At 40.9% G+C, this 121,896-nt stretch overlaps 5 protein-coding genes, 1 non-coding gene and 1 pseudogene across 19 annotated transcripts in view; 4 read left to right on the top strand and 3 right to left on the bottom strand.

Annotated features, from left to right (window-relative positions):
* Positions 1 to 207: 207 nt before the first annotated feature.
* On the top strand, positions 208 to 14,866 carry fggy (FGGY carbohydrate kinase domain containing). Of its 8 annotated transcripts, none has more exons than XM_054768266.1 (15): positions 208 to 337; positions 2,097 to 2,296; positions 2,406 to 2,517; positions 3,428 to 3,579; positions 3,727 to 3,815; positions 5,131 to 5,246; positions 5,321 to 5,449; positions 5,936 to 6,246; positions 7,440 to 7,501; positions 8,023 to 8,185; positions 11,587 to 11,661; positions 11,780 to 11,900; positions 11,968 to 12,062; positions 14,448 to 14,509; positions 14,663 to 14,866. In XM_054768266.1, the coding sequence occupies exons 1-15, from the start codon at positions 313 to 315 to the stop codon at positions 14,757 to 14,759; spliced, it is 1,809 nt and encodes a 602-aa protein (XP_054624241.1). In that variant the 5' UTR covers positions 208 to 312; the 3' UTR covers positions 14,760 to 14,866. The 8 variants fall into 8 exon arrangements, with proteins under 8 accessions (XP_054624241.1, XP_054624242.1, XP_054624240.1 ...); XM_054768267.1 differs by lacking the exon at positions 208 to 337 and adding an exon at positions 1,802 to 1,886; XM_054768268.1 differs by lacking the exon at positions 208 to 337 and having other exon boundaries at positions 1,904 to 2,296; positions 5,936 to 6,039; positions 6,139 to 6,246.
* On the bottom strand, positions 2,637 to 2,708 carry trnad-guc (transfer RNA aspartic acid (anticodon GUC)). Its single transcript has one exon. It is a non-coding gene; the product is annotated as a tRNA-Asp (tRNA).
* Positions 14,867 to 16,706: 1,840 nt separating the features above from the next.
* Positions 16,707 to 42,268, bottom strand: LOC129177309 (uncharacterized protein DDB_G0290685-like). Of its 7 annotated transcripts, XM_054768275.1 has the most exons (13): positions 41,921 to 42,268; positions 40,905 to 40,925; positions 38,475 to 38,495; positions 36,537 to 36,557; positions 34,106 to 34,126; positions 32,163 to 32,183; positions 29,730 to 29,750; positions 27,292 to 27,312; positions 24,854 to 24,874; positions 22,920 to 22,940; positions 20,987 to 21,007; positions 19,044 to 19,064; positions 16,707 to 17,067 (listed from the first exon to the last, which is right to left on the bottom strand). In XM_054768275.1, exons 1-13 carry the CDS (start codon positions 41,981 to 41,983, stop codon positions 16,945 to 16,947), a joined length of 417 nt encoding a protein of 138 aa, XP_054624250.1. In that variant the 5' UTR covers positions 41,984 to 42,268; the 3' UTR covers positions 16,707 to 16,944. The 7 variants fall into 7 exon arrangements, with proteins under 7 accessions (XP_054624250.1, XP_054624252.1, XP_054624251.1 ...); XM_054768277.1 differs by lacking the exon at positions 22,920 to 22,940; XM_054768276.1 differs by lacking the exon at positions 27,292 to 27,312.
* Positions 42,269 to 53,097: 10,829 nt separating this feature from the next.
* On the top strand, positions 53,098 to 65,415 carry LOC129176800 (polyisoprenoid diphosphate/phosphate phosphohydrolase PLPP6-like). The gene is made up of 5 exons (XM_054767213.1): positions 53,098 to 53,299; positions 54,320 to 54,382; positions 57,017 to 57,483; positions 62,119 to 63,275; positions 64,100 to 65,415. Exons 3-4 carry the CDS (start codon positions 57,105 to 57,107, stop codon positions 62,538 to 62,540), a joined length of 801 nt encoding a protein of 266 aa, XP_054623188.1. The 5' UTR covers positions 53,098 to 53,299; positions 54,320 to 54,382; positions 57,017 to 57,104; the 3' UTR covers positions 62,541 to 63,275; positions 64,100 to 65,415.
* LOC129177937 (U5 spliceosomal RNA) lies at positions 56,512 to 56,632 on the top strand (annotated as a pseudogene).
* A 933-nt stretch (positions 65,416 to 66,348) lies between the features above and the next one.
* Positions 66,349 to 68,832, bottom strand: LOC129177927 (myocilin-like). The gene is made up of 3 exons (XM_054769564.1): positions 68,248 to 68,832; positions 67,490 to 67,588; positions 66,349 to 67,422 (listed from the first exon to the last, which is right to left on the bottom strand). Exons 1-3 carry the CDS (start codon positions 68,726 to 68,728, stop codon positions 66,629 to 66,631), a joined length of 1,374 nt encoding a protein of 457 aa, XP_054625539.1. The 5' UTR covers positions 68,729 to 68,832; the 3' UTR covers positions 66,349 to 66,628.
* A 15,903-nt stretch (positions 68,833 to 84,735) lies between these two features.
* dnm3b (dynamin 3b) overlaps positions 84,736 to 121,896 on the top strand; it is a 42,952-nt gene continuing 5,791 nt past the window's right edge. The window contains exons 1-17 of the mRNA XM_054760897.1: positions 84,736 to 85,048; positions 85,354 to 85,726; positions 91,226 to 91,299; positions 91,479 to 91,628; positions 92,615 to 92,818; positions 96,458 to 96,556; positions 96,682 to 96,842; positions 99,463 to 99,605; positions 99,736 to 99,871; positions 102,383 to 102,450; positions 104,516 to 104,654; positions 105,595 to 105,681; positions 108,612 to 108,682; positions 110,130 to 110,184; positions 113,082 to 113,195; positions 118,482 to 118,591; positions 120,955 to 121,069. Coding sequence (XP_054616872.1) covers positions 85,566 to 85,726; positions 91,226 to 91,299; positions 91,479 to 91,628; positions 92,615 to 92,818; positions 96,458 to 96,556; positions 96,682 to 96,842; positions 99,463 to 99,605; positions 99,736 to 99,871; positions 102,383 to 102,450; positions 104,516 to 104,654; positions 105,595 to 105,681; positions 108,612 to 108,682; positions 110,130 to 110,184; positions 113,082 to 113,195; positions 118,482 to 118,591; positions 120,955 to 121,069 — 1,887 coding nt within the window. The 5' untranslated portion in view covers positions 84,736 to 85,048; positions 85,354 to 85,565. The remainder of the gene's footprint in view (positions 85,049 to 85,353; positions 85,727 to 91,225; positions 91,300 to 91,478; positions 91,629 to 92,614; positions 92,819 to 96,457; positions 96,557 to 96,681; positions 96,843 to 99,462; positions 99,606 to 99,735; positions 99,872 to 102,382; positions 102,451 to 104,515; positions 104,655 to 105,594; positions 105,682 to 108,611; positions 108,683 to 110,129; positions 110,185 to 113,081; positions 113,196 to 118,481; positions 118,592 to 120,954; positions 121,070 to 121,896) is intronic.

Below are 121,896 nucleotides of genomic sequence, written 5' to 3'. Positions count from 1 at the left end.
CAAGCCAGGCCACTCCAGGATCTTAATGTGCTTCTTCCTGAGCCACTCCTTTGTTGCTTTGCCCATATGCTTTGTCCATATGTTGGTATCGGTCTTCCAGCTCCACCGGGGGGGGGAACAGCGAGGTGCAGCTGCAAGACATAATCCTTCCAGTGTGTCCTTGGTCTACCCTGGGGCCTCCACCCAGCTGGGCGTGCCCGGAACACCTCACCAAGAAGTCATCCAGGAGGCATCCTGACTAGATGCCGGAGCCACCCCAACTGGCTCCTCTCGATGTGAAGCAGCGGCGGCTCTACTCTGAGCTCCTACCAGATGATCGAGCTCCTTAAAATGAAGGGTGCAGATACTCTTTCAGTTGTCACATGCACAAGTTAAATAGAAGTGTTTTCAGCATGGATTTGAAAATTGCCAAAGTTGAGGATTGTTGCACATCCTCTGGAAGACTCTTATTATTTTGGCAGCATAAAACGAAAACACGGCCTCATCGCGTTTAGTCCTGACTCTGGGCACCCGCTGGCGACCACTCCCTGTGCTTGCTAGAGCTCGAGATGGTTTCTGTGGCTCTAACATGTCAGAGATGTACTTTGGAGCGACACCATAAAGACTTGTACACAAGCAGAGATGTTTTAAAGTCGATTCTCTGAGTGACAGGACGCCAGTGCAGAGACCAGAGTACTGCACTAAAGAAATGGTCACCTTGATCAGAGCTGTCTCAGGTGGGGCCTAAAGCCTAAACCCTTTTCAGGCTGAGGACCATGGCTTCAGATTTGGAGGTGCTGAGCCTCATCGCAGAAACGGCACACCGCTGCAAACCGCCCAGAAAAAGTTGAAGGTCACAGCTTGATGAGGCCACGCTATAAGAATCTAAAGGAAATTTGGACCACACCTACGAATAGCAGAGATGAGATCCCAAGGCCCCCAAACTGCGACTGCTTTTTTTTATTGGCCCTCGGCACATTCTAAAAATACGATTAAACAATAGCATTTAAAAAAACAACAGCAAAAATGGGGAAAAAAAGCAGTAATTAAAAAAAAAGTTGTAATATAAGTTGTAATATAAGAAAAAAAACAAAGAATTAATTAGAAATTTTAGGAAAATTAGGTTGGGTAAATTGCTATAATGTTATGATAATAACGTCAAAATATTATGAGAGTAAGTCATATTAGTATGAGAAGAAAATGTACAAGTAGAACTTTAGTATTTGTAAAAAAAAAAAAAAAACAGCAAAAAAGTAATGTAAGGAGAAACAGTCCACAATAATAATAATAATAATAATAATAATAATAATAATAATAATAATACACTTTATCACTGATAAAGCGAATAAAATTCAATATTTTGTTTGGGTTGGTTTAAAAAAAAATCATCTTTTGATTTTTTTCGCCCTTAGTGGAAACAGTTTGGACACCGGTGTACAGGTTCCACAGGATTCCTTTTTATTTTTATTGATAGTGTTTTGGCCAAGGAAGACCAGCAACCGCCGGAGCGGATGCTAATGGGGATCCAAATTAATTCACAAATTAACAGTTTACAGTAAACAAGTGAAACAAAGAGTGAGCGAAAAGTTCCTTGCAGACTTCTGTTCTTGGTGATATCAAAATTTAAAGTGATATTAAACTGATGGATTCAATAATGCTCTTATTTGACTTTATTCTGGTGCATAGCACAGTCTTAATAGTACACTTCCACCACGGAGAGCGATTTTATTCTTAAAAAATACATTAACGCCGTTCAATTGCATTGGCTACAGTGGGAAAGAAACGCAATTTGGTGCATTTTGACCTATTTCGCCTTCCGTCCGCCAAGAGAGTCCCCGGCTCAAAGTTCGCTTTTTTTCCTCAGGGAGCACTAGCGCCCTAAATCGAAATAAACTTTGAATCATTGGGTGAGTTCAGAGATGATGTACCTTCTCATCCACATTTGTGTGTTGTGAACAATAAGGTGTTACTTTTGCAGCAGTTATTGAGACGTTTTCAATCGACCACCTCAGCCTTGACTCATTGAAGCATATGCAACATTACACATCTTTTTAACAACTATTTTGCACAAATGTTGCCACTGGCAGTGCAACCTTGTTTTTTTTATCCATTTGCAGAGCCCGGTGGGGTCCCCATGGATGACGTTTACTATGTCGGAGTGGACGTGGGCACTGCCAGTGTGAGGGCTGCTCTCGTGACCAGGCATGGAAGGCTGAAGACCACAGCTCAGGAGCCCATCAGCATCTGGGAGCCTCACACTGACCATTATGTGCAGTCCTCGGATGAGATCTGGATTAAATGCTGCGTCGTTGTAAAGGTAGGAGGAGCTCCATACACCAGGAACATTTGTGCAAACGTTGGAAAATAAATAGCGCCCTCTATACTGTATATCTGTCTGTGTGGGAAATGTGTTGTTTTTTTGTCAGGAAGTCACCAGGGGGCTGGACAAGAGCCAGGTGAGAGGGATAGGCTTTGATGCCACCTGTTCTCTTGTGGTGTTGGACCAAAGCTTCCAGCCTGTAGCAGTCAATCAGGACGGTAGGTTGTTGTATTTTCATTTAAAACATTATGAACACCGAGGAAAATGATTATGAAAACTATTTCTTCAATATAACATCGGTATCAATTGTATTAGTCAATAAACTAAAAAAAATGTACTCCCCGTCGGGGAATCGAACCCCGGTCTCCCGCGCGACAGGCGGGGATACTCACCACTATACTAACGAGGAGTGCTGAACCCAAATATACGTGAGAATATTTGTCCATAAGGTGGCGCTGTGTACGCGCGGAAAAACGTTTTTGAGTTTGAATTCACATCGGGGTCAATAGAATACGTCTCTGTGTCTGTCGAGATATCTGAAAGCTATGGGAAAGAGTTACAGCGAAAACGTTCTCCCCGTCGGGGAATCGTACGCGCACTGTCGCGCTACGGCCTTAAACGTTTCCCAGTCATTTTCAATGGTAGTTGTAAACCACTACGGATGTAATATAGTTTTGTCCAGGGGTGGCGCTGTGGGCACTCAGTTGCTCCCCTGTCATTCTTGTCCTGAACTTGAGCGTGACAACACCTTTAGCGAACGAGATACATTTTTTTGGTGTTTGCTCTGTTTTGATATGCAACAGGCGTGGATACTCACCACTATACTAACGAACAGATTATGTAAACAGAAAGCTGCATACTGCAACTGCAAATGTTGGTATCGGTCTGATACGAAGTAAATAAGGGGTCAGTATTGCCGACACTTACTGTATATGGATACACTTTACTTGGAATAACTTAATTGGAATAAAAACGCTAACCTAATGGCATATTATGAAAAAAATATCTTCTCTTTTGACATTTGTGCTACTGTTTTGAGAACTTGACAATGATTTTTCCAATCTGCACTTTACTGAGTGATGTTGTGGTTATTAATGCATCTTAACCAAGTTTTACTTGCTTATCCAGGTGAGAATCAGAGAAATGTGGTAATGTGGATGGATCATCGTGCTGCGGAGCAAGCCGCTCGCATCACAAGCGGGGGCCACAGTGTCCTGAATAGGGTTGGAGGGGTCATGTCACCAGAGATGCAACCTCCGAAACTTCTCTGGCTTAAAGAGGTGAGCGAGGTTGCAGTGATTTAGGTGATGTTTTTATGCTGGTTATTTTTCAGATAGCCGAGCGTTTGTTTTTGTCTGTTTTCTCTGGAGGCATCGTGATGTTGCATGCAGGGTTATGACGGCAGCTTTTCTCCAAATCTTGTGCAGAATCTAAGGGAAATCTGCTGGAACAAAGCCGCTCACTTTTTTGACCTTCCAGACTTTCTGTCATGGAAGGCAACAGGCTCTTTGACCAGGTTTGTAATATGACCAGGAAGAATATGCATCCTACGCTTGGATAATACAGCGTTCCCTTGTTTAACGCGGGGGTTAGGTTCCAAAAAATACCAGCGTTAAGTGAAATCCATCTAGTAGAAGTTGATTTGTTTTTGTTTGGGTTTTTTTTAATATGTTTTTTGTTCACGTATGCCTCTGGTCTTGTCCGTGGTCTTGTTGCGGACAGTTAAAGCACTTTTTGCACAGTTTTGCTGCTGTCGTCCTTATGTTATTTTCCCCCTTCTTTATGGTATGAAGCGACGATTCATTTATCCCGTAATGGCGCCCTACAGCTGCGTAAGTTCTACCTTCCTTCAGCATGTCCAGAATTCCAACGTTTTGTAGAATGGTTCGCAGCTTGCTCTGCCTTTTGGGCGCAACCGCAGGTGCCTTTTGTCGGTGCAGAGCGTTTAGTCGACATGTGAGTTTTGTCGGGGAGAAAACTTGCAAATATACAGCACTAAAGAGCCACGCTGCTAGAACGATCGAACAATTGGGTAAATTAGGCAAGCTGAACGCGTTCTGTCCTGTACAGGACACATGGCATGGAGGAGATTGTAAAAAGATTGCACACCAAAAAAATCTGCGTCATAACGAGACCGTGTTATAGCGAGGGAACAGTGGAACCTCACTTTTTGTTATTAATGCGTTCCAAAAGTTCAGACGAAAACCGAAACACATTTTTTCCCATAAGAAATAATGCAAATCCACTTAATCTGCTCCAGACACCCAAAAATATGAACAAAAAACATCTTTTTACAGCGAATACATATAGTTTTACATGCAGAAAACAATGCAGAATACGTATACATGCCGAATGAAATGGATAAATGAACGTTATGAGAGGGAGGAAGGAGACGGATATGGAGTTGTTCATCGTTCTGTGTGCGTTTTATGAGCAAATAAACCACACACACACACACATAATAAAGATGATTAAAGGATTCTGGGATCTGTTGATAGCATCCCAACTCTGTAAGAACTTCTATCCCTTCTTCACAGAGACTGAGGCACCAGCAGTTTGGGCACTCAAACGCTTGATCATGCGCGGGAAAACAGTCTAGTTTGTTAGGCGCACTGTTTGGCCGTATGATAACAAACCGTGGCGCACAAAAACCAAGGTAGCACTGCAGTTCCAAGCATTAAATGTACTGTATGTAGTTGTCATTGTGTGGTGTTGTGTGCCTTCATCTCCATCGTAGGAACACGAGCGCTCGTTTGTCATGTATTGTTCCGTGTCCTTCACCAGTGCTGTTTCATCGATTCTTAATGTTTTCTGTACTGTTTATTTCACAGATCTCTATGCACCCTGGTATGCAAATGGACCTATTGCCCTCCGGAGGGATGGGATGTGAGTTTTTGGACTTCAATAGGACTGAAGGATCTCACTGAAAGCAACTTTTCCAAAATAGGTCAGTATCGTGAGTAGGTGTTACTTTATGGAGGTCGTTTGTTCACGTTCAGTTGTTGATTGTTTGTCATCCAGGAAGCGAGACATGTTCTCCAGGCAGCCCTCTTGGGGATGGCCTGACCCAGGAGGCAGCGGCAGATTTGGGTTTAGATCCAGGAACTGCAGTTGGGGCTTCGCTCATTGATGCGCACGCTGGAGGGCTAGGTACAGTGTCTCACACAGAATGCGTGTTTTATTTTAGTTTATGGCGACCTCCGCATCTCCAGATGGAGTATCAAGAAGAAATGACGACATTGGTGGTGTTTTTGGATGAGGTATTGCCTCTCTGCTTCAGGAGACAGACCAACCTGACCATCTGGATTTTGTGTGCGTGTTAAACTGCTCCCGAACTCTGCATCTGACCCGTGGCTGCAACCTTAGATAATCTCACATTGTTGTATCAGTCAAAGGTTAAAACACTTGAAAGAACATGTACGCTTTAAGTTGTTGGACATGTCACAGTGATGTACACCCCCTGACCCTCACGCACACACGCAGAAATCGATTTGAACGCAAACCAGCTTGACAAATATTATTCCGGCAGTTAGTGTCACCGGTGAATTCCACTAAAGTGTGAGAAATCTTTGCTAATTGCCCAAGAGTGTGTGAGTCTCAAATGATGCCAATAGAGTCACATGCTCTGTCCCCAAGGTGTCATAGGAGCAGATGTAAAAGGCTTTCAGCTGCCATGTGAAGGCCAGCCAATCACCTCACGCATGGCTATGATCTGTGGGACGTCATCTTGTCACATGGCGGTAGCGTCTAACAGTTCTGTTTGCCATTCACAAAACCTCCGTGTTTGTTTATACTTGCATAGGTATTACTCACTGTCAGCTGTGATGTACAATTACCAGATCAGTGAACGGCCGCTGTTTGTGCCAGGAGTATGGGGTCCGTGCCTGTCTGCCATGGTACCTGACTTGTGGCTTAACGAGGGAGGACAGAGTGCCACTGGACGTCTGGTCAGTGTGTTGTGCTGCATGTGTGATGTGCCTCTAATACGTGTCAGTGCACTTAGTTAGACAAGTCCGAATGTTACCGTAACAGTGTATTACGCTATATGGTAGATACTGTATAGCAGGATGCAACACATTCCGTGATATATTTGCTGTGTTTACTCCAAAACGTTGTTATATTATGGTGTCATTTTTAAAGACGGCTTGAGGTCGAGCATATTATTTTCAAATGATTTACTAAAACGAACCTCGTTTTTTGTAGGATTCAGTTTTTGCCGAAAATGGTTGACAAAAATATGTCTCGAGTGCCCAAACGTAGCATCCAAGCATTGGTGACTCGGTCTCTGAAGAACGGATTGTGGTTCTTTTAGAGTCGGGCCACTGTAGGAAGAGTCGGGCCACTGAGTCCCTTAATAATCATCATTATTTTGCATGTAAATGTCATAGAATGTCATAGAACGCACACAGAACGATGAGCAACTCAGTTTTTGTCTGCTTTTCTTCCTCTTAATAAGCAGTGAGTCGTTCAAGCACACTGTGTATTTGCAAGTGTTTTATGTGCTTTTCTAAAAAAAAATAAATAAATAAATAAAAATAACCCTCCATGGGGCCAAAGAAAGTTGCAAGTGCCATCACTTTGATAAAGAAACACTCGTGATTTTAAGACAGAAGTCGTAGCAAAGTGCGCCGGTAGCATCCGTTACAATATGATTGCAATGTACAGGCTCCTAGTTAACAAATGTTGCAGGGGGAGCGGCTTAAGGGAGACACATAATAGGAAGTGAGGCGGGCCAGTGTGTGTAATGATGATTGCGGCTACTTCTGAACTTTACACTAAAGTTTAAGTGAACGCGTGTACAGCTCTGAATGTCCACTCTTTCAAATATTTCCATGTAAAAGTGAAGTAAAGTAAGTAAAAGTGATGGTAAATGTTCATTTATCCATTTAATTAATCATTTACAATTATTTTGCTTTGTTTTTTGCATTTAAAACTTGTATTGTGTTCATATTTTGGGGTGTCTAGAACACACTGATTGGATTTAATTGCAAAATTAATTTAAAATGAATTGGAAATGTTTGTTTTTGTCGGTCGGATTAATGACGAAAAACGAGGTTCCACCATAGTTGGACTCTTTGCACGTCAACAGGTGGTCATCAGTGTCATGTGACCTCTTCTGTGTCATCCTCTCGTCCCTCAGATTGACCACGTGGTGAAGGGCCACGCTGCCTACACGCTGCTCCAAGAAAAGGCACGGCGAAGGTTAGCCGATGATGATTCGTTAAGCGTTTGGCTGTCCAAAAACATTAGCACACAGCTGTCACCCTCCATCAGCTGACACGTAATAATGTTCAGTAAGCTGGAGTAGGATTAGCAGCTTGAGTAAGATTGATTGTTGTGTGTGTGACTCGCTCCTCTATCCCCCTGAGAAATGCGGGAATAAGGATGCACACCATAGATGTCAAGACATCAGCTAGAACGAAGAATGAGTTGGATTATGCCGTTCCACTCATGTCCTGTAGGTGGCGGAATGCGCATTACAAGACTTCGGGTCATTTTGTAATAATCAAGTAATCATGCAATTGATATGCTACATACTGTATATACTGCCAGTAAGAGTTGAGGTACTTTGTTGACTTTCAGAAGAAAGAACGCGCACACGCACACACAAACAAGAGTTTTGTTTCTGATTTGTTTTCCACCAAATCTATTTGTTATTCTTTTTTTTTTTTTTTTGGTCACCCTGGGTTCTGAATGTGTATTTTTTTTTTCTTTTTCTCCAGATGTCCTGCTACAGGCGACGGCATCTATAGCTACTTGAATGGCCACCTGAGTCGAATGGCTGCTTCCTGTTCAGCTGTTGACCTGCTGGGCTCCAGTCTTCACGTGTGGCCCGACTTCCATGGGAACAGGTCGCCCCTGGCTGACCCCACCTTGAAGGGCATGGTGAGTTAAGGCTTCATTTGAGGCTAAAACGTGTAGTATGTACTACTATTTTACAGCAAGGGTTGTCAACCCTTTTGCCGTTATAGTTCACTCGTTCAATGCCAGCCATTTGTCAAAAGACAAACCCCTTCAGTACCGGCTGTTTTAGATGATTTTGACTGACCTTTCAAGGCACACAGAATATTGTGTTCTATGGCTACATAAACATGGAACCTACAAAGAGAAAGGTTAGACTCCCGTCTTTCATCGGTAAAAAATGTTTGTTGCTGCCTTTTTCCGTTCTTTAGTAATCAGCGGTAGAACATAAGTAAGTTTCAGGAAAATCTCAGTTCCTGACTAAAAAAAGGGGAGAAAAACAGCTTTTTGTGAAAAGATACATTTCAAGCATAACTTTCACTTTGACACAAACATTTCTTGCTTTAGTGACAGCTCAAATATCTAAACAACTATACAAACATAAACAACACAAAACGGGGTTGTTTTACATCCAAATAATAATTTATTTACAAATATAACACCATGGACTGTTTTATAGTTTTCACATTTGGAACTGAACTATGTGTGTGCACGTGTGTGCGTGAAAATGTCCCTAAAATGTGTAACCTTCGGCACGCTACACTCCTCCACGCTCTCTCACTTCCTCCTTCCTGTCATGTGTGATTTTTTTTTTTCCCCAAAGTCCCAAAGATCTACCTCCTACTTTCAATATAGAAAATATGTATGTATGTTTATTATATTTATAAATATGACTATTTACGTATGTTGTACGTGTACTGTATATCAGGGGTGCTTGCACTTTTTCAGCATGCAAGTTCTAAGTCGACATGGTCTATCTCTTACTATAAAACATACGACATACAGTATACACTCCTGAGAAATCTTAAGACCAGTTGAAAAATTGCCAGAATTTGCATTTTGTACATTTGGATCTTAGTAGAGCTTAGTACAGTCATGGGCTAAAGTCTTGTCATAGGTAGACAGTATGAAGTAAAAACATCATAACTCCCTAACTAATCCTCCTATTGTTGAGAACTACGGTTCATATGAATCATTTTAGTCTTGGCATTCTCTGGTGAAAATGACGTGTCTTCGAAGCGTCTTGAACCAGTTACGTCATAGTCACAAATAGACAGGTTAATAGCTGGACAAAAGTCTTGTCACGTTTTACACATTATTGAAATTGATTCAACAACAATTTCTTTGTTTCAGAACAACATCGAAGCATCATAGCAACACGCATGTTGAACATTTTTACCATGAGAGATTTGATCATTTCAGTATCGGCTGCGGCTTCCCTTTGCTTGGATGACGGTTGACATTCGGCTGGGCAGGGACTCGTACAACTGGTTGATGAAGGCATCTGGGATGGCATAAAACGCGGCCTCACATGCCTTCCACAGGTCATCTAGATTCTTTGGCTTTGTCTTCCAGGTGTCTTCCTTCATTTTTGCCCAAACGTGCTCAATAATGTTCATGTCTGGGGACTGTGCGGGCCACTTTTTGAGAACTTTGATCTTCTTCTGCTGCCGAAATTTCTTGGTAGAGGCCGATGTATGGCATGGAGCGCCATCCTGCTGGAAGATCTGACCCCTCTTGTGTTCTGGTGTTCTGGAAGGCTTATTGCAGCACAGAAGCCAGCATTGAAGAAGAAGCAGCTGACGAATCGAGTTGTGTTTGCTAAAGACCACACCCCTGAGAAACGCTGGACCACCAAAATGTGGGGAAAAGTTGACTTTTCAGATGAATCTTCAGGAGAATGGGACCCTAAGCGTCGCCGGTACTGTCGCAGACCTACTGGAACCCACCTAAATCCAAGGTACACCCAGAAAACGGTCAAATTCGGAGGCGGGAAGATAATGGTGTGGGGGTTCGTCCGACATGGAGGAGGAAGGAAGATCTGCAAAGTAGATGGAAACATCGACAGCATCAAATATCAACACATTCTTGCTTCCACTACATTCCAGAAGACAAGAGGGGTCAGATCTTCCAGCAGGATGGCGCTCCATGCAATACATCGGTGAGATCCAACCAACACCAATTCCAGACTAATACATGCAGTAAATCCTTCACCTTCAATTTTGCGGCTTCTCTCTAATGCGGTTTTTCAAAATAGTTTCTTCATGAACTCATTCAATCCCAGCCATGTTTCAAAAGACAACCCCTCCAGTACCATTTGGACTGATCTTTCAAGGCACACAGAATATTGTGTTCTATGGCTATATCAACATGGAACCTACTAAAAGAAACATTACACTCCCTTCTTTCATCAGGAAAAAAAGTGTTTACAAATATAAATTTACAACACCATGAACTATTTACAATTTTCACATTTGGAACTGAAATACGTGTGTGCATGTGTGCGCACGCGTTAAAATTTCCCAACAATGTGTAACCTCCTGCACGCTACGCTCCTCCATGCTCTCCCCACATCCTCCTTGCTGTCGCGTGTGTTTTTTTACATGCAAAAGATCCATGGCCATTTCCATTTCATCAAATGCATTTCTGCCAACTCGTGGCCGTTTTTATGGCTTAAAACTGCTCGAAAAGCGACTTCTTTCGGTCACTTTTTTAGTCTTTTGCAGTTGCACCATCATTTCTTTTTGCCTCTCACGCAAAATAATGTAAATCACGTATAAAGACGTATAAATACGCCTTTGGTATTGAATGAGTTCATAAATCATTGCTGTTTTGTGGTTCAATACAGCCTATTATTAGTCCAAAAATATGCATATTTAAGCAAATTGTACCTTTTTTTTTACCTAAAAGAAGCATTTTCAAGCATAAAAATGGCTAAATAAAGTAAAATACAAATATAAGGCATTCAGAAGACGCATTCAAAGACCTTGTGATGATATGTAGTATTCTAAACTGGTCACTAGTTGTCAGTAATGTTACACTGATGACACAATAGCCACCACAGGAAGTGCATAAAGACGAAGTTAAAAAACCCAACAACAAGGAACTCTCCCAATGCTAACATCTGAGTGTATATTATGTCTTATTTTCTCTTATTATGTCTACTGTATCGGGTAAGATGAGTGTAAAGGTGACTATAGGGGTGTTATTTCATGTCTAGAGGGCTCTAATAATGGCAAGACTCGTATTTAGGAAGTCCTAAACAGGTTTTCTATGCTCCAACTACCATAATATCGTGTTAGGACAATAGGACTGAGTGAAAACCCAGGGACACGTCTAAAGTGTGCATTTCAACTCAATACTTATTTTACTTTGAAGAAAATGAACCCCAAAGTATAGTCGGGATATTGTTCAAATTAGTCACATTTTCTGGTCAGGTGAGATTTCAGGTGAATGAATGCAAATCATGTCTGAACATTTTGTGGTCTTTTAGGGCCGAGACCATGTAAACCATGACTGAGGTATTTGTAATGCCTATTTTGCAGGTGGTTGGGCTGTCTCTCTCGCAAACCCTGGATGACTTAGCTGTGCTCTACTTGTGTACCTTGCAAGCCCTGGCCGTGAGTCTGCTGCGTTTTACTCTAATGACTTCCTCCTGAGCCTTTGTCTTTCTGTTTGAGGAAGGAAGGATATAGTTTGCTTTCCTGTAGTGCCTAGTATGTCCTTCTCTGCTTTCAGCTCGGTACGCTTCATATTCTGGAGGCCATGAAAGAAGCAGGACATGATATTAAAACCATCTTCTTATGCGGAGGGTTGAGCAAAAATGCCCTGTTTGTGCAGGTTCACGCCAATGCTACAGGTACAAAGTGGAAATAAAGCACCGTGACATAAATAATGTTGTGAAATTCTGCAAATCCACTTGCCAGGGTTGCCTGTTGTGTTGCCCGACCAGACAGAGGCTGTGTTGGTGGGAGCAGCAGTCCTGGGGGCTTGTGCGTCCCAGGACCATGGCACGATACAGGTGGAACACACACACCCACACACACCCACACATAGTCAGTTATTACGACGGAGTATTAGGGCCACATTGGAAAAAGATATCTTAGAGTACGAGAAGAAAGTCGTAAGTTTATGACGAAAAAAGACGTAAATTTCCGACAAAACAAAGTAGTAGATTTCCGAGAATGATGTCGTAGGTTTACCAGAAAAAAGTCCTACATTCACGAGAAAAAAAACGGTAATATTACCGTTGAACAAAGCCAAAGGTCACATGAGGCCCCCGTTTTCATAGCTGTCTCAGGCAATGCCCGTAACATCAAAAACAAGTTTTTTCTCGTAAATTTACGACTCTTTTGTCGTAATTTTACAAGTTTTTTTTCCTGGTAAATGTACAACTTTTACCAAATTTACGGTTTATTGTCGAAATCTCCGATTGTTTTAAATAAAAGCTTGCCTGAAGCACGAGGATAGTTTCCTACCTTCCTGAAGATCTCTATTTTCGCTCTTTCGCTCTATTTTCCCTCGGACACGTATGACGCTATGACAAAGTCGTAATATTACGGCTTTTTTTCTTGTGAATTTACGGCTTTTCTTCTCGTAAATTTACAACTTTATTCTCGTAATATTAGATTGTATTTTTTTTTTTCTATGCGGCCCTAGTCCTCCGTCGTAATGATGTTTTAAAACTCACACATACGCTTCCGGTTTGTGTAAGACGCGTGTCACGTGACAAGGCACTTTATGCCTGATTGGCTGGCTCCGAGACGCGATCGATTGATTTGGTCTTGATTTGGGCATGTGAATTTAAAAAAATTTAATTCATTTGCACTGAACTTTTCTGAACACCAAATTTGAGTAAACTGAATTTTTTTAATCTAAATTTCAAAACACATGAATTTTGCTTCAAAATTGTTACTCAAAAAAATTTTCAGCATAAAATCATGTTAAAAAAAAAAATCTGTTCAGTTAAATAAATTCAGTGTCAAAAAAACGCTTTGGTACTAAAAAAAAAAAAAAAAAAATTAACCTTCATAAATTTGACTTGAAATTATTCAATACCCCCATTGTAAATTACATGTTTTAATCACCACTAGTTGGTAATTCAAAAATAGTCAGCTGTTTGTAAGAAAGTGTTCCCTCGTTTATCACGGGGTATAGGTTCCCAAAATAGCCTGCAATAAGTGAAATCTGCGAAGTAGCCAACTTCGTTTTTTTACAATGATTATAAATGTTTTAAGGCTGTAAAACCCCTCACCATACACTTTATACGCTTTTCTCAGACAGGCAATAACATTTTCTCACATCCTTGTTAAAACATATTGCTGCAGACGAGCTGAAGATTCATTTACAAGCTAACGCAAGCAAGCTAGCATGACACAGGCGACATGGCAGGGCGGCAGAAAGGAGATTTATTGACAATGGTCTACAGCCAATCAGGACGCAGAAAACAATGGGCGGTGCAGACAGACAGAGAGGGAAGACAGAGAGAGACACACAATGCAATTATTCTTAAAGGGCCAGGCTCGGCCTGCAACAGTGTTACTGTATATGCTGTAATAACAGAAAAAGAAGCACTAAAAAAATCAGCGAAACAAAGAATCCGCGAAAGGTGAACCGTGATAGAGCAAGGGAACCCTGTAATAGTAGTGTTGAGCTGTTTAAACTGTTTTAATGTTGTCGGTTTATCGCAAATTACTGCAAGTTACTAAACTTTTCACAAATGTCAAGGTGATCTGAACATACTGTATAAACGAATGATGAAAGCAATGGAAAGATGTACTTCTTGCAACAAACATGAATCAAATCTGTGTGCAGGTTTTATGATCAATAATCAGTCGCTGACCCGAAAAAAATGGATGGAAATGTGAAAGGCTGCATTTACACGGGGAATGTGTACTTAATATTGTGAACTCATCCACTGGATCACCGACTCACTGCTTCCCTCTACCAGGTGCAAATAAAATACAAAGCAAATAGCACAACATTTCACTGCTTGCACAGATTTGTGTGTCTCAGACTCAAGGTGCTAAATAATCTTTTGCCCGGTCAAGTTATCATCCCTCTGATCTCTCAGCACCAGATCTAATAACACCAGAGAACAGGAGAACGGTGAGCCTTTAAGCCAGATACACTAAAAATAAGACATTATTGTTTGGACTGGGCCGCACCTGTCGAGCGCCGCTTCCAACCGCGAGTGCAGCCGGCAGTCGTCGCGTCTGATCCGCCAAGCTCCACGCTGTGAACTCTGTGGATTGCGCAACTTTAGAGAGCAGAGAGGCAGTGCGCTGCATAAGTCATAAGCTGAGCCTGCACCAAAACCGCTGTAGCCCAATTCTTTCATACAACTGGGTCATGGCTGGCCTGAAAGTGCACAAAATGATTGATTTATTTTGCATTCCTGCTTTAGGACGCAATGTCCGAGATGGCCAAGGTGGGAAACGTTGTTGAGCCTGATCACAACCTTCTGAGGTGAGACGGAACGTTTGTTATCCAATCATCCAAATTCATTCCATTTTATTTGATGATTAGCTGTCAAAGTTAAAGAACTTGTCTTAAGTGATCAAATAGACAGCGGATGTGAATACTACACCTAAATGTAACTAAATGCAACCCCTTTTCCAGCTTTTACCAAAGAAAGTACAAAGTGTTCCGGCTTCTTGCAGACCACCAGAGGGAGTACCAGGCCCTCATGAACACATTCGGGGCTGACTGTCCTTGACTGTGGCTTTGTGATGTCACACGGAACACTGGAGACAAGCACATAACATCTGCTCTGCATTTCTCACTATCAGTCTTTTAAGAGTTCCAAATAAAAGTGTTTTTGTATCCTTGTTCAAACATTGCTGAAGACAAACTGAAGATTCATTTACAAGCTAGCAAGCTAGCATGACACTGGCGACATGGCAGGGCGGTACAAAGGAGATTGACAATGGTCTACAGCCAATCAGGACACAGAAAACAATGGGGTGCAGACAGACAGCAAGGGGAGAGGGAGAGACACTCAACTTCCCACAAAGCAATTCTTAAAGGGCCAGGCTCGGACAGTAACACCGTTCAAATGCTGTAATAACAGACACTGTGTAATAACACAGAAAAAATCAGTGAAACGTATCTGCGAAAGGTGAACTGCGATAGCTTGCTGGCTGGCATCCGCCCCGAGTCCCTGCAGCTTAATGCGCAATGTGTTGTAAACAAAAGAATTTAGCAGTGTAAACGTGACTAAGGGTGTTACTTGATGTCTACATGGCTGTAATGTTTAAAAAAAGGATTTACAAAGCCACAGAAAGGTTCTCTTTGCTCTAATATTCCATTTAACATTTTATCCTCTACCTACAATTCATTGGCGGTTGGGTCTTGAACCAACTATATCTTATCCGCTTCCTGATTCCCGAGCTACACTATTAGCGTGCGTGTCTGCTACTGTATGTTTGCCCAATACGGTGTACCTTGTGTTAAACAAATAGCACCTGTAACAGACTGCCTTTTAATACGGCACTTTGTGAAAATACTGTACGTATTCGTCTGTGTAGGCTCTCAGTCGTACAGGAGTTGTCCATCGAGGAAAAGGCTTCTTGAGACGTCATCTGTACTTCTGTGTAGAAGGTGTCGGACGTTTCGCTCCTCATCCGAAGAGCTTCGTCAGCAAACTAATAAGTGCTGGTAGCTTAGGCCTTAAATACAGTAAGAGTGGGCGGAATTGGTGTGCCAACACCCTCCTCCTATTGGTTCGTTACACTAAGCCTGGGCGGAGCAGTGGTATAATCCTATCCTGTTATTCACACCTACGATAAAAGGGAAGTGTCGCTCCCTGAATTATGTAGCGGGGGTCTCCGAAAAACTCCAGAGGATCTTATGGCAACACAAAATTCCTACCTATTTCAAACCAGTAAATACCCTGAGACAAAAATTAGTGCATCCTAAAGACAAGGCTCCAAACCAGAAACAGAGCAATGTGGTCTATTCCATCCACTGTAAAGATGAGGAATGCAAAGAGCACTACATTGGGGAAACTAAGCAAATGCTCCAAAAAAGGCTTTATCAACATCGCAGGGACAATGCTAGTGGTCCTCAATCAGCAGTACATCTACACCTGAAAGCTACCAATCACTCTTTTCAGGACAGCGAGGTAAAGATTTTGGCCAAAGAAAACAGATGGTTTGAAAGAGGAGTAAAGGAAGCTATTTTTGTCAAACAGAACCCATCATTGAATCGGAATGGTGGTTTGAGGTTCAATTTGGACCCTGTGTTCAGCAGGTTACTGAGACCAAAACCCACAGCTCTTAGTCTTGCAAATGAGGTGAAGGCAGGGCCGAGCCAGAACAATAGATGCTAACAAGCCAGTATCAGAGTCGTTCATACCCAATTCAGGGAGCGACACTTCCCTTTTATCGTAGGTGTGAATAACAGGATAGGATTATACCACTGCTCCGCCCAGGCTTAGTGTAACGAACCAATAGGAGGAGGGTGTTGGCACACCAATTCCGCCCACTCTTACTGTATTTAAGGCCTAAGCTACCAGCACTTATTAGTTTGCTGACGAAGCTCTTCGGATGAGGAGCGAAACGTCCGACACCTTCTACACAGAAGTACAGATGACGTCTCAAGAAGCCTTTTCCTCTACTGTACGTATTGTTTTTCAAGTCAAAACATGTTTTGTTCAGTTTCAAATAATGATTTAATGACTTATTGGTTCAGGCTTTGAACAGCAATTTGTACAGAAGTACTCACATTCAAACAGTAGCATGTGTGTTGAAAAGCTTAAATTTGACTGAATGAGGCTAACCTCAGAAAGATCAAATGGTTCTAATGGTACAACAACATCTGGCGAGATGTGAAAAGCAGACAATCACATCAAGTGGAACCAAGTTATAGGTTCAAGTCGAAGTGCCGGGATCCATCCGTCCTTACATCTTCAAAGTGAGGAGCAGAGGGATGAGAGTAAGGGCCAGTGGCAGCAACAGGGCAGCGCCAATTCCGGAACTGGTGTTGGTGGTGTTGGTGGCGTTGGTGGTGGTGGCGGCGGTAGTCTGTTTGCCAACATGAAAGGAAATTAGAGGCATGGATAAGAAGAGGCATTTGACATAAAAACTCCATTTAAGGAACATAAGTGCTTTGCCCGAGGGTTAAATCTGTGCTGTATAACAATTGCAGAACATTCTATATAAAAAGTATATAATACTGTTCATCGGAGTTCGACGCTACCACTATCTGCAGAACAAGAACAACTATCTCAAACATGGAGTCTGATTTGCACGAAAACAGACGCTACAATATGATAAATATTGTAGCGACGGGTATATTGTGTTGCTCCTAGCTGTGGTTTTGGTGTGTGAGCTATAGGGGGCAGTCGGGTTCAGCATGTTGGTTGGAGCAAGCGTTTGGAGGAAAAGGGTGTAGATTAAGAAGGTTAAGGAGGTGTTGCTGTTTTACACACGTGTAGCTAAGGCTCCTGCATCTGTAAGTGCTTTTCGATCTATGAAAATAAATGGCCGACTGATTACCGCCATCCTGACATGTAGTTATTCAGCCGTCATTACAATATGTTTGCATGATGCGATGATGCATTTCCAATTCAATGTTCTCTAGATTGTTACATGAAAACAGAATAAAACTGATTCTTTAAACATACATATTTCATCAAGGCAAAGATGTGGGACTTTTTGTCCTCATTATGCTTTTTATTACGAGCCACCGGCCGCACTTTGGCTTATCCTCAAGGGTCGCGGGTATGCCGGAGCCTATCCCACCCGACTTTGGGTGAGAGGCGGGGTACACACTGGAATGGTCACCAGCCAATCGCAGGCCACATATAAACAACCATTCACTCATTCATACCGATGGACAATTTACTAACATGCATGTTTCTGGAATGTGGGAGGAAACCCACGCACGCACGAGAACATGCAAACTCCACACAGATGCCCAACGGAGATTCAAACCCACTAGGCCGCCGTGCGGCATAAATGCTTTCAGTAAAATAAAACTCCAAAACGTGTTCAATCAAATGAATGAAATGCAATTGTTAGGTGAGATGATGCATTGTACCATTTTGTCCATAGTTACGTGAAAATAGTAAATAAAATTCATTATTGGGAGTCATTTTCTCAACACATACATATATAAAAGCTCTGCACAGTGGCCTAGTGGTTAGCATCACAGTCAGGAGATGGAAGCTCTGGGTTCGAATCTCCGCTTGGGCGTCTTTCCTCGTGCATGCGTGGGTTTTCTCCGGGGACTCCGGTTTTTGGAATGTAGGTTTCCTCCCACATTCCAAAAACATGCATGTTAGGGTCATTGGCTACTCTAAATCGTCCGTAGGTATGAATGTGAGTGTGAATGGTTGTCTTATTTGTGCCCTGCCATTGGCTGGCGACCCGTCCAGGGTGTACCCCGCCTCTGGCCCGAAGTCAGCTGGCTCCAGCAGACTCGTGGCCCTCATGAGGACAAGCGGCATCGTAAACGGATGGATGGACGGACATATATAAAGGCAAAGCTTTGACATTAACATTTCAGCTTTTTATCCTTTTGGTTTACTTTCGGGCAAAGAATAAAAAATAGGGATGGATGAGAAAAATACATTTGACATAAAAGTTTCAAGACTTTATTCATGCCTCAACTCCTAAAGGAGCATAAATGCTTTGCCAGAGGGTTAAAACTATGTGCTATAAAGAACCCCAAGTTGAAATAAAAATAGGATTACATTTTTGCTGAGATGATATATTTACTATGAATTATATTTCTCCATGCTTACATGAAAATTGATTAGGCAAGGCTAAGCTTCGTGACATTAGTTAATAGCAACATTTAACCTTTTTGTCCTTACTTTATAGTGCCTTGTATTTTTTGGTTTTATTTAATCAGTTATGTTCAAAAGGAGCCACAGGCCGCACTTGGCAAGCCTGCGCTTTGACAGGTTGTCCAAGAGTGCGTGACGTCACCAGTAGGGGCCTGTTATTGTGCGACAATGTGCAGTGGGAGGAGCGAGGAGGTGTAAAATGCCTACCAGGTTGGACTGGGACTGGCCCTGAATAGAAGGTAACAAAAATAGGGAGGGATGAGAAAAATGTATTAGACACATTTTGCAATTAACTCCATTTAAGGAACATAAGTGCTTTGCCAGAGGGTTAAATCTGTGCTCTAACAATTCCAGAACACCTTGTGTAGTAAGTATATTCTACCATTCGTAGGAGTTGAAACATTGTCGTGCTTTATTTCTTTAGACAGTAAAAACAGAGCTCACGTTGAGCTTATCAACGCAAAACGGAATCGCGGAAGGTCATCAATCTCAGTCATGGTGTACTACTACAATCACGCAGCAACGCAGCACATAGACAAAAACAACACGCGACCGCCATCTGTGCAGAACAAGAACTAACAAGTATGTATCTCAAACATGTAGCTTTATTTGCGCATAAACAGTACCGCAAAGCACGCTGGGAAACAGGAAGTGCTCCCAGCGACGCTACAATATGATTAAATATGTTTACATTATGCGATGATGCATTTCCAATTCAATGTTCTCTAGATTGTTACATGCAAACAGTGAATAAAACTGATTCTTTAAACATACATATTTCATCAAGGCAAAGATGTGGGACTTCTTGTCCTCATTATGCTTTTTATTACGAGCCACCGGCCGCACTTTGGCTTATCCTCAAGGGTCGCGGGTATGCCGGAGCCTATCCCACCCGACTTTGGGTGAGAGGCGGGGTACACACTGGAATGGTCACCAGCCAATCGCAGGCCACATATAAACAACCATTCACTCATTCATACCGATGTGGACAATTTACTAACATGCATGTTTCTGGAATGTGGGAGGAAACCCACGCACGCACGAGAACATGCAAACTCCACACAGATGCCCAACGGAGATTCAAACCCACTAGGCCGCCGTGCGGCATAAATGCTTTCAGTAAAATAAAACTCCAAAACGTGTTCAATCAAATGAATGAAATGCAATTGTTAGGTGAGATGATGCATTGTACCATTTTGTCCATAGTTACGTGAAAATAGTAAATAAAATTCATTATTGGGAGTCATTTTCTCAACACATACATATATAAAGGCTCTGCACAGTGGCCTAGTGGTTAGCATCACAGTCAGGAGATGGAAGCTCTGGGTTCGAATCTCCGCTTGGGCGTCTTTCCTCGTGCATGCGTGGGTTTTCTCCGGGGACTCCGGTTTTTGGAATGTAGGTTTCCTCCCACATTCCAAAAACATGCATGTTAGGTTCATTGGCTACTCTAAATCGTCCGTAGGTATGAATATGAGTGAATGGTTGTCTATTTGTGCCCTGCCATTGGCTGGCGACCCGTCCAGGGTGTACCCCGCCTCTGGCCCGAAGTCAGCTGGCTCCAGCAGACTCGTGGCCCTCATGAGGACAAGCGGCATCGTAAACGGATGGATGGACGGACTTATATAAAGGCAAAGCTTTGACATTAACATTTCAGCTTTTTATCCTTTTGGTTTAATTTCGGGCAAAGAATAAAAAATAGGGATGGATGAGAAAAATACATTTGACATAAAAGTTTCAAGACTTTATTCATGCCTCAACTCCTAAAGGAGCATAAATGCTTTGCCAGAGGGTTAAAACTATGTGCTATAAAGAACCCCAAGTTGAAATAAAAATAGGATTACATTTTTGCTGAGATGATATATTTACTATGAATTATATTTCTCCATGCTTACATGAAAATTGATTGGGAGGCAAGGCTAAGCTTCGTGACATTAGTTAATAGCAACATTTAACCTTTTTGTCCTTACTTTATAGTGCCTTGTATTTTTTGGTTTTATTTAATCAGTTATGTTCAAAAGGAGCCACAGGCCGCACTTGGCAAGCCTGCGCTTTGACAGGTTGTCCAAGAGTGCGTGACGTCACCAGTAGGGGCCTGTTATTGTGCGACAATGTGCAGTGGGAGGAGCGAGGAGGTGTAAAATGCCTACCTGGTCGGACTGGGACTGGCCCTGAATAGAAGGTAACAAAAATAGGGAGGGATGGGGAAAATCTATTAGACACATTTTGCAATTAACTCCATTTAAGGAACATAAGTGCTTTGCCAGAGGGTTAAATCTGTGCTCTAACAATTCCAGAACACCTTGTGTAGTAAGTATATTCTACCATTCGTAGGAGTTGAAACATTGTCGTGCTTTATTTCTTTAGACAGTAAAAACAGAGCTCACGTTGAGCTTATCAACGCAAAACGGAATCGCGGAAGGCCATCAATCTCAGTCATGGTGTACTACTACAATCACGCAGCAATGCAGCACATAGACAACACGCGACCGCCATCTGTGCAGAACAAGAACTAACAAGTATGTATCTCAAACATGTAGCTTTATTTGCGCATAAACAGTACCGCAAAGCACGCTGGGAAACAGGAAGTGCTCCCAGCGACGCTACAATATGATTAAATATGTTTACATTATGCGATGATGCATTTCCAATTCAATGTTCTCTAGATTGTTACGAAAACAGTGAATAAAACTGATTCTTTAAACATACATATTTCATCAAGGCAAAGATGTGGGACTTCTTGTCCTCATTATGCTTTTTATTACGAGCCACCGTCCGCACTTTGGCTTATCCTCAAGGGTCGCGGGTATGCCGGAGCCTATCCCACCCGACTTTGGGCGAGAGGCGGGGTACACCCTGGACTGGTCGCCAGCCAATCGCAGGCCACATATAAACAACCATTCACTCATTCATACCGATGGACAATTTACTAACATGCATGTTTCTGGAATGTGGGAGGAAACCCACGCACGCACGAGAACATGCAAACTCCACACAGATGCCCAACGGAGATTCAAACCCACTAGGCCGCCGTGCGGCATAAATGCTTTCAGTAAAGTAAAACTCCAAAACGTATTCAATCAAATGAATGAAATGCAATTGTTAGGTGAGATGATGCATTGTACCATTTTGTCCATAGTTACGTGAAAATAGTAAATAAAATTCATTATTGGGAGTCATTTTCTCAACACATACATATATAAAAGCTCTGCACAGTGGCCTAGTGGTTAGCATCACAGTCAGGAGATGGAAGCTCTGGGTTCGAATCTCCGCTTGGGCATCTTTCCTCGTGCATGCGTGGGTTTTCTCCGGGGACTCCGGTTTTTGGAATGTAGGTTTCCTCCCACATTCCAAAAACATGCATGTTAGGTTCATTGGCTACTCTAAATCGTCCGTAGGTATGAATATGAGTGAATGGTTGTCTATTTGTGCCCTGCCATTGGCTGGCGACCCGTCCAGGGTGTACCCCGCCTCTGGCCCGAAGTCAGCTGGCTCCAGCAGACTCGTGGCCCTCATGAGGACAAGCGGCATCGTTAACGGATGGATGGACGGACATATATAAAGGAAAAGCTTTGACATTAACATTTCAGCTTTTTATCCTTTTGGTTTAATTTCGGGCAAAGAATAAAAAATAGGGATGGATGAGAAAAATACATTTGACATAAAAGTTTCAAGACTTTATTCATGCCTCAACTCCGAAAGGAGCATAAATGCTTTGCCAGAGGGTTAAAACTATGTGCTATAAAGAACCCCAAGTTGAAATAAAAATAGGATTACATTTTTGCTGAGATGATATATTTACTATGAATTATATTTCTCCATGCTTACATGAAAATTGATTGGGAGGCAAGGCTAAGCTTCGTGACATTAGTTAATAGCAACATTTAACCTTTTTGTCCTTACTTTATAGTGCCTTGTATTTTTTGGTTTTATTTAATCAGTTATGTTCAAAAGGAGCCACAGGCCGCACTTGGCAAGCCTGCGCTTTGACAGGTTGTCCAAGAGTGCGTGACGTCACCAGTAGGGGCCTGTTATTGTGCGACAATGTGCAGTGGGAGGAGCGAGGAGGTGTAAAATGCCTACCGGGTTGGACTGGGACTGGCCCTGAATAGAAGGTAACAAAAATGGGAGGGATGGGGAAAATCTATTAGACACATTTTGCAATTAACTCCATTTAAGGAACATAAGTGCTTTGCCAGAGGGTTAAATCTGTGCTCTAACAATTCCAGAACACCTTGTGTAGTAAGTATATTCTACCATTCGTAGGAGTTGAAACATTGTCGTGCTTTATTTCTTTAGACAGTAAAAACAGAGCTCACGTTGAGCTTATCAACGCAAAACGGAATCGCGGAAGGCCATCAATCTCAGTCATGGTGTACTACTACAATCACGCAGCAATGCAGCAAATAGACAACACGCGACCGCCATCTGTGCAGAACAAGAACTAACAAGTATGTATCTCAAACGTACCTTTATTTGCGCATAAACAGTACCGCAAAGCACGCTGGGAAACAGGAAGTGCTCCCAGCGACGCTACAATATGATTAAATATGTTTACATTATGCGATGATGCATTTCCAATTCAATGTTCTCTAGATTGTTACATGCAAACAGTGAATAAAACTGATTCTTTAAACATACATATTTCATCAAGGCAAAGATGTGGGACTTTTTGTCCTCATTATGCTTTTTATTACGAGCCACCGGCCGCACTTTGGCTTATCCTCAAGGGTCGCGGGCATGCCGGAGCCTATCCCACCCGACTTTGGGCGAGAGGCGGGGTACACCCTGGACTGGTCGCCAGCCAATCGCAGGCCACATATAAACAACCATTCACTCATTCATACCGATGTGGACAATTTACTAACATGCATGTTTCTGGAATGTGGGAGGAAACCCACGCACGCACGAGAACATGCAAACTCCACACAGATGCCCAACGGAGATTCAAACCCACTAGGCCGCCGTGCGGCATAAATGCTTTCAGTAAAGTAAAACTCCAAAACGTATTCAATCAAATGAATGAAATGCAATTGTTAGGTGAGATGATGCATTGTACCATTTTGTCCATAGTTACGTGAAAATAGTAAATAAAATTCATTATTGGGAGTCATTTTCTCAACACATACATATATAAAGGCTCTGCACAGTGGCCTAGTGGTTAGCATCACAGTCAGGAGATGGAAGCTCTGGGTTCGAATCTCCGCTTGGGCGTCTTTCCTCGTGCATGCGTGGGTTTTCTCCGGGGACTCCGGTTTTTGGAATGTAGGTTTCCTCCCACATTCCAAAAACATGCATGTTAGGTTCATTGGCTACTCTAAATCGTCCGTAGGTATGAATATGAGTGAATGGTTGTCTATTTGTGCCCTGCCATTGGCTGGCGACCCGTCCAGGGTGTACCCCGCCTCTGGCCCGAAGTCAGCTGGCTCCAGCAGACTCGTGGCCCTCATGAGGACAAGCGGCATCGTAAACGGATGGATGGACGGACTTATATAAAGGCAAAGCTTTGACATTAACATTTCAGCTTTTTATCCTTTTGGTTTAATTTCGGGCAAAGAATAAAAAATAGGGATGGATGAGAAAAATACATTTGACATAAAAGTTTCAAGACTTTATTCATGCCTCAACTCCTAAAGGAGCATAAATGCTTTGCCAGAGGGTTAAAACTATGTGCTATAAAGAACCCCAAGTTGAAATAAAAATAGGATTACATTTTTGCTGAGATGATATATTTACTATGAATTATATTTCTCCATGCTTACATGAAAATTGATTGGGAGGCAAGGCTAAGCTTCGTGACATTAGTTAATAGCAACATTTAACCTTTTTGTCCTTACTTTATAGTGCCTTGTATTTTTTGGTTTTATTTAATCAGTTATGTTCAAAAGGAGCCACAGGCCGCACTTGGCAAGCCTGCGCTTTGACAGGTTGTCCAAGAGTGCGTGACGTCACCAGTAGGGGCCTGTTATTGTGCGACAATGTGCAGTGGGAGGAGCGAGGAGGTGTAAAATGCCTACCTGGTTGGACTGGGACTGGCCCTGAATAGAAGGTAACAAAAATAGGGAGGGATGGGGAAAATCTATTAGACACATTTTGCAATTAACTCCATTTAAGGAACATAAGTGCTTTGCCAGAGGGTTAAATCTGTGCTCTAACAATTCCAGAACACCTTGTGTAGTAAGTATATTCTACCATTCGTAGGAGTTGAAACATTGTCGTGCTTTATTTCTTTAGACAGTAAAAACAGAGCTCACGTTGAGCTTATCAACGCAAAACGGAATCGCGGAAGGGCCATCAATCTCAGTCATGGTGTACTACTACAATCACGCAGCAACACAGCAAATAGACAACACGCGACCGCCATCTGTGCAGAACAAGAACTAACAAGTATGTATCTCAAACATGTAGCTTTATTTGCGCATAAACAGTACCGCAAAGCACGCTGGGAAACAGGAAGTGCTCCCAGCGACGCTACAATATGATTAAATATGTTTACATTATGCGATGATGCATTTCCAATTCAATGTTCTCTAGATTGTTACATGAAAACAGTGAATAAAACTGACGTCACCAGTAGGGGCGTGTTATTGCGCAGCAATGTGCAGTGGGAGGAGCGAGCAGGTGTTCAATGCTTACCGCGCCAGAACACAAAGTAGGGACAGATGAGAAAAACGTATGACACAAATTTTGCAGTCAACTCCATTTCAGGGACACAATTGCTTTGCTAGCGGGTTAAATCTGTGCTGTATAACAATTCCAAAATACTTGATGACAAGTATAAAATACTATCTAGGAGTAGTAACATTGTTGTGTTTTATTTCTTTAAACAGTAAAAACAGGTTAAGCTAATCAAATTCAAATGGAATCGTGGAAGGAGATAAGAACTAACATGTATCTCAAACATGTAGCTTTATTTGCGCATAAACAGTACCGCAAAGCACGCTGGGAAACAGGAAGTGCTCCCAGCGACGCTACAATATGATTAAATATGTTTACATTATGCGATGATGCATTTCCAATTCAATGTTCTCTAGATTGTTACATGAAAACAGTGAATAAAACTGATTCTTTAAACATACATATTTCATCAAGGCAAAGATGTGGGACTTTTTGTCCTCATTATGCTTTTTATTACGAGCCACCGGCCGCACTTTGGCTTATCCTCAAGGGTCGCGGGCATGCCGGAGCCTATCCCACCCGACTTTGGGCGAGAGGCGGGGTACACCCTGGACTGGTCGCCAGCCAATCGCAGGCCACATATAAACAACCATTCACTCATTCATACCGATGTGGACAATTTACTAACATGCATGTTTCTGGAATGTGGGAGGAAACCCACGCACGCACGAGAACATGCAAACTCCACACAGATGCCCAACGGAGATTCAAACCCACTAGGCCGCCGTGCGGCATAAATGCTTTCAGTAAAGTAAAACTCCAAAACGTATTCAATCAAATGAATGAAATGCAATTGTTAGGTGAGATGATGCATTGTACCATTTTGTCCATAGTTACGTGAAAATAGTAAATAAAATTCATTATTGGGAGTCATTTTCTCAACACATACATATATAAAGGCTCTGCACAGTGGCCTAGTGGTTAGCATCACAGTCAGGAGATGGAAGCTCTGGGTTCGAATCTCCGCTTGGGCGTCTTTCCTCGTGCATGCGTGGGTTTTCTCCGGGGACTCCGGTTTTTGGAATGTAGGTTTCCTCCCACATTCCAAAAACATGCATGTTAGGTTCATTGGCTACTCTAAATCGTCCGTAGGTATGAATATGAGTGAATGGTTGTCTATTTGTGCCCTGCCATTGGCTGGCGACCCGTCCAGGGTGTACCCCGCCTCTGGCCCGAAGTCAGCTGGCTCCAGCAGACTCGTGGCCCTCATGAGGACAAGCGGCATCGTAAACGGATGGATGGACGGACTTATATAAAGGCAAAGCTTTGACATTAACATTTCAGCTTTTTATCCTTTTGGTTTAATTTCGGGCAAAGAATAAAAAATAGGGATGGATGAGAAAAATACATTTGACATAAAAGTTTCAAGACTTTATTCATGCCTCAACTCCTAAAGGAGCATAAATGCTTTGCCAGAGGGTTAAAACTATGTGCTATAAAGAACCCCAAGTTGAAATAAAAATAGGATTACATTTTTGCTGAGATGATATATTTACTATGAATTATATTTCTCCATGCTTACATGAAAATTGATTGGGAGGCAAGGCTAAGCTTCGTGACATTAGTTAATAGCAACATTTAACCTTTTTGTCCTTACTTTATAGTGCCTTGTATTTTTTGGTTTTATTTAATCAGTTATGTTCAAAAGGAGCCACAGGCCGCACTTGGCAAGCCTGCGCTTTGACAGGTTGTCCAAGAGTGCGTGACGTCACCAGTAGGGGCCTGTTATTGTGCGACAATGTGCAGTGGGAGGAGCGAGGAGGTGTAAAATGCCTACCTGGTTGGACTGGGACTGGCCCTGAATAGAAGGTAACAAAAATAGGGAGGGATGGGGAAAATCTATTAGACACATTTTGCAATTAACTCCATTTAAGGAACATAAGTGCTTTGCCAGAGGGTTAAATCTGTGCTCTAACAATTCCAGAACACCTTGTGTAGTAAGTATATTCTACCATTCGTAGGAGTTGAAACATTGTCGTGCTTTATTTCTTTAGACAGTAAAAACAGAGCTCACGTTGAGCTTATCAACGCAAAACGGAATCGCGGAAGGGCCATCAATCTCAGTCATGGTGTACTACTACAATCACGCAGCAACGCAGCAAATAGACAACACGCGACCGCCATCTGTGCAGAACAAGAACTAACAAGTATGTATCTCAAACATGTAGCTTTATTTGCGCATAAACAGTACCGCAAAGCACGCTGGGAAACAGGAAGTGCTCCCAGCGACGCTACAATATGATTAAATATGTTTACATTATGCGATGATGCATTTCCAATTCAATGTTCTCTAGATTGTTACATGAAAACAGTGAATAAAACTGACGTCACCAGTAGGGGCGTGTTATTGCGCAGCAATGTGCAGTGGGAGGAGCGAGCAGGTGTTCAATGCTTACCGCGCCAGAACACAAAGTAGGGACAGATGAGAAAAACGTATGACACAAATTTTGCAGTCAACTCCATTTCAGGGACACAATTGCTTTGCTAGCGGGTTAAATCTGTGCTGTATAACAATTCCAAAATACTTGATGACAAGTATAAAATACTATCTAGGAGTAGTAACATTGTTGTGTTTTATTTCTTTAAACAGTAAAAACAGGTTAAGCTAATCAAATTCAAATGGAATCGTGGAAGGAGATAAGAACTAACATGTATCTCAAACATGTAGCTTTATTTGCGCATAAACAGTACCGCAAAGCACGCTGGGAAACAGGAAGTGCTCCCAGCGACGCTACAATATGATTAAATATGTTTACATTATGCGATGATGCATTTCCAATTCAATGTTCTCTAGATTGTTACATGAAAACAGTGAATAAAACTGATTCTTTAAACATACATATTTCATCAAGGCAAAGATGTGGGACTTTTTGTCCTCATTATGCTTTTTATTACGAGCCACCGGCCGCACTTTGGCTTATCCTCAAGGGTCGCGGGCATGCCGGAGCCTATCCCACCCGACTTTGGGCGAGAGGCGGGGTACACCCTGGACTGGTCGCCAGCCAATCGCAGGCCACATATAAACAACCATTCACTCATTCATACCGATGTGGACAATTTACTAACATGCATGTTTCTGGAATGTGGGAGGAAACCCACGCACGCACGAGAACATGCAAACTCCACACAGATGCCCAACGGAGATTCAAACCCACTAGGCCGCCGTGCGGCATAAATGCTTTCAGTAAAGTAAAACTCCAAAACGTATTCAATCAAATGAATGAAATGCAATTGTTAGGTGAGATGATGCATTGTACCATTTTGTCCATAGTTACGTGAAAATAGTAAATAAAATTCATTATTGGGAGTCATTTTCTCAACACATACATATATAAAAGCTCTGCACAGTGGCCTAGTGGTTAGCATCACAGTCAGGAGATGGAAGCTCTGGGTTCGAATCTCCGCTTGGGCGTCTTTCCTCGTGCATGCGTGGGTTTTCTCCGGGGACTCCGGTTTTTGGAATGTAGGTTTCCTCCCACATTCCAAAAACATGCATGTTAGGTTCATTGGCTACTCTAAATTGTCCGTAGGTATGAATATGAGTGAATGGTTGTCTATTTGTGCCCTGCCATTGGCTGGCGACCCGTCCAGGGTGTACCCCGCCTCTGGCCCGAAGTCAGCTGGCTCCAGCAGACTCGTGGCCCTCATGAGGACAAGCGGCATCGTAAACGGATGGATGGACGGACATATATAAAGGCAAAGCTTTGACATTAACATTTCAGCTTTTTATCCTTTTGGTTTAATTTCGGGCAAAGAATAAAAAATAGGGATGGATGAGAAAAATACATTTGACATAAAAGTTTCAAGACTTTATTCATGCCTCAACTCCTAAAGGAGCATAAATGCTTTGCCAGAGGGTTAAAACTATGTGCTATAAAGAACCCCAAGTTGAAATAAAAATAGGATTACATTTTTGCTGAGATGATATATTTACTATGAATTATATTTCTCCATGCTTACATGAAAATTGATTGGGAGGCAAGGCTAAGCTTCGTGACATTAGTTAATAGCAACATTTAACCTTTTTGTCCTCACTTTATAGTGCCTTGTATTTTTGGGTTTTATTTAATCAGTTATGTTCAAAAGGAGCCACAGGCCGCACTTGGCAAGCCTGCGCTTTGACAGGTTGTCCAAGAGTGCGTGACGTCACCAGTAGGGGCCTGTTATTGTGCGACAATGTGCAGTGGGAGGAGCGAGGAGGTGTAAAATGCCTACCTGGTTGGACTGGGACGGGACCTGAATAGAAGGTAACAAAAATAGGGAGGGATGAGAAAAATGTATTAGACACATTTTGCAATTAACTCCATTTAAGGAACATAAGTGCTTTGCCAGAGGGTTAAATCTGTGCTCTAACAATTCCAGAACACCTTGTGTAGTAAGTATATTCTACCATTCGTAGGAGTTGAAACATTGTCGTGCTTTATTTCTTTAGACAGTAAAAACAGAGCTCACGTTGAGCTTATCAACGCAAAACGGAATCGCGGAAGGGCCATCAATCTCAGTCATGGTGTACTACTACAATCACGCAGCAACGCAGCAAATAGACAACACGCGACCGCCATCTGTGCAGAACAAGAACTAACAAGTATGTATCTCAAACATGTAGCTTTATTTGCGCATAAACAGTACCGCAAAGCACGCTGGGAAACAGGAAGTGCTCCCAGCGACGCTACAATATGATTAAATATGTTTACATTATGCGATGATGCATTTCCAATTCAATGTTCTCTAGATTGTTACATGAAAACAGTGAATAAAACTGACGTCACCAGTAGGGGCGTGTTATTGCGCAGCAATGTGCAGTGGGAGGAGCGAGCAGGTGTTCAATGCTTACCGCGCCAGAACACAAAGTAGGGACAGATGAGAAAAACGTATGACACAAATTTTGCAGTCAACTCCATTTCAGGGACACAATTGCTTTGCTAGCGGGTTAAATCTGTGCTGTATAACAATTCCAAAATACTTGATGACAAGTATAAAATACTATCTAGGAGTAGTAACATTGTGTTTTATTTCTTTAAACAGTAAAAACAGGTTAAGCTAATCAAATTCAAATGGAATCGTGGAAGGAGATAAGAACTAACATGTATCTCAAACATGTAGCTTTATTTGCGCAAAAACAGTACCGCCAAGCACGCTGGGAAACAGGAAGTGCTCCCAGCGACGCTACAATATGATTAAATATGTTTACATTATGCGATGATGCATTTCCAATTCAATGTTCTCTAGATTGTTACATGAAAACAGTGAATAAAACTGATTCTTTAAACATACATATTTCATCAAGGCAAAGATGTGGGACTTCTTGTCCTCATTATGCTTTTTATTACGAGCCACCGTCCGCACTTTGGCTTATCCTCAAGGGTCGCGGGTATGCCGGAGCCTATCCCACCCGACTTTGGGCGAGAGGCGGGGTACACCCTGGACTGGTCGCCAGCCAATCGCAGGCCACATATAAACAACCATTCACTCATTCATACCGATGGACAATTTACTAACATGCATGTTTCTGGAATGTGGGAGGAAACCCACGCACGCACGAGAACATGCAAACTCCACACAGATGCCCAACGGAGATTCAAACCCACTAGGCCGCCGTGCGGCATAAATGCTTTCAGTAAAGTAAAACTCCAAAACGTATTCAATCAAATGAATGAAATGCAATTGTTAGGTGAGATGATGCATTGTACCATTTTGTCCATAGTTACGTGAAAATAGTAAATAAAATTCATTATTGGGAGTCATTTTCTCAACACATACATATATAAAAGCTCTGCACAGTGGCCTAGTGGTTAGCATCACAGTCAGGAGATGGAAGCTCTGGGTTCGAATCTCCGCTTGGGCGTCTTTCCTCGTGCATGCGTGGGTTTTCTCCGGGGACTCCGGTTTTTGGAATGTAGGTTTCCTCCCACATTCCAAAAACATGCATGTTAGGTTCATTGGCTACTCTAAATCGTCCGTAGGTATGAATATGAGTGAATGGTTGTCTATTTGTGCCCTGCCATTGGCTGGCGACCCGTCCAGGGTGTACCCCGCCTCTGGCCCGAAGTCAGCTGGCTCCAGCAGACTCGTGGCCCTCATGAGAACAAGCGGCATCGTTAACGGATGGATGGACGGACATATATAAAGGCAAAGCTTTGACATTAACATTTCAGCTTTTTATCCTTTTGGTTTAATTTCGGGCAAAGAATAAAAAATAGGGATGGATGAGAAAAATACATTTGACATAAAAGTTTCAAGACTTTATTCATGCCTCAACTCCGAAAGGAGCATAAATGCTTTGCCAGAGGGTTAAAACTATGTGCTATAAAGAACCCCAAGTTGAAATAAAAATAGGATTACATTTTTGCTGAGATGATATATTTACTATGAATTATATTTCTCCATGCTTACATGAAAATTGATTGGGAGGCAAGGCTAAGCTTCGTGACATTAGTTAATAGCAACATTTAACCTTTTTGTCCTTACTTTATAGTGCCTTGTATTTTTTGGTTTTATTTAATCAGTTATGTTCAAAAGGAGCCACAGGCCGCACTTGGCAAGCCTGCGCTTTGACAGGTTGTCCAAGAGTGCGTGACGTCACCAGTAGGGGCCTGTTATTGTGCGACAATGTGCAGTGGGAGGAGCGAGGAGGTGTAAAATGCCTACCAGGTTGGACTGGGACTGGCCCTGAATAGAAGGTAACAAAAATAGGGAGGGATGAGAAAAATGTATTAGACACATTTTGCAATTAACTCCATTTAAGGAACATAAGTGCTTTGCCAGAGGGTTAAATCTGTGCTCTAACAATTCCAGAACACCTTGTGTAGTAAGTATATTCTACCATTCGTAGGAGTTGAAACATTGTCGTGCTTTATTTCTTTAGACAGTAAAAACAGAGCTCACGTTGAGCTTATCAACGCAAAACGGAATCGCGGAAGGTCATCAATCTCAGTTATGGTGTACTACTACAATCACGCAGCAACGCAGCACATAGACAAAAACAACACGCGACCGCCATCTGTGCAGAACAAGAACTAACAAGTATGTATCTCAAACATGTAGCTTTATTTGCGCATAAACAGTACCGCAAAGCACGCTGGGAAACAGGAAGTGCTCCCAGCGACGCTACAATATGATTAAATATGTTTACATTATGCGATGATGCATTTTCAATTCAATGTTCTCTAGATTGTTACATGAAAACAGTGAATAAAACTGATTCTTTAAACATACATATTTCATCAAGGCAAAGATGTGGGACTTTTTGTCCTCATTATGCTTTTTATTACGAGCCACCGGCCGCACTTTGGCTTATCCTCAAGGGTCGCGGGTATGCCGGAGCCTATCCCACCCGACTTTGGGTGAGAGGCGGGGTACACACTGGAATGGTCACCAGCCAATCGCAGGCCACATATAAACAACCATTCACTCATTCATACCGATGGACAATTTACTAACATGCATGTTTCTGGAATGTGGGAGGAAACCCACGCACGCACGAGAACATGCAAACTCCACACAGATGCCCAACGGAGATTCAAACCCACTAGGCCGCCGTGCGGCATAAATGCTTTCAGTAAAATAAAACTCCAAAACGTGTTCAATCAAATGAATGAAATGCAATTGTTAGGTGAGATGATGCATTGTACCATTTTGTCCATAGTTACGTGAAAATAGTAAATAAAATTCATTATTGGGAGTCATTTTCTCAACACATACATATATAAAGGCTCTGCACAGTGGCCTAGTGGTTAGCATCACAGTCAGGAGATGGAAGCTCTGGGTTCGAATCTCCGCTTGGGCGTCTTTCCTCGTGCATGCGTGGGTTTTCTCCGGGGACTCCGGTTTTTGGAATGTAGGTTTCCTCCCACATTCCAAAAACATGCATGTTAGGGTCATTGGCTACTCTAAATCGTCTGTAGGTATGAATGTGAGTGTGAATGGTTGTCTATTTGTGCCCTGCCATTGGCTGGCGACCCGTCCAGGGTGTACCCCGCCTCTGGCCCGAAGTCAGCTGGCTCCAGCAGACTCGTGGCCCTCATGAGGACAAGCGGCATCGTAAACGGATGGATGGACGGACATATATAAAGGCAAAGCTTTGACATTAACATTTCAGCTTTTTATCCTTTTGGTTTAATTTCGGGCAAAGAATAAAAAATAGGGATGGATGAGAAAAATACATTTGACATAAAAGTTTCAAGACTTTCTTCATGCCTCAACTCCTAAAGGACCATAAATGCTTTGCCAGAGGGTTAAAACTATGTGCTATAAAGAACCCCAAGTTGAAATAAAAATAGGATTACATTTTTGCTGAGATGATATATTTACTATGAATTATATTTCTCCATGCTTACATGAAAATTGATTGGGAGGCAAGGCTAAGCTTCGTGACATTAGTTAATAGCAACATTTAACCTTTTTGTCCTTACTTTATAGTGCCTTGTATTTTTTGGTTTTATTTAATCAGTTATGTTCAAAAGGAGCCACAGGCCGCACTTGGCAAGCCTGCGCTTTGACAGGTTGTCCAAGAGTGCGTGACGTCACCAGTAGGGGCCTGTTATTGTGCGACAATGTGCAGTGGGAGGAGCGAGGAGGTGTAAAATGCCTACCGGGTTGGACTGGGACTGGCCCTGAATAGAAGGTAACAAAAATAGGGAGGGATGAGAAAAATGTATTAGACACATTTTGCAATTAACTCCATTTAAGGAACATAAGTGCTTTGCCAGAGGGTTAAATCTGTGCTCTAACAATTCCAGAACACCTTGTGTAGTAAGTATATTCTACCATTCGTAGGAGTTGAAACATTGTTGTGCTTTATTTCTTTAGACAGTAAAAACAGAGCTCACGTTGAGCTTATCAACGCAAAACGGAATCGCGGAAGGCCATCAATCTCAGTCATGGTGTACTACTACAATCACGCAGCAACGCAGCAAATAGACAACACGCGACCGCCATCTGTGCAGAACAAGAACTAACAAGTATGTATCTCAAACGTACCTTTATTTGCGCATAAACAGTACCGCAAAGCACGCTGGGAAACAGGAAGTGCTCCCAGCGACGCTACAATATGATTAAATATGTTTACATTATGCGATGATGCATTTCCAATTCAATGTTCTCTAGATTGTTACATGAAAACAGTGAATAAAACTGACGTCACCAGTAGGGGCGTGTTATTGCGCAGCAATGTGCAGTGGGAGGAGCGAGCAGGTGTTCAATGCTTACCGCGCCAGAACACAAAGTAGGGACAGATGAGAAAAACGTATGACACAAATTTTGCAGTCAACTCCATTTCAGGGACACAATTGCTTTGCTAGCGGGTTAAATCTGTGCTGTATAACAATTCCAAAATACTTGATGACAAGTATAAAATACTATCTAGGAGTAGTAACATTGTTGTGTTTTATTTCTTTAAACAGTAAAAACAGGTTAAGCTAATCAAATTCAAATGGAATCGTGGAAGGAGATAAGAACTAACATGTATCTCAAACATGTAGCTTTATTTGCGCAAAAACAGTACCGCCAAGCACGCTGGGAAACAGGAAGTGCTCCCAGCGACGCTACAATATGATTAAATATGTTTACATTATGCGATGATGCATTTCCAATTCAATGTTCTCTAGATTGTTACATGAAAACAGAATAAAACTGATTCTTTAAACATACATATTTCATCAAGGCAAAGATGTGGGACTTCTTGTCCTCATTATGCTTTTTATTACGAGCCACCGTCCGCACTTTGGCTTATCCTCAAGGGTTGCGGGTATGCCGGAGCCTATCCCACCCGACTTTGGGCGAGAGGCGGGGTACACCCTGGACTGGTCGCCAGCCAATCGCAGGCCACATATAAACAACCATTCACTCATTCATACCGATGGACAATTTACTAACATGCATGTTTCTGGAATGTGGGAGGAAACCCACGCACGCACGAGAACATGCAAACTCCACACAGATGCCCAACGGAGATTCAAACCCACTAGGCCGCCGTGCGGCATAAATGCTTTCAGTAAAGTAAAACTCCAAAACGTATTCAATCAAATGAATGAAATGCAATTGTTAGGTGAGATGATGCATTGTACCATTTTGTCCATAGTTACGTGAAAATAGTAAATAAAATTCATTATTGGGAGTCATTTTCTCAACACATACATATATAAAAGCTCTGCACAGTGGCCTAGTGGTTAGCATCACAGTCAGGAGATGGAAGCTCTGGGTTCGAATCTCCGCTTGGGCGTCTTTCCTCGTGCATGCGTGGGTTTTCTCCGGGGACTCCGGTTTTTGGAATGTAGGTTTCCTCCCACATTCCAAAAACATGCATGTTAGGTTCATTGGCTACTCTAAATCGTCCGTAGGTATGAATATGAGTGAATGGTTGTCTATTTGTGCCCTGCCATTGGCTGGCGACCCGTCCAGGGTGTACCCCGCCTCTGGCCCGAAGTCAGCTGGCTCCAGCAGACTCGTGGCCCTCATGAGGACAAGCGGCATCGTAAACGGATGGATGGACGGACATATATAAAGGCAAAGCTTTGACATTAACATTTCAGCTTTTTATCCTTTTGGTTTAATTTCGGGCAAAGAATAAAAAATAGGGATGGATGAGAAAAATACATTTGACATAAAAGTTTCAAGACTTTATTCATGCCTCAACTCCTAAAGGAGCATAAATGCTTTGCCAGAGGGTTAAAACTATGTGCTATAAAGAACCCCAAGTTGAAATAAAAATAGGATTACATTTTTGCTGAGATGATATATTTACTATGAATTATATTTCTCCATGCTTACATGAAAATTGATTGGGAGGCAAGGCTAAGCTTCGTGACATTAGTTAATAGCAACATTTAACCTTTTTGTCCTCACTTTATAGTGCCTTGTATTTTTGGGTTTTATTTAATCAGTTATGTTCAAAAGGAGCCACAGGCCGCACTTGGCAAGCCTGCGCTTTGACAGGTTGTCCAAGAGTGCGTGACGTCACCAGTAGGGGCCTGTTATTGTGCGACAATGTGCAGTGGGAGGAGCGAGGAGGTGTAAAATGCCTACCTGGTCGGACTGGGACTGGCCCTGAATAGAAGGTAACAAAAATAGGGAGGGATGAGAAAAATGTATTAGACACATTTTGTAATTAACTCCATTTAAGGAACATAAGTGCTTTGCCAGAGGGTTAAATCTGTGCTCTAACAATTCCAGAACACCTTGTGTAGTAAGTATATTCTACCATTCGTAGGAGTTGAAACATTGTCGTGCTTTATTTCTTTAGACAGTAAAAACAGAGCTCACGTTGAGCTTATCAACGCAAAACGGAATCGCGGAAGGGCCATCAATCTCAGTCATGGTGTACTACTACAATCACGCAGCAACGCAGCAAATAGACAACACGCGACCGCCATCTGTGCAGAACAAGAACTAACAAGTATGTATCTCAAACATGTAGCTTTATTTGCGCATAAACAGTACCGCAAAGCACGCTGGGAAACAGGAAGTGCTCCCAGCGACGCTACAATATGATTAAATATGTTTACATTATGCGATGATGCATTTCCAATTCAATGTTCTCTAGATTGTTACATGAAAACAGTGAATAAAACTGATTCTTTAAACATACATATTTCATCAAGGCAAAGATGTGGGACTTTTTGTCCTCATTATGCTTTTTATTACGAGCCACCGGCCGCACTTTGGCTTATCCTCAAGGGTCGCGGGCATGCCGGAGCCTATCCCACCCGACTTTGGGCGAGAGGCGGGGTACACCCTGGACTGGTCGCCAGCCAATCGCAGGCCACATATAAACAACCATTCACTCATTCATACCGATGTGGACAATTTACTAACATGCATGTTTCTGGAATGTGGGAGGAAACCCACGCACGCACGAGAACATGCAAACTCCACACAGATGCCCAACGGAGATTCAAACCCACTAGGCCGCCGTGCGGCATAAATGCTTTCAGTAAAATAAAACTCCAAAACGTGTTCAATCAAATGAATGAAATGCAATTGTTAGGTGAGATGATGCATTGTACCATTTTGTCCATAGTTACGTGAAAATAGTAAATAAAATTCATTATTGGGAGTCATTTTCTCAACACATACATATATAAAAGCTCTGCACAGTGGCCTAGTGGTTAGCATCACAGTCAGGAGATGGAAGCTCTGGGTTCGAATCTCCGCTTGGGCGTCTTTCCTCGTGCATGCGTGGGTTTTCTCCGGGGACTCCGGTTTTTGGAATGTAGGTTTCCTCCCACATTCCAAAAACATGCATGTTAGGTTCATTGGCTACTCTAAATTGTCCGTAGGTATGAATATGAGTGAATGGTTGTCTATTTGTGCCCTGCCATTGGCTGGCGACCCGTCCAGGGTGTACCCCGCCTCTGGCCCGAAGTCAGCTGGCTCCAGCAGACTCGTGGCCCTCATGAGGACAAGCGGCATCGTAAACGGATGGATGGACGGACATATATAAAGGCAAAGCTTTGACATTAACATTTCAGCTTTTTATCCTTTTGGTTTAATTTCGGGCAAAGAATAAAAAATAGGGATGGATGAGAAAAATACATTTGACATAAAAGTTTCAAGACTTTATTCATGCCTCAACTCCTAAAGGAGCATAAATGCTTTGCCAGAGGGTTAAAACTATGTGCTATAAAGAACCCCAAGTTGAAATAAAAATAGGATTACATTTTTGCTGAGATGATATATTTACTATGAATTATATTTCTCCATGCTTACATGAAAATTGATTGGGAGGCAAGGCTAAGCTTCGTGACATTAGTTAATAGCAACATTTAACCTTTTTGTCCTCACTTTATAGTGCCTTGTATTTTTTGGTTTTATTTAATCAGTTATGTTCAAAAGGAGCCACAGGCCGCACTTGGCAAGCCTGCGCTTTGACAGGTTGTCCAAGAGTGCGTGACGTCACCAGTAGGGGCCTGTTATTGTGCGACAATGTGCAGTGGGAGGAGCGAGGAGGTGTAAAATGCCTACCTGGTCGGACTGGGACTGGCCCTGAATAGAAGGTAACAAAAATAGGGAGGGATGAGAAAAATGTATTAGACACATTTTGCAATTAACTCCATTTAAGGAACATAAGTGCTTTGCCAGAGGGTTAAATCTGTGCTCTAACAATTCCAGAACACCTTGTGTAGTAAGTATATTCTACCATTCGTAGGAGTTGAAACATTGTCGTGCTTTATTTCTTTAGACAGTAAAAACAGAGCTCACGTTGAGCTTATCAACGCAAAACGGAATCGCGGAAGGGCCATCAATCTCAGTCATGGTGTACTACTACAATCACGCAGCAACGCAGCAAATAGACAACACGCGACCGCCATCTGTGCAGAACAAGAACTAACAAGTATGTATCTCAAACATGTAGCTTTATTTGCGCATAAACAGTACCGCAAAGCACGCTGGGAAACAGGAAGTGCTCCCAGCGACGCTACAATATGATTAAATATGTTTACATTATGCGATGATGCATTTCCAATTCAATGTTCTCTAGATTGTTACATGAAAACAGTGAATAAAACTGACGTCACCAGTAGGGGCGTGTTATTGCGCAGCAATGTGCAGTGGGAGGAGCGAGCAGGTGTTCAATGCTTACCGCGCCAGAACACAAAGTAGGGACAGATGAGAAAAACGTATGACACAAATTTTGCAGTCAACTCCATTTCAGGGACACAATTGCTTTGCTAGCGGGTTAAATCTGTGCTGTATAACAATTCCAAAATACTTGATGACAAGTATAAAATACTATCTAGGAGTAGTAACATTGTGTTTTATTTCTTTAAACAGTAAAAACAGGTTAAGCTAATCAAATTCAAATGGAATCGTGGAAGGAGATAAGAACTAACATGTATCTCAAACATGTAGCTTTATTTGCGCAAAAACAGTACCGCCAAGCACGCTGGGAAACAGGAAGTGCTCCCAGCGACGCTACAATATGATTAAATATGTTTACATGATGCGATGATGCATTTCCAATTCAATGTTCTCTAGATTGTTACATGAAAACAGAATAAAACTGATTCTTTAAACATACATATTTCATCAAGGCAAAGATGTGGGACTTCTTGTCCTCATTATGCTTTTTATTACGAGCCACCGTCCGCACTTTGGCTTATCCTCAAGGGTTGCGGGTATGCCGGAGCCTATCCCACCCGACTTTGGGCGAGAGGCGGGGTACACCCTGGACTGGTCGCCAGCCAATCGCAGGCCACATATAAACAACCATTCACTCATTCATACCGATGGACAATTTACTAACATGCATGTTTCTGGAATGTGGGAGGAAACCCACGCACGCACGAGAACATGCAAACTCCACACAGATGCCCAACGGAGATTCAAACCCACTAGGCCGCCGTGCGGCATAAATGCTTTCAGTAAAGTAAAACTCCAAAACGTATTCAATCAAATGAATGAAATGCAATTGTTAGGTGAGATGATGCATTGTACCATTTTGTCCATAGTTACGTGAAAATAGTAAATAAAATTCATTATTGGGAGTCATTTTCTCAACACATACATATATAAAAGCTCTGCACAGTGGCCTAGTGGTTAGCATCACAGTCAGGAGATGGAAGCTCTGGGTTCGAATCTCCGCTTGGGCGTCTTTCCTCGTGCATGCGTGGGTTTTCTCCGGGGACTCCGGTTTTTGGAATGTAGGTTTCCTCCCACATTCCAAAAACATGCATGTTAGGTTCATTGGCTACTCTAAATCGTCCGTAGGTATGAATATGAGTGAATGGTTGTCTATTTGTGCCCTGCCATTGGCTGGCGACCCGTCCAGGGTGTACCCCGCCTCTGGCCCAAAGTCAGCTGGCTCCAGCAGACTCGTGGCCCTCATGAGGACAAGCGGCATCGTAAACGGATGGATGGACGGACATATATAAAGGCAAAGCTTTGACATTAACATTTCAGCTTTTTATCCTTTTGGTTTAATTTCGGGCAAAGAATAAAAAATAGGGATGGATGAGAAAAATACATTTGACATAAAAGTTTCAAGACTTTATTCATGCCTCAACTCCTAAAGGAGCATAAATGCTTTGCCAGAGGGTTAAAACTATGTGCTATAAAGAACCCCAAGTTGAAATAAAAATAGGATTACATTTTTGCTGAGATGATATATTTACTATGAATTATATTTCTCCATGCTTACATGAAAATTGATTGGGAGGCAAGGCTAAGCTTCGTGACATTAGTTATAGCAACATTGAACCTTTTTGTCCTTACTTTATAGTGCCTTGTATTTTTTGGTTTTATTTAATCAGTTATGTTCAAAAGGAGCCACAGGCCGCACTTGGCAAGCCTGCGCTTTGACAGGTTGTCCAAGAGTGCGTGACGTCACCAGTAGGGGCCTGTTATTGTGTGACAATGTGCAGTGGGAGGAGCGAGGAGGTGTAAAATGCCTACCTGGTCGGGCTGGGACTGGCCCTGAATAGAAGGTAACAAAAATAGGGAGGGATGAGAAAAATGTATTAGACACATTTTGCAATTAACTCCATTTAAGGAACATAAGTGCTTTGCCAGAGGGTTAAATCTGTGCTCTAACAATTCCAGAACACCTTGTGTAGTAAGTATATTCTACCATTCGTAGGAGTTGAAACATTGTCGTGCTTTATTTCTTTAGACAGTAAAAACAGAGCTCACGTTGAGCTTATCAACGCAAAACGGAATCGCGGAAGGCCATCAATCTCAGTCATGGTGTACTACTACAATCACGCAGCAATGCAGCACATAGACAAAAACAACACGCGACCGCCATCTGTGCAGAACAAGAACTAACAAGTATGTATCTCAAACATGTAGCTTTATTTGCGCAAAAACAGTACTGCAAAGCACGCTGGGAAACAGGAAGTGCTTCCAGCGACGCTACAACGATTTAAAATATGTTTACATTATGCGATGATGCATTTACAATTCAGTGTTGTCTATTGGGAGTTATTGTTTATGTTTCATCAAGGCAAAGATTATATGTTTTTTGTCCTCATTATACTTTATTAGGAGCCACTGGCCACACTCTGGTGCAAAGCAGTGATATTATTCCGATCTGATACCGATACTTTATGCAAATTTGTCTGGGACATTTTTAAATGTTCTGTCTTCAGCTTCATAGCTTATATACAACTTTTAGTCAATACATTTAAATAATTTGAAATTATTAAAAATTTAATAAGTATAAGTAAATTGAATATATTCATAATTTAATATGTTCCTACTGAAGCCAAGCTAAACCAAGCTAATACACAGCAGAAGACGTGAAAATTAACATTTTTTGCTCATAGAAGAAATGGTATCTACTGAACTTTTGTTCTTCACATTGCAATAAAATACAGGAAACTTACATTTAAACGGGAGACTTGACAGACAGATCGCTTTTGATCGAGTTTATTTGTTTAAATAATATATTATTGACTGACAGCAATTACCTTGTGGGCGATGCACACAAGCAGGAGGAGCAGAGCAAAGGAGGAAATGATGTATTGCTTCATCTTCCTGAGATGGATGATCGAGAGACGGCACAGCTGAGAATGTCCTGGTGTGTTTGCGAGCGCAAGATGCTGACGGCGAAGACACGCTCGGCGCGGCGGGGATTTATACCACCTATGGCGTCACATAGACCGATGGAAGGATGGCTTTATTGTCTTTCATTGTCACTGAGCGTTGAACGTCACAGAGTGCCGTTGTCGTCATACTTTAAACGCCGCATTTGAAAGTCACGGAACACTTCTTTACTGCCGTCCAACTTTGAACGCCACGTACGCGGATGCCTTTTTTTCTTGTTGTTGTTTTGCTTTTCTCCACGTTTTGTCCCGTTGGGATCAAAGTTCTCTTTTGTAAGGGAGATCAGCTGGCCGAGCAAAGAGACATTTAAAACAAGCGCTTGCAGTTTGCAGTGTGTAGAATTGCTCCACAGCATAGTGAGAGCCGTGTCTGACATTTGGCTTATACCTATGGCGAAAAAGGGAAAAACTATGACCTGACTGGAAACGATAAAACCATATAGTGCTTTGTTGTTTTGTTGGCCACTGTCATAACACAGGGCTCTCTAAAGTGTGGATGGTGGGCCATGTGCGGCCCGCACCGCATTTTAAAAATATACAGTAGTGTAACAAAAAAAAAAGTAAAAAACAGCAAGAGCAAAAATGAGAAATGTTACAAGAGTAATGTCATGCTCTGTGTCAGCCAGCGTGACAGCTTGGTTATTTTCTGTTTTTTTTATTCTTTTATTTTGTGGTACTTCCTGTTTCCCTCGGTTCTGTTTTCCGCTTTCCTGATTTGACGCACCTTGCGCTCGTTTGTGTTTTGATTATTTAGCTCAGCCTTTTGCGTCTGTCCTTGTGCTTGTTGCCAGTTTCTGTCGGCAGATCCTTTTTTCTGCTTTATTACATTCAGCAAAATCCGTATTTTTCCCTGCGCTCGGGTCCCATCTCTGCATCCCGAGGTCCCCGCCACAACACCACCATGCCTCGCCGTGACAGAGTCAAACTATGAAGAGAAAAAAGTGAAGGGGAAAGGCATCATTTTACCAGAGTAACGTCGTAATTTTATGAGTAGGGATGCTCCGATCAATCGGCCGATTTGCACAAAAACACGTGGCCACCATAGGCCGATAAATGCCTTTCAAAGCCGATCACAAAAAACTAATGCCGTGCGGCGGCGACATGACAATTCACGTCATGTTTGTGTTGTCATGACGCAAGTGTGCTGTGTCACGCAGGGTTCCCATCGCCCATATTGAGCCGACAAGGGACACACTTTGTCCCGTATTGCCGCAAGAATCAACACTAGTCTGTAAAACCTCAACGGTTTCAGTTTGACAGCTTGACACCGGCTACGCCGACCCGTGTCCCTTGTCAGAACCTATTGGTGTTCTACTTTTCTTGCAGCTTTCTTGACACGCTTTGCCCGTGTAATCCGCCTTACTTTCCTCTGCGTTGTGATACATGAGCTGTGTGCTCCTCCCTGCATTTCCTGGCTCTCCTGGAAATCAAAAGGAGATACTAAATACATCGCAGATGTGCAGACCCTTGCTAGCAAAGCTAGCTTCCACTTCATTAGCAGACCATAGTTTTAAGGTGCCCAATACAATAAACACGTTGGCGAAAACTCTCACTAGACACCCACAAAGCAACATACAACACAGCACAGTCTCCGTTGATACAGCACGACAACTCTTCAAACACATTTCAATACTTACCTCGTCCACATCAGAAACACGTGTGGACGAGAACGCACCGTGACGTAACTATGTCACCACGCTCCAGCACACGCTGACGCAACACTCGCACCATACAAAACTAGTACATATTTACACATCCAAAATATAACAATAATGTTTTAAGTGTTTTGGTGAAATTAACAAGTTTTAAACTCGTTACACCTAGCTGTCACCGGCGGCAGCCAACTAGCCAGCTAGCTAGCTAGAATTATCCGCCTAGATGAGAACGTCTCCGGACTCCAAATGTGACTTTTCACCGCAGAAAAACATTTTGTTTTTAAAACAAACAAGCAATGTGGTTAGTTCGGAGCTCACGTTCATGGGGTACATACAAACTTTTTCAATAACAATGTGTCGGTCGCGAACAAATCGGCTCTAAGAGCCGGCTCTTTGAAATGAACAACAGGAGCTTATCGCGGCCTATTTTGGGAAACTATCCCCCGCCATCAACGAGGGAGCGCTGTAAATTAATGTATGACAACAAAAAAATCTGAAGAGCCGCTTGGAGGCCGAAAGGGATGGTTCTGTTTACTGAGTCGAGTCAAAGAACCGGCTCTCTAAAAAGAGCCAAAAGTGCTACAGAACAATTTTGCTCTCTTGCTGTTATTATACTGTGTTAATAATGTCTTGTCCTCCAAACACTATTTGTGTGAGGTTGTTTAATGAACATAAACACGTCGTGTGTCCAGCCTCATGCTGGCGTTACGATCACATGGGTCTCCTAGCTTGCCAGCTGATTTTGAAGCTGAAGCTCACAAAGGATCAAAGAGTATTTGCTTCATCTCGTAGTAGTTTTTTTTTATTACAAGTGTTGAGTTCAGACTTTGTGTCTTTATATAAAGACAAATGAGCACAAAATAGCATAAAGACTGTTTGAGTGGAGATGTGCTTTGTAAATTAAGCAGTGTACAATTGAAATAAATACAGTAGAAGACACTAGTGATGAAAGTTGGACACCCCTGCAACATGGACACTCGATTTATTCTCTTTTAAGTTGAGCAGGGCAAATTTCTATTGAATAAATATATTTATTTCTACTGCTTTTTTTCTGTTTATTTTGTTATGTTGAACTCAAAAAGAAATTCGGAACAATTTATTTCCAACGTATTCGTATTACTACAAAACAAGCATCAAATTAAATTCAGGTTCGTGTCAAATAGTGCAAAAATAGTTTCACACAAATAAAGATAAATAAAAGAATCGTCCCTGAAGTTTATTTTTGAATAATCACCCATTTGTCGGGGTCCATTGGAATTGTCTGGCCGATACCACTCATTATAAATAAACTGACAAAACAACAGTTAATCCATGCGATTGGTATCGGACCGATCTCACTGGTGGACGATCCGTATCGGAATCGGCAACAATTAAACCCTGATCGGCGCCTCCCTAATTAGGAGGAAAAATGTCATTTCAGTAGCACCGACTTGAAACATTCAAGAAAAAAGACGTTATTTTTTAAAGTCATAACGTTAAAACAAAACAATCAAACAATATGCAAACAATGACAATTTCGGGGGGAAATTAGGCTGCGGGAAAAGTTATAATGTTGCGAGAATAAAGTCAAAATAAAGTCGAAAATTTACAGTTGCTATTATTAATATTCATTATTATTATTACCAGTCATAACATGATTACAGAAACAAACACAAGACCGAATAAAGGGTCAGTTTTAAAAATAAGGTTGCAGAAAAAGGTATGTTAGAAGAACAAGCCAGTAAACACGTACATACGCACACTCACAGTACGTACGTACTGTACTTCCCCACATTACTCACCGAGTTAACCAGGGCGTTATTGAGTTGTTGGTTTTATTACAGTCACGGTGATGTCGGCTATATGATTATAGTTTTTACAATTGTGTGCATTACAGTTATTGTCATTCTCAAAAAAAAAGAGAGACAAGAGACAAGGACATAAGCAGCAACAACAACAATTGTGACAACAAGAACAGAACAACAGAAAATACAGAACGACATCAGCAAATAAATGTCTGTGACAACTATAAAGACGAACAAGGACATAAGGACAAAACAATATCAACAACCACAATGACAATGCTGTCAATGACAATCACACATAATAGCAGTCATGAAATGATGAACTATGACAGTGATCACAATGACAATACTGCATTGAAACAGTCACACATAATAGCAGTCATGAAATGATGAACTATGATAGTGATCACAATGAAAATACTGCATTGAAACAGTCGCACAAAATAGCAGTCATGAAATGATGAACTATGATAGTGATCATATTTCATAGCTTTAAGTATATCCTGTGGTGTGAAAAGGTGTTTTTCCCCTTCCTGATTTCTGATATTTTTTGCATGTTTACGGGAGAAAAAAATCCAGATGGGTACGTGGTAGGGGTGCATCAAATTAACATGGTCAAATTTTAATTACAAAATATCAATTCGGCTGGCACTGCATTTTGTTCCTATTCATGTACAAATGACTTTTGCAAAGTTCTGTGGGAATCCATTGAAATTTAGGGGTACCAGGTAACATGTGAACGTCTGTTTGCCAAAAGGTTGACCCAGAAAGGTTCAATAAGGTGAACTTTTACACAGAAACATGCTCTGTAGCACATGTGTCAAACTCGTGCCCTGGAGGGACGAGACGCTGCAGGTTTTCTCTCCAACCAGTTTCTTCAGCAGGTGATTTAATTGATGAGCTCCTTCCCTCAAACTGAAGGTGTCGATCATTAAAATCACCTGCTTTAGTGACTGCCTGGAAAGAAAACCTGCAGTGTCTCGGCCCTCCATGGCACGAGTTTGACACCCCTGCTCTATAGGGTAACTCAAGCAAAATTAGTATGTTTTGGGTAACTTTGGAAATTTCTTACTATTCACCTTTCGGGATACTTCATTTACGACAGCTTGTAGACCAGGGGTCGGCAACCTTTGGCAACAAAAGAGCCATTTTGCCTCCTCTTCCAGTAAAAATAAAAAAAATAGTCTGGAGCCACAAAACATTACACAGCTTATAAACTTGTCAAAGTTGTCATCTTTTTAATCTTGTTACAGCAAGAAAATTCAACAAATAAAAGTGCAGCAAGCGTGTGTAGGCCTACTCTGAAATCATTTCAACGCCTTTTTCAGTGGTTCCCGTGACAACAAAATGCAGCCAACTTTAACATGAAAAAGCTCATCAGGTTTTTCTTTGTCTTTCTGTTTATTTAGACCACACATATACGCACAATAAAGACGTTGTTGTGATTTCCAGAGTGTCAGTGAATGGAACTCGCTGTGGTCTAGTGACTGAGGAAGTGTGGTTCCCAGGACGAGCTGACTGGGGACGTGTTAGTGAGTTGCAGATACATATACAGTCAAACCAGTCCTAGCGGCCACCTTTATAGAACGGCCACCTGCCTATAGCAGCCACTGAAAAATCCCCCGCAGCAAATTTACATGTTATAGACCCTGTGTATAGCAGTCACCTGTCCAACGCGGTCAGCGGCCACCCATTTTGTCTCCCTCCCTCAATATCTGACCGCATATAGCGGCCAAATTACCAACTCAAGTAGAAGCTTCATGCACGAAAAAGTTTCGTCTTTCAATCAATGAAGCCGTCGTGTGTAGACTTTAATTACTGATTCCTAGCTCAGTCACAAGATCCACACAAACTGTCAGTTGTCTTTTGAGCTTGCTATTTCCTGGTCAAACATGTAACTTTAAGAGCATTTGCACCAAAACATTACCGCTAATTAGGCTGGGAACAGGACATGCTCCCAGCGACGCTACAATAAAAAAAAACATACGCTAGCATGCATGCGGCAGCGGGAGCAAAACTGAGTTGGGTTGTACTTAATTGAAGTATTTTAGAATGTACTCACGTTATTTTTCATCAATCCTCATCCACAAATCCATCAAAGTCCTCATCTTCTGTATTTGACACAAACAAAGCCGTCTTCTTTTCCGTTCGCTACTAGTCTGTTAACTTGTCAGTGTTATTCAGCTCCGAAGCAAAGAAGGAAACTTCTCCTGTTGCTTCTGCCAATTTTATTTATTGAACGCGGCCACCAGACAGCAGCTCAGAACACACACACATCTCTCAGCATAGTCTCTCCTTCCTGCTTGCCCACAAGGCTAAGGTTAAACAAGCCCCACTACATAGCTGTCCAGCCAATGCCTGTAAGAAATGACACCGTTTATTTCCTGTTGTGCACTGGTCAATACTGTAATGCCGCTTGTTGTGGGGAAGGAGAGACTCACGTCGCCGATGCACTTTAATGGCTTTATTAACAGCGGAGAACACTGCAGGACTTTACATCCCCGCCAACATAAACACACTTCCGAGCTCTCTCGAAACTCACAGCTAGCACTGAGCCTAGCTCTCCTGCTCGGGACGCCCACCGTCACTTCCCGTCACTTCCTGATGAACTAACGCTGTAATGACAAAAGTAAAATATTAAAAACAAGCGTAAGACACGGGTGGGGCGGGCTGGATTGGGGTGCGTCGTGCACCTCGGTGCCTGCCCGCCAGGGTCGCCGGTGTGGCCGGGGGCCTGGCCGTTGCGGTGGCTCGCCCGGGGCGGCCTGGCCTGTGGGGTGCCCTTGTCTGGTTCGCCTGCCCTTCCCTGTGGTGGCCCTCTGGGGCCTGTTGATGCTGGGGCTTGCGCCGGGGGGGGCGGCTTGCGGTGCTTCCCCTGGACTGACACGTGCTGCGGGCGCCTCTGCGCTCTTGGGGCGGGTTCGGCGGTCTCCGGGGGACGGTGCCGGTGCTGCGGGTGGCCCGTGTGCCGCTGCGGCGGCTGGTGGTTGCTGCGCTGTGGCGGCTGCTGGGGCGCCGGGCCAGCTGGTGGGTTGGGGCTTGGTCATGCTTGCGGGTACTGTGGGCCTGGGTGGTGGGGTGGGGTTGGGGGGGCGGGTGCCCTGGGGCCGGGCCCGCTGGGGGGGGGGGTTGTGCTCTGCCGGGCACTTGGGCGTTTGTCGCCGTTGCGCTTTGTGCTCTGCCGGGCCGCTGTCTGTGTCCTCGCCTCCCCCGGTCTGTCTGTGGGCTTGTCGGGGGTGGGGCTTCGGTGCGCGGGTGGTGCGCTGTCGGCTCTGGTGGCATGTGGCTGGTCTGGCTTCTGGTGGTTTGTGGGAGCCGTCGGCTGGTCTGCTGCTGGTCTCGCCTTCTCGGCTCTGGTGCTTGGCCTCCCTGCGGCTTGGGGTGCGGTGCTCCCGCTCCCTCTTCGGGGTTTGCTGGCCCGCGGGTGTCGGTTGGCGCTGGGTGGTGGTTCGCCTGGCTGCTCGCCCGTTTTCCCGCCCGCCTGCTCAGTTTGCCGCTTTCCTCCTCGCTGGTTCCCCTGTCTGCCTTGCTGGCGGCGTCCTACCGTTGGGAGGGTGTGGCCTGGTGTCTTCCTGCTCCCCGGCGGTCCGCGCTCTCCGCGCCTGGGTTCTGGGTTATATGTCTGGGACCCCGGGGTCCCCGGCTCTGCTGCTCCTTGGGTTACCAACGGGGGATAGGGTGAGGCTTCCGGGTGTCGGGCGGTCGACCACTGTGTGTGTGTGTGCGTGCGTGCGTGCGTGTGTGCGTGCGTGTGCGTGCGTGTGTGCGCGCTTGAGTGCGTAGGAGTGTGTATGTGCGTGCGTGTGGGGGCGTAGGGGTGTGTATGTGCGTACGGGTGCGTAGGAGTGTGTATGTGCGTGCATGTGTGTACTTTTATTTATTTATTTATTTATTTTAGTTATTTATTTTTTGGGGGGGGGCATACAGGGGTTTGCTCCGTGGGGTCGGGTGCTGGGTGATACATCTCTGCCGCCCGTGCCTCTGCCGGGTGGGTGGAGGGTGTGCCTCCTGCATCCCTGGGCGGGGCGGCCCTGTGTCGGGGGTCTGGCGGGGGTTGGCCCGGGGCGGGCCGGGCCGGGCTCAGCTCCCTGGGTGTGGGGGTGGCGGTGGGCGGGAATAGGCACTTCCGGCGCGGGCGGGCTTCTTTCCGGTTGTGGAGGTGTCTCTGGGCCTGCCGGTTTGTGGCCCCCGGTACCCGTCTGCCTTTGTGGGGTGTGATCTCTCGCTGGTCTCAGGGGTTGGCAGTCCTCCGGCCCGCTGGCACCCTGTCCTTGGCTGGGATTACCTCTCCTCGGCCCCTTGCTGGTCTTCCCGGGGGGGGGGGGGGGGGGGGGGGGGGGGCTCTCTGGGCTGGCTCTTGGGGCACTGATCTTTGTGCTGCCTGCCTCTGTGGGCCTGGTGGCCTTCTGGCGGCCGGGGCTCGGCCTGGCTATTTGGGGCGGGGCTCTCTGGGAGGTGGAAGGCGGCCCCTTTCCTTTCATGCATTCTCAGTGACAATTACACGACCACACATTCTTGCATCTTTATATATATGAAGTCTTCCTCACATACAGAGATAGCTGTACATATGCACACTCACAGTACATACGTACTTCCCCACATTACTCACTGAGTTAACCAGGGTGTTATTATGTTGTTGGTTTTATTACAGCGACGGTGATATCAGCAGTATGACTATAGTTTTTTTTTTTTTTTTACAATGATGTGCATTACAGTAATTTTCATTCTGTTCACTATCATGGATAATCATTTCATTACTACAATTATGTGTGACTGTTTCAATGCGGTATTATCATTGTGATCACTATCATAGTTCATCATTTCATGACTGCTATTATGTGTGACTGTTTCAATGCAGTATTGTCATTGTGATCACTATCATAGTTCATCATTTCATGACTGCTATTATGTGTGATTGTCATTGACAGCTTTGTCATTGTGGTTGTTGATATTGTTTTGCCCTTATGTCCTTGTTCGTCTTTATAGTTGTCACAGACATATATTTGCTGATGTCGTTCTGTATGTTTCTGTTGTTCTGGTCTTGTTGTCACAGTTGTTGTTGCTGCTGTTGTCCTTGTCTCTTGTCTCTCTTTTTTTTTTGTCCCCCTCTCAATAAATAAATGTATTGCAACTGATGTGAAACTGATGAGGGGTAGGATTAAATAAGCTTTGCTTCTTCCTACTCCTTTTTGGACATGCAAAATTGTGAATTGTACTATGTGATGTGCTACTGTTTGACTCATGCATGTTCAGGATTAAAACCATGAACCATGAACCATGATAATAACAAGCCTAGTAGTGCTGTACAACTTTTATCCGCAGTCCGCAGTGCCCTCTACTGGTCAACATTATTATTATTCCCCCCCACACTTTTTTTTCTTTTTTTTCCTCTACTGGTCAACATTCAAACTGGACGCCAACCTGTCCATAGAGGCCACCTGTCTATAGCGGCCACTTTTGCAGACTCCCTCTAGTGGCCGCTATAGACAAGTTTGACTGTATGCTGTTCAGGTTAGAAAAGAGCATCGGACTATGTGTGACTGTGTGGGGGTGCTGTTGGAGCTCCATCATAACAGAGGCATGGGGCTTGACATGATACACATCCATTAATGACGCTAACATTTTTAATATAATTTACTAAATAAATGAGTTGCCGCCGTTAATGTGCTATTTTTGACAGCCCTAATAATAATAATAATAATAATAGTCGTCATTGTCATCATAACACGGCGAGCTAAAACTCATCTCTGAATCCCCGAGGTCACTTCCTGTCCACACATCGGGGAAACATTTATTGCAACACACACGAGCATGAGTCTTATTTATGTCTTATTTTCTCTTGTTATGTCTACTACTTTGGGTAATAGGAGTGTGAAGGTCACTATAGGGGTGTTATTTCATGTCTAGAGGACTCTAATAATGTTTAAAAAATATTTAGAAGGTTGAAAACAGGTTTTCTATGCGCTACCTACGAAAGTATTCCATTTATAAATAAGGGCTTCCACTCGGCACATTGTGGTTGGGTCTGGAACCAATTAACCACGATGAACGAGGGATCACTGGACTCCAAATGATGAGAATTCCAAGGCTACCGTGTGGCGTGTTTGCACAGGGAAGCTGAAAAATGTTCAACCCTTGCTCTGTGTGTATCCAGAGGCAGTCCTCTCAGCTCAGACGGCCGTCGGTGGGCCGTGGACCACAACTGACACCTGGTGTAGGTAGTATGGTAAGTCATTTTGTTTGTGAAAGGTTGTCTATTATGTGTGGTGATGTTTTCAATAGTTTTTTGTCTTGCCCTCATGATAGAAAACTAGTAATTGGACATAGTGTATGTTTGGTTGTGCTGTTGGTCTACAGGTAATCATTGATGTTGTTTTTTGCAGCAACATTTCTTTGATGATGATGATAGGATGGTTCCCAGTACTCCCACCCTGGTTGTCCCTCATCGTACTGACGGCTTTGCTGAAGCGATACATTAAGGACAACTCACGCGCAATAATCTTTGTTAGACCGTTGAGCAGAGATGGGTATCATTGACATATTATCCCAGACTGGTGCTAAATTGGTGCCCCCATCGGCGTTTCAAAAACATTTTCCTTCACTTATCTTCTCTGGCACAACAATTCTCCTCAGGTAGCAGGTCTCTCCACCAGGTTTAGGTTTTTAGGCCGCCAGAATATCTGCTGCCTCAGGCGTCAGCTTCCCACTCAGACCTGGGACAGTTAGCCTCTCAAGAAGGTACAACACACACCAAATAACCTCGGTTTTTAAGAGGGAATTGTAACTTTGTTTTAAACACACAAAAATATACAATTTCTAAAGAATTTGTATTATTATTAGGGATGTCCCGATCCGATCGCCTGGATCGGGATCGGCTGCCGATCCGCTGTATTTTGACGATCGGATAATATCGGCTTCCGCCGGCTTTTGTCACGTTAATAACTCTGGGCCACACTCCAACATGGTAGGTGCGGTAATGCGCCACAAAGCTGGTTGCCACTTGACTCCCGCCACCCGCAAGAAGAAGGAAATGCAAATATGCATGTAAATTTCATAACTTTTTTTTTTTTTACGGGAGTACACTTTCACAAAAGACGTTTACTTTTGAAAAGCAGTATACTTTGTCTGCTGTCTCGATGTTGGTGTAAACTATTGTTTATGAAACCGAACACAGGTAAAGAGGATATAGCCGAAGATGCTCTTATTTTGAAGGCCGGAAGTGTGTTGTGTGAGTTGAGAAGGTCCCTTGACTGTTGCTAACAGTCCCGTCCTTTATTTACACCAAACTTCCACATCAGAAGTTAAGCCAAACTTTTTAGCCGCTTATTCGTCACTGGTGCGCGCCAGCTTCTTCTTCATTGGTGTTCGCAGCTATTTCTTCCGGTCGGCAAAGTGGGCATCGAATCTAGGAATCGAAATAGGAACATTTGCGTGCTCTCGGGATCATTTGAACGTTAGTCCTAGTTCCCATCGATGCTCGATACTCGATGCCCAACCCTACAATTAACTGTCATTAATTTATGCCTACAAAACATGGAAAAGAGAAAGTCGATGCCATCAGGTAAAGAAAGATAAGACAAAAGGAAAAAAAAAAAAAAGAAGGAAATGCAACACCACCATGTAGACATGTCCGCGGTGTACCGTGGTGAAGTTAGTTTCACGTTGGACGTTGGATATTCGGCTCCGTAGCTACAGCGGCAGTTCCCCCTCACGGTGCCCGGACTCACGCGCAGTGGCGGAGCTACGTGGTGGAGCTACGTGGTGGCCCTTGGTCACTCTCTGGCGACCCCACTAAGCATCCCTATGTGAGTAATGGTCTCACCGTCAATAAATTACTATTGCACCGAAGGGAGTTTGTTTTAAAAACAACAAAAAAAGTCATATATTATAAATCATGCCACAAATTGATCTATAACCATGTCAAATGATTAATCCTACCCGAAAAGTATTATCCTCGCACATTTTTTCAAATTTTATCTTTTATCAGATCTTTCATTGGAATAGGGAGCTGACTCACAGAGGTTTGTTACAAAAGCCAAGCAATATTGTTGGTCATGCTGTGTAATAAAAAATTAAATACAGCAATACTTTGTTTGCATTATTGTTAATGCTTTGAAGAGCTATTTTCATAACCATATTAAATTCCACAAATTCATGTTTTGCAAAAGGATCGGATCGATTGGAAGCCAAAAAATGCGGATCGGGACATCCCTAATTATTATACGTTAATTATTAATAATTATATTTCATCATAAAGTCTAATTTTAAAAAAAGTGTTTCGATAAAAAAAAGGTTAAGTGAATTTCCTTGTGCATATGCATTTTATTTCTTGGGGACGCAAAAGTCACCGATTAGGGCCAATAAAAAAAAACAAGATGTTATGTGGATAGATGATATTCCGAGCTATTCAATTCATTAGCCAATACACGTGTAGCCGAGTGAAATCTTTGATTTAAAATACTGTGCTTTTTGTTGTGAACATTCTCAAAACCTGCATTTGTGTTTTTATGGAACTTATTTTTGTTGCGGTTGCTGTTGCAAGGGGCACCTTTTATAGCGACGCACACAGGGAGAAACGCGTGTTTGCTGCCATAACATGGACGTTTGAGCAGCTGGTAAGACTTGTCTCGGCTGTCTGCTCCTGTGTGTAACAAAATGCTTAAAAATCGTTCTTTTCAATGTATATTGAATGTGTAAATATTATAAGCAGTTGCTAAATCACTGTGGAGTTGTTTTGGTGACTTTTAGTTGGAAAAAAAAAAAAAACGTCATTAATATTCCACTTAAGTCTGACGAAAATTCCCCTTTTATGTGACTTGCTGCAGAAGTCAGGGGATGCTGCTGTGTGTGCCCGCTAATATTGTGCCCTCCTTGTCATTGTTCCACAGGTATGTTAATTGCCAAATGTTTCTATGTTTAATATGCACTTGGAGGGATTGCACCATTCACTGTTAAGATAAGATACACTTTGTTGTGCACTTTATAAAACTTAGAAATACATTGTCTACGGGGGCTAGAACGCCCGGTGAAGCCTTTATTTTTTGAAATGTTTTATTTTTGTTATTGAAATGTCACTTTAAGAAAATGGATCCTTAAATGTGAACAGTTCTATTATGTTGTACAAACCAAACATAACGTGGACGTTGGAGCAGCTGAAGTCAGGGGATGCTGCTGTGTGTGCCCGCTAATATTGTGCCCTCCTTGCCATTGTTCCACAGAAAATAAATGTACAGATCCTGACTTGGTGTGTGTTCTTCAATCCGGATGCCATTACAAGTCTGCCCTACACGCAATTGTAAATAGACCAAAATAAAAGTCTAAGAGCATCAAGTTTCAATCAGACTGCTTTAATTGTAAAATGAATACCTGTCACATTTGTTTTCAATATTTTTATAGCGAGAGCATAACATTTACAAATGTTTACAACATGATGAACGTAATTATTCCTTTATTTTGAAGCTCCAGGTTCAAGCACGAACTACGATAGGTACTTCCGGTAGTCCTCTACGATCACTAAAGCGGTAGCTAAACTGGTAGCAAACTGTTTTTCAAAATTGTTTTTATACTGTATTTATTTACATTAATCGACCTGTCATATTCACAGACAGATGTATTTTCGTTAAAGAGCTAACCGGCTAGTGTGTTTGTAGCATACCCGGAAATTCTGCTATCCTCCCAGAATTCCGTGCGTCGTATAAAATATAACTTATTACATGCCTGTATGGTTGTATGGAATGAGTTTTGGTGGTGTCTGTCTTAATGTCGTAATGCTATATGGCAATAATTGGACTGAATAAGTGTTTGTGTCAATGTTTTGTACTTTGCACCGTCACTGAAACTTGTAGCTTCCGGAATGGGTGGACCACTGCGTCATCGTACACGTCAGTACATCCTTGCTTCTCTTCAGACCGTACATGTATAAATCCTTCGCCTTTTACTCAAGATTTCCGTGGGAAGGATCAACAAGAGTTTTGTTCAATTTATTGGTTTTCTGCGAAAGCGAGCTTTTCTCTCTTGTTAAAAGTCAAAGTCTGAAAGTCTTTATTGATGAGGCTTGCTGAAAATTCACTTTTTTGTGCTTAGCATGTAAGTTACGCGAGGGATAGTACATTCACGAGCCGAATTATCTTCGCTGCTGTTATTTAAATAATCCATCGTGACGTAAATTAACAGTGGATTGATGTCGAGAAAAAAAAACAGTATTGGTTCATGGTTCAGGGTTTTAATTCATCCTGAACATACATGAGTCAAACAGTAGCACTTCACATAGTACAATTCACAATTTTGCATGTCCAAAAAGGAGTAGGAAGAAGCAAAGCTTATTTAATCCTACCCCTCTTCAGTTTCACATCAGTTGCAATACATTTATTCACCTCTTGTTCTTCCAAGTGTACTTTGTAGGTCTACATGACAATGTAGTGCAATCATAGCCAAGGTTTTTACTTACTAAAAGGAAGCTACAGGCTTAATAACTGATGGTTGAAAGAGTGTTTGATAATGAGTGAGTACAGATCATGTACTCGCCACAATGAAGAGTTAGTAGTCGGTGTAGTATTGCACTATAGGTCCAGCAGAGGGCGCTGTTTCATACGTAAATTCACTCAATGCCTGCACTGAATGCTGCTTCGTAAATAAAGCACAATTTAAACTGAATACTGAAAAACCTCAACTTATTACATGCCTGTATGTTGTGTGGAATGAGTTTTGCCGTTGGTATTCATGCGCTCAGCTTGTTCATTCTGTTTAAAACTGAAATATTACCACACTGGGGCTGTTGTGTTCATTACTAAACTGAACTAATAAAACGTTTATCACTTAACGCTGGGATTTGGTACATTCCCTTTCCAGCTGGTGCAGTTGTAATTTCGTTTGCTTTTTGGCAACGTGTTTTGCAGTTCTAGGCCACCGTATTTGAGTGAATAAGCTTTTTTGTGTCAATGTGTTTTGTACTTTGCACGGTCACTCACACTTGTAGCTTTCGGAATGGGTGGACTATGGCGGCATCGTATGCATCAGTGCACTCTTGTTTCTCTTCAGATCGTATAAATCTTTCGCCTTTTACTAAAGATTTCCGTGGTGAGGAACAACAAGAGTTTCGTTCAATTTTTTGATGCCCCCCCCCCCAACTTTATGCGACTAAAATGCTATTCTTGTAAAAATAAAAAAAAATATAAAATACGACTATTTTTCTCTTAATATTTTGACTTTGTCGTGTAAAATTATTGCAGATTTTTGTCGATTTTTGCTGGTTTTTTTAAGCTTTTGTTAAATTATGTTATTATAATGTGCCGCAGGCCAATAAAAAAACAGCCGCCGACCACAAATTGCCGCATTCTGATGAAAACGTGGTTGAAAATAAGAATTCATCTTTGATTTTGTCTTTCATTATGTCTTATATTGAGGGGTCGTCTTATATTTGGGTCAATTATTGCATTATTGTGCATGTATGGTGTCAGGAGACCAGTCCTCCGGTACAAAGTGTTAATGTTTCTTTCATTGCTGCATCATGCTCTGCTCTGCAGGCTGCCAGTGTGAACACATGCCCCACAGCTGGGAGAGGGGGGGTCGACACAGAAGGGCGGCTCAATTTCTGGGGGCACCAGACCAAACATGTCCTCCCCGGTGTCCAGACGGAACAGTTGCCGTGGAAGTCAGTGTGGAACTCGGTCATCATCATCATCGGAATGTCGCCGCCGGCCCTCCAACTGCTCTTACTTGGCTCCTGGAGCTCAAAGCGAAGAGCTCTCTGTAAGCTTGAGCCAACCGATGTTTACGATCACACTGCGCTTCTTGTTGGCCATCGATCTGTGGCTGAGCAAACGGCTCGGTGTGTGCGCCTGTGAGGGTTCTCCATGGGGCAGCATACGGCCTCTGGTGAGGCTGGTGGAATTCTCCGGGCATGTTGTCCCCTGGCTTGTCGGCACTCTGTACACGCTCCTCCGTGGACACACCGTGGCTGAGCAGGAGATCATGCTGAATTTGGTGCTGGGTAAGAGACGCTGCGTATTTGTTGCACACAACAATGGTGGTGCGTAATGCGTAAGACAGTCTCAATGTTCGCTCACTTACAAGGTACAATTACCGTATTGACCCCAATCTAAGACGACCCCTCTTTTTCAAGACACTTTTGGAAAAACGTTAGACAAAATTGATCTTTTTTAAATCATTTTTTCAATATGTCCAAATTTTTTTAACAGCCCCATGCTGAAAATATATTTTGTAACCAATCCAGCATAGATATGCTTCAAACTTACTGTATATATCATAAAAAAAGCTGTTGTGTCAGCTTTGTTATTAGTATCATCAACGTTTCCACTTTTCCTCATTAAATTATGCTTTTTTTGCTCTTTTGTTAACCATTTTTTGTAGGTTATTGTATTTTTAACAATAGGAAGCAATGAGTTGTGGCGCCCGGGCCGCACTTTTGACAGCCTTGAGTTAAATCGTGACTCTAATTCATCGTATTTTAGTCATCATATTTTATAGTTGTTTGACGACTCCGCTTCCAAGATGAGCACTATCATAAAATCTGCTGTTTGAAAGCCATGCGATCGTGACTTCATCACTTATTATATGACTTAACTCAACTCAGATATTCCAAACAAAATGTCTGCTGGCTTGAATATGTTGGTTAGATTTATATTCTATTTTTACAAGCTCATATCTTACGAAAAGCTTCTAAAAAGTACTTTTAAAGAGCGTTGTTGTCCATGAAGACATGAAGACATGAAGACATGGACCAGCGTTAAAATTACAGCAAAAACTATGAAGGTATTACAAATATATACAGTGGTGAAAAAAGGTGTTTGCTACCACCCTGATTTAATTTGTCACACTTAAATGTTTTAAATCATCAAACCAATTTAAACATTAGTCAGTGACACCACAACTCAACACAAAATGGAGTTTTTAAATGAAACTTTTTATAATTAAAGGAGGAAGAAACTCCAAACCTACATTGCCCTGAGTGAAAAAGTGATTGAACCCCTGTTAAAACATAACTTAACTGAGATTAATTGAGATCTATCAGTCCGGAAAAAGTTATAAAAACTTTTCTAAAGCTTTGGGACTCCAGCAAACCACAGTGAGAGCCATTATCCACAAATGGTGAATACATGGAACAGTGGTGAACCTTCCCAGGAGTGGCCGGCCAACCAAAATTACCCAAAGAGTGCTCTGACGACTCATCCACGAGGTCACAAAAGACCCCACAACAACATCAAAAGAACTGCAGGCCTCACTTGCCTCAGTTAAGGTCAGTGTTCATAACTACAACATAAGAAAGTCACAGGGCAAAAATGGCCTGCATGGCAGAGTTCCAAGACGAAAACCATTGCTGAACAAAAAGAACATTAAGAAAACATCTTGATGATCCTTTAGGAAAATACTCTGTGGTCTGACGACACAAAGTTGAACTTTTGGAAGGTGTGTGTCCCATTACATCCGACGCAAAAGTAAGTAAGAAAAAGAACATCATACCAACAGTAAAATATGGTGGTGGTAGTGTGATGGTCTGTGGCTTTTTTGCTGCTTCAGGGCCTTGAAGACTTGCTGTGATAAATGGAACCATTAATTCTGCTGTCTACCAAAAAATCCTGAATGGGAATGTCCGACCATCTATTGGTGACCTCAAGCTGAAACCAACTTGGGCTCCGCAACACACCAGCAAGTCCACCTCTGAATGGCTGAAGAAAAACCAAATAAAGACTTTGGAGTGGCCTAGTCAAAGTCCTGACCTGAATCCTATTGAGATGCTGTGGCATGACCTTAAAAAGGCGCTTCATGCTGGAAAACCCTCCAATGTGGCTGAATTACAACAATTCTGCAAATATGAGTGGGCCAAAATTCCTCCCCAGCGCTGTAAGAAACTCATTGCAAGTTATCACAAACACTTGATTGCAGTTGTTGCTGCTAAGGGTGACCCAACCACTTATTAGGTTTAGGGGGCAATCCCTTTTTCACACAGGGCCATGTAGATTTGGATTTTTTTCTCTCTTAATAATAAAAAGTTTCATTTAAAAACTGAATTTTATGTTCAGTTGTGTCATTGAGTAATATTTTTTTGTTTGATGATTTGAAACATTTAAGTGTGACAAATTAAATCAGGGTGGTGGCAAACGCCTTTTCTCGCCACTGTATATATTTGTAATACCGTCATACTTTTTGCTGTAATTTTAACGCTGGTCCATGTCTTCATGGACAACGACGCTCTTTAAAAGTATGAAAGCATGCAAAAAAAAAAAAGAAATCAGGAAGGGGGCAACACTTTTTCACACCGCTGTATAATAAAAATGCGCCGGGCGTGGTGTGTGCTCTGTGAGCTCTCCCTCTGTGTGTGTGGAACACTGGTGGCCAGTTGGTTGGCATGTATGAACCTATAGACCTGTTTTTTTTTCAGGGAAAAAAATGCCATCTTACGTATATTGCCCCCAAGCTGTACAAAAACACCACCTTTACAAGTATTTCACAAGTTACAGTATCCTATACTTAAGCACTGCACTTTGCTGTGGCTGCAGGCTTTGTGAGTCCCAGCTGTGTGTGCGAGTGAAAAAAAGAAACCAGCACTGTCATGGAAAGTTAGTCTTTTTTCAGCTGGCACCAGCAGAGCCACGGAGTGACATGCACACGACACAAGTGATGCTTTATTTGCATGTGCAGATTATTTGGGTGACAGACAAAAGCCCCATGCTGGTCTGCTGCAGGCCTATTGTGCTGTGATGACATGCCAGAGCTATTCTGGGTATGTGATGCTGGTTTGCCATGTTTTGGAAACATCACGGCTTGTCTGACTTTTGGGAGGAAATTATTGACAATATGATTCGTACCTGAATGTGCAAGGTCCAAAATGTCCAAAAATAAAATCTAGATCATTCTGCAGTAATGCTACTTCACATGGGAAGAATTGCATTATTGCCAAAAATGTGTGTGCAGCACAAACAAAGACTATGTATGCAGCATCACATCGAAGAATCCCAATAATGCAATATAATCCACCCATTTGTCCATATTCAGGGTGTCTGCAGGTTTCAACAAGTCAAATTTAAGAGCTTTTAAAGACCATAATGAATACAATTTGAGCGTAATTTGGCGCACGCACAACACTAGCTGGTCGTGCTTGATAAATTCTGAGTGGACTGCAAAAGTGGAACTAAAGTACCTTTGCAGCCCAGTCAGAATTTAATTAATTTCGTAGTTATGTTATAGCGTCATCAAAAATCAAACGTTTAAAAGAATAACCACACTGTTTTGGGGAATTTTGCCCATCATTCAAAATCCTTATGTAAGACATGAACACACACGCCTTTCTCTTTTCTGTGCGTTCTAAATTATAAAAGAGACAGCTCATTACTGCACGTAATGGGACACACCTATTCCGCCTACAAAGACCGCCATTAAAACACCTCCGAAACAAGGTTTTATGGTTTTCTATACAGTGTTCCCTCATTTATCACAGGAGATAGGTTCCCAAAATTATTTTTTGACAATTGTTATATGCTTTAAGTTCAGAAAACCCCTCACCATACACTTTATGCACTTTTCTCAGACAGGCATTAACATTTTCTTACATTTCTCTCTTGTTGAAACACTCTCAAAGTTCAAATTTAGTTTGAACTTTACTGGTCAACCTACTAGGTTGGACACAAAAAAATTATTAAGTGACTCGCGTGTATTTCACTCCCTGACCATGCCTCTTCATCCTGGCTGTAGCGTTTTCAATACCCTTGTTAAAACATTTTGCTCCTGTCGTATTTCCCTCCCCCTCGTCCTCCTCCTTCAACCGAAGATTGTTTTAATCATTAGCTTCTTCTTCTATGCGACAAGATGTGTGACAATCCTCAAGTTTGGCAATGCTCAAATCCAGGCTGAAAACACTTCTGCTCGACTGTGCATATGACAACTGAAAGTATTTTATCTGCACTCTTCATTTTTAATCTTTTCTTTAATGGAATGATTGATGGAATTTTATTTAATGATTTTAGAATGATTTTATGTCTTTATGGAATGATTTTATGAAGTGATTTTACCCTCCTTGTCTGTGTTTCTTGTGTATGAACTGCGCTCTGTAAATAAACTTGCCTTGCCTTGCCTTGCTTTGCCTTCTACGGTTAGCTAGTCTGCTGGCGATGGCGATGACCACAAAAGGAAATGGCACAGAGGCGATTGAGTGAAAATGGTCTACAGCCAATCAGGATGCAGAAGACAATGGGCGGTGCAGACAGAACAGAGGGAAGGGAGAGAGACAGCCATAGACATAGATAGACGCCGTCAATGTACTTACTTTCATAAAGCTCCTTTCTACGAAGAAATTTAAGTTAATTCCTCACGCTTTACAAAAACAATCACATTGTTTTTGGTACCTAACTGTTTCCCAAGTATATTAGTTCGTGTGTGAATGTATAAACGAAAAATGTCAAAACAAAAATGAGAAAAAAAAGATAAAGAGCGAAGTTCATTTGTTTAATGTACACTAGACCAGCGATTCACTTTCCCATGTATTCGGTGGGAAATGTATTAAATAAATGTGTGTCTTGGCTGGAAAACACATCATTAGACACACTTAACATGATTGAATCTAATGTTAAAACGAAAACGTTTCCATGTTGACTTTTTCCCCCCCTCCCAGCTTTGCTGTTGGATCTACTGCTGGTCAGACTCGTCAAGACTCTGGTCCGACGTCGAAGGCCCGCCCAGAACCGCACAGACATCCTCTCCACATTTTTCATCGAGCGCTACTCCTTCCCCTCAGGCCACGCCACACGAGCCGCCATGTGCGCCCGCTTCCTATTAGCCCGGCTGGTGGACACCAGCTCCATGCGAGTGCTGGTGCTGTGTTGGGCCGGCCTGGTCAGCATGTCCCGAGTGCTGCTGGCCCGCCACTATGTGACAGATGTGGGCTTCGGTTTGGTAATGGGTTACTGTCAGTACAACCTTGTGGAAAGGTTATGGGTGACATGGGACTGCCTGCAGGACCTGCAGCTCGTGAGTCTGCAGGAGAGACTGAACAAGGCTTATGGCAGACTCTGGATGGCCAATTGGAAACATTAGGGCCGGAGAAAATGAGTGGGAATATAAAAAAAGGGAATATGTACTGACTGCATGAGTCCGTAAATACAAAAATCTTTAGTGTTTGGATGAAATGAATCTTATCATCACACATGTGATTTGTTTGCCTGCTTTCATGTGTAGGTTTGTTTTTTTTGGTTGAATTTATGTGCTATGTAGTTCACTGATATGTTTATTGCTGGCACCCAATTTAACAATGGTGTACAAATGCACCACATTATACTGAGGTGTTCCTAATATTCAAGTCATTCATTCAAGTGGTGAGGTTCGATTATCACTCCCTCACTATAGTGCGTTTTTTTTCAGAAATTAATTAATACATGATCACGTTTTTTTGGTAGACTATGGTCTTTTATTAGTCAAAACATATTGAAATTAGGGCTGTCAATTGATTAAAATATTTAATAGCGAGTAATTGAATTTTGTCCATAGTTAACTCATAATTAATCACACTTAATTGTAGCTAGAAATAAGTATTGTTGTAAATCTATTTGTGGTAAACAGTTTGATATGCAACTACGATAACTCCATCATATTTTATATAAGGTATTATAAAGGTTGGAAATATGGGCCATTTTAGTAAAAAAATAATATACATTTAGAAATCCCCCAGTTTTTGCATGTTTAATGCGAGCAGCGTTTTGTCCCACTTTGTATACGGTCCCTGAACGCACCTTCTAACTTTGTCCCACCCTGTACAGATAAGACTACTATAAGGTATTTTCAACCATTTTTTTCACCTCATATTGTATCCTAAATGCTGATAGTATGTGGGAATGCATAAAGGCAAGATTTGGTGACCTTATTGAGTGCTAATGTCCATATTTGTTCGGTACACAACCTCTCTGGGAAAAAAACAAGCTAGTACTGGTGGATGGTGACTCTGTTTTCATTCCGTGCTTTAAATTTGATGTTGTTCCTGTCCTAGTTATGGCTATATGACTATGCATAATAACTACTATACATAATAAATAAGATCAATTAGATCGCTATAATGTACGTATGTTTTACTGATGTGTTGATGATTGGCTAAAGTACGCTGCTAATGCTAGCGCTGCTAGCTCTTCAGCCGTGGTCACACCACTGAACTCTATACTACTGGAAGGGGCGTTACGGCTGACCGCATGAAGCCATTGGTCGGCCATCTTGCTTCACCCAAAAAAAGCACACACGCACATACACATACGTACATGTATCTTCATTCACTACATTTATTATGGTTCAGTATAAAAATTAACACGAATTAACAAAAATTGCATTGAAACAGAGTAAATTTACTAGACCCAAATCTCAAAATTTCCCTCCAGTTTAAGGTTTTTCCTACCTCTATGGCAGGGGTCACCAACGTTTTTCCTTGTGAGAGCTACTTTTACAAAATGAAAATGGCCAAGAGCTACTCATTTTTGTAACATTTATTTTCAGAGCTTATTTTAAACCCAAACAAAGCGAATATGCTTGTTTTACCAGAACATTAACAAAATGCTGGTGTCCACAACTCACATTTTGTATTTCAGAATGCATTTCTTTCTACTTCTGTGTAGGCTCTCAGTCGTACAGGAGTTGTCCAACGAGGGAAAGGCTTCTTGAGATGTCATCTGTACTTCTGTGAAGAAGGTGTCGGACGTTTCGCTCCTCATCCGAAGAGCTTCGTCAGCGAACTAAGTAATGACACAAAACATTGAGACCTTCCTTACCATACATTAACACCGCATGTCAGCCATGGCGTGTCCGACATGATAGAGTGAAAAAATGTTCTCGCCCCATTCCGTGTGGAAGTGGTAAGTTTTTGGTCCCTTAAGTTTAGAAGAAATAAATTTGAGGCTAATTGGACAGCTTGCTAGCTCACTAACTCGCTAGCTTGCTTGCTAGCGTCCGTCTCGAGTGCCTGCAGCATAATAGTTGCACAATATGTTGTGAACAAGAGTGTAAAGGTGACTATATGGGTGTTATTTCATGTCTAGAGGCCTCTAATAATGTTTAAAACCGTATTTAGTCATAAACAGTTTTTTATGCTATATCTACAAAAATATTCTATTTATTAACACTGAATCCAAAATGTCATCTGCAACCAATTAACCGTGATAAATGAGGGACGACTGTATTTAGTCTGTTATAATAAAATAAAAATAAGAATTATTAATGCAGAGAAGACACAGACTGGCTCTAAGGATAAATAATTAATAGATATTGAAAATTTTTTTGTGGGAAGTCACTGCATCCTATTTTATTATAAACCATGACTTCATTCCGCCTGTGTAATGTTTTTAAATAAGTGCGGCATCATTGTTCCTGCTCATCCGTACGAATCGGACAATAAAACGGAGCACTATCATGTTGTGCTGCAATACTCTGTCTCACCGTAGAGGGGTGGGGGCGTGCGTGAGCTGGAAGTTCTTGTCGCTGCCAGCCTTCCTTTTTTAACTTTATTGAACTACATAAACAGCATCGCAAGCTAGAGCTAGATTTGGCAACAAGTTAAATGCATTAAATGTATTTTATGCTGTGCTGAATGAGTGAATTAATTTGACTACCAGGATGGAAGATTATACTGCATATCCAAGCTAAAAACAAAAAAAGATATATCTGTACTGTACTTCCAGACAAAGGTAGGTAGGGTACATGAAGCAGCTCAGTAATAAACATTGTTAGACAAATGCTTCTTTACCAGTGTCAGTCAAAAGATTAATAACGTTGTATATTTTAATACAGTTTTTAATGTCTTTAAATTGTACTTCAGTTGGTGGTTCTTCACATCCGTCATATATTGCACACTAGTGCTGTGTATGATAGTCTAAGTGCTTTCAGGTGCGGCCAACTCATGCAAGTTTCCATCAGCTGTTGCTGTCTCCTTACTGTTATTAAACACATCCCATCTCATTTTACAAGGCTTCATCTAGCCTGAAGAAGACCACTAGCTTTTATCCCAAAAGCATGTGCTCATAATGGGTCAGTTTGTGGTTTATTTTCCGTAAAATACATTTGTACGTAACAGAGTGAAGCCACGAAATTGAAAGCACGGAAGGGATTACTGTACTGTGCTGTAATGTATTTGTGTATGTGCTTAATGTACGTGCTTGTCTACAGAGGGCGCCATGTAACCAGAATTGGGTCACATGTTGGGTGAGAGAAATGGAAATTATACCTGATGAGGCACCTGGTACACATTTACATACATTTATACTGAATGTAATGACGACATATTGATGTTTATACAGCCTTGGTGTCAAAAATTCTGCCTTTGCTAAAACAATAATACTCAGTTTTGATGAAAACTGTCAGGCTGGTGTCCATTTTACATGATGCGTACATGCAGTAAAGGCAGAATCTTTTGACACAACTTGTCCTCCTCTGTATACATACTATGGTGTATACATATGGTCTATACAGTAGGTTTGATCTAGGTTACAGATAAAACCCTGTCATTTGTGAATCACTTCATCACTCAATTGAGCAGCAGCAAATTCAAATGTGATGGCGAAGGTTGATGAGAAACATTCAACTGGCTGGTTTATGTGTTCAACTGATGGCAGTACTGTCTACCCTATCAGTAACTGTATATCATTTTGTTAAATGGGCATTGAATGAGTGTGTACAGTACAATACTGTAATAGGTTTACAGCAGATTTTTCACATCAACACAGCTAATTCTACAGTGGAATGCTTTTTGCTGTGTGTAGTAATCTGCTTATGTCATTCAAGTGAGACCGACATCTCTGCTCAACATTTGCAGAACGTGTGTCTGCATTTATTTGAAATGTAAATCATGTAATGATTCAAAAAGGTGGGACATTATCTGTATTTTATTAGGAACACTGCAGTACACACCATTTATGAGTGAAATGTTTGCTGTACAAATCCAAGCACATCCTATTTACAAAGGTAATAGAAAAAATAGATTCTAGTTCTGCACAAATACAATGGGGGCGGGGATTTGTCATGGCAACAGAGAGAAAGAGCGAATGACAGGCAGCAAAAGGGACATGTGACATGCATCCTAACTGCTGATTATGTTTTTTTCAATCACATTGACTTTGATCAGACCCCTCCCGCTCTCAGTTTTTTTGTCCTCTTCAGTTGTTAGCCCGACCCAGTCGAACGTCATAGGTAACCATGTGGAAGTTGTCCCAGGCAAACAGCTTCCTTTGGTTGTGGTTGTAGTCTACCATGCTGTTGTAACGATACTTGTTCTTGAAGGGCACAGAAAGGGCCCGGCTCGCCCTGGTGGCAGTGTCATAGACATAGTTGATGGTGGTGTTGGCAGCCGAGTAACTGGCCACTGTGTACAGGCGACCACACACCATGAACGCATTGGCCGCGGTGTTCTTCCTGATGTTGGTCTCCCAGCTGTTCTTCACCTCCAGGCTCTCAGGGTTGAGCTGGGATATCACAATGGCGCCTTTCGCCTTGCTCGTGCTGTAGATGGCCCACAGACCTTGCTCGTCCACCGCCAGGTCAATGTCAGTATAGCCCCCCCATGAGTAAGGGTACTGGCCGTGGAAGCCTGAGTGAGGTAGGTCTCGACGTGATGCCAGGCTCTCTGAGGCAAGGTCATAGCGGATAAGAGTACGGCTGCGCTTGCGCTGGTAGTAGAGGGAGCCGCGGTACATTGTCGCGCCTGTGCTCTCGACGGGTTCGGGCAGGATGAGCACCTTCATCGGGAAGCCACGGGAAAACTGGTCCATGTCTTCATACGCAAACAGCTGACGGACATCTTTGCCCACGGTGTCGATACGCCACACGGTCTTGTTGGTGTACGGAGTGCCTTGGGGCTCAGGATCCTGCAGCCACACTCCGTACTTCCCTGTGATACCGTCAGCCTTCTGATGTAACACTGGATCTCCCACTGACAACACCTCGCCACAACCTGAACAAAAGGCACAGTTTTGCAATGTGGTACTTTTGGTTTTAAGCATCAAAAGGCATCAACTTACCAGAGAAATTTCCATCAGGAAGGAAGCGGGATGCAGGAACCTCTGTGACTTCAGCCTTCATTTCCTGGTAGGCACCATTACCAAAATCATAGCCACCATCTGGGAAAAAGTAGATTGGACCTTCAGGGATCTGAACCACTCTGAAACATACCCCATAATTCTGACTAAGGCACTGCCTTTGTGCTGTCAAAATGAGCCAACACAGCTCACGCATTTGTGGCTATGTTAAACGTACACAGGAGTCCAATAAAGAACCCTATGGATTCATATACTGTACCAATCAAACATCTGGGAACACCTTTTCATTTGTAGCACAAGAAAGTATCCAAACTTCAGACTGGTACGGTAGATTGGGCCTTGAGGGACAGAATTATACTTCTATTACGCCCACATTTCAGACTGTTTAGCAGGAATTAGTTGCGAATGTATATACTGAAAGTGATCTGCCATTTACTTAAGTCGTAATATTCTTTATTTATGTGCCCAGCAGGTTCCCTTTCACCCCGCTGTGGCTTTCCTGAAAATGATGAGCAGCACGTAAACAAGACATGCATGAGTGACAAAGTCGTAATGTAAGACCGAGTCCTGTAAATTCCAATGCCCTTACTCAACCTGAGACCGTCACTGCAACTTGACCTGTCACCCCTTTAAACACATCATCTTGTAAGCCACAGGACATTCAAGTAAAAAACAAAACAGTGACGATGCCAGTTGTGTCATGATTTTGCTTTGTTATGCTTGTGTTAATGTGAACATACCACTGGCAGGTCTGTGGTTGATGTCACTGCGAGCATCCGCTGAGGTGTTTGTCTTCATGCAGCTCTGCCTGAGGCTGTCTGCCTCCTGGCTGAGCTCTGTCACCCTCGCCTGGAGGTCCTGGACCTGTCTGTTCAGACGGTCCTTGTCTTGGCGCAGCTGGTTTCTTTCCCCTGTAAGATGGGAGAAATTTTCCTGGAAGCCCACCTCAACTTCAGCTCCTATATCTCTCCTGGTGTCCGCTCCTGCTATCAGGCGGCTGACCAGAGCCTCCAGCAGGGTGAGTCGGGACAGGACTCCTTCCATCTCGGGTCTCCCATTGCCCCCCGTGCAGCTGGACTCCTCTGGGCTGGCCACAGTGAAGGTGTACTGGCAACGTCCAGCAGCGTCACTGGAGCGACGCAGGGATGCTCGATCTTCAGCCTGGAGTTGACTGGCCAACGTAAGGAAGGACAGACACAGAAAAGCCACGTGGAGCCACATTCTGCAGGATAAAACTGAATTAATTGTCCTCTGAAGTTTCGCACCCCCAAAATTATTCTCCCACCTTTCTGATCAGTGCAGGTCAGGGTCTGAATTCCAGCAATGCTGCGAGAGGGATATTTATACAGTCAACTGTCACAGTGTGGGAGGAGAGAAGGAACGTGCCAGGAAGTGAAGGGTGGGGTGTTTGTGGGGTGTTTGTAAAGAGCCACGTGCGTCGCCTTTTGTAGAGTGCTGATGGAGACAAAACAATGTGAAAATCACACTGTTTCAGTGGAAAAATACAATGCTGTTTTTCCCCCCCACCGTAGGCAATTCTTTGGTTGTGTCTCAGCAGTGGGTCATGTCTTTGCAGGATATTTTGACTGGACAGCATCCCTTATGTGTCTACTGGATGTCAGCTGCTATGTTGTTTACTTCCTCCGTAAGTGATAGTTTTACTATCAAACCACGGTGCCATTTGCAGTAATAGCAGTTAATGACCGGTATGGTTCGACATTAGGGCTGCAGGGTAAGCGTTTAGGAATCTGTGAACGTGCAGCCACCATGTGTTGACCAAGATTGGGGCTTCAAGATATCCCGAGGCCGACTCTTAGTTGCTCTCCTGTCTGCACCAATGTAGGCAGGCTGCCCGACACAGGTGCTCAGACTGGGTCCTATGAAAGGTTTAATTGTTCTTCCAACCAAAACACATACTTTTCACAACCATCGCATGCTTTAAAAACACCCAATTAATGTCCTTTTAAAGTTGTTTTTCTAGTCACTGGATCCTGTATGCTTACGTATTTGTGAGGTTGCAGACACTGCAGTGTCCATGCTGATGGCGTCAGCAGCCTATAATGTTCACTACGGCTATGATACGATATGATATTTTTACTTTTTTTTTTTCATCACTGTACTTTTTGGCAAATTCCAACCTGACCTTCAAATTCGTCTTGCTAATGAGTAGTTTTCATCTTCTGGTGTAGCCATTGCACTTTTGTTCATGAAGTCTTCTACAGTAGATAGCGGTACCTTGACTCCTACCCTCTGCAGGTTGTTGCTGATGTTTTAGGGACTTTCTTTACAGCTCTCACAGTGTTTCAGTCATTGTCTACCTGTTCAATGCCTGTTGCTTAGCACACCAGTGATTTCTTTGTTCTTTAAAATATTCCTAATGGTTGTAGCGGCTATGACAAATGCTTTTGCTATGGTTCTGATTGATTTCCCATCTTCTGGATTCCCAATGGCCACACAGTCATAGTCAGGAAATCGGGAAGACCTGGGTTCGAATCTCCGTTGGGCATTTCTGTGTGGAGTTTGCATGTTCTCCCCCGTGGTTGCGTGGGTACTCCGGTTTCCTCCCGCATTCCAAAAACATGCATGTTAGGTTAATTGGTGACTCTAAATTGTCCATAGGTATGAATGTGAGTGTGAATGGTTGTTTGTCTATATGTGCCCTGCGATTGGCTGGCGACCAGTCCAGGGTGTACGCCGCCTGTCGTCCGTAGTCAGCTGGGATAGGCTCCAGCATACCCCAGCGACCCTAATGAGGAGAAGCGGTGTAGAAAATGGATGGATGGATGGATGGATAGGTTCCCAATTGCTTGTTTTTAACACATAGACAGATCTCTGGTTTTCGTGTTGTTTTGACCTCTAAATGCAGTGTACACAGGCAAAACCTATCCTACCCAACCTGAAACTGAGGGTATGCATTCAGTGCTATTTATTGATTGAATAATCAGTGCAGTAGGACACACGTGGGCAGCAAAACACACCTGTCAGTCACATGTTTCAATACTTGAAAAATGGGTGGGTTCAAACAAGGTTGTGTTTCAGATCCAGATGTAAATGCCTGGAAATGAAAGCTGAAATGTTGTTCTCTGTCAAACCCAAATGTTTTCAGTCTATAGCAAAAGTAAAGGAATTGACCTCACTTTTCCGATATTTCTGGAGGACGCTGTAAATGCAAATCCTCTGTTCCACGGTTAAACTGATACCGTCATAAAACCTGCAAGGGCAGTGATACTTGTAGTAAAATGGTAAAACAATAAGGCATGCTCTCAACCTTGTCATGAGTGACAGGTGTGTATGGGGAAGTGGAGTGGGAGTATTCCTGCCTCGCATAAAGACGCATAAAAACGGTGTAAACTGTCGTAAAAGAGTATAAAAATCGTGTTGTAAGGATGACGAGGAGGTGGTTGATGAGCAATCTCTTTGTCGCAAAAACAAAACAGGCTACTGTCGACAGCAACCGCACTTAAACAACATCAGCAAACTTTATGTCTCTTGGTTTTGGATATTACAACCATATTTCCTTGAAAGAATTCTGAATTGTTTGAATAAAATAACGACTTAAATTGCACATGTTTGTACACTTAATATGGTTCAGGGTAATTTATTTTATCTCAGCTCTAAATTTACACACTATTTATTACTTACATAAACATGTGTGCCCCTACGTTTTTTTTAAACTTCCTAATCGACAGCCGCTCCTCCGTAACTGTTACAAAATATTTCCCATAAATCCTGATACTTTCCGACCGGCAGTTTGCACATCTGCGTTGTGTTCCACCAGAGTACTCTGCTGCCTAGTTAACCTGTCCGTTTATGGCCCGTGGCATAGAGAGTCACAGTGTTCAGCAGTGTTTTCACCACGAGATGTGTGTTTTCTTATATAACATTACGGTGGCTGTAAAAATGTGACTCCAGCCTGTCTGTTTGCCTCCAAAAGTACAGATCACAACCTGAATACAGATGTAATACTTTGCTGAAATACCCAAAACATGTGCTGGTTATATGTTTAACCAGGATATCCATTTAACCCTGTAGACAAAATAGACTGAAAACTTTAAAGTCCACCCTCCCAGAGGTCATACAACAACAGTTATGGTTTTTATGATATTACTATTTTCTAACACCGTCCTCAGACGACTTGCAATGTTTTGCTGATTTTAAACAAATCTTATGATATATTTGTTTCTCAATTATGTTGCTAGTTCTCTCACGTTTTTTGCTCACATGGCTCGTAACTGAAACCCCTGATCGCGCTTGTATGGCAGCCTTCAAGGGTCCAATCCATCCTTAATTTCCCTCTTGGGATTGGTGAAATATATCTAGTTTCCATTCATTAAAAGTAAGAACATTTGAATTTATTTTGGGGTGTTTTGGCTACAGACTTAGTCTTGTTTTACACATTACTATAATCAGTGGTTAAGCTTCTTTGTACACTTTTCACAACTGTATTAAGAAATGTGAACGTAGGTGTTCCGGTGTCCCGATATTAAAAGTGATCAACTTTTTTTCATTCTTGTACGTGCAATTACACTCAACAAAGACATAAACGTAACACTTTTCTTGCACAGGCTTGCCTTAGGCTGGCCACAATAAAAGGCCCCTCCCAAATGTGCAGTTTTATCACACAGCGATACAGTAAAACTTGTTCGTTTGGAAGGGCCTTTTATTGTGGCCAGCCCGAGGCACGCCTGTGCGATAATCATGCTGTCTCGTCAGCATCTTGATAGGCCACGCCTGTGAGGTGGATGCATTATCTCGGCAAAGGAGACGTGCTCACCAACACAAATTTAGACAGATTTGTGAGCAATGGGCCTCATTCACGAACATCTTCTTAAAAGTCTTAAGAAGTGTACTTAAGAAGGCGTGGGTTGGAAACTGCGCCACATTCATGACACGTTCTTAAGTAGGGATTATCGTTCGCACCGGTGTTCTTAGGTTGATGAATGCCAACGGGGATGCACGTGCATATGAAGCCTAATTTGCATAGGTCACCGCCTATTATTTCCTATGTCAGGGCAAAAATGTGCTGTGCGCAACAGGCAGCTAGAGGCGGAGATGCCAAAGCGCAAGGGCAATACTGAGGAGCAGCTGGACAACAAACGAAAGAAAAACTTCAATTCTACAGAAATAGAGGTGCTTTTACAAATAGTGACCGAACACAAGACCACCTTATTTTCACGTGTATCCACCGGTCATCAGGCCATCCAAAAAGAGTCGGCATGGAGCACCATTGCAGGCAACATAAATGCCGTTTCCACGGAGAAATGCACCACGGCAGAGGTTAAAAAGAAGTGGTTTGACTTAAAATCAGAGTGAAAAAAAAGATTGGACTGCACCGGAGGGATCTGGAGGAAACAGGAGGTGGGCCATCAATCAGAAACCAAACCATTTCGGAAACTCTACAAAATATTTACCCAATCATGATGGAAAAATAAAATGAAAATACATAGTTTGTGTGTGACAATTTATTTTTTCTGTGGTTACATTTGATTAGACGCTGCCTAATTAATACAGCAGCCCCGTGCTCTGGCTCAAGACGTGGCTGGGGGCGCATGTCGTTATCTGGGGGTGCTCGTGTGCAATAGGCACACCACGTTTCATTGCGATGTTATGCAAGACGCAGCAGGCCATTATGATCCTGCACACCTGCAACAACAGAGAATCAATTATTTATCCAGTTGACCAAATAAAACATATTTGCAATGGAGAATTCCTGGATTAATGAGAGCCTTCACAAAAAATCAGAATGTTTGCCTCTTATTTTTTTGCCATTCCAAAGCATAAATAAACTAAAACCTAATATTAAATACTCCAAAACCTACTGTACCTTTTCTGGTTTGTAGCGCAGCCTTCCACCTGCAGTGTCCAAACACATCCATGAGTATACCGATTGTGCACTCCACGCAGGAGCGTGTACGTGTGTGCTTTTGGTTGTACATTTGTTCTTGTGGGGTCTGCGGTTTATTCAATGGTGTCATGAGCCAAGGTGCCAGGGCATAGCCTTGATCACCTGTAAAATAAGTTAATGGCCACATAACAACATGCAAAAGGCAAGAAATTAACATTTTACGCACCGATTAACCATCTGTCGCATGCTGCGCCATGACTCAGGCGCATTCCAACTGAGGAATTTCGGAAAATGTAAGAGTCGTGTGTACCTCCAGGGAAACTTGCAACAACATTCAGAATCTTGTTGCGAATCTGAGATTATTTGGATATTAATTGAGTGATACCGTTTGCGATTGAGGTAGGGAAATGGATGAATGAATTGGGATTTGAATGTATATTTATCGATGGAGTGTATTTTAGTTGTTTTGATGATAAATAATTGTTGGGATATTTTATTTGCACTACATTTTTTGGGATCAGGTTGCAAAATCCATCATGAGGGCGATTGCGCATTGAAAGTGCAAGCTGTATTTGTGCGTAAGAGTCCTACTGAGCGTTCGTGGAATTTGTTCTTAGATCTAAGAACTGTGAGTTAAGAACACGTTTCGTGAATACCACAAATCTTCGTAAGAAGGCTTGACGAACACATTTGTGCGTAAGAACGTTTCATGAATGAGGCCCAATATTTGCGTGAGATAAGCCCTGCGTTGAGTGTATGTTAATTAATGCCTGTGTCGTTATAGTCATCCTGGAATTGATAATCTATAAATCCAAACTGTCCTAGAATGTAACTAGTGTATATTGTTTGTTTCTTAAACCTGATTGGACATTAATAGATGCATTCGACGAGGCAGATTCAAAGGGAAAATATGTTTTCTTGCTGGAAATGACTTAAAAACGATCATGTTAGTTGAGTATTTTGAAAGGGGACACCTTTTATTCAACACATTCACAGAAAATCCTAAGTATTTTCACGTCATCAGACTAAAGTCCGGGGCAAGTCCCGAGTCATTGATGTCAGCATCCAAGTCGAGTCCAGCTGCTTTTCACTAAATACTTTACATACATAAGTACAACTGTCTGTTGTGATGTGATTAGTAAAAGTAGAATGTACTAACATTTGACACCGGAGCCTTTTATTATGCTCTTTTGTGTTTTCTCAATGTCTTCTAACATACGGTGGACTGGCATTGATAAAGCAACAAATCTGATGATGACCTAAGACTTTTGCACAGTCTTGTGAATGAAATAATATGTCCATGTGACTTGCAGTTCACGTCAGTGGCAATGGCGTTATTGTAAAAGATTTTTAGGGTGAGGTTTAACAACTCAGGAGAAAGAAAACAGAATGTATTGTGGTTTCTGGTATAATCCTCACTGACGACAGCTGTGTGATGTAATTGTTTTTACCCTTTTGGTTAATACGACGATAACAGATGGAGGACTTGAAGCCATCGTTATTATGGTGGCAGTTACTTCAAAAACCTGCTAAAAAGATACTTGGCATTATGTTTGCTTCATTAAGGATTGACCTTTCGTCATATTCTGTTTTTGTGCAAATAATGTATTATATAATATTATGCAACGGGGAAAAGAAAGAAGGGCAGCTGGGGACATTACCTTTGAAGAAAAACAGAACAGATGAGGAAAATGGTGTGACAACTGAATCCGGGCAGACATGGATGGAAATGCCCATTTTGTCTACAGTAGAACTTCCAAAGTGGAATACAGTCAGTTCTGTCACACTAGTTGACTTCCAAGTTTCTTTGTTCTGAATTCAGAAAAATAAATGTATTATGTGTTATGTAAAGAACATCACTATCTTTCACGCTCAAACTGTCAACTTCTTAAAACAGGAGTATCCGAAATGTGGCTTTCTTTCTTGGACCTCAGCACATTCTTCAGAAATACAATTAAACACTACAAAAAATAACTACAAAAATGGGAAAAGAAGCAGTCATTTCACAAAAATAAATAGGAGGAGATTTTTTACATTTATTTTAGAAGCAGAAAGTGGAAATATTCAATAATTTGTTGTAATATTACGAGAAACAAACGAAACAGAAAATAAAGTTGAAATTTTTGAAAGTTTAAGTTGGGAAAAAAAGTTTTAACATTATGAGAATAAAATCTAAATATCATGGGAATAAAACCACAATATTACGAGAGAGAAAAAATTCACGAGAAAAAGTCGGAAAATTTGTCAATTTCAAAAATAACAACAGCAGAAATGGAGAAATGAGCAAAGAAGTGTAAGTGAGGAGAAAAAGCTCTTGCCGATAATACTGCGGCGAGTTCGAGTCGCATAGGAAATGGTCAGAGGCACTTTTGGTCGCTTAAAGAATGTGCTCTTTATTCAAAATCAATTTTCCAAAACGAACAACACAACGTGTACACGGTTAACACATAACATAAACAAACTACGGTACTACACTGTATGGCAGGGGTGTGCAAAGTGTGGCCCGCGGGTCATTTGCGGCGCATCGCATTCTAAAAGTATAATTTAACAAGAAAAAAAAAGGAAAAATCAGCAGTAATTTTACAATGACAAAGTTAAAATATTAGGACTTAAATATTAACATTGTAATATTATGAGGGTAAAATAAAGCCGTAGCATAAAGTTGAGATATTAAAAAAAAACATTCTAAAGTCGCAATATCATTAAAACAAACAAAAGGACGGAAAAAGCTGCAATTTTTGGAAAATTAAGTTGGGGGAAAAAGTTATAATATTCTGGGAATAAAGACATAATAATACGTGACGAAAATGTACAACAAGAAAGATAAAATAGTTGAGCTGCTGTGATTTTACGTGAATAAAGTCAAAATATTAAGAGCAAAATGTTGTAACGAGAAATAAAAAAATAATGTCATACAACACAAATAGGGAAAAAAAAGAGCAAAGACCGACGTTGATACTAATGATGTGCTTTTTCATCTATATCACAAGCTGAGATGCAGTTTAAAAAATATATATATACATATACTGTATATATAATTTCTTAGCATAAAAGTTTGGACACCCGTGCTTTAAAGTGTCACAGGATTTGCTGACATTATGAAAATAACTTCCACCTTTTCTTTGACTCTGGAGACTTTAAAAGTTAAACTCCAAACTATACGTCCTTTGGGGCTTTCTACTTTGGAGGTTCCACTGTATTTTTAGCCAGGCAACATGGATCATTTAGAAAAAAAAACACATTAGCTACATTTTTCCAGGCACAGATGAAGACAAAGTATTAGTAACAGCCACATCACCAGACGTGCTTTTACAGGTGTGAAAGTTGCATAACAAGCTTTTAAATGGGTGCCAATCTGGATTATTAGTTTTCAGTCAGTTGTCAAGAACTCAGTGTTCACTCGTAACAGCACCTCCCCACTGGACCTAAAAATACTCCACTTCTGTTTTGGGTTAGGATGGGTGAGATATTACTTCTCTGAGCCCAAACACGTTCTACTTCTGAAATTGTTGAGCTGTTTCTGCCACATGACCAGCAAGACAGGTCAGCAGGTTGCCACACGGTCAATAATGCAATGAAATGCTTTAGACAGGAGAACCCATAAACGCACCATCACTGTACGAGCAATAATGCAAAACAAAAGTAAAAGAAATATATAAGGAAATTTGAAAAAAAATTAAAGATTAAATAAAAAAAAAAAAAACGAACAAACAACATCCCAGTAGATTGCACTGATGACTTTCTTTGTTACTGAAAATGTAAAAATAACTACAAATATACGTGTATACGGAATAATACTTACTTTTCCACTCTTGGCACAAGATTTATTGTGTTGCGCAAATAGAAAAAACTTTGTTGCACCAAACTGAACAGATCGATAAAACAAAGACAGGTTTAAGAAATAAAATAAAATATCAGGAATATGATAAACCGTGTCCTGTTTCAGTTAATTTGTTTGATGAAGACCGAAATGTGAGAAAAGTGATTAGTAAGCGATTTTTCTCATAGGGAATAATGTAAATCTATTAATCAATTTCAGATATTCAAATATTAACAAAAAAATACATTTTATAGAGAATAATTATAGTTTTACATGCAGAAAACAATGCGAAATACAGTGGTGCCTTGCTAAACGTCATTAATCAGTTCCAGTGGGGGCGACTCAAACCAAAACAGCATCTAACCAAAGCAAATTTTCCCATAAAAAATCATGTAAATGCAATGAATCAGTTCCAGACCATCCATCGATGGATGGATGGATGGATAGATGGATGGATGAATCAGTTCCAAACACTCACAAATGCTAACTCAATAGACATTTTATAGACAATAATTATAGTTTTACCTGCAGAAAACGCTGCGAAATACAGTGGTGCCTTGCTTAACGTCATTAATCAGTTCCAGAGGGGCCGACTCAAGCCAAAACAAATGACAAATGAATGGACAACTGAACATTTAACATCACTTTTACCTAGTTTTGTTGAAGAAAAAAACACAAAACCATCAATTAATAAAATAACACGAAATGAACACATTATTCTGCTACAGCCACAATTTGCGAAAATAAAAAATATACATTTTGTAGAACCAATAAACATTCACTTTGCCATTTAATACGTCGCAGAAGTGCGCCGGCGAGGATGGTTGGTAACGTGTGCTATGTTTACCTCCAGATGCCGTGAACATGGTACAGTAAGTTTGAATGCTTATGTTTTGTTGTTGGAACCAGAAATGAGTGTTATGGATATAAAATGAGACAGACAGAAACACAGAGTGTCATCCTCGATGCGCCGCCGGTTTGACTGTTACGCGGGAACCGTGTAAATATGAATGCGTGTATGTGTGTGTGCACCGCAGCCGATGAGCCATACCTCTGAAGTGGCGACAGTCTTCTCTTTAAGCCGTACAATTCGGAGGTTTTGCACCCTTTTTTCGGCACGGCCCATTGCCTCTCGCGATTGTGCGGCCCATGTATTTTGTTACGTCGTGTATCTCTCTAGCGCAGCAAATCTGATATAAACAAACAAAATGGCGCCCGCGGAGCACAATGCATTGGTCATGATCCAAGATGGTGGCATAAACAAACCGAACAGTATTTTGGACAACTAAACAAGCAGACGAACACAAGCCAAGGCAAATTTTGGATGTGAACCGAAAAACGTCCTAACCGGGGCGTACGTTAACCGAGACACCAATGTAATTATAAATGATGAATGAATGGGACTCATTGTTGATACATCCCGGCGAGATGGAATTCAATAATGTTTCTTTCCATCCATCCATTTTCTATACCGCTTCTCCTCATTAGGGTCGCGGGGGCATGCTGGAGCCTATCCCAGCTGACTTTGGGTGACAAGCGGGGTACATCCTGGACTGGTCGCCAGCCAATCGTATGGCACATATAGACAAACAACCATTCACACTCACATTCATACCTATGGACAATTTAGAGTCGCCAGTTAACCTAACATGCATGTTTTTTGGATGTGGGAGGAAACCGGAGTACCCAGAGAAAACCCACGCACGCACGGGGAGAACATGCAAACTCCACACAGAGGGAGGTGAGGGGAGAAGGGGAGAATCCTAACCCAGGTCTTCCCGATCTCCGGGCTGTTACTGTGTTGGCCAACATGCTAACCACTAGACCACCGTGCGGCCCCGTGTTTCTTTCCTTCTTTATCAAATTGCTGGCATTCGCCACTTTCTTTGGCCCCATGGCGTGTTATTTAGCAACCACACTCAGTAAATATGCACAGACAGTGAGTCACTAACACGTAGCAGGCTTTGTTTGGGCACTCGATATTGCGTAACAATACAGTACAGGGCAAACAAATTAGTTTAAGTGCAATATTGTACAAAAATCGAGACAATGTATTAAAACCAAAGCAAATTTTACAGAAAATGAATCATACGAAAACTGAGGGGTACAAAAATCGAGGGCTGACTGTATGTATTTTACACTGCATGAAGCTAAACTGGATTATTATCGTGTTGTCGTTTCCTGTGTGGTGTTTTTGACATCAAAGTCATCACAGTGCAAAATGCAAAAAAATCTGCCCTGCTCGTTGAAATGATGGCAAGGTATCGTTACAGTGCCTCACACTCCAGGTATGTGTACGGTGCAAAAGTACAGGTTTGCAGGATTCTTCTTTTGCTCCAACACAGACTGTAATTCCGTCTAAACGTTAGTGTGTCGTGTAGGATGAGAGCTGGCTGTTTAAGGCTCTGTGTTACATAACAGGGGCCACTATTTTTCCCTTATTGACGACAGTTTAACAGCAGGGCTTTTTCAGCAGCTATGTTGTCAGAATTGCCTGCCAAACAGAAGAATGGATGTCTATCCATCACGTTCCCCCCGCAGACATTCGAGCTGTGAGCTGCAAGCAGGCTTGCATAACTCCATAACTCCTGCTTTTATGATGGCATGACAGGCAGCCAGCATATGCCACTTTATTTGCACGACATATTAGGGATGTGTACCGAAGCTCAATACTGATAATGGCACCGGTGCCGAAGTAAGCGGAAGGAATTGGACCGAAAAATGAAGTTGATGACGATGCCTCATTTCGGTGTTAAATTCATAAAAAAGTCTACATTTAATTAATCGTAACTATTAATTTAATGTAATTTAATAAAAAAAACAACAATAAAAATAACAATAAAAATTATCCATCCATGTTCTACCGGGGCAGCAGCCTAAGCAGGGAAGCCAAGATTTTCCTCTCCCCGGTCACTTAGTCCAGCTCCTCCCGGCGGATCCCGAGGCGTTCCCAGGCCAGTTGGGAAACATAGTCTCTCCAACGTGTCCTGGGTCTTCCCCGAGGCCTTCAACCGGTCAGACTTGCTGTGAACACCTCCCCAGGGAGGGTCCGGGAGGCATCCTGACCAGATGCCCGAGCCACCTCATCTGGCTCCTCTCAATGCGGAGGAGTAGCGGTTCTACTACGAGTCTCTCCTGGATGACAGTGCTTCTCACATTATCTCTAAGGGAGAGCCCAGCCACCCTATGGAGAAAACTCATTTCGGCCGCTTGTACCCGTGATCTTGTCCTTTCGGTCACTACCCAAAGCTCATGACCATAGGTGAGGGTAGGAACGTAGATCAACCGGTCAATTGAGAGCTTTGCCTTTCGGCTTAGCTCTCTCTTCACCACAACAGACCGATGCACTTGCACTTGGGCCGTGACCGGTGCATTCACGGACTGTGGAATTCTGAACATCAGCACACAACAATAGGATTAACTAGTCTAACATTGCCACAATTGTGTATCACTTACAAATTTCTGTTCCAGTTGTGCAGAATGAATGCACTTAAAGTACCTTAAAACTGTGTGCACATTTTGCACACAATTGCAAAACATTCAGATTAGTGAATTTGTTACATATATATAATTTGATTTATATTACTGAAGTATGTAAATTGCTTTTTTGTTCAACCTGGATGTTGCCGAATGCTGTGAAAATAAAAAGGCAGTGTTTTTGGACAACATTTTTATGTTTTCCTTATTTTAAGCACCAGTTCAGGCACCGTTTAAGCACCAGAACTATTTCAAAAGTACCGATTTGGCACCGGTATCGGATACTATGTAAGCAATACCCATCCTTACAACATACTGGTGTACTTATAGGAGAAAAAAATGGAAGAAAAATGGTTTTGGTTCCCGTTTTGCTGCTAAAATAACAGTTTTCATTCTTCTGGGAAGAGGGATTTTACCCCATTCCTCCAGAATATGTTGGGCTCACCATATCTGTTCTAGTTCTTCCCAAAGGTGTTTGATGGGCTCGAAGTCAGGACTCCACACCAAACCTGTCCAAGCATGCCTTCTTCTTGCCGTTTGCACTGGGACACATGCACAGTAAAGGCCTGTTCCCACATAATGATTATTCCAACATTTCCTGGTAACACAAAAACTTAAGAGTTCCTTTAATGTGCAAAACAGTTCGCTGAGGTCATTGGTGGGCTCTGACATGGGTGAAAGACAACAGCACTCGTGCAAACACACGTGCTGCAATGAAGCATGCGTACGTGCTGTGCAACGACGGGGAAGTGCCCAGAGGCCAACATGTTCATAACGACCCCCACCGGACACTTTCTTGACCTGAAGTTGGAATTAGTTCTCTGTCTGTCGACTATTTAACGAGTAAACATAAGTTGGCAGTAGCTTTACTGTTTTAATGACCTCGATCATTTTGACATATGAAAGAGTGCATCGAATTAAACAGGAAGGAGGCTCTTCACTAACAGATACCATTCTATGTCTAGATAGATGCATAGGTAGCTGGATAGGAGGCCCTCTTGAGTCACTTAGTGTCTCATTCCAAGCGTGTGATGCAGTCAGAACCGTTCATTTTTATTTTTAAACCTCAAACGCTGACCTGGGGACCTGCTCTGATGTCACCCCACATACCCCAGGAAACAGGAGATGAGTAGAGAAGGTGTTGAACCGATGCTGATGTTATTGGATATGCCTGCTCAGGATCCAGGTATGTATATGCGGAATCCAGATATCCAGACAGTTCTAACGAAAAACTCTTGATAATCAATACTCAACACAAAATGGTAATTGTAATGATTTAATTTTATTTGAACATGCATACAGTACAAGTTACAATGTAATCCACCACAAAGTACGGTTCACAGTTCTACATGTCTAAAAAGAGTAGGAAGAAGCAAAGCTTATTTAATCCTGCCCCCGTTTCACATCAATTGCAATACATTTATTTGCTTCCTGTATTCCAAATGTAGTCTTTACCAAGTTAATACATAGGCAAATGATGAGGTAATGTAACAATAATAAAACATAAATCTCCAGGTTGTTTCACCATAAATGATTCATAAAGCAATCACCATAAATAAATAAATAACAATCAAGTGAGAGTAACACAGTTGGATCATGAATTAATACAGACAATGTAATTTTCCAGTAGTGATGAAAATTGTAGTAAAATTTCATAAATTTTTATGGCATGTGCTTTAAGGCTAGCGGTTCAAGACCTTAGATCTTAGATGGCTGAGATGCTTCTTCCGGACTCAGGGTGCCCTTGAACTCCCAATCATTGAGGGGTAAATCTCTTCTTTGCCTGTATGTGTTCATTTAACGCAAACCTGTTCTGCTGGTATGCCCCAGGGCTCTGCCTTAGGCCCCCCTTTTCTCACTATGTGACATGTGTTTTACATAAGTTCAAAATCCTTCAAACGTCTCATATACACTCCTGATCCAAATTTTAAGACCGGTTGAAAAATAGCAAGAATTTCCATTTTGCACTGTTGGCTCTTAAGGAGGTTCTACCGAGAGCTTCAAAATGCAAAAAGAAGAAATGCGAGTGAGACAAAAAAGTTTCTGAGTAAGCAATTTATTGCAAACAAGCATTAAAGTGAAATAGGCTGTTCATCAGCTGATCACAAGTTGAAGATCATAGCTCAAAAAAACCCGGAGCCCGGCTAAAATAGAAATCAAATGTTAAAAATGGCGTCAGTAATGAGTAGCTAAACCATTCTTATTAATCAGCTCAAAAATTGGTTTTGTGCATGCTTGATGCCAGTAGTTCCAGGAGGCTAGTGGGAATGTTGCTCAGGTGGAGAAGATGGCTTTACTGAGGGCATCGAATGATGTCCATTTTTGTAAACTTGCCATCCGTGTACAAATGTTCTCAATTGGATTTAGATTAGGGGAACACGCAGGATCGCCCAAAAGAGTGAGCTTATTCCTCTGGGAGAATTCCTTTGTCAGGCGGGTATTGTGAACTGCAGAGTTGTCTTGGTGAAAAAGTACCACTCAGACGAGGGCCTTCAGTCATGAGGGATGCCCGCTGCAAGATGTCCACATAGCCAACCGCCCTTTGACGCCCCTGCACAACCTGAACCGGTGAAATTTTTTGGGGTCTAACATTTGAGTTTTTGTTCCACAACCCTCAGTTTCTTTGAAGAAATTTCATGACTGTCTTGCTGGGTGAGGCCTTGCTTATGCAGCTCTACAACCCCACTGTGTTCAAAGAGAGAAAGCTTTTTTGCCTTTGTCATCAAGACATCATGACAGTGTGAATACCTGACAGAAAATGACATTGAATCCACATTTTTGCCAAGATATTGGATTTTAAAGGCTGTGGTCTTAAACTTTTAATCCAGCTGATGAACAGCCTATTTCACTTTAATGCTTGCTTGCAATAAATTGTTTACTCAAAAATGTTTTTGTCTCACTCCCATTTCTTCATTTTGCATTTTGGCGCTCTTCTTAGAACCTACTTAAGATCCGACAGTGCAAAATGTAAATTCTTGCCTTTTTTCAACTGGCCGTAAAATTTTGATCATGAGTGTGTTAGACCTTTTTCGGTAAGTAAAAGTTTGGTTGCTACTTCTATATACTGCGCTTATTTTCACCACTTTGGTCACTGAGATATAACTCCAAATTGCATATTGCACCTTACGAAAAGAAAATTTAAGAAGATTATTTAAGAAGAAATTTGAAATATTTGGAAAATTATAACAAAAACGACAAAAATGGGGGAAAAAAGCAAAGACCGAAGGTCATATTAGTAATATACTTTTCCACCTATATGATATGGAGGATTGAAAGTGCCAAAATTAAATAAATAAATACATCATTAAAAAATTAATTAAATAAGTCATTAATTAATTAAAATGTATTTAATTCCAATTTTAATTAATTAATGACATATTTCATTAATTAATGACATATTTCATTAATTATCTAATGATGTATTTATTTATTTAATTTTGGCACTTTCAATCCTCCATAATATGACAAGCTGAGATGAGGTATTTTCTTGAAATATATATACTTAACTTCTCAGCATATCTACATGTTTTGCTTTACAAAATATCAAAGTGGCCCTTGCATCCTGTTATTTTTCACTATGTGGCCCTCACTGGAAAAAAGTCCGGGTGTCTAGTATTTTCTATAAATAAAATCGACTTACTATTTTTATTTTCCGTTGTTGATAAGATGCATGCAGCATAAGTGTGTTATGGAATTAACCCCCAAACTGAGCAAGTCTCCACTGCCCCCTAGTGTTATGCCAACTCACTACATGTCCCTGCTTTTTCATGACAGGAGTGAAAATGCCAGTTCAAATCGGTAGGTTTTAGAACCTTTTGACTTGTTCAGCGGAACCAACTCTCAAATAATGTCGTCATAGAGGACCAAACCAAGGAAGGTTGATCCAAGGAGACGTCCGTACCTCCAGTATGACAGTGTCGCGGCGATGCGCAGCCGTGCCGCATGACTCACAAGCCCGTAGCACGGATGTAAACAGGGGGCGGGCTCAGGTAAGCCTAACCTGCACTTCCGCAGCCAATCATCAGCCGCCTTCCCGCGCCTCCGCTCCCGTTGCCACGTTTCTGATTGGCTGAGCGCGGCGTCGATATGCTGCAGAGAGGCGACTGTGTGCGAGTCAAGCAACGAGAGAAAGAGAGAGAGAAGGGTAAAATGATTCATCTGTCAACGGTGAATTTGTGCTCGGAATGAGAGCCCGCTGACTGACATCCGGCCCGAGCGTGACGACGCACACTCTGGAGCAGCATTAATGCGCAGGGGGTGCACATCTACGCGTCGTTGTGCCGTCGTAGCAGGTGGCGCTGCTTGTGTAATCGTGTCTTTGCTGCCTGATCCGAGCGTCCTTTCAGCACTGGACAGCGACCAGGACCACCGCGCAGCACCGAGGAGGTCCTGAGGCGGGGTAGGAGGACACATTGCAATCACCCATTGATTGCATTAAAGACGCTATGTCCTGTTTGCATGCATTGTTGTGGTGCATTTGTTATTTTCTTTGCGGAATATATAGATATGATTGGTGTGAAGATGGTGAGCTGCATCCACCAAATGCCCTTGAATCGACAGGCCTCTGGTTTCGTTTGTGTGTGTGTGTGTGTGTGTGTGTATATAGGAGAGAGGGGGGAGGTGATGGTTGTGGTAAGCAACTGCGCAATTGTCTGTCCCTGTCTGTTCATATCTCTCTTTCCTACACCTCTCTCTCTCTTGCAGTCCCTTCCACTGCCAGTCCGGCCCTCTCTTGGCTTGGGGCAATGCGCGTCTAGATGACTTCACTACATCAACAAGCACCGCGGTATCCTGGACTAATATAGCAGCACCACATCCCCTCCTCTTCTCTCTCTCTCTCTCTTTCATTCTCCCTCTGCCTGCCTCTTTCGCTCTCTTTCTCTCTCCAATCCCTGATCCCTCCTTCCAAAGGCACCATGGGAAACCGTGGCATGGAGGAGCTGATCCCACTGGTCAACAAGCTGCAGGATGCATTCAGTTCCATAGGCCAGGCGTGCAACCTGGACCTGCCGCAGATCGCAGTGGTCGGTGGCCAGAGTGCAGGAAAAAGCTCCGTGCTGGAGAACTTTGTGGGCAGGTAATATTGACCACCGCAAATAGGATAATCCCTTAACCATGAGCACGCCATAAGAAGCCTATGGGGCCAATGTCTTAGTGCAGGGTTCAAAGCATTTCTTGTCACCTTATATGAGCAGAGACCTCCATCTTTAACTTGTGTAGTGTGCACATACACTCAGCCCAATCCTGTGCATGGCTAGTGTATTTAGGTTACAGCAGCACCTTGGGGATGTAACCCCAATCTGCATCGATACAGCCAGACTCTTTTCAGTCATCATTGCAGGAGAACATCCTTTAAAATTCCCAAAAAGTGCAGTTTTCCTTTAACGATGCTAAAACCAACCCAGCCCGCGTTTGTTTTATAGGCGACCGAGCAAATGGTTATTAGTGTAATATGTAAATATATCTTTTTACTAGAGATGCTCGATATTGGCTTTCATACTGATACCGATGTGAGCAGCTGTTCTTCCCTAAAACTGCTATCATGCCACATCCTGTGTAACAAATGAACACATTAGTCTTCTTTGACTGTGAGGCCAATGGATGCATTTCACAAATAAACACTCAAAAATAATGTGCAAAATAATGCAATGTAATAGAAAAAGCGCCGTATTTATTTTTCAACAAAAGTCGTTACAAAATCATGACCAGTAGTCAACTAAATAACATGTTCTCCCACGATCAACAAGTAAGACAGGTTAGCCTTAATAAATAAATACGGGGACGGTACATATTAATCAACAATTTCATGTAAGCATGCAAATTATAGCCGGTGGCTAATTTCCACCTTTAGACTCGGAGGGCAGGTTGAGCAACCATAACAATAACATATTACAGAAAAGAAGAGACAACTGAATAAATAAAAAGAGTAAAACAATACGCATAAAACCATGTGCACTTGACAGAACCGTGAAGTGCTTGAGTGCTAACGTGTTAAAGTACCTGAGTGCTAAAGTGCCCAAGTGCTAAAGTTGAATGAAATAAGAATCCAATTATATAATGCTGGCAATGATACAAGCTGCACACTTCAAGCCGTATAAGAACAAGTATAGTGCAAAGTATGAAATGATGTGAAGTAAACTTGGCTCATTAAGCACGCCACGCATGAATGCAGCATGAACGAAACATATGAGACGAAGAGGATTAAAAGTATTAGTTCAATCCCAGCCATTTTTCAAAAGACAACCCCTTCAGTAGCCCTTTGTCATTTTAGATGATTTTTACTGATTTTTCAAGGCACACGTCGTTCATCAGGGAACAAAAAGACCCATTTTGGTTCTTTAGTAATCAGCAGTATAACGTTGGTAAGTTTCAGGAAAATTTCATCTCCCAACATGAAAAGGGAGAAAACCAGCTTTTTGTGAAAAGATACATTTCAAGCATAACTTTCACTTGGACACAAATTGTTTTGCTTTTGTGTCAGCTCAAACGCGCATGTGTGTGCGTGTGCATGTGTTAAAATTTCCCTACAATGCGCAACCTTCTGCACGCGACACTCATCCATGGTCTTCCGCTTCCTCCTTGCTGTCGCGTGTGTTTTTTCCGTTCAAAGTCACACGCTGAGCTCTTATCAAATGCACTTCTCTTAATCCCCAATACTTCCACTCTTACTTTGACAATTTGCGGACTCTTCTTGTACTTTGATGTACTTTGATATTCTCGTAAAATCTAACCTAATTTTCCAAAATTTTCCGTTGGACCCTTTGTTTTGCTAATAATATTAGAAAATTATTGCGGAAATTATTGTTAAAAAAATAAATAAAAATTCATAGCATTATGATGTTATGCATGTAATTTTTTTCTCATAATGTTACAATTTGTATATTAACATTATTACTTTATTCTAATATTTAGACTTTAGTCTCGTAAAATTAGTTCCTTTTTCTTCTTTTTTATTTGTTAGTTTTCTTGTTTTATTGTAATGCAAGTGCCACGTTGATATTTTGTAAAGCAACACATGTAGATATGCTAAGAAGTTATAAATATTTGAAGAAAAAACTGCATGTCAGCATTGTGATATAGGTGAAAAAGCCTATTGTTAGTATGAACGTTACTCTTTGGTCTTTTTTCCCCATTTTTCAGTTGTTTTATTTAATTTTACAATTATTTAAACTTTTTAATGTACATAATCTTACTCAATTTTCTTCTAGTTTTATGATTTTATTTTCATAATATTTTTTGCTTTATGCCCATAATGTTATAACTTGATCTCAAAAGTAATTTTCCAAAAATTGTAAAACAAAAAAATAAATAAGTCTTTAATATTTCAACTTGCTACTTGCTACTAAAATAACATTACTTTTTCTCTCAATATTTTGACTTTATTTTCATAAAATTACAGATGTTTTTTGCTATTTCTGCTGTATTATTTTAATTTTTGTCTGCTATTTCAACTTGCTTTTAATAATTTTTCTTCTGGTAATATTATGACTTTATTCATATAATATTTACAGTTTATTCTTGTAATATTATAACTTTTTTCATGACCTAAATTTCCAAAAGTGACAACTGTGTTTTGTAGAGATGTCCGATAATATCGGCCCACCGATTACCGATTACCGCCGGCGTGGGTGTGCTGCAGATAGCACCAACATTAGCTAACTCGTTATCAGTTGATATCGAAAATCGGAAATTGAGAGTTGGACAATATCGGCATATCGGTGATCGGCAAAAAAGCCAACATCAGACATCCCTGGTATTTTTTTCTGTTTGTTTCTCATAATATTATAATAAAAAACATTTTTTTGTTTAATATACCAATTTAAGCTACTAAAATCAAGTGATTTTTTCGTAAAATTATTACTCTTTCTTCTTAGATTACAATTTTTTTTTCTTAATATTTTTACTTTACTCTTGTAAAATTACTGCTGATTTATTCCATTTTTGCTGTTGTTTTTTTTTTTTTTCTTTTAAAATTATTATTTAGAATGTGCCACGAGCTGCACTTTGGACACCCCTGCCCTAGACAGACCAAATCAATATGAACCAAACACAAACACTGAGTGATTTGGTACACAACGTATCAGAAAAAAGGCAAAAGTGTCGGTCACTGTTTTCCACAGTTAAAGCTGGTGTGTGTGAATGTCTTGTTTTGCTTAAAACACAAAGATAATAGGTCTGCTTTCATGGATGACTAAGGAAATTTTGAAAAATATTCACATTTGAGAGGCTGAAATCAGAGGATATTTACGTTTTTAAATGAAAAAACTATTCCCCGAATACCAATAATTGGATCATTGATTAATCATTGATCCATCAATGAATTGTTGCAGCTGCTGTATTTCATTAGGTACAGGTTTGTGTGTCAGGTGTGTGTGATCGTCCAAAGAGCGCTGATATGACGTGAACGTGTGCAGTTCCAGATGGATGGATTTTGGTCTTGTTCTTGTTGAATTGTCACGAAGCTGAGTAACAGTCCATCTGTGCAGACTTGACACCGAAGACACTGAATGGACTGGAAGTGTTGTTTTTTTTTTCTTTTTTTCTAACTCCTCCCACTTGCGACACTGCCCAGTTCTGCTCTTATGTGCAAAAAGACCTAGAAGTCCTTGTCGCCCAGGGAAACTGGGCCACATGCCAGTTTTCCAACATAATCAAGAGCCCAAACACGTGTCCAAGACGTCAAGTGTCTTGCTGAGGAAGCTGAAGGTGCTGTAGCGGTGAAGTATGTCTCCTCCGTAACTGAACCCAAAGGAGCACCTGTGGAGCACCCTCAAGCAGAAGGTGTCTAATTGCTTAAGCCAAGGGTGTCCAAAGGGGGGCGGCCGTGGGGCGATTTGTGTTTTTTTTTTACTTGCCTGAAGATACATCTTAACAAGAAAGCTAACAGAATCAAAACAACAACAGTAAAAATGCAAAAATCAGCAGTCATTTTACAGGAATGAAGTCGAAATATTACGAGAAAAAAGTTGCAATGTAACAAGAAAAGTCATCATTTTACAAGAATGAAATCGTAATATTATGAGGAAAAATTTTAGTAGCATTAACTTGAAATATGAAACGAAAAGAGGTTATTTTTAAAAGTCGTAAGAATTTTTTTTTTAAGTTTTGGAAAATTAGGTTGCGAAAAAAGTTATAATGTTAAAACATTAAAGTCAAAATATTCTGAGAATAAAGTCAAAATATTAAGACAAACAGCATGTGCTCACGAGAAAAAAAGTCACAATTTTACGAGAATAAACCCATAATATTATGAGGAAAAAAATGTCATTTTTGTAGCATCGATTTGAAATATTAAAGAAAACATATGTTATTTTTTTCATAGTCTTAATATGAGAAACAAACAAAACAAAGTTGGAATTTTTGGAAAATTAGGTTGCGGAAAAAGTTATAATGTTACGAGAATAAAGTCAAAAATATTCTGAGTGTAAAGTTGTAATTATGAAAAGAAATTTTACAAGCCGAAAGCTTAGAGAAAAAACAAAAGAACTGCATAAATGGAAATAAACAGCTGTCATTTTACGAGAATAAAGTCAAAATATTAAGACAAAAAAGGAATATGCTAACGAGAAAAAAGTCACAATTTTACGGAATTAAACTCACAATATTACGAGGAAAAATAATGTCATTTTTGTAGCATAGACGTGAAATATTAAAGAAAGCATTTTATTTTTTTCATAGTCTTAATATTATGAGGAGCAAACAAAACAAAGTTGTAATTTTTGGAAAATTAGCTTGTGGAAAAAGTTATAATACCATGAGAATGAAGTCAAAATATTCTGAGTATAAAGTTATAATTATGAGAAGAAAATGTTTCAAGGAAAAAGTTGAAAAGGTTGGAAGAAAAAAACAAAACAGCATAAATGTAAGAAAACAGCTGTAATTTTACGAGAATAAAGTCAAAATATTAAAATGAAAAAGGCATATGCTAATGATGAAAATAGTCACAATTTTATCAGAAAAAGTCATAATATTATGAGGAAAAATAATGGCATTTTTGTAGCATAGACTTGAAATGTTAAAGAAAATATATGTTAATTATTTTAAAGTCTTAATATTCTGAAAAAAACAAAACAAATTAAAGTTGAAATTATTGGAAAATTAGGTTGGGGGAAAAGTTATGATATTACAAAAATATTACAAAATGAAAATTAGGAAAATTATTTTCGAAGAAAGGTGGAAAAAAACAAAAATAATGGCAAAAAGGGGGGAAAAAAGAGCAAAGAGTGAAGTTAAGATATACGCTGTTTCACATACACAAAGCCGAGATGCATTTTTTTCTTGAAATATGTATAACTTGTTAGAATGTCTAAAAATGTCTACAAATATCAATGTGGCCCTTGAATCCTTCCATTTTTCAGTATGTAGAACCCAGTTGAAAAGGTTTGGACACCCCTGGCTTAAGCCATCATTTTTAAAATAGCACCCTCGTGTTCATCAGGTCAGGTCACCAAGAGAGATGACGGACTATAAATGGTCGCCATTCTACTCAGTATTTTTGAGAGACTGTGGTTTTTTTCCAGTATACTGAAGGATTACCATTGTTTTGATGCGATGAATTCTTATTGTTTTCCCTCAGGGACTTTCTGCCCCGTGGATCTGGTATTGTCACCCGCAGGCCCCTGGTTCTGCAGCTTATCAGCGCCAGTGCAGGTGGGTGCCCACGCACATTTACCCACCCACACACGCTGCTGGCGCACTCACAAAAAACACAAATGCAGCCCCCAAATGATGCTGTTTGTATTTCCTGCACCCACTCGGGCATTCTTCTTTTTTTTTTTTCCATCACGACTAATCTCTGCTGCATGCTCTCCATTTTTGCATCTTCGCAGAATGGGCTGAATTCCTCCACTGCAAAGGGAAGAAGTTCACAGATTTCGATGAGGTTCGCCAGGAGATTGAAGGCGAGACGGACCGTGTGACTGGTGCCAACAAAGGCATATCTCCTGTCCCCATCAACCTACGTGTTTATTCCCCAAACGGTGCGAAACCAGACTTCTTTCCTTTTTCCTGCTAGCAGTAAATAACACTGGAGCTTGTGAGTCATCCTCCTCTTTTCGCACTTTTTAAAGATAGTCTTTCGCAGTCAATGAATGCAAAGATGGTGACAGAGGACAGAATGCTTGAAAGGTTCAACGGCCTTAAAACGAAGTGCACTTAAGGAGATGTTGTAATTGGTGCAGCATTTACAGCTCATTCATACAGCACAGCATGAATAAGACACTAATTGTTAGTAATTGCCTCTTCTTGCGCATCGTTTCTAAATATATTTCTTGCTTTAGGCTTTACACTGCTACAATATTTGCTATAACGGGGCATTTGATTCGTTATTCTCATTCGATTCGAACATAAGAGCCCTTGCGTCGCATCACTCCACACATTCCACAATAATAATAATATAATATATATAATACTTTAATAATATAATTGAATAATATTGTATAATAATATAATTTAACAAGAAAACTAAAAGGAAAAATCAGCAGTAATTTTACAAGAATAAAGTAAATATTAAGAGAAAAAGTTGAAAAAGTCGTAATTTCACAAGCATAACATCGTAATATTATGAGAAAGAATAATGTCATTTTAGTAACATAAAGCTGCAATAGTAAGTAAGTAAGGAAAAAGAGGTTATTTTTTAAAAAGCCATAATATTATGAGAAATTATTATTAATAATTATGATGAGAATTAGGTTGCGGAAAAAATTATAATGTTACAAGAACAACGTCCAAATATTTACGAGAAAAAAAATTGACAAGAAGAAAGTTGAAATGGTTGGGGGAAAAACAAAACAACAGCATAAATGGAAAAAACATCTGTAATGTTATGTGAGTAAAGAGAAAAATATTCAGAGAAATATTAAGAGAGAAAAAAGGCTGATTTTAACGAGATCCAGCTCATGTGTTTGCCATCTTTATTTCAAATGGGTTCATGTTATTCTCATATTGTGTTCTTCTGCCGGCACAGTGCTGAACTTGACTCTCATCGACTTGCCGGGGATCACCAAGGTGCCGGTCGGAGACCAGCCTGCTGACATTGAGCAGCAAATCCGAGACATGATCATGCAGTTCATCACCAGAGAGAGCTGCCTCATCCTGGCCGTCACTCCAGCCAATACTGACCTTGCCAACTCTGACGCCCTTAAACTGGCAAAGGATGTTGATCCCCAAGGTAAGACAAGGGCAGACGTTTAAAAAAATAATCCTTAACAAGATGATGAATCTCGTCCTGCTGTCAGAGTAGTAATCGGTGCCTGACCTTGTGTTTTGACCTCTGATAAATCCAGGGACAGCATTTCTCTGCATTGATTGATCAAGTTTGACTTCATCATTAGCCGTGAGGAGGCAAAGGAGCAGGGAAGTGAAACAGGTGGCACAAGGACAGATGTTATTCAGTGCTGGAGATGGGATGACGAGGATAGTTTGACCTTCAGACAGCAGAGGGGGACGCAGGAGAGGACGGATGAAGTAATGCTAAGCAGGGAATGAATCATTGTGGTGAAGGAGGGCAGGAAGGAGAGGGGAGAGATGCTAACTGCCAACACGGGGCCACTTAGCCAAGAGGAATGGAAGAAATAGGAACTAGTCGCCTGGGAAGATGCAGGAGCATTTTGCTTTGGTTCTGTGGACTCAACGTCCGAAAACAATTGCTGCTTATGGGAGATGCTGGTTTATGAGACTAATATATAATATAATGTGCTGCCGTCTCTGATGATGTTAGGCAGAGCATGGGTGACTGAAAAAATGGAGATGATTTTGTTTCCAATTAGCCCCAATAGTATTTCATTTGGCCACGGAATGGGATTAAGAAAAAAGAGGGTGAGAGTGTAGACTAAAATGTTAATACAGGTTGTTCCTTAAGAGGATAAAAAGAAAAATAAGAGAAAAAAAAGTTGTTTAATGTATTTATTTTTTTATCAGCTGAAAAGCATTTGTGCTTTTGGTCTTACCTTTCATTTGTACATGAAGTGCATGCGCCCTGTCCTTCTCCAGGAAACGTTCTCACGTTTTGTTGTAAAAGTCTAGTCACCTTCTGGTGAGTTTGGATATGTAATCCTCCATCTTGACAGTCAAAGTCATTCATTCGTTCAGCAGAGCATAACAACATACAGTATTTAGTTCATTTGACCTGCTGCTCTCCAGTTGGTGCCGCTGCTGTCAAAAAAAGGACAACACATCTCTGATATAAATAGACCTGTGGTGTCCAAACTTTTTCCCCAAATTTTAACAAAGTAAAAAACAAGTGTACACAATGTTTTGCTGGAAGTTTGGAAGGAAAATAAAAATATAACAAAAAAAAAAAAAAAAAGCCACACACAAGGGAAGCCACACACAGCCCAAAGAGACAGAGGTCCAAGTCTGGGAGGATACGACAATTAAATGTAAAACAACCAAAGCAAATGCATAAATGAACAAAACAATAAGTGACAGTAAATGGGCCAGAGAGGAGAAATAATATTTGGGAGCTGAGATTATGGAAATACACTAAGAAGTAGTGTAGGCATAGCATATATTAAAAAACATAATATACACACGTGTGTGTGTATATTATATATACAGGGTCAGGGAAAATGATCTGACACATTTGTAGGTTAAATAAAAGGCAAATAAAGTAAAGAAACAAGAAAGTTTTTTATTTTTAAAAAGTACATATAATGCCATTCTGTTTCATTATGTTTTAAAAATTAAATCAGCCAAATGGGATGCATTATTGTCCAAACACTCAATGCAGATCCAGTAGCTGTGAAGTTGGTAACCCATAACAAGATGGTGTTTGGAGCTGGTACGGGATCATGTCTGCCAAGATTGAAGTGCAAACGGAACGCTCGTTGTGTTGCAGTTACAGATTCATTTGTTTTGATAAACGTTTCCACAATGAAAGCGCGATGCTCACCAGTCCAATTCATGGCAGCAACTGAAAAAGAAACGAAAAACAATGGCATTATAAAGAAACAAAGCAAAATGGTATTATATGTACTTTTTTTTTTACTTTATTTGCCTTTTATTTAACCTACAAATGTGTCAGATCATTCAGATCATATATACTGTATATATATATATACAGTATATATATAAGGATAGGGATGTAAGTCTATTGACAAGTTCCAGTAGTGTGATGGGAAGATGGAAAGAATACTTTGAAGAGCTGATGAACGTGGAAAATGAGAGAGAACAAAGACTAGAAGAGGTGACTTTTGTGGACCAGGAAGTAGCAAAGATTAGTCAGGATGAAGTGAGGAGGGCATTGAAGAGGATGAAGAGTGGAAAGGCACTCGGTCCTGATGATATACCTGTAGAGGTTTGGAAGTGTCTAGGAGAGGTGGCAGTAGAGTTTCTGACTGGGTTGTTCAACAGGTTCTTAGATCATAAAAAGATGCCTGAGGAATGGAGGAGAAGTGTACTGGTGCCCATTTTTAAGACAAGGGAGATGTGCAGAGCTGTGGCAACTACAGAGGAATAAAGCTGATGAGCCATTCAATGAAGTTATGGGAAAGAGTAGTTGAAGCTAGACTAAGGGCAGAAGTGAGCATTTGTGAGCAGCAGTATGGTTTCATGCCAAAAAAGAGTACTACAGAGGCAGTATTTGCTTTGAGGATGTTGATAGAGAAGTACAGAGAAGGCCAGACGGAGCTGCATTGTGTTTTTGTAGATCTGGAGAAAGCTCATGACAGGGTGCTCAGAGAGGAACTCTGGTATTTTATGAGGAAGTCTGGAGTGGTAGAGAAGTATGTTAGAGCGGTGCAGGACATGTATGAGGACTGTAAGACAGTGGTGAGGAGTTCAAGGTGGAGGTGGGACTGCATCAGGGATCAGCTCTGAGCTCCTTCTTGTTCGCTATGGTGTTGGACAGACTGACAGACGAGGTTAGACTGGAATCTCCATGGACTATGATGTTTGCAGATGACATTGTGATCTGCAGTGAGAGCAGGGAACAGGTGGAGGAGAAGATAGAGAGGTGGAGGTTTGCCCTGGAAAGGAGAGGAATGAAGGTTAGCCGCAGTAAGACAGAGTACATGTGTGTGAATGAGAGGGACCCAAGTGGAAGAGTGAGCTTACAGGGAGAAGAGATCAAGAAGGTGGAGGATTTTAAGTACATAGGGTCAACAGTCCAGAGCAATGGAGAGTGTGGAAAAGAGGTGAAGAAGCGTGTACAGGCGGGATGGTACGGGAGGAGAAAAGTGTCAGGTGTGATGTGTGATAGAAGAGTTTCAGCTAAAATGAAAGGAAAGGTGTACAAAACTGTGGTGAGACCAGCGATGTTGTTTGGTCTAGAGACAGTGTCAATGAGGAAAAGACAGGAGAAAGAGCTGGAGGTAGCAGAGATGAAGATGCTGAGGTTCTCTCTGGGAGTGACCAGGAAGGATAGAATCAGGAAGGAGTGCATCAGAGGGACAGCACACGTTAGAGGTTTTGGAGATAAAGTCAGAGAGGGCAGACTGAGATGGTTTGGCCAAAATTGTGATGTATCTGCACTGTTGAGTTTGTTTTGCGTGTGTGTCCCAACATTACTGTAAGCACACCATGGTAGGAGCTGCGTGACGTCACTGACGTACCTTTGTGGCTTATGGCCCAAAGCTAACAGACATAAACTCCACCATATCGCAACGTGCTGACAGAACAGAACATAAACACAACAAAGAGACTGCAGTTGTCGTTGCGAATGCTTGTCTGTTCCCTTTTTAATGTTGCACTTTCAAAGTGACAAAGAGTGTGGTGACTTTTACGATAAAGATAGCTGATGGTCTGATGCAAATGTGGATTTTTTCCACATGAGGCTTTATGTAATTGCGTGATTACCTCTATGCTGTAGGTCTGAGGACTATTGGCGTGATCACAAAGCTGGATTTGATGGACGAGGGCACCGATGCCCGCGACGTGCTGGAGAACAAACTGCTGCCACTGAGAAGAGGTGTGTTGTTAGCAAAGTCCTTCACAACGCAAGCCTCTTCTCGATTCTTTTTTTTTTTCCCTCTCAGGCCCCCAAGATCAGTGATTATTTGTCTCAATTTGCGCTCTCACGTCTTTGTTTTGCAGGCTACATTGGAGTGGTGAACCGCAGTCAGAAGGACATTGATGGAAAGAAAGACATCAAGGCAGCTCTGGAGGCAGAGAGGAAGTTCTTTTTCTCTCACCCATCATACAGGCACATGGCCGACAAAATGGGCACCCCACGCTTGCAGAAAGTGCTCAACCAGGTGATCGTAGATTTACTCTCTGTGCACTTTGCATAATTAATAAGAGGGTGGCCTAGATTTCTTTTTCACTTCCATTACACACTGTGACACATCACTGTGGGCGGTCAAGACTGTTTTTCTTCGTCTTTTATCCTCATCTTATCTGACGCCTTACGTTTTTTACTGTGAATTATATAAAACACCAACAACATGTGAAAACGTATTTGTGTGATAAAACACACACGAATGCTTCGGGACACTTCATTACATAATTAAACGATATCCGACACAAGAGCTGTGGCCACTGCATTTTGGTTAACACTATCAAAGATGTAACGATTTAACAATATTAGTTTATTATTGAAGTTTTAAGGTTAAAAGTCGGGATCTGATCATGACTGCATGTTGATATCGACTCCAGTGGCGGCCCCTACTGGTGTAAATTTACAACTGTTGTAACTACTATCTACTGTGCATCAGGTGTGTCCAAAGTGCGGCCCAGGGATCATTTACGTTTTATTTACTGGCCCGCGGCGCATTCTAACAACAAAACGAAAAAAAAACAAAAAAAAAAACGACGACAGCAAAAATAGAAAAATCAGCAGTAATTTTACAAGAAGAAAGTCCAAATATTAAGAGAAAAAAGCTGTAATCTAACGAGGAAAAGTCGTAATTTTTGTACTATTATGAGGAAAAATAACATCATTTTAGCAGCATAAAGTTGAAATATTAAACAGACGTTATTTTTTTTTAAAGTCGTAATATCATGAAAAAAACAACAACAAATAAAGTTTTGGCAAAATTACTTTGCGGAAAAGCTATAATGTTACGAAAATAAAGTCAGAATGTTATGGGAATAAAATCATAATTACGAGAAGAAAATTTATAACAAAAAGCTGAAATATTTTCAAGTTTTACGGGAATAAATAAATATTATGAGGAAAAATAATGTCATTTTAGTAGCATAGAGCTGAGCTAAAAAAAAAGAAGAAAAAATGCGTTGTTTTTTAAAGTCATAATATTATGAAAAACTAAAAAAATAAAATCGTAAGTTTTGGAAAATTAGGTAGAGGAAAAAGTTATAATATGGGGATAAAGTCATAATATTACAGGAAAATTCATGAAGATTATTTAAAAAGAAAGTTAAACTAGTTGGAAAAAAAACCATCAGAAATGAAATAAATCAGTTGTAATTTTACGAGAATAAAGTTCAAATATTATGGAAAAAAATCATATTCCAATGAGAATAAACTGATAACATTATGAGAAAAAAATAATGTCATTTTAGTATCATAGAGTTTAAATGGTAACTGTTTTTAATATTATGAGAAAAGTTTTAATATTATGAGAAACAAACAAAACAAAATAAAGTGGACATTTTTGGAAAATTAGGTTGAGGAAAAAGTTATAATATGGGAATAAAGTCATAATATTATGAGAAGAACATTTGTAAAGATTATTTAAAAAGACATTTGAAATATTTGGAAAATAAAAAAAAATACATCAGAAATGAAATAAAACACCTCTAATTTTACGAGAATAAAGATAGTAAATACAAAGACAGAATAAAGACAAAAAAGTCGCAATCTGTAATATTATTAGGAAAGTAATGTCATTTTAGTAGCATAAAGTTGAAATATTAAAGAAAAAATATATTTTTTAAAAGTAATAATAGTATGAGAAATAAACAAAATAGAATAAAGTTGTAATTTTTGGAAAATTTGATTAGGAAAAGGTTATATTGTGGTAATGAAATCGTAATATTACGAGAAGAAAATGTACAAAAATTGTTTAAAAAGACAGTTGAAATATTTGGAAAACAAAACAAAACAAATACAACAGAAAAAATGGGAAATAAAGAGCAAAGATATTTTTTTAAATAAATCGAACTTCTTATCATATCTACGTGTATTGCTTTACAAAATATCAAAGTGGCCCTTGCATCTTTTCATTTTTCACTATGTGGCCCTTGCTGGAAAAAGTTGTACACCCCTGTTCTTCATGGTCCATGACTGCACGGCCCCCTTGACACCAGTGTCGCCCTCTCCTGGTGGAAAATTATAATGTCATAACTATCTTGCGGATGATGCGATCCTCTCCAAATTTGATATGTTGGCTCAGGTCACCACTCAGTACCTGATCGCATGGACTCCAGTGTCACCCCCCTACTGGGGCAATTTTACAACTGTCATAACTACGTTCCACATGGTCGGATGGTCTTCGATGTCCTTCCAACACATGGTACTCGTGTCGAGTCTTGCGCCCTATGTGCCCACCGACTGAGTTGCTTGGGGAGGACGATGTTCCTCGCAGTTTTAATTGTTTATTACTAACATTGTGGATTGGCATTAGTGGTGTAATGGTAAATGGTAGGTTGGATTACCGGCCAGGGTCCCAAACACCCAACCATTGCAGGTGTCCATTGCCGGTCTGGATAAATGGGAGGGTTGTATCAGGAAGGGCATCCGGTGTAAAAACGAAGCCAAATCAAACACTCTGTGGCGACCCTTGATGGGAAACAGCCCCCACAAATTGTGGTTGTGGTTTGCATTGGTGTGGAACTGCACTGCATCACACCAAGAAGTGCTTTTGGTGTGGTTGTGTTCATTTTTGAAATGTTGTCGTAACTGTGTTGCCATAGCAACTGACCAACCACATTCGAGACACCCTGCCAGCCTTCCGCAGTAAGCTGCAGTCCCAGCTGTTGGCTCTGGACAAGGAGGCCGAGGAATACCGGGGATACCGACCAGATGACCCATCCCGCAAAACCAAGCAGCTGTTGCAGTCAGTATAAGTCCCCATTTTCACCAGTAAAAGTAAAACTTCCACAATCAATGCCAAAGACCTTATATTATAGAAGCTAATAAGTGATGCTACATTGGTTTACGTATTTCTTCTCATTCATGTTCATCAGAATGGTGCAGCAGTTCTCTGTGGACTTTGAGAAGAGGATTGAAGGTTCGGGAGACCAGGTGGACACCGTGGAGCTGTCAGGTGGAGCCAAAATAAACCGCATCTTCCACGAGCGGTTTCCCTTTGAATTGGTCAAGGTGATTAGCTTAAAAAGATAAAAAAGATCACAGGTGTCCCTCACTGCATCGCAGTTCCAATGTTGTGGCTTTCACTCATAATGGTATCAGTTTTTTCAAAAATACCTTACATGAATTAAAAAATCATGCTATTTTGTGGTTGAGTACAGCCTATTATTAGTAAAAAAAAAAAAGCATTTTTCATCAAATTTGATGTATTTTTGCATAAAAATAACTAAATTAACTAAAATGAAAATATAACACATACAGATGATGCATTCAAAGACATGATGGATGCTATGTAGTATTCGACACTGGTCACTAGGTGTCAGTAATGTTCCTGTTCCTCGTGTTCCTTTTGGTGAGACACACAAGCACCAGACTTCATCAACAGTAGGCTTTTAGTGCAGGTTTGAATGATGTAATAACATAATAATAACAATAATAATAATAACAATAACAAGGGCTTCTAGCTCTGAAAGCCTGATGTCACTCCCTGTCCTCCACACATCCGGAACAAACTTATAGCAACACACACAAGCATTATGTCTACTATATAGGGTAATAAGAGTGTAAAACGGACTATAGAGGTGTTATTTCACATTTAGAGGGCTCTTATAATGTTAAAAAACATATTTAAACGGTCGTAAACAGGTTTCCTAGGCTCTAACTCCAATCCTGCATCCTGCTTCACGGAAATTCACTTATCAAAGTTGGGTCTGGAACCAATTAACCGCGATAAAAGAGGGCTCAGTGTTTTTGTTACTCATCCTGAGCTTTCTAACTGCATATGCTTGGTTTGGAGCATCATTGACTAAGAAAAAGACCTTCATCTTTTTTGTAGATGCATTTTGTAGTTGCATAAGACAACTCCCACAAGGTTGCTTGCGTAATTTCTTGACAGGATGAGAATAGAGGAAATGACAACACCATTGAACATGCCTGAATAAGAGACATAATGACTTTGCCTCATTATTTGTGTCCTTGTTATGCTCTGGGATGTGTACTCACATTGAGCATACAGTAGAGCCTCGCTTTTTGCGGGGGTTCCTCTCCAGGACTACAGTAATCCCTCATTTATTGCGGTTAATTGGTTCCAAACCCGACCGCGGGAAGCGAATTTCCGCCAAGTAGGATTCAATATTAATAAACGGAATATTTTTCCTAGTTAGAGCATAGAAAACCTGTTTATGACTTTCTAAATATGGGTTTTTAACATTATTAGAGCTCTGTAGACATGAAATAACACCTCTATAATGACTTTTACACTCCTATTATTCTTTGTTTACATCACATTGCACAGGCTACAGGATCACTGCAGGGACATACCAGTAAACCGGTGCTAGCATAGCAAGCTAGCGAGCTAACTAGTTAGTCTCTCCAATTTACTTATTGGAAACTTAAGAAACTGTTTAAAACTGGAGTGGGGAAGAAGGATAAATAAGCCAAAAACTTACCACTTCCACACGGAATGAGAGGAGAACCTTTTTTTCACTCGATCTCAGCCATGGCATGTCCGTCTCAGCCATGGCATGTCGGCTCAGCTCTGCCAAAAAAACAACCAAACAAAAAAAGCGATATATTGAGGGAACGATATTTGAACCGCGATATAGCGAGGGACGACTGCAGCAGAGAATGGTGAAGAAGTGCAAGTAATTGATACGCCCATAAAAATCTCATTTCAATTCGCTTTTTGACACGCAGCTCACCCCACAAACTCTCCTGCTAGGTTAACCCTGATGGTCTCCTCCGATTTTGGATCAACATTTGCAATAAAAGAGGCTGTTGTAATTATTGGATAAGATTCCCTTCTCTCGTCATTTAACATTGGTTGCTTGTGACACAATGGAGGGTGAAGCCCCAAATGTGCCTCACACACTTATTAAACACGTTTAAAATGTATAGGTGCTCACCACTAATGAATGAGAATGTACGATGCTTGATGAACAGATGGCATCGGAGTCACGGTGTAGCCTTTAGCCTGGTTGTCAGGCTAGAGCTTAACTTGTGTTCACCTCACTGCAAGTTTTGGGGCCGGATTGATCGTAAACCGCAAACTTTTGCGTCTCATGGCAATCATGGTGCATTCAAGGACCGCCAAACAAAGTGCAAAATCTCAACGCTTGACGAAAAACATGATCAGTGAAGCACAAAGACATAAATATGTTAAAGTCGTGTGCTTTCTAACAGTGGTATGCTGTACATTTTACCTGTATTATATCATATTTATAATTTATTACAAACTTATGGTGAATGAGATGTGCTTTCTTAAACAAAAAAAACCCAACATTTCCAGACAAAAACAATCAAAATAATTTTTTTGACCAAAAATATTTGAATAACTCGCCATTGTGCTGGGATCCACTCTAACTCACTGTTACACAGTGAGTTACACAGTGACTCACTGTTACACAGTGAGTTACCATTTTTTCACACCACTGTATCCTGATCACAGTACTGTAGAGCATCCAAACCACTACTTTACTTATTATTTATAATATTCCCAATGACTCTATCTATCTCCCTGTGTAGATGGAGTGTGATGAGAAGGAGATGCGTCGTGAGATCAGTTATGCCATCAAAAATATCCACGGAATCAGGTGGGAGTTTTGTTTTTTTCGCACATAGAGAAGATGTGCCCACATGCTGCTTACTTAGGGTTTTTATTTCATCAGTTTGTTTTCAGCAGACAAATATTTGATTCCCTTCTATGTGAAGTTAGCATAAAACTGGGAATATTTCAATATTCAGCTCATTGTTAGAGGAAGACAGTTACATAAATGGTAGAAATGGCAGACATCCCGACGAGAGGATTTTTAACTCATTCAATACCAAAGACGTCGCTGTCCGTTTTTATAATCCCGAACCCCCGATCCCAACAACTTGTTTATACGTATTTTACGTTTTTTTGCCCAAAGGGAAAAAAGAGGTGATGACGCAACTCCCCACTAATTCATTTCACTCCACAGCAATTTTAAGCCATAAAAACGGCCACAACGTGGCAGAAGTGCTTTTGATAAGAGCTCGGCAGGGATCATGTGACGGAAAAATCACACCTGACAGGAAGGAAGAAGTGAGAGGGCATGGACGACTGTAGCGTGCAGAAGGGTACGCATTGTAAGGAAATTTTAACGCATGCACACACACACACACATAGTTCAGTTTCACATGTGAAAACTGTAAATCAGGGGTGTCCAAACGAGGGCCACATAGTGAAAAATGAAAAGACCACTTCTCGGACCACTTTGATATTTTGTCAAGCAACACATTGAGATATGAAGCTATATGTAGCTCAAGAAAAAAAAACTACTTTTGTAATATAGAGGAAATGCTACTAAAATGACGTTTTTCCATAATAATAAGAGTTTATTCTTGTAAAATTGCGACTTAATTCGATTAAGACTTTTTTCTTAATATATTGACTTTCTTCCCATAAAATTCCAGCTCTTTTTTTCATTTCAGCGTAAGTTTCTTCTCGTACTTGTAGCTTTACTTTACATAATATTTTTTATCTTTTAAAAAAAGAATGTATTTTTTCTTTATTTCAACATTGTTACTAAAATGATATTTTTCCTTAACTTACAAGTTTATTCTCGTAAAATTGCAACTTTTTTTAAAAATTTTCTCCTTATGTTTTGACTTTACTCTGGTAACGTTTCTGTTGATTTTTTTGTATAATTTTCCGAATATTTCAACTTTCTTTTTGTAAATTTTCTTATTATTTATTATGTTTTCTAATATTTTGACTTTATTCCAATGTTATAAATTTTCCAAAAATTACAACTTTATTCATTGTTTTTGACTTAAAAAAACGACTACAAAAAAACTACTAAAATGACATGTCTCCTCATACTATTACTTTATTGTTGTGAAATTATGGCTTTTTTCCTTGCTAAATTATAACTCTTCTCTTAATATTTTGACTTCTGATTGTTTTTCCCATTTTTGCTCCTGCTGTTGTTTTTTCTTTATGTTTCCTTGTTAAATTACATTTTAATTGGCCACCGGCTGTAAATAGTTCACGGTGTTATATTTGGAAATAAATTGTTGTTTTGATGTAAAACAGCCCCTTTTTGTGTTTGTTTAGATATATCAGCTGTCAAAAGCAAAAAACATCTGTGTCAAAGTGAAAGTTATGCTTGAAATGTATCTTTTTGCTTTTTCTAGTCAGGAACCGATATTTTCCTGAAACTTACCTATGTTCTACTTCTGATTACTAAAGAATGGAAAAAGGTAGAAACAAACTTTTTTTCCTGATGACAGACGGGAGTCCAAGCTTTCTTTTGCTAGGTTACATGTTTATATAGCCATAGAACACAATATTCTGTGTGCCTTGAAAGATCAGTCAAAATCGGCCGGCACTGAAGGGGGTTATCTTTTGAAAAATGGCTGGGATTGAATGAGTTAAAAAGCATAAAAAAGAATGCACTATTATATTCCGCTTTCGGCTGAAATTGTAGGATGAACCTAAGATGCACTATAACCTTTACAACTGAACTTAATTTGAACTTTTGAACTGACACGTCCAGTTGTTGAGTGTTTCAGTACTCTTTGCACTTTTGGACCCTTTGAAGACAGAACCGGTTATCCTGCAGTGTACTCATGACTTCGATGTCACTATTTTGTCATGACCAACCTTTTTTTGCCTTTTGATGCGTGCGGTAGGACGGGGCTGTTCACTCCAGACATGGCGTTTGAAGCCATTGTGAAGAAACAGATCATCAAGCTGAAGGAGCCCTGTGTCAAGTGTGTGGACATGGTGATCCAGGAGCTGATCAACACTGTGCGCCAGTGCTCCAACAAGGTGACTCGGGCTCTGCAAAAACTATTAATACTCTGAGAATGATTAGGCATTAGGCATTACACCATTTTTCAATAATTTGACGTGGACCCATAATAGCGTGATCCAACGGTTCCCAAACTTTTCATAGTCCCAACCCCTTCAGACATATGACCCCTACAATAAGCACACAATAAAACATCTTATTCTGGATGTAATTACATTTTTTCAGAATGATTATAGCCAAACGTATTTATTTGTTCACATAACGCACACAGAACGTCCTCTCTGTCTCCTTTCTTCTGCTGTGTACTCCCTTATGCAGGAGCGGTTCACATAATGAGGTGTTCGAGCACACTGTGGAACTCTCAGTCTTAGTCAATGCTGGTTTTATTCACACCTGTGGGTACACGTACTCCACTTTGGGAACCTGGGGTGTAATCAAAGTGTGCTATAGCCTTGCAAGGGAAGAAAAACAAAATGATCAAACTTACAGCTCTTAAGTCTGTAGCTGACGGATAGTTTGCAGAGCTCCAGGGTTTTTAAAATGTGTAGCGAAGTCTGCCTTTTTTTTTTATTTTGTTTGTTTTTTCCAAAGGGGCGTGGGTCGGAGGTGGTATCATGCTCATAAGCAAGGAGGGTTTTTGTTTATGATGTCATAACAATCCAGAAGTTTGAAACCGACCATCAGCGCCTCTTCTCTCAAAAGGTGGAGCAACCAACTGAGGGAGATGATCCATCTTTCTCACTCTGGACACATATCACGCTAATAATATCATTTAAAAGTCCAGTTCCTTCCGGATGGAATCGTTTTGAACCAAAACAGGTTTGAAAGAGCTGGAAAAAGGAAAGCAAAACTCATATCTGTAATTCCCAGCTTCTGTTACGGTTCTCAGTATGGATTTCACACTTATTTATTCAGCATTTAAAGGAAGAAATGATATGCTGTGTGGTGTTTTCACAGCTGGAATGTTTCCCAAGGCTGCGTGAAGAAACGGAGAGGATTGTGACTTCTCACATCCGAGACAGAGAGAGTCGAGCTAAGGAACAGGTAACGCTCATTCGTGGATACTCGTGAGAAAACATGGTCGTTATACTGTTTGGTTATTAAAGTATTAACTATAGATACAATACAACTAGATCAACTATTTTTTTCACAATAATATAAGGCTGGGGTGTCTAAACTTTTTCCACCGAGGGCCACATACTGAAATATGAAAGGATGCAAGGGCCACTTGAAATTGAGTGACGTAACATAGTACTGTAGATATGCTAAGAAGTTATATGAATTTCACGAAAAAACTTCATTTCAGAAGTGAAAAAGCGTATTATTAGTATGAACTTAAGTCTTTTCCCTATATTTTCTGTTGTTGTGTTTTTAATTATCCAAATATTTCAACTTTCTCCATAAATATGTTTGTATATTTTATTTTAGCAATATTACGACTTTATTCACATAATATTTTCATTTTACAGAATTCCCATTATATAATTTTTCCCCCAACCTAATTTCCCAGCAATCACCACTTTATTTTGTTTTTGTGTGTTTCTCATATCTTGACTTTCAAAAAATATTTTTTCTTTAATATTTCAACTCTATGCTACTAAAATGACACTATTTTATCCTTTTATTTACTTTTACCATTTTATTCTTGTAAAATTGTAACTTTTTCCTATTAAAATGCAACTTTTTTTCTCCTAATATTTTGACTTTATTCTCATAAAATTACAGCTTTTTTTTTCATTTCTGCTGTTGCTTTTTTTCCCCCCAACTATTTCAACTTTCTTGTAAATGTTCTTCTTATAACGACTTTATTCCCATAATATTTTGACTTTATTCTTGTAAAATTAAAACTTTTTGCACAGCCACATTTTCCCAAAATGATGTCTTTATTTGTTGCTTTGTTTGTTTCTCATTTTTTTTTATAAAAAAACAAACAAACATCTTTTTCTTTAATATTTCAACTTTACGCTACTAAAATTGTTATTTTTCCTCATATTCCAACTTTATTCTCATAAAATTACAACTTTTCTTGTTAGATTACAACTTTAATTACCTTCAAGCTATGATCATGAAAAATATTAAGAAATGAAAAATGTTCTTTATTCCTCATTGAAATATTTAACTCGATGTGTATGTAGTGAATCTATAGAACAGGGGTGTCCAAAGTGCATCCTGTGGGCCATTTACGGCCCTCAGTACGTTCCAAAAATAGAATTTAACAAGAAAACTAAAAAAACAACAGCAAAATTGAAAAAAACAGCAGAAGAAGGCAAAAATATCCATCCATCTATTTTTGTATGCCGCTTATCCTCATTAGAGTCGCGGGGGTATGCTGGAGCCTATCCCAGCTGACTTCGGGCGAGAGGCGGGGTACACCCTGGACTGGTCGCCAGCCAATCGCAGGGCACATATAGACAAACAACCATTGACACACAAAATATTAAGAGAATAAAGTCATATTATTAAGAGGAAAATATAGCATAAAGTTAAATATTCCAAACTAAAAATGAAATTTTTTAAAACAAACAAACAAAACCAAGAATAAAGTTGCAATAAGAAAATTTAAGTCTGGTAAAGTTCTAATATTATGAAAATAAAGTCAAAATGTTATTATAATAAAGACATCACATTAAGAGAAAAAAATACACAGGAAGAAAGTTTAAATTGTCACGAGACGTCAAGCACGAGTTGAGGCTGTCGAGTGCTTGACCCCCAGTATGCAGAGATGAGGCGGTGGCGTGGCGGTGGTACTCATAGCAGCAAAACAAATATAGATAGATAAGATAAAAAGGCTCTGTGGAAAACAATACGAAAAGGTAGAATCAAGGTAAGTAAACTCTTCTAAGTGACAGCACCGTTAAGGAGACGAGGTACAGCAGGAACAAGGGTAACAATAGCAATGAACCAGCGCCATACTTTCGACGACGCTCGCCTTTTAACTGCCACTGATGATAATTGGCGCCAGCTGCGCGACCCCAATGGAGCGAAGCGGCTGTCTCTTCCTCCCAGGAGGAAGCACAGCCCGCCAAAATAACAGTGCAGGACAGGAGGCGCTCTCTCCTGTCCTGCAGGGCATGACATAAATATTTGTATAAAAAAAATAAATACAGCAAAAATGAAAGACGAGCAAAAAAGAATAACATAAGAGTTCATTCAAACTAATGTGCTTTGGCGCAGCCTGTTCTGCATTTCTCCAAATATAAAACATGTTCGATGGGTCGGTTTAAAAAATGTAATGTCATGTTTTTTTTAGTAAAAAGTAAAAAAAAAAAAAAACGGGCAAAAGTTTTTGAATTGAATGACTGAAATGAATTAACTTTTGAATTAAAGCTAATCTACAGTAATTTTTTGAGATGTAAATATCTAGAATGTTATACGTAATAGCAAAGATAGCGCCTAGATTCTCGTGCGTGCCAATGGGGGGCCAATTGTTGTCTGTTGCTTTTTTTTTATTGGCCCTCAGTACATTAAAAAAAACATGGATTAAATAAAAAAAAGAAACATTTACAAAAAAAAACAGAAAAGATGTAAAAAAAGAACAGTTGTCTGGTGGCCTGTGGTATTTTTTATTGTCCCTCAGCATATTCTAGAAATAATAATAATCATAATAATGAAAAAAACAAAACAAGAACAATAACTTTAAAATAATTCAGTATTGTGAAAAAAACATTGTAGAATTTTAGAAGTAAGTTGACATTTTCAAATTAGGTTGGGAAAAAGTTTTTCTTTTTTATTACAAGAATAAAGAATAAAAAAAATACAAGAAGAAAGTTGAAAAAAACACGACAGCAAAACTGGAGAAATGAGAAAGAACGTTTTTCAGTACGGAGCTCTCAGTGGAAAAGGTTTGCACACCCCTGATGTTGATGCTTCATTTAATGCGGAGACTCTTCATGAGAATAAGCAGAACTTGTTTTCTGTAATCATGCGCTGTGAGTTTATACGTATGATTTGATCAACTGCATTTATTATTCCAGGTTCTACTGGTGATTGACATTCAGCTCTCTTATATCAACACAAACCATGAGGACTTCATTGGCTTTGCAAAGTAAAAACTCACATCATACAGCTTGACATCACCATACAGTGGTGTGAAAAAGTCTTTACCCTCTTCCGGATTTATTTTTTTTTGCATGTTTGTCACACTTAAATGTTTCAGATCATCAAACAAATTTAAATATTAGTCAATGACAACTCAACTGAACACAAAATGCAGTTTTTAAATGATACTTTTTCTTATTAAGGGAGAAAAAAATCCAAACCTACATGGCCCTGTGTGATTTCCCCTTTCCGTTAAAACATAACTTAACTGAGATTTAATTTTGATCTATCAGGCTGGAAAAGGTTATAAAGCCATTTCTAAAGCTTTGGGACTCCAGTGATCCACAGTGAGAGCCATTATCCACAAATGGCGAAAACATGGACCAGTGAGGACCAAGAGGTCCCAAGAGGTCCCAAAAGACCCCACAACAACATCCAAAGAACTGCAGGCCTCACTTGCTTAAGGTCAGTGTTCATGACTTCACCATAAGAAAGACACTGGGCAAAAACGGCCTGCATGGCAGAGTTCCAAGATAAAAACCACTGCTGAACAAAATGAACATTAAGGCTCATCTCAATGTTTGCCAGAAAACATCTTGATGATCCCCGAGACCTTTGGGAAAATACTCTGTGGTCTGACAAAACAAAAGTTGAGTGTTTTGGAAGGTGTGTGTCCCATTACAAAAAATATGGTAAAATATGGTGGTGGTAGTGTGATGGTCTGGGGCTTTATTGCTGCTTCAGGACCTGGAAGACTTACTGTGATAAATGGAACCATGAATTCTGCTGTCTACCAAAAAATCTGGCCATCTGTTGGTGACTTAAAGGTGAAACCAACTTGGGTTCTGCAGCAGAGCAGTGATCCAAAACACACCAGCAAGTCCACCTCTGAATGGCTGAAGAAAAACAAAATAAAGACTTTGGAGTGGTCTAGTCAAAGTCCTGACCTGAATCCTATTGAGATGCTGTGGCATGACCTTAAAAAGGCGCTTCATGCTGGAAAACCCTCCAATGTGGCTGAATGACAACAATTCTGCAAAGATGAGTGGGCCAAAATTCCTCCCCAGCTAAGAGACTCATTGCAAGTTATCACAAATGCTTGATTGCAGTTGTTGCTGCTAAGGGTGACCCAACCAGTTATTAGGTTTAGGGGGCAATCACTTTTTCACACAGGGCCATGTAAGTTTGGATGTTTTTTTCTCCCTTCATAATAAAATGTTTCATTTAAAAGCTGCATTTTGTGTTTAGTTGTGTTGTCACTGACTAATATTTAAATTTGTGTGATGATCTGAAACATTTAAGTGTGACAAACATGCAAAAAAATAAGAAATCAGGAGCGAAAACACTTTTCCACACCACTGTAAGTAGCATACTTTTTATTGAGCAAGCCTCTCTTTTGTCTTCACCTTTATCTTTCTTCCCTTGCCCATCCTGACTGTGATGTTTGTGCACAGTGCACAGCAGAGGAGCAGTCAGACTAATAAGAGCCAGAGTTCAGCCACAAACCAGGTGAGGATTTGCGGCACAATGTGTGTCCGACAGAAGCTTGAGCCACTAAAACACACAATCAGTGCAGTATGGCCACCGCATGACAGACAAATGAGCTTCCCTTTCAGTTTGCATATCACAAAACATACTGTATGTGCATTCACCTTTTATTATGTAGCTTTCAGTCTTATGTTAAATGGGCACTAGCTGCGTGTGTGTTTTATGCGGGGTTATGATTTGACTGGGTTCTGTTTACTTTTTGCCACCATCATCCTCCCGTGTCATCAAGGTGCCACCTTGCATTTCATCCCCATCCCTTAGTGAGAATCCCAGCTGCCCTCTTACGGGTGTTTGTTGGTGAGTATTGCTCATTGTGGGTTCTGGTGTGCAATATCAAGTATGCCTGCAATAATGCATCTGTCCAATGTGTGGTGCTCTGTGGCACCGTTTCCTTCACAGGAAACCAGTGATAGCTTTTTTTTTTTTTTTAAAGTCGCACGTTAGATATGTCTTTCCAAATCTGCCTCATGTATGTTACCTTCACATTTGTCGGGGTATTAAATGCCCGACGTTCCTCCTTGTTGCAGGCTTCGTCTCCTCCTGCATCAGGCCTGATTGTAAGAGTTGACCAAGCAACCATTTGCTGTCTTAACACCCCCACCCCACTCAGGCCCACAGACGACAAGGCGGTGCCGACTAAACAAAAACAATTGGCTGTAAAAAAAAAAAGTCTTATCCAAGAGTTAAACCCATAGTTTGCTGTCACGGATGTACATATGTGCACACAAGTATTGGGACATTCCAAGCTGCTGTGCCGCGGCACATATTTTCTGCTCAGTTGATCCAAAAATGTATTTATTTATTACAAATCATGTATCTGTCTCCATCCATGTATGGCAGCGGCAGGCAGCACAATGAAAAGGTTCAAAATGAACCCGTGCGTCCACCTGTTGCCATTCATTAGGGGTGGGCTGCTGCAAATTTTGATATCAGCCTGATACCAAGGAAAGGCAGGGCAAGTATTGCTGACAATAACACTCATACTTTTTACTCGACATATTTCATTACATTATTGTTGCCTTTAATTTGTTGATTATGATTATAGTAGAACAAATATTGAAGGCAAACAAAATAATAATAATATAATAAAAATATAGTATAGTAATAATAATAATAAATAGTATTATCATTATTACTAATAACTAGTAATAATATAGTAATAATAATTATTAGTTCTAATAAATACTTATAGTAGTAATAATAATATTTTTAATAAATTATTATATATAATATATAACATATTATACTACATATAATTATTTGTCATAAGATTAATAATATTTAATAACAATGAAATAATAACAATACTAGTATCAGGCGGATACTGACATAATGTAATTGCTATTTTTGATATCAATAATACTAATAATAATAACTAATAATAATTATTATTATTATGATAATGATTCTAATGATAATCATAATAAAAAGTTGTATTATTATTATTATTATTATTATTATTATTGTATAACATGATAATAATAATAACAATATAATAATAATAATATAAAAATAATAATAATATTGTGATAAGAATAATAATAGTCATTCAATAATTCTGAATATTATTATTATTATATAACATGTGATAATAATAATAATAATAATACTAATAATAATAATAATAAATGGGCCGCACAGTGGCCTAGTGGTTAGCATGTTGGCCACACAGACAGGAGATCATGAAGATCTGGGTTTGAATCTCCGTTGGGCATCTCTGTGTGGAATTTGCATGTTCTCCCTGTGCGTGCGTGGGTTTTCTCCGGGTACTCCGGTTTCCTCCCACATTCGAAAAACATGCATGTTAGGTTAATTCTATTCATAAATGTATTAATACTAATAAACATTATTATTAGTAGTAGTAGTAGTAGTGGTAGTAGTAAATAAATAACTTATTGGTGAACAATTTAACGATATACAGTATACTGTAAATGTAACAGTATACTCCCTTTAGTGACACATCTACAATTGTTTGAGCACAATAAAGTCAATACTGCTAAATAACTTTTTTTCCCCAAAGCCCCAACATCAACGATCTAACAATATCAACGACAACAAAAATCCAACACTTTTGTAGAAATAAAGAGAACTGGCAACATTGATCGCATCACGGCAGTGTCGATCTGATACTGGGTACTACCCTTGGTATCGATGCTGTCGATGTTTGGGTTGATCCGCCCTATCACTCATGCAACAGAATAAGTGATGGCAGGCTTGCTGGTGGCTGTGGGGATTTTTCTCATGTAAAATATCTGCCTTGACTCAATAAAGGCCGGGAAACCCTCTTCCAAATGATGGACATGCTTGTCTGTCGTGTCCTGGTCTGGCTCATAACGGGCTGATTGCATTCTTCCACACCAAACTCATTCAACCGTACATCAAAACACTTCTCGGAAAAGTCCAATCAAGAATCCAAGCAAACGTGTTTAAGAGCTGTGTCCCAACACTTATGTCCATAGTGTTTCCACAAATTGTGCGCTTTTGTTCCAGTGATAGCGAAGCTTTGAAATCATTTAGTGGATCTTAGTGAGACCTGACCTAATAATCACTTGGCGCCATGCATGCCGGGCTTGTGGGGTTCGTACAACTAACACAGTTCACACTTGTTGTTTTCTATTGTGTGACTGAAGCACTTAACACGCAGTGGTCACTTAATAATAATAATAATAAGCTAAACACAGGTCTTGGAATGACTGCCACACACACACACACAATGGCACACCTAACCTTGCTTTTGCGCACATTTCATTGCAATTCATGCACTGATGATGACACACTTAAGCATCTTTGTGGGTGATGAGCGCCTGTCTTTCCTTCCTTTTTGGAAGTTCCAACTTTTGTCCTCACGCTCCCTCCAGGTCATCCGCAAAGGCTGGCTGACCATCAACAACATCAGCATCATGAAGGGCGGAGCCAAGGAGTACTGGTTTGTGCTGACTGCCGAGAGCCTGTCCTGGTTCAAGGATGATGAGGTGAGCTCTGACCTTACATTGTAAGACACATTTAAAGGGAAACTGCCCTTTTTTTAAAATTTTGCCCACCATCCCCGATCCTTATGCGAGACATGAACATCTTTCTCTTTTCTGTGCGTTCTAAAGATATAAAAACAGATAAAAAGACTTAGCTAAGAATGCACGTAATGGAAAACACTTATTCCGCCTGAAAAACCTCCAAAAAGCTCCATTTACACATAATGTGATGTGCATGTTAACCAAGCTACAGCGACATTGTCATTAGTATTATTAACTTTGTTTTACGCCGATCGAACTACGTTACTGGCGTATTGACACGTTGCCACTCCATACCGGCCAGCCACTAGCCGGCTTGCTACTAGCTTCACCACACACTCGCCCGTAGCGCATCAACGCCGCACCGTCAGTGCCTCAAGCCACTACCGAAACGTAACTCTACATATTGGAGCTGCTGCTGTGTTTTTACTAGGGCTGTCAAATGATTAAAATTTGTAATCAGGTTAACCACGGTTTTCAAATTAATTAATCATGATTAATCCCCATGTCACGCTGTATTTTATTGAAAGAAGGATAAATGACAGGGCAGGATTACATCTACTGTATATTTGTATGTATGAACAGCGCCAAATTAACAGAACATTGAAATCAAGTTAAAGCAGGGGTGTCCAAACTTTTTCCAGCGAGGGCCACATACTGAAAAGTGAAAGGACGCAAGGGCCACTTTGATATTTAGTAAACCAACACATGGAGATATGCTAAGAAGCTACAGTATAAGTAGCTCAAGAAAAAACTGCATTTCACCTTTGTAATATAATAATGACGTTTTTTCCATAATAATACGAGGTTACTCTTGTAAAATTGCAACTTTTGTTCTTCATTCAATTATGGCTTTTTTTTGTAATATTTTGACTTTATTCCCGTAAAATTAAAGCTTTTTTTACCCCCATTTCTAGTGTTTTTTTACATTTTCCAACCATTTAATTTCGGCTTTCCTCTTGTAAATTTTCTTCTTGTAATTATAACTTTATTCCCTTCATTTTTTTAATCTTTTAAAACAATGTATTTTTTCTTTATTTCAGCATTGTTACTAAAAATTGCAACTTTTTTCTCATTAGAAAACTTTTTTTTTCTTTAAATTTCTGCTGTTAATTTTTAAAAAATAATTTTCCAAATAGTTCAACTTTCTTTTTGTGTATTTTCTTTCTTTCTTATATTTTGCCTTTATTCCCTTTTCTAAATTTCCCCCAACCTAAGTTTCCAAAAATGACAAATTTATTCATTGTTTTTGACAATAACACTTTTTTCTTTCATATTTATATTAACTTCATGCTAATAAAATGAAATTTTCCCTCATACTATGACTTTATTCTTGTGAAATTATGGCTTTTTTTCTTGCCAGATTACAACTCTTCTCTTAATATTTTAATTGATTTTCCCATTTTTGCTGCTGTTGTTTTTTTTTAAAGTTTTCTTGTTAAATTACATTTTTAGACTGTGGTGTGGGCTGATAAAATCTCAGCCGTGGGCCGCAAATGGCCCTGGGGCCGCACTTTGGACACTCTTGAGTTAAAAGGATAGTTTGGATTTTTTGACATGAAGTTGTATGACGTCCCCATCAGGGGTGGACTATATCAACCGTGACTTACCCCTCCGCCCCATTTGGTCCCGCGAGTCCCGTTCTGGTCGGATTTCTGTGAGGAGGAACGTACTGTAGTTCTGCTTAGTTGCCGGGACATTTAAGTAAAGAGTTTGGCTCCTTAAAACAATAACAATACGTTTGCATCATACAAATGCCTCCTCAACAAATCAGACCTCACAAATCGCTGTGTCCCGCCGTGTCCCTGCGCACTGTCGCCTCTCTATTTGTGTGTATGCGATGAAGACGCTCGCATCTTCTTCCGCTGTGGAACACACGTAAACAAGATGGCCGCGGCCGCAATGAAGACGCGAGCGTCGTCATCACATACACACGAATGGACAGGCGACAGTGCGGAAACAAATATAACGCCGAGCGATTTGTGAGGTCTGATTTTTTTTTTTTTGAGGAGGCATTTGTATGATTTACCCAACACTGGTTTCTTTAACAGCAGGACATTCGAATCAGACTTTAACTGTGTTATTATGAGCAACGAGGGGTTGCGTTCAAAGACAACACGTCATGCACTTAAGTTGAATTCACATGTTTTGAGTGAATTTTCCGGGATTTCCGAGCATCCTTAAATGCAGCAGGTTGTATTTCCGCATTAAGACTTCCACTTATTGTTTTTCTTTGCATTTCTGTTCATTTAGACCACACGTGCACGCATAATAAAGACGGTGTTGTGTAACAAGCTATTTTTGACAGCCCTATTTTTTTATTTTGGAGTTTGGAAATGTTCATGCTAGGTGCAGCGTTGGTTTCCATGTTGCTATGTGAACTCAATTTGCCCTGGAAGGAAGTTCCGGTAATGCTTAGAAGGACCAAAATACTGTAAAGTATTACGTGTTATCATGAATGTACCTGTTACAACATTGTTACAGAATGGATATAAAACCGTAAAACGTTGCTGGATGTGTTTCAATAGCGGTCTTTGTAGGTGTGTCCCATTACGTGCAGTAATGAGCCGTCTCTTTTTATCTGTTTTTATAGCTTTAGAACGCACATAAAAGAGAAAGAAGTGTGTTCGGGTCTCACGTAAGGATTGTGGATGACGGGCAAAATTCCCCCCCAAAAAAGTGCAGTTCTCCTTACTCATGCTAAAAAATGACTCACAAGGATGAGTTGAAATAGGATTTTATTCTTTCCATCTGCAATGAAACATCCACAAGCTTCCGCAAGGGGCGATCCTGCTGCCTCGGTTTGCTGGCTGACGTCTATCTGCCTGTCTGTGCCTGCTGTACAGGTTGCAGGATATTCTGCACAGCAAGTGTAGATAGGCGGACACACTGCAACCTCTTGTCGGCTACCTGCTCACATCATGCAAAGTTCAAGATTCACGTCCATCTCTTCAAAGTTTGAGTAAACACATGAATCACAGTCGTCATAATTTTGCATCTTTACACTCGAGGAGTCGGCCTTTTCGTGTCCCTGCTTTGCTTGGTCTTTCTACTGACATGTTTTTCATCTTTGCAAATCTGGACGCTTCCCAATCCCAACCACATGTTCACTCACAGACACCCGAAATACATACGAGCGCCACACACTCGCAGACAGCACATGGGCCGCACGGCACTGGGGGTTCGGATTGTTATTTGATGCCTCAGTGTGGCAATGCAGGAAATTATAGACTCCATGAGCGTCGCCTTGTATATTTCTGTTGTACACTCTGTGAACTTTCTACAGTCCAGTCACACACACATGCATGTGCACGCACACTGCACGTGGGCCTCTCGGCGCGCTCGGCATTTACTTTGGAAGCGTTTGCATTCTTGGCAGGAAAAGTACATCAGCCTTCGACAGTGAGAACATCGACACGCACGCACCTCCATTGAACTACGGCTTGTGTACGGCTTCCGTGCCAGTCGACAAGAGATGCGTTCAAGTCGTCTCCGTTTTGGCCACCCACTGACATCATTGCACCGGAGACTGTGTTTTCAAACTCCACTTGATTGATTGGCCCCCTTCTCCTTTGGCGAGTGTTTGATGCTTTGCAGGCACGTTCGCCCCCCTCGCCCCCCTCCACCCCTCCCGTGGACCACATCTTCCTCAGTGCTAGGCTACTAGCCCGCATGCTTAGTCATGCCACAAAATGCCATTTTACGTCGCAGTATTTTACTCCAATATATAGATAGTGGTTAATGTTTATTTCCAAAATGAAAGGAAAAGGTGAGAGTTAGGCGACAAAGTACACACCAGCTCAGATGAAATACAGCAAAAATGACGTAAATGGATGGAAACCTTGCACACACAGAAGGAAAGACTGGCAGAAGACGATCCATGCCCAGTCTAACCAATGTGCAGACTACTGTACACCAGTATGACAATGAACAGGTAGTCTGAACACTGGGTGGACGGAGCAGGAGTTAAGTCAGGCCTTTTCTTGCTGTCCTCTGCCATTCCCCATGCTTGCGCTTCTGTTGCCCGTGCCCTCTCCATTTTGGCACCAAGGGTCCCATCTACTGAAAAGCTCTAGAAAGTGCCATTCACTCCGTCCGGGTTGTCGCTTCCCCATCTTTTAGGTGCACATTTATTTTTTTCCGCTCACGGTCCACTTTGGTCGTGCCGGCCATGAAGAGTATCCAGTCCTGACGTGGCATATTCGCGCAGACGACTGGGACAGACTGGCTGCACGCTTAGGGAGGGGATATTACAAAAAAAGAGGGAAAGAGGGAGATGGGGGTGTGAGTGAGTGAGTGAGTGAGTAAGGGAGAGGAGGCAAGAGGAAGAGGGAGGGGACCTGTGTGACCATATATGGACTGTTGTGACCCCTTTGGGAATCCAAACCCAATGTTGGTTTGCAGTTTGCTTATCCTCAGCTTCTCCCTTCATTCATGTTCATTTAAACTATTCACACCACTTCTTCAATCTTCTCCAAATCCATTTTGGTGTCGGTTGTCCTTCTCGAGCTCTCCTCCTCGGTCCGCCGTCTCTTTAACTTCCACGCAGTCCTCCTCCTCCTCCTCTGGTTCTCCGAGCGCCGCTAAGCACTACCAGATGTTGAGTTTTAACGCCAGGCTGTCATTTAATCTCGCTCACTCTCCCGCCTTCTTCCTCCAAAAAAAAAAAAAATCAGGCAGGAAGTGGGCCCCTCTGGAATGGAAAGAAAAAATATTGAAAAACGACAGGACAGGAACGGGGGGGGGGGGGATAAAAGTAAAAAATAAAAAGATAGCTAATTAACAAAGGCAAGCGAGGAGGGTGAGGTTAAGAAATGATAAGCAGGATCTTTTGACCCAAAGCGTCACTTTGAGTGCGTCCTAGCCGTGCTGGAGCCTCGCACCTTGAGGGATCAACATTGTGTGGCGCTCCAGTGCTTTTATACATCTGCATTTCCTCCGACTTTACCTCCAGAGAATTTAGCTACCGGCTCTCCCTGGTATAACTCACCGCGAGCGACGACTGCGTCCTGACCCACGCTCTAATGACTTCCACATGTGCTCTCCTTCCCTCTCTTTCTCTTTCTCTCCTTCTTTCTTCCCCCTCTCACTCCCCGCTTTTACCTCCCGCTCTTATTTCTCCCCCCATTCCTCCTCCCTCGCTGTCGCTCCTTCGCTTTCTACTCACCAGCAAACTCCATTCCACCGACTGCTCACCGACATCATCCAGCATCAGTTGAGACAATAACAAACTGTGTCTGTCGTTGACAGGAGAAAGAGAAGAAATATATGCTCCCCCTGGACAACCTGAAAGTCCGTGATGTTGAGAAGAGTTTCATGTCCAGCAAGCATATATTCAGCATTTTTAATACAGAGTCAAGGTCAGCTGGAAGTGTTTGCAAAGTACATTTTTTTGTGACATACTTATTCGTTTTCAAGCCTCTTGATCGTCGCCACATGGCGCTTATAAAGTTAAAAGAGTTCAAGGCCTGCGTGCAGCGGTTAAAATATGTTTTGGATTATGGGTTACGTACAGAGTATGTGCATGAATCCAGCCAACGACACACTGAGAAGACACACTGGGACATCTCTGTTCCATTCCCTGCCAATGCTTAAAGCTGCAAGAATGTGTCTTTGATTTGATACTTTTAAGTGTAGCAGCAAATGCAAAGAATTGCATAGGCACAGTTTACACATGCAGTGCAGTGGAACCTCGGTGAGCGTCATTAATCTGTTGCAGAGGGTCCGACTCTACCCGAAACGTACTCTAACCGAATCCATTTTTGCCAAAAGAAATAATGTCATTCCAATTAACGCATTCAATCCCAGCCATTTTTCAAAATTCAACCCCTTCAGTACCGACCATTTTAGTCAATTTTGACTGATCTTTCAAGGCACACAGAATATTGTGTTCTACGGCTATATAAACATGGAAACTACCAAAAGAGAGACTAGACTCTCATCTTTCATCAGAAAAAAAAGTTAGTTTCTAACCTTTTCCGTACTTTTGTAATCAGCAGTAGAACATGGGGAAGTTTCAGGAAAATATCAGTTCCCAACAAAAAGCTTTTCCTGAAAAAATACATTTTACAGATACAACTTTCATTTTGACACAAATTTACTGCTTTTGTGACAGCTCAAATATCATATATCTTATCTTATATATTTTTTTTTACATCAAAATAACAATTTATTTACAAATACACCATGAACTCTTGACAATTTTCACTCCTCCATGCTCTCTCACTTCCTCCTTGCCGTCGAGCGTGTTAATACATGCAAACGATCCATGCCGAGCTCTTATCAAATGCACTTCTGCCCCCTTGTGGTCGTTTTTATGGCTTAAAAAATGTTTGAAAAGTGAGCTCTTTTACTGTGCGCTTGCATCATCGCCTCTTTTTGGCCCTCGCGCAAAAAAACTCGTAAAATATGGTCTTCTGGAGCGGGCGTTCGGGTTTAAAAAAAGGTGTAAATACGTCTTTGGTTTTGAATGAGTTCATCTGTTCCAGAATGTCCGACTGCACCCGAAATGTACTCTAACCGAATCCAGTTTCCCATACGAGATTATGTAAATCCAATTCATCCGTTCCAGGAATGACAGTTTTACATGCAGAAAACACTTTGGAATGCATCGAACTCAGGGTTGTCCAAAGTGCGGCACGTGGGCCATTTCCGGCACGTGGCTCAGCACATTCTAAAATTATAATTTAACAAGAAAACTAAAAACAACAGCAAAAATGGAAAAAAATCTGTAATTTTCCAAGAATAAAGCCAAAATATTGAGAAAAATGTTGTATTCTAACCAGGAAAAATAATGTAATATTATGGCACTCTACTAGCATAGAGTTGAAATATTAAAGAAAAAATACGTTATTTTTTTAAATTCATAATATTATGAGAAACAAACAAAATAAAGTGTAATTTTTGGGAAATTAGGTTGGGGGGGAAATGTTATAATATGATGGGAATAAAGTCATAATTACCAGAAGAAAATTTACAAGAAAAAAGCTTAACATCACTTTTCAAGACGTGATTGTTGTGTTTTGCTATGAGCTGCTTCTGAAATTCAGTAGCGTTTCTCACCTTCTTTGTCTTTTCTGTGGCTCCGTTGTGGGTTCTTTTTGCAGCCGTGATCAATAAGAAAAGCAGAGACTTGCGGCGTAACTGTCTGAGTTGGCAAGGAACTACGGCGTCAACCGCTGATGACATCACACGGACAGGCGACAGAGCTGACTTCCCGTTCCTGTTTCCATGCATTAGCAAGCTAATAGGCTACTAACAAGGATGTTTTGTGATAAAAATACATTCAGAACACGGCTGGACTCACGCAGTGTATTAATAACACCACAAGACGTGCGCCATAACCAAGCCGAAACGTTTCTTCACGTGTACTGAAAAACCGAGGTTCCACGTGTAAGTGCCTCTTTTGCGTCTCACAGCAACTATGGCGCATTCAAGGACTGCTGAACAAAGTGAGAAATCTCAGCGCTCGACGAAAAAACATCCATGAAGCGTAAAGACGTAAACATTTATAAAATGTGGTATATTTTACCTGCGTTATCACATGTTTATAAATTATTTTCCACTTAGGGTGCATGAGATGTGCTTTCTGAAGAAAAAAAAACAGATTTTTACCACAAATCGGGGCGCTTGTAGGGCCGCGAATGTGTGTATTCAGGTTTATGAGTCATTTATTTACACAAGTGCGTTTTGACACAAATGATGGATATTTCCATGCATCCAGGAATGTGTACAAGGACAATCGCACGCTGGAGCTGGCGTGTGACTCACAGGATGATGTGGACAGCTGGAAGTCGTCTCTGCTACGTGCTGGGGTCTACCCCGAGAAGACCACCACGGTTGGCACGCATTTATTATTCATGGTTGGAGTGTTTTAGCTGTCGCTAGTAGAAACTGAGATTCTTCTTTGTATACAAGTAACTTCATTTATACCGGTGGTGTCCAAAGTGTGGCCCGAGGGCCATTTGTGGACCAAGGCTGTTTTTTGGAGTGGGAGTTGGGGTGGGTTTATTGGCCTGCAGCGGATTCTAAAATTATAATTTAACAAGAAAACTAAAAAAAGAAAAAAAAAAGTAAAAATCTGCAGTAATTTTTACAAGAATAGTAAAAAAAAACAAAACCAGAAAAATGCAAAAATCTGCATTAATTTTACAATAATAAAAAAATCAACAATGGAAAAATCAGCAGCTATTTGACAAGAATAATACAAAAACAAAACAAATAAAAGCAAAAATGGAAAAAATCAGCAGTAATTTTACAAGAATAAAGTCAAAATATTGAGAGCAAAAAAAGTTCTATTGTAAGGAGAAAAAAAGTCACAGTTTTAAAAAATGTACAAGAAAAAAGTTAAAATAGTTGGAAAATGTAAAAAAAAACCCAGAAATGGAAAAAAAGAGTGGTCATTTTACAAGAACAATAAAACAAAAGAAAACAAAAAGCAAAATTGGAAAAATCAGCAGTAATTTTGCAAGAATAAAGTCAAAATATTAAGACCAAAAAAAGTTGTATTCTAAGGAGAAAAAAAGTCACAATTTTAAGAGAATAACGTAAAATTACGGGGAAAATAATAGAATTTTAGTAGCATGGAGTTAAAATATTAAAGAAAAAATGCATTATATGTTTTAAAATGATAATATTATGAGAAACAAACAAGAAAATAAAGTTG

Source organism: Dunckerocampus dactyliophorus, chromosome 2 (genome assembly GCF_027744805.1).
Source record: "Dunckerocampus dactyliophorus isolate RoL2022-P2 chromosome 2, RoL_Ddac_1.1, whole genome shotgun sequence".
NCBI classification, from domain to species: Eukaryota; Metazoa; Chordata; class Actinopteri; order Syngnathiformes; family Syngnathidae; genus Dunckerocampus; species Dunckerocampus dactyliophorus.
Note: the sequence above shows the minus strand (reverse complement) of the source record. Positions and strands in the feature narration are given on the sequence as shown.

What these genes read in the sequence shown, in the direction of transcription:
- LOC129177309 (XM_054768275.1), bottom strand. Translation starts at nt 41,983, where the DNA reads ATGAAGCAATACATCATTTCCTCCTTTGCTCTGCTCCTCCTGCTTGTG. An exon ending in GCCAGTCCCAGTCCAACCAG is followed by an intron (nt 24,875 to 27,291) that starts GTAGGCATTTTA and finishes CCTTCTATTCAG; the next exon opens with GGCCAGTCCCAGTCCAACCA. An exon ending in GCCAGTCCCAGTCCAACCAG is followed by an intron (nt 22,941 to 24,853) that starts GTAGGCATTTTA and finishes CCTTCTATTCAG; the next exon opens with GGCCAGTCCCAGTCCAACCC.
- LOC129176800 (XM_054767213.1), top strand. Translation starts at nt 57,105, where the DNA reads ATGTCCTCCCCGGTGTCCAGACGGAACAGTTGCCGTGGAAGTCAGTGT. An exon ending in CATGCTGAATTTGGTGCTGG is followed by an intron (nt 57,484 to 62,118) that starts GTAAGAGACGCT and finishes CCCCCCTCCCAG; the next exon opens with CTTTGCTGTTGGATCTACTG.
- LOC129177927 (XM_054769564.1), bottom strand. Translation starts at nt 68,728, where the DNA reads ATGTGGCTCCACGTGGCTTTTCTGTGTCTGTCCTTCCTTACGTTGGCC. An exon ending in CAACCACAGACCTGCCAGTG is followed by an intron (nt 67,589 to 68,247) that starts GTATGTTCACAT and finishes ACTTTTTCCCAG; the next exon opens with ATGGTGGCTATGATTTTGGT. An exon ending in TCCTGATGGAAATTTCTCTG is followed by an intron (nt 67,423 to 67,489) that starts GTAAGTTGATGC and finishes CCTTTTGTTCAG; the next exon opens with GTTGTGGCGAGGTGTTGTCA.
- fggy (XM_054768265.1), top strand. Translation starts at nt 2,051, where the DNA reads ATGTTGCCACTGGCAGTGCAACCTTGTTTTTTTTATCCATTTGCAGAG. An exon ending in AAGCAACTTTTCCAAAATAG is followed by an intron (nt 5,247 to 5,320) that starts GTCAGTATCGTG and finishes TTTGTCATCCAG; the next exon opens with GAAGCGAGACATGTTCTCCA. An exon ending in TGCGCACGCTGGAGGGCTAG is followed by an intron (nt 5,450 to 5,935) that starts GTACAGTGTCTC and finishes TCTGTCCCCAAG; the next exon opens with GTGTCATAGGAGCAGATGTA.